This window comes from Pholcus phalangioides, unplaced genomic scaffold (assembly GCF_987345545.1).
Source record: "Pholcus phalangioides strain wild (caught in Gottingen) unplaced genomic scaffold, Ppha-v1.0 ptg000009l_1, whole genome shotgun sequence".
Classification (NCBI taxonomy): Eukaryota; Metazoa; Arthropoda; class Arachnida; order Araneae; family Pholcidae; genus Pholcus; species Pholcus phalangioides.
Genome location: NW_028301602.1, coordinates 22,113,285 through 22,257,463, shown reverse-complemented (window position 1 = coordinate 22,257,463; position 144,179 = coordinate 22,113,285). Strand labels below are relative to the sequence as shown.

The following is a 144,179-nucleotide window of genomic DNA, read 5'->3' as shown; positions in this document are numbered from 1 at the left end:
TGTAAGAAAATCTGTTTGAGTATTTTTGAGTATTGTTGAAAATGGTAAAATCCTCTTCACTTCACTTTTTTTTTTTACTTTTTTCTGTTAAATCCTTCGAAACGGTATAAAGCCTCCCATATCCCTCTCCAAAGTTAAATTCTATTTTTCTTGCAGAAAAACTTTTGAGAAGAAAATATTAAGGCTATTTGTTCCCAAGAATCCAACCTTCAAAACATCTTTTGTGCACATTAGCTCATCTTTGGCTAGATTCGAATGCAGGTTGTGGTGGAGTTATCACGTACGATTTATTTTGAGGACGTCCAAGTGCAAAACGCTGTCCGTTTCTCCAAAAATTGAAGCTATGCAGCTGATTGATAGCCAAAAATTGAAAAGAAAAGTGAGGTATCAAAAAAAAAAAAATTCGAGATTCAACACAGTTCGTTATCAACGATTTGGAACAGAGAGGAATTTAAGAGAAAGTTCTTGGATGGTTCAAGGAGTGATTGAGAAAAAGAACTCGTATTAATGTAGAACAGTATTTCCCAAAGTGGGCGATGGAATGGTCCAGGGGGCGATAGAGGCTACGGGTATAACATAGTAACCTATGGGTTCATTTGAGTTGGGGGCGACGAGAGAAAAAAATTTCTGAAGAAGGGGGCGATGGAACAAAAAGTTTGGGAACTATGATGTAGAAACACTTCTTTTTGAATGGATCGGAAAAGCCAGGTGAAAATATGCAACAATGACTCGTCCTTGCTGAAAGGAAGGATATTATTAGGCAATAATAATGTCTTGCATGATTATTAGAGAATAATTTTTTTAGTGAAAAACATTCACCTTCATTCGCAATCATATCAATTGAAAAAAAAATGACGTGATTCACATACATAACAAATATAATAGTTACATCTTTATTTATTTTAAAAATGCTCAGAATATTGAAAAATGTTTATCGTGTTTGTAAACTATGTTTCATTTCGTTTTAATTCACCATTTTCAAAACCAGTACGGATGTAACGAAGTTAGCGTATAACGAATAATTTCGCTGTTTTTTCGGTTACGTTATAAGCGGATCCGACTTCAAATGCTAAAAAAATTCATTCACAGTTTTCCACGTTTACCTTTTGAAGGGCGGTGGGACAAATTGTGTCTTCCACTTGTTTACATGTTGGAATTATCGCGATAAGTTGCGATTTTCGCAGAGTATATGGAAATTATTTTTTTCCCTTTTTTGCTGCAGGTGTGTGATCCGTATATGTATAGATGTGTTGACCTATTGCGTAGCAGTTCTAACATTTCTATGGGTTTGGAAAAAAATGTTTGCCCTTCAAAGGGTTAAAGTATCAAATGAGAAACGCTTCATGATATGGTAAACGTGAAAAGTGTCTGATTGTACAGTAAGTAGTTCAAAATAACTTGTAAAGAGGTCGCTAATGTGAACGTCCCTGCGGGCTGAAGAAACAGTTTTTTTTTTCCCGATTGATCACAGTGCATAAAATCATGAGCAAATTTCATTCGTTCATTCCAAGATTTCGATTAAATAATCTAGAATAGTAAGTCATGATTTATAGATGAAATGCTATCCATCACACCCACAAAACATCCATTTCTCCCAACTCCAAATATGAAATTCCATACACCATTTTGCATTTATTTCCTACCCTCCAGCAATTAACTTACTTTATGAGAGGTTTTCCTTTTTTTTTACCTTCGTCATAAATTGGTATTCCCATCCTAATGCGAATTTTCTCTTGTGTGTATATATCTAGGGCATCTATTTCCAGTTCTTCAATCAAGTAAGCTCGAAATGGGCGTTGAAATCACCCAATGAAATTGGGCCAAACGAGATAGAACTTCTCTTCTTTATTCAGTATCTCGCTATTAAACAGCGCAAATTTTTTCGTTACCGTTCACCAAAAACAAACTGCACAATTTTTTTTTTTTTTACTCGAAGAAGCTATCACAGTATGAAGCTATCACATGAAAGGGATTCATAAACTTGCAAAGTATCTTCTTTAATGGTTCACATCCTGGTCCTCTATTTTTTAGAAAAAAATAAGATGTAAAATATGCATAAAAGAGGAAAAATTTTCCTCTCTCTTTCTGCGAAGCCTCGTTTTAGAAAACTTTTCTCGTCTCACCTCTAGCAATTTTCCATAGTTTGACGCCATTTCGACCGTAATAAACATATTCAATAAAGAAGCTCGCCCTCAGAGAAATAGATGCAATTTATTATGGAATTTTGTTTGGGAAAGAGGTTATTTTTGAGTCAAAAAAGGAGCGTACGAGTTTGTTTTTATTTTTCCCGTGCGGTTGAGTTAGGGCTTCATTTCAGTCAAAGCCTTTAATATAGCGCAGATCTTTCGGCATCATTTAACGTGCGAATCGTGGTCTTCTATGTGCAAATTTTTCACCTTTTACAACGTTTAAACATGAACTTTACGATTTCCCTGGATTTTATAACCTTAGTTGAATCATGTACAGCAAAGTATTTTTTTTAACATTTTTTTGCCCGACAATTATCAACTACCGTAATATGTAGGCCTGATGTGGAATTTTGGAAAAATAGACCAATATCTTATGTTTACACGGAATTTAATACATACACTGACTGATTGAAAAATCACGGTTGGGGTGGAATTAAATTATTTTTTTTAAATTAACGTGATCATCACGTATTCCGAAGAGATCTTTACGATCTGTTCAGGGAATTTGTTGTCGTCAAGACATCCGTATCCGAATTGGGATTCGAGTCCAGAGACCAACTCCGGCCATACCGCTTTATTGGAATTTACTGCCATTAATGAGATGGGTTGGAAATGAAGGCGCTGTCTATCCGTGGTCGCCTGAAGCTCGTTATGGGAAAATATCTTATTCATATCCTTTCTCGGGTTTGAACATGGGACCAACCTTCACGGTGGTAGACGATCATCTTACCACCACGCTACTCGGGCCAGACAGTCAGAGGCTAGCTCCCTAACCACTCTACTGCCAGGCGGCATGAATGAATGACACCAGGACTCTGACACAGGACTTATCCCGTTGTCGAGTGTGTGTGTACCTAACAGTTTGAGCGCGTATCTAGTGTTCTGTCTGATTTTTCAGTGCATCCATCTTGTTTTCAAATCGTGAGTGAAGTGTAATGGTTGAATATGTAGGCCTGTTGCTCTCTGTGGCGAGATTTTAACGGGAGATTGGTTCGCATTCGCTTCGAAAACCAAAGGGATTTTGGGAATCACAGAAAACCAAACTTCCAAGCACAAACATGAGTAGATCTGATTGATTATTTCTATAACGATTCCGTTTAGAAAGATATGTACCACAGATGTGTTTGAAACGTTTGGAATTGAAATTTACTTTGGGCAAGAATTCTTCATCCAAGAATCTCTGACTTATAATATGATTGACTTTAGTTTTTAATGACGGTTTGAGGTTTTTTGAATGACGTCATAATCATCATCAGCATCGCTTTGAGGGTCAGGAAAATGGTGATCCTCATAGAAATCAGTGTTAAAATTGCCGATTTTAATGTAGAAATGTGGAAATTTGGTAGGGTTTCTGTCACATCAATAATTTTAAAAATTGTATTAAATACTCGATTTTTGAAATATTGAGTTCACTTAGAGATATACGAAGCCCAGGAGATTAAATATCAAGTAATTAGCCGGACCTACTTTTGATTTGGATATCCATGCAATAACATTGATTTCAACTTTTTATTTATATCTTCTCAAGCATGAAAATTAATGTCTCCGTGTCGTCTTTTGATATTCAACTGCATAAATTCATATGGATTAGGATGTTTTAAAATTAGTTATGAGTCCGTAAAAAGTGGATCGAAAAAACTCCACAGCTTTGATTAAGCATTTTTTGAAAGCTGAAACAGGCAGATGGGTAACTTGAAGTTCAGGGGGTGGAGGTTTATCGAAATACCTAGTGCCCCTTAAAAAAGGAGGAAATATATATTCATTTCTACGTTTCTGTAAATCTAGATTTAATTATTTCATGAATCGCGCAGGAAGTCGCCATATTGGTTAACCCGGTTCGCATGTCCCTCAAACAAAAAGGGAGATATCACGTGATCCAAAAAGCCTCATTAAAGAAAACCCGATTAGCGCCGGGTATTATAGCTAGTGTCTCATATATAATGGAAATAAATATTAGATTTTTATTTATTACCAAGATATTTTTGCTAAATTTGTGATAGATGTGTTAACACTAGAACGGCCTGAGCAGTCATTTTGACTGTTTTTGATTTTGAAAACTCTTTAATTTTGACAGTATTTGACGTACATACTCAATTTTTGTGAAATTTCATTATTTCTGTATTTGTCTCTGCGTATGAAAATTTGATGATATTGAAAGTTTTTTCCAAGAAATATCGACGTTTACACCTAGAACAGCCAGGAACAGTCATTTTGACCGGTATATTGTATGCATTTTCTCCTTGCGGCTGGCGTTGATATATGCTTTTGCTTTTAAGTTCATTCACTAATATTCACTGACGCCACACACACAACACAACATTTATTCGCGAGTAACATATCAATAAGAAAAAAAATAAGTAAAATAATGTTATTTGCTGCATCCCCTGATATTAGGCAATCTAAAAAGTCTATTCGCAGAGACAGCAGAAGTTCATGTGTATCCACAATCAAAACACTATATTTTATTTAGGCCGGCAATACACTGCAAAAATTTGATAAAAAATATTTCACAAAACTTGGATAAAAAAGCCAGTCGATAAGGGTATTGGAAATGGAATGGAATATTTGAAGGGTATTTTGTAAAAAAAGAAATGTTTTAAAAAAACAATAATTAAATTTTGTTTTTAAATTTTTTAACAAATGTCGAAAGTTATAAAAAATAATTAATATTATTCGAAGTGTTTAGTGCACTTACCAGCGCCATAACTAGCCATTTCTGTGCTCTGTGCAAGAATTAGCATTAGGCCCCCTTCTGGGCCCCCCTTCCAAGTGGGCCCTGTGCGGTTGCACCTGCCTAATTACGGCACTTTAACTATCAGAATGTTTTAGAATCATTTAAATATAGTTGTTTCACCGGTTCAAACAAATACAATGACAATGAAAATGTAAGTTTTTTTTCTAATTTTTAAATTTTTTTCTATCGGAGCAGGAAAGTATTTTTTGCAAATTTTCCTGCGTCACAATACATATTAATGTGAATCATTCACACGCGAATAATTTTGATAAGAAAACTGCGTTATTACAGCAAAAGTATCGAACAAATCTTTATATAAACTACATTTCTTAACGGGCAAAGCCAACAAACATTCATTCTGAAGAGAACTATCGTCACCTTTAAGGAATCGAAACATATCACAGTACTAATATTGATATCAGTGAATGACTACAGCCGCTGTGGTGGCCAAGTGTTCAGAATGACGGGCTCGCAACGGCAGAATCCGGGTACGAACCTAACAGCCGCCACAGTGGTGGTCGACTGAAGTTGATTTTCTGTGGTTCCCACCTTCAAGACGCGAATGCGATCCGATCTCCCTGTTAAAAGCACTCGCCACAGAGAGCAACAGGCCTCTACAACAGTACAGATATTCAGACATCACACTTCACTCAGAATTTCAAATGTAGATGGCCGCACTAAAAATTCGCACACAACATTATATACGCACTCAGACTGAGAAATACACACACTCACACTTCCGGCTCAACTCAATCGCTAGTAAATTGCCCATGACGATAGACCGGATTTGTGCTCAGTTGGAAAAAAAAAGAAAGGAAATAATGACTTCAAAGGTTGGCTTATATGGATAATAATTTTTCTATGAGTATTTCACGGTACTTCTACAACCTTTGTGTGTGGGAGTGTGCGTGCGATTTGCTCAATTATTTCCAGAAAATGCAGAAGAATCATCTAGAGTTATCACGGATTTTAAACTAATAATGAAATTTAATGATGTGTTATCGTTCATCGGTAAATGAAAAGGTTTTATGATCCCCTTAAGTTTTTAAATTTCATCGAAACTCTTCACGTAGAGCGGCCCTCAACTTCTTAACCGAAGAAACAAAAGGATAAGCGCCAGGAGGCTACAGATAATTAACTCTTAGAGTATCGCGTTATAGGCTTACACTACATTCTATTACAATCGAATCGATGAGGAAACGCATCCAAACAGTTTTTCGGATAAAAGGGTTTCTCCTTTCGCAGAAAGATGTTCAGTTGTTCTCTTTCGCTGATCACGAACAAATTCTTTTATGTGTGCGTTGAATGAACGCGTGCGTCTTGTCTGCAGGGCGAAACACTTAATAAGCAAATGCTTAATCTTAATTAGGAGAAAAGTCACGGCTGTTGCACATTCGAACCCCTCCTCCTTTCGACTTTGTTGCCCTCCCATCTCGCCCCCCCCCCCTAGAACCTTTGAATCTTAATTAAGTATTGCTTACGTTTGGGATTTGCGCGCGCCTATTGGCTGTTTGCATTTTATCGAATTACCTATTAATCAGTGGCCAAGAGAGTATATACGTTGACAGAAGTTATTTACTGTATGTTGTTCGAATCAAATGAGTTATGAATTTATTACGTGAATTATATATTCTGTGGAGGGTATCATATCCTACAGTGTGTCGGAAGAAAAAGAGATAATACAAAATGTATCGAAATCATGAAATGATAGAATCGGTTGTGGATATGATTGGGGTAGATATAATTAATGCAGTGAATGAGACTGAAAGTTGATTGTCGTCCAACGGAGAAATGGCAGTCACTAATTTTCTAATCTAGAGAGAGAAATTTGGATTATTATTGTGCAAAAGTTTATGAACACATACAAATTTTTGATCAGGGGTTCTTGACCTATGGGTCGTGCCTAAAACTTGGGTTGCAATGGCTCTTGAGATGGGTCATACGACTCTAATACAAAGACCACAACAGGCAAATTGCCCAACGAGGTGGCTAAAAAATGCCCATAAAAAATATGGATGCCAAATATCACTAAAATACCCAATATAAAAGCATATAATCACCAAAAAATAGTAATATTGATTAATAATATATTATACAATGCCCATAAAATAATTATATGGTTGTCTTATCTAAGTATGGACAGTTTCTGGATTTATCCCACTATGTCTATATTAAATTCTACTTACAATCCGGTTATAAATTCATTTGTCGCTGGTTTCAGAGGCGTCTTAAAGATTTTGGCGTCCTGAGCTCGGAAAAAAACTTGAGTCACGAACCTCTTGAGTCAAAAAACCTCTTGAGTCACGAGTACAGTTTAGTACAGTAAGTATTTTTCTGGAGAGAACTCGTCATTTGACATGACATTATTGCAGAACTCCCAGGAATGTTGAAAATTATCTATGTAAAATTATGAACACATTAAACAAACATTAACAGAAATTCCGACATGATGAGAATGTGGAAATGAAAGAAGAACATAATTCCAGAACTAATGAAAAATTATCCCTGAAATAATGAAAAAAAAATTCAACAATGAATGAATATTAATCGCAAATTAGTGAAACGAAAAAAATTCCAGAATTTATGAAAGAAATAACTGCAGAATTCGTGAAAGATTTCAGTAGTTCTGCCATCCCATCCCAGTTTGATTCGGTTCCCTGGGTTTACGTCCTGCTGCTGGTCCACCTGTTAAAAAACGCAATGAAGTGGTTTCATTTATTTTGAAAACTGAACACATTCTGCTAATCAGAAATATTTGATAAGAATTTTCTAGTTGAATTAAAATCGATGGGTAGCGAAGTTGATGGAGGCAATGATTTTGGGTCACGGCTAAGAAAGATCAGACAATCCCTGGAATATTACCCCTAATAATATTATGAAGTACACTAGCTCCCGTGTATAACCAATGGCAATCACTAAATCAACACAGGAATGGTTTCTATAATTCGAAAGCGATTAAACACAAACAAAATGCAAACTGTTCCAAGGCAAGACCAAGTCTGGTTTCGTGAATTGTATTATCTATAATCCCAGTGTGCGTCAAGCCATCTTTATATCTTCGTTTACAACACTATCCGACCACAATATCTTCCGAGCCAAATTGATGGTTCTGTAAGGCACTTGCTGCCAAGCTTTTTAAATAAGAGTAATAGAATTTAGGATGATAAAATAATGTTTTCAGAAGTTACTGACTGTTCGTTTTTTACAGAGCTTCGTAAAGTTTGAAATTACCTGCTCATCCATGGACTGAATAAAGAGGAGACGTAGTCGGTGGCGGAATAGTAATCTAGATTCAACCAAATTCTGGAGGGAAATAACTACAATTGCAGACTTCTGAAATACAACGGGATGTAGAACGCTTTGCATGGTCGTAAAGCAAGACTAATTCGTAAACCGAGACGTTTTTAGACCGAGTGTTGCCTGTGTGTGTGTATAATTTAATATTAAAATAATATCTGTGACAATAAGTTCTGTGTAAAATAAGTTCTTTACAAACATAAAACATATCAACCAATATAGGAACAGCATGATGCAAACGTTCAAAATGCAAAATGCAGAACACGCGAAATGTACAGGATGAAAGTAAACAATTGTTGGACATCACACCGTATATTATTCATTTTCATACTGCACACCTGTTTTAAAACGATATCCAATTTTACTTTCAGAGCTATTTACAGATAGTTCTGTTTTCATGTGATAGGTGGCAGCACAGGTCCTCCCAGCCCAACCGTTTCTGGAGTGTATAATATCAGAATATAAGTATATTGTAATCTGACACTATAAATATGAAATACACCAAAACAATTAGGGAACATGTATTATGTTCCACGAAGTTTTCCCCTCTTCATTTCACCGGTCTGCAAGTATCAAAAGGTTGAAGGACACTCTGCTCCAAAAATCCATATTAAAGCCGCTCGACAAAAATCTAAGAATTCAAAACCCACTCTTCAAGTTTCGATTATTCAAGTATGATTTTACTTACCATGAATTCATAGAATCGTATTCACACCACACTCATTCGTAGACCGATCTTCGTTTATTTCCAGACAATAGGAAAAATATTTCGGATAGTTTCCTTGAGGGGGGTTGTAGTGATTTACTTGAAAGGTACTGCCTAGTATCGGTCTTGTTCTAACATATTAGTGAAGATGGTACAAGAAAAAAAAAGGTAGAGTAGTAATAGTTGAGACATAAGACTTTAAGAAAGAGGGGGTTGCTTGTTTGGTTTGTTCGGTAATTCCAGGGTATATGGCGTGTATATAGTGTACCACAGTTTGTAGTGTCCAGATTTCGTGACAGTTGGAATTCTCTTCTGTTCCGATTCGGTTAAGTTCTGGTAATTGGATTCGGCGGGTCGGACGTCCTTTCTTTCTTCTTCTTCTCACCAAAGGATTGTCCGTGACAAGACAACAAGGAATGTTATCTTTTTTCTTATTTATTCGTTTATTTATTTCTTATATAATGCGAACGTGTACTGGACGATCTCCGTGTGTTGTTTCGTTCAGCGGAAACTACTTGAACTTGTAGATCTTCTTCGACTTCTTCTTCTTTGTAAATTTGTTCACTTTCCAGTAATAAGAAAACTTTTATGGTTTGGGAAACATCTATTGATTGGATTTTTATTGTACTATATGCATTCGAAGTTCCACTCTATAACCCTGGTGCCGAAAATATGTGGGGTGCATTTTCTGAGTGTAGAATTTTTTCTTTTGACCTCAGGGAGTTAAGCAGTGTGTGACAGAGCCCATTGTTGTTTCTGGTATTACAGTCCCATGCTAGGTCTATTCCCTCAAGTTTTCTCAACATCTTCGTCATTAAGGTAAGGCTCAGAAGAATGACTGCGCTGGTGCCTTATGGGTTTTTATTTGTAAAAATTCATGTGTCTAAGCAAAAGCCTTGACTGTCGCCAATCTCAACCTGCCACCCGAATGATCACTTTACACCCTTGTTTAGCCACCCCTGGCAAATAGTTTTAATTTAATTTACAATAAAGCTATTTTAGTCCGAAGAGATATATCGCCACAAAAAGCACCCATGTACTTGAATATTTCCTAATATTATCTTCAGTAAAATTACGTGCCTGCCGTATTTACACCATTTTCCATTTCAACCATAGCCATTCATCCCCATAAACACATCATAAACTCGAAAACCGAACTAAATTTCCCAGGAGAGAAACGTTTCGTGTGTCCCAATAAATCGACACGCATATAATCCTCTAGAAATTCACTGCTGCGGCCATATTAGACTCGGCAATCAAAGTTTAACGGGTGTAACGCAGACTTAACATCCCATGAAGAAAATTTAATAAAAAAACATTAAAAAATTTTACACGTTTTTTTTTTTTTAAATGAAAAAAAAAACCGTGAAGGAAAAACAACAATAACGAAAAGAAAAAATGGCATCCATTAAGTCATTCTCGCAGGAATTACACTCTCCCGTGATGCATATAGTGATCGTGTAGGATAGATATCACCTGTCCTACGTCGTCTCTAACAATAAAGTATCACAGGAGAATATTCATATGTGTTTGTGGGTGGGGGGGGGGGGGGGGAGGTTGGTAGCCCCCCCTCCCCGTCGTGAAAATAAAACGATAAAATTTTATCGACTAGCTGCTTCTTTTCTCCGTGGACGGACGCCATATCAAAGTGTCGGTACTGTATCACTTTATCGATAAAACGTGGCATGCGATTTTCTACTTCACTGATCGACTTCTTTCCGGATTGTCTCCGGAATGCGTGTGTATGTGTGCGGGTGTCACTTCCTTTTGCTAAGATATTGAAAGCGATGGATGTGATCTGGGGTTAAGGGATGTTACACGGAAGAGCCCTGTGATGAACCACGTGATATATATATATATATATATATATATACCCCCTTGATATACATGTACAAGTATATCGAAGATTTCAGTCGATAAATGTATGCAGAGTATGTATATATCTCGTGACTTTCCATATAATGCTGGGATATGTTTTTCCTTACTCTTCTTTTTGACACTTTATCGGCAGAAATGAGCAGCGATGAAAACATTCCGGAATGATTTCAGATGCTGATACAGTGTCTTCAACTCTTTTGGAGTTTTATTAAAAGACGACATTGTTTCAAGAGTGGTTTCGGAATTTTTTTTTTTGTGGGCGTAGCGATATGATACGATTTGTTTGATATAATTTTTATCGATAAGATGATATTGAAATGTAAGCGTCGTTTTGAGAGATGTGATTAGTTTTTAATACGTATGTGCATAATACTAGTATCGCATTTTTCCTACGTGTAATCAGCGGATTACACCTTAAAAAGAAATCGGAATTTGCTGGTGTGTATTATAGACCGCTTATCTGCAGTTTTTTGTTCCTTGAAAGGTTGAAACAGAAACAAATATTTTCACAAGCATTTTCAAAATTAACTTGGTGAAAATATATATATATTTTTGAAAATGTTTTCGATAGTACAGGAATGCGAGTAGAAAGATCGAAGTTTTTTCTACAAAAACGCGATACAAATACACGCGCAAGCAAGCAAGCAAACAAACAAACAAACAAACTTTTCTATTTTTAATTGATTTCCATTTCTTCCTTCCATTATTAATGAAAAAAAATTTCACATCATGCGGATTATACAACACGAGGATAATTTTTCCCTCCAAGTAGCGAAATTTACATCTTGAATTATACGCTGTTTGTGCGCAGGAAAGTATAGTGAAGCGATCTTTACACGTTTTTGTTGATATTATTTGATCTATATAATCATGGTACCATGTTTCTTTTTTGTAAATATTTTTGAAATTTTTCCGTACCATGAAATTAAATTGCCACTTCTCAGTCTTTTGGCTAACTTCAGAATATAGAAAAAAGATGGCATTACCAGTAAAACATGAGACAAGTATAACTCCAACAATATAAATGAATTAGGGCAATGCTTATGCATACACAACACGTTTCTCTCGTACCAATTCATTAGAAATTCCGGAAGGGAATGTTTACGGGGGTGCATGCACAGTTAAGTAGCAGCGGTGGATATAGTAGTAATTGTAGTTTGTGTGCTAAAAACTAATTTTTCAGTTATAATATTATTAGACACGCATCGCGATGACCTAGGTTAAATCACACCGGTGGACGCCTGAAGTTGGTTTTCTGTGGTTCCCAACTTCGAGGTGTGAACGTGAGTCGATCTCCCAGTTAAAAAGACTCGCCACAGTGAGCAACAAGCCTACAACGGGATAAAACCAATCATTCCACTTCACTCACTTCACCTCTGAAACATAGATGGCAGCACCGAAACATCAGACACGACACTAGATACACACTCAGACTGTTAGGTGCACACACACACTCACACTTCTGGCGCAGCTCACTCGGTAGTAAATTGCCCGTGGTGATAGACCGGAGTTGTGCTCGGTTTGAAAGTAATAATATTTAAAAAAAATTAAGATCATCGAAATGTATTGAACAGACCAAAAATTACATTTATTCCACTATCAAACACTTGCCAGGCCGTTTCGTCACATGCGCTCACCTTATAATGGCTTGGAGGCTCCAGGTGCATATGCGGGCCTCGTAATGCACCTACGAACAGTAATGCAATTTTATAACAGTGTGAAAGATTCTAAATTACCGGTGACCCCGGCAATTAGAATTTAGCAGAATAGATGAATTAGCATAAAAATTGGGACTTCCTATTATCTTCGGGACGGGACCTTGGGCTAATGGTCTATCAGCCTCCCTTATACGAGAACCTATACACTGTCGGACGGCAAAAAAAACAACCAGTAATTAAGGTTATTGTGTACATTGAATGAGGAGTTTTTCCATGAAATTCTTGTAAAGGCTACTTCAAAAAAGTGGCTTCCAACTGTCTCAGATCTCAAATATGTATGGGTTGCTTTTTTACGCAGCAAAACATTTTATTTTGACCACAGAAATATTGTGAATATGAACTTAGGTGGATTTCATCAGAGGGCAACATTTAAAGTTGAACTTCGAGGGTTTTTTTAAGATGGCTTCCAGTAGAAAGTACCTTCGGGAAAAGTGTGATTTATTACATAAAATTTTGCAATAAATTTCTGGAAACAATTGCATGTGAAGATGAATACATCCTGAATCCTCTTGGCTAAAAAAAATTGAAGGAATGGATTTTGCTTCACGAAAAAAAAAACAACAGAAAAATTGCAAATTCGAAAAAAATAAAGATTTGTTAACATTTATGTTTTTAATTGCATTTTTTGAGTATCAAAAAGTGCAAGCAGAGTGTGAAGACACATTATCAGGAGTTTTAATTTCATAAGAACGCAATAGAAGACAAACGGGATTTAAAATAAAAGTGACCCGGTAAGCGGAGCAACACATTAACCGGGTAACCCGCTAACAAGGTTTAAATGTATGCTTAGAAGCAACAACTTTTCAGACACTGAACAGCAATATATCATTGTATTTGATGAGAGATTGAATCCAACACTGACCAGACTCGATGGACGCATGAGTTGAAAACGTCTATTTCACGACGTCTCTATCAATGTCCGTAAATCAATCAAAATTCAATCAATAACAAAAAACAAAACAAGATATACAGATGATTAAATAAATAAATACAAAGACAAACCATCAAACAAAATACTTTAAACAAAATACAGGCCGAACAAACAAAAAAAAAACTAAACACAAAAAACAAAACTTTTCAAGCTGTCAACGGGACTGGACGCTTTACAAGAACTGGGCGGTTTCGGCCCTTGAGGCTCAAGTAGGTGGACGAAGCGGTGATAAAGAAGCCAAACAGTTAAAAAACAAAACCAGAAAAATAAATAACAACGTCCTTTCAAAGTACAAACTAACGGTCCAATAGCATCCCCAAAAGTACTCTTAAAAGGGAAAAGATCTAGAGGGAAAATAAGATTGGAAAACAAAAGGAACAGCATAGGAATAAATAAATAAATAAAAAATATATATAAATAAGTATATAAATGAAGTCTTGAGACGAACGTGAGTGGTTTTCCAGAAACTTTAAACGGGAAAAATCCTTTGCAAAAAAAAAAAAAGAGGAAAATACTAGAGACCAAATCGAGGGAAAATGGAAATCCAATACTAAAGTCCTTGTTTCTTATTATGGAGCCAAAAGACGGACAGAAAAGAAATGAAAACCGTATTTTTACTGAAACGACAGCATTTAGATAGAAAGAAAAAAGGAATTCGTATACCAAGGAAAACCACCGAAATCACAAAAAAATAAAAGAATAAGAACATTCCAGAAAGTGAAATTAGATTCAACAAATTCGTCAAAAACAAAGTTCTTTTATTTTCATTTTTTTTTTAAACCGATCTGGATGGAAGAAAAAACGGGAAAAGGCGGAGAAATGGTAGACAAAAAGACTAATAACAAGTGAAATTTATTAAGAAGACGCAATCCCATTCATTTAACAAGAAGAACATTACAAATGGGAAATGATCGTTAGATGATCAATATCGTACTATTTACAGCAGGGGGGGGGGAGGGGGGGGTAGTGCATAACCTCCGACCCGCGGGCCAAATGCGGTCCACCAAGTGACACCATCCGGTCCGCGAAAGGTATTCCGGTAGTAATGTATCAATACACACATCACGAGCAAAGACTATTTCCTTCATAAGAATAAGGGAAATCGGAATATATACTGGATATTGCCAATTATCGCATAAAATTGTCTGTCAAATGCGAGTAAGGTTTCCACTTACTGCCAAAATAACTTTCAAAAGCAAGTAAAGTTGCCAATTAAAGCCAAAAAAATTATCTTCGCCAAGTAAATAGTTGGAAATTACAGCCAAAAGAAATTTTAAAAGCCAAATAAAGTTGTCAATTGTAGCTAAACATATTGTCAAAGGCAAGTACAGTTTCCAATTAGAATCAAAAAAATTGTCGAAGGCTAGTAAGGTTTGCCAATCACAGCCAAAAGTATTGTCAAAGGCCAGCAAGGTCTATATCAGTGCTTTTTTCGCCAAGTCGTTTCTGTTGTGTTCTATCTCAGCATTGCAAGCCTAACTCTTAGGGTGTTAAAATAGCGCTGTATAGATCGAAGAATAAATTATTATAATATTATCAATATAATCATATATTCTAATATAATTAACTGTATAATCATCGTAATCAATTACAGAAACAGATTATCATTTTACATGTTATATAGATCGCAAAATTTATTTGTTTCTTATAACGGCCACTTCCCAATAGCGGCCGCATTTTCGCGGTCCCGTTAGTAGCCGCTGTTGGGAGATTTTTACTGTATTTCATTCAGTGCATATCAAATGCAAAAAATTCAGTGTTAGTCGTTTAATTGGTTCATTCAGAATAAAAGGGAAAGTAATGGAATGACAACGTAAAAGCATTCAAGAAACAAACTTTGAACGTATTTTTCTCACATCGAATTTCTGAAGTTTATGCAGTTCATCTTCCCAAACAGGTGCTGGAGAGAGGCGGGGCTGATGTTTTATCGAATACGGAAACTTCTGTTCACAGCAGAGACAAAAAAATTCTGATCAAAATATTAAAATATTTTAAACATTTTAAAATTTGGTCACTTATCCGAAATGTATCTGAGAATATAGTTTAAGATATTTATTGATATAATATGTTTATTTACAAGTATAGGAGGATGGTTGTACTTACATTACGGGGGAGGGGGGAGAGGATAAAAAACAAAAGAAAAGGGGCCATTAAAATGATACATGGGAACTCAAAATGTCAAATGTATTTCGCAAAATAACGATAATAACGAGTACACCTAAACGACTTGAGATAGGGTGCATTAACCCAACTAAAATGTTTAACAGCGATTAACAATTTATCGATTAACCGACCCGATACATCGATTAATATAGGACTTACCCTACTATTTTCTTCAATAATTAAGCAAATGCTTACAACCTACATCATACTTCTACATTTTGTTCTTGCGTCTATTAATTTTCATCTTGAGTGGGAGAAAAATCCATGACACATTTTAAAAGCTAATAGGAAATCAACCAATTCACATAAAGCTTTTTTTGATAAATAATAAACAAAAAAAAAATTCCAAATTCCATTCATAGATAAACGCTGTAACTAGAAAAAACTCGACATAACACATAAAAGTGCATGATTATTGTTTACTGCAATTTGCGTTACCGTAACTTGCGGATACTTGAACCTTGAGGGTTAACTCAAAACACAAAAAAAGTGTTTCAAATCACTCTTCGTTCTGCTGTTATGAAAATATACACACGATTCATCATGTCTTTAAAAAATAGCAGTTCTAGCAATTTTCTGAGACACTAAATTGCGCGTTCCCACCCTCCCACTTTTTCCAGTTCAGGTTATGTGGGTTTGTGATAAAAACACGAATTTTTGTGACCTGACAACTTTCACCTTACGTTTTTACACAATGCAGTCAAACGCTTAGGTGAAGATAAATTTATTTTCACATATAGTCCTTAAAAAAATAGTAATAGATTTTGCTATATTGAGAACCATTTAAAACAAAGTAAGAATTTATAAATAATGAATACAGTAGGTCCTCTCCATAACGGATATACATAGGACCAAAATTTTTGTCCTCTAACGGGGAGTGTCCACTACTGGGGAGGTACGACAAATACTGTGGAACATCACTCGTACGACTTTCACATTTATACCATGTTTGGCTTCGGTCACAATTGGTTCCTACACATTTTAATATACATGTTACTGTGTAAAAGTCATACACCGGTGGTTATGCATAATCACCAATCGTCTCGATCAAGAAATTTTGATCAAATTTCAATACATTTGTCACTTTTACCGGCGATTATGCATAGTTTCCCAAATAAATTTGTAAAGTCTGATAAATACGGAAAAAATTTATAACCATTCTTCTCTTCATTGAGCCAATTAGTTATTTTTACCCGTGCATTATATACATGCACAACACGTATTTTGCAATAGAAATTAAATTAAATTAAGTTTATGTGTGAAGAGAGAAGATGAAAACATTCATAACAACATTATCAGTCTTGTAATGTTCACTTTCTTCAGACACTATCAACAAACAAAACCAACATTACCATTCGAATTAACCATCCTGGACCATGATTATGTTCAGTTAATTAAGCAATTCATTGAAGATTCACCATATTTGCCAAGCACGAGCTTGGAATTGTACATAATCTTAGTTGAAAATGATAAATTCTCGATTTATGATCAAAAATTAACAAATTAAAGTTTTGAAAAAAATCAGAATTTATCCTGATTTTACTGTTCATTATCGAGAGTATCCGTTTACGGGGGGGGGGGGGGAGTGAAATACATTATAGCTCTATTCTACGGAACCGAGATCAGAAAAGTGGCCGTTAACGGGAGTGTCCGTTACTGGAGCTTCCACTGCAGTGTACTAATAAACTAAAAATACGGCTACTTTTACCCAGCCTAGAAGTGAGTTCAAGTAACCTCTAGCTACATGTTTAATTACATATTTGCGAATTCCACCGTAAAATTAATTATCATCATTATTTTTTCACCAATTTTCTTCCATTAAAGGCCTTATTTACCGCACCGACATGTTTTAAATTGTTGTCACATTTTTTGGATAAGAGATCAACATAGATTGTTTAAAAACCTGGAATGTAACCAGTCCGTGTCGATCTCTTATCAAAAAATTGTGATTATAGTTTAAACCATGTCGGTGAATACCGCCCATAGAGATGCATCTCAGCCCACTTTAAAATAAGGTCTAGTATAAAAATGAGGTTGAAGAATGGTTTATCAAACAGACCTGAATATCCAATTGTTTTTAAGGGTTGGCGATTGCCAATCATTCAGTTAATTTTTCACATTATTATCCTTATTAGGACAAGTTAGAAAGCTATAAAAGGGTGCTGAAATATTTCATTTTCAACATAAAAGAATTTATGTGCAGTCGATTCGCGATAATTCGAACTTCAATAACTGAAATATCTGTTTTAGTCGAAGTTTTCACGCGGCCTCCAGAACTTTTTCCGTATTTAAGTCGAAGTTTCCGGGCATGAGAGAAATTTAAAAAAATAGCATTCCACAAAACAGAATTTAGCTTAGCATTCAGCAATAGAATTTAGCATTTAGGAATAAAATTATTTACCATTGCTCAATAGAGTTTAGCATTTAGTAATTCGAAGTTTTTTATCGGCCGCTGCACGTTCGACTTTTATCGAGATTTGACTGTATTTTAAAATTCAAAAGGCGGGATTACATAAACATTTCTTAACAACTAAAACGTTTATAAGTGTTTTAATTTCAGATCCGGTGATTAATTTCCAGATTGGTCCGTAACTTAGTCCATTGCCTATTTAAGTTATTTATTTCATGGTAAATGTGTAGCTTGGGTCCAACTTACCCAAATTCGGGTGTTATTTGAACCCAAATTTCAACAGTTTGTTATTTATATATGAAATTAAAATTTTGGTTTGAAAGAAAAAAAAACCTAGAATCAGGGGGAAAAAATGTCACAAAAGTAATAAAAATTTGGTTGATATTAATTTCAATTAATTATTATTTTTTTAATAATAATTTTTTAATAATTGATGTTCTTAAAGCTGTGAAATGCACAAAAATGTTCATTTTTTTGGATCCGAGTAAATTCAAGTTACAGTACATTAAAACTTCCACGGTTAAATATGAGCACCCTTTCATCCGTTAAATGTAGACCGAGATTGAAAAATGTGGTAGTTTTATTAAAGCACAGCTTTTTTGTGTGTGTACTAAACATCAATTATGCATTGTCTGTGTCGCTTTTCGTGCTACGTCGAGTTTTGTGATAAAGTGTTACAGCGTCACCTGTGAGTAAAACTTTAAACATATTTTTACTATTTACAAAAGCAACATATCAATGCTACAAAAGATAAATATTCCATTAATTTAATTTTAAATGTATTTTTAAATATATATATTTTATTTTCTTGTATACTCTTTTTTAAGTACATTTTTCTCTTGATTTTCACTTAAACATTACTTTAGTTATACATTTTTTATGTTGTGGGTAATATTAAATGATAGGCAAAGCCAAGTGTTGTCCTGTTCGTCCTCTCGAATTGAAATTCGATGAACAATGAAACGTATTTCTGGAACAAGGGTTAACTTTTTTGATTGCCTTTTATAATTATAAGTGAACCATACTATAACTAATTAGAACACGCTGTTTATGTTGCGCATTACCTAAATTTTGCATTGAAGATAACGCGAGTTTTTCATGAAAAACTTTATTTAAAATTTTCTACTGTTAATTTCATTCAAATATTTCATGAAGAGAAATGCGTACAGCTGAGCTGTAATCTTTGTATCCTCGGACATGCATTCTTGAGAGAGATCAGATTCGCCGTCCGATGCAATCAGATATTTTTTGTTGTTATCCAGGGCAGCATTTTCAATTAGTGATTACCCGAACACCCTCGGTCAAACACTCCTATTTTATGAAATAGCCGCTTGCTAAATTTTAACCCTAATCTCTCTGCTGTGTTCTTTTCTGATGCGTGGCTGGAGCACCCGTTAGCATCTACTTGAGGAGCACCCGGGATCCGCGGACAACATTTTAAAAAACTGGTGATGTAGAAAAGAACCCGTACTTATTTTGATGTTCGAAGGGCTCAAGGAAGAAAAACTCTATGAACGCAAATGTGTTGTCGTATGGTTTTTATTTTGGGATACAAAGAAATGTATAATTTTTCTTTCGTTTTCATGCCCAAAAGTGGGCGTTATTCTGAAAGCTTTGTTCGGAGGTTAATCTTAATGTTAATCCAATAGAATGCGTTCTGTTCGAAGAAAATGTGGTCGTTGTTCAGTGGTTACTTTATTCGTGACCGTTGTGAGAGATTTTACTGCAGTAGGATTGCTAATATCTAGGCTAAAGGGGTATCTACCTAGTATGTAGGTACTACCTATAGGTATCTACCTATTTGTTGATAAAAAAGTAAGACATATATTTTTTTCGTCTCAATACCTGTTCGTATTAAACATATAAATTGATAAAATTTTGTTATTTCGGGGGTGCATATTAGCGTTGCCCGAAAGCAAATTGCTGGAAATATGCAAATAAATTCCCATAAAATGCAGGGTATGCGATTAACAGCGGTTTTCTGAATGTTCCCGTTACTGAAACTTACTATATTTTTTGTGTCACCACGGTTATTTTCGGCACATTAAAACTAATTAGATCGAGACCTACAATTTATTGCTGATTCTCAACGGCAGCGGCATTTTTTTTTTATTTTTAATATTCACTTAGAGATTGATGGGTTAACCGTCGGTGTCGGACTCCCTGCGGTGGCAACATTTTTCTGTGGTCATGTTGTCACTGTTTCTGTTGTAACATAGTGTAGGGAAAGCTTCTGACAAGGACAAATCGGGTATCGCACTCGCGACATTTGTGAAGATCCTTTGGTACTTTGGCCAAGCATCATATCGACTTGGGCTATTGCGCCTTCATTGTGATGTTGACATTGGTGGATGAAGCACCACGCGATTAATGAAATTATTTCACCTTAGTCACGAACTGCCGGCTGAAGCTTTACGAACATTTCGGACATAGAAGAAATTCAAGGAAGATTCAGATCCAACTACTCCTTCCGGACTTTCGTGCATCGCCCTGCATCAATGAAGATTTGAAACAAATTTTTTCCTGTATCAAAAAAAAAATCCCTCGTAAGAATAACATTTTCGCACACAAACGCATTAAAATATACCAATTCCTTCAAATATTTTTAAATGAATTTTTTAACTATTCACAAATTTATGGGACACCTTGTACATTCCAGAAAAAAAAACAACTGGAAATTAATAAAAAAGAAATTTTAAATTTCATAAAAAGTATCAAGTAACTGAATATAATATATTAAAAAAAATTCTTAAGTACTAAATAGAAAAAAATTGAACAGTTAAATAAATAATAAGGAAAATTAATTAGCTGAAATTTATCAATTTTAAAATTAATTTGTTTCTTTTATGACGCACGACATAATTGAATAGTGTTATGGTTCCATTCAGAATTTCTCGAAAGAATCTATATATAATTATTTTCCGAATATATACGTAAAGAATTCAATTCCAAGAATATTTTTTATGTAATTTTTTTCCTTCCAGCCAAAAAAAGAAAAAAACGCCCTTCAAGTGGACGGACTGATGGAGGACAAAAAAGGGTCCTCAATCTTCTAAGTTTTCAACAGCCGTTACCGAATCAATTTGGCTGAAAATTGCCTAGAAGTCAACTCTTGCGCCAGAAATTGAGGCTCTTTTGTTTCCAGCCATCACCTCCTTAAACGTTAGACGGATGGATGATGGCAAATGCCTTCCATTTCGTTTTCTTACTTCACAAGAATGAAAAGGCATTTGCTTTTGACAACCAATAAAAATGCTACAGAAGAGAATATGGATATAAATAACTTAAATTAAGTTCATTTCTCTTTGGTAGCAATTTTTGTTTTTGCCCTATCCTTTCGGTTACCGGGATTTCACTCGTACTATATTGCGTTATTGAGTTATTTTAAAAATGATTGAATACAGGCAGTTGTATATATATATATACTAGAAGAGAACAAACGCGAAATGAAATGGCATCGAGAACCGTAATGTTACGACGTTTCGTGTTCTTACGATAATAATTCTAATCGAAAGAAGTAGAAGTAAAAATAAACCGATTTCTGATGAGAATTCGAGAAATGCCCTGCAGATGGCAGAAAAATTGAATACTTTTCGTACAGGGTCTTTCACTAAAAGAATAAAATTTCTATGCTTCATTTCATAATTCGAGTAAATTATTAAAAATTATCAGCAAAGAAACAGAAGTGGTTTAAGACGGACCCCCAAAAATGATTATTAACCAACCAACTCTGATTTGAATATACCCTATGTGTGAACACTACACTCAGATTTTATCCAATCAACTACTTCATCACACTCTAATTCCAGTCATATATCTCCACACTGTAATTTCCAGCCAGTGGAGTTAGCGCCCGAGTGGTGCAGTGGTAAGATGCCCGTCTTCCACTATGAAGATTGCCGTCAAGGTTCACGAATCCAGGCATAGAACGTCGGAAGTAGGTTCTTTACCTACCGAGCCAGGGGCGACCATGGATGGATGGCGCCTTCATTTCCCACCCAGCTCCACTGGTTGGAAATTGCCGTATGGCAATATATGACCGGAGTTGGAGTGTGGTTAAGTTGTCAGTGGAGTCGGGTGGGAAATGAAAGAGCCATCTATTAGTGGTCACCCCAGGCTCGGTTGGTAAATAACTTGTTTCTGATGTTCGAACAAGTGGACCTTGACAGCAAGTGGAAGATGAGCATCTCACCACTACTAAACCACGCATGCACCTCGTCCATGTTCTACTGCGGAACTTCTAACGAATCGGTACATGTTGGAATGTATGTGTAGTGCTCCTATCTGCCCTCAACTTTTATGACCATGAGTGAAGTGTAATGATTGAATATTTTATCGTTGTAGGGCTGTTGCTCTCTGTGGCAAGACTTTTTAACGGGAAGATCGACTCGCATTACGAAGTTGGGAACCACAGAAAACCAACTTCAGCCGATCACCACTTTGGAAACGAAGGGGGCTTGAATCCGTTCCTCAAAGTCAAGAAAATAATTAGATGGATAGAAGACAAAGTGATCCCACAGACGCCATATCAGCCAATAGCACAAGTATAAACTGCATCACCTCGTCGTTCACAAAGAAAAAAGAAACCGTCAACTATAAAGAAGACTGACATGGCATAAGAACAATATCATGCCGTGGAAATCGAACGATTTAAATTGAGGATGAAATCGATTATCAATTTTATTTGATTTATTATTGATTTCAATATGCGATTTAGGATTTCATATTTGAATTAAGATTTAATATGTAATATATAGGATTATATGCTTGATTTCCAATTGTATACGTAGATTGTGATCTCGCAACTGATTTTATAGTACTTTTATAGAGGTATCCAGTCCGTGAGGACAATGAGCCGATATTGCCATATGGCGATGTGGCCTTGGTATCTTTCGGTTTGATGGTCCACGTAATGAGAGTCCGTCAAAGCATATTATCATTGCGCCACTCGGGGGACATCAAGCAACCAATCAACTCGTATGAATCGCCGCGACACGGCGCTTGGCGTTCATGGGAACGGAATTAAGAGCCCAGTGATGAAAGGACCTAAACGTCACGTCGTACGAGCCGATTGAGTTGGAAGAAAAAAATTGAAAAATTTCTATGCGCCACACCCACTTCTTCATTGTAGTGAAAGAAATTTACCCCGTGACACGCATTCACATGAACGTTCTCAGATGTTGATTGAAATTATAAATTCGACCATCACTATCTCGACGAATTTTCGCCCAGCTTAATTTTCTTGGTAATTTTTTTTCGAGGGTGAATTCTTTTCACTACAATAAAAAGAGGAACAAAATTTACTAATTGATATCTGTTTGATTAGGAACCCTTAAAAAATTTATTTTTTATCTCTGCCCCCTTCCAATTTGTATTTCTACGGAGATGTCATATTCCTTTCGGTTACTTTTGTGTGTGAAACATTCCTATATACAGTTCATATTCGTGAGAACCGACCCTTACACAACGCATGCCGCTTAATGTAATCACATCGAGACTCAGGGTTTTTGGTAACAACAACCGATTGATAACATCTTTCCGAAAAATGTCCTTGCTGCGATGACCATGTGTCCCGTTTGGTCGAACGGAATGGATGGAAACGGGGAGGAATGAAACATGTTACAGATCTAAACACAATCAAATAATCTAATCAAACAAGTTCCCTACCCAAGCTTCATTGATAAGAAAGCCTGATCATGCTATTTTTTTCATGTTGTTCTAAAATATGATATTTTTCCTTTATAAAGTGTGCCACGACCACTGAAGTCGATTTTTCAAAAAAGGATTTAACAAATATTTCATTCAATTCCAAATCAAATACAAATACATTCAATACTTGCAAATCGGTTAATTTGTTCTTTCAAAATAAAGGAAAGAATTGGTGTATTATATGGCTGCGGTAAATGTGATAAATCGGTTATACATAATAACGGATTATTATTCCATACTTACGAATTGCATTTTTAAGTTGGTGAATATGAGTAATACCCAAGGGTCGTTGGTAAATTTGATAAATACTTGAAATTTATCGCCTTTATCTGTGATTATGCATATTACCTTAGAGGGAATTGGCGAATTTGATAAATATGAAAAAACTTTCCAAATGAGTTTAGTATGTGTGATGAATATAGTTGTATTATATACGCCATATATATGAGTAACTGCTCCGGTGAATCAGGCTTTCAGCATGATCAAGAAATTCTACAGTGATACTGATTCCAGAACGGGGGAATAATGTAGCAGCTAGGATCAATTACATATTAATCCTATGTCAACATTGAAGATTAAGTTTCAATGAGTAGTCATTTTACGGATTCAGAATAGATTAATTGGATATTTCGAATATTTTTCCTTGTTCCCGCTGAGTTTCGAATTAACCAAGTTCCGGTGATTATGGGCGAAATAATCTCCAAGTAGTTCATGGACTTCATAATTTCAACTCATGTAACGTGCTGAATTTTGGTATTATACAGGGTTCGCGCGTATTTGATTCGAAAATCACTGAAAATGAAGGAAAGAAAGAACATCATATAAAACGTAGAAATGAGCTTTTCCGTTAGTTTATGTGGTTCTTTCCTTCATTTTCAGCGATTTTCGAACATTAAAATGTCTCTGAGAGAATATTACACTTAAAAAAGAAAGAAAACAACATGGAATTTATTTTATTTTCTCAGCCAGGACAACTCTCTAACTGGAATCTTTGAACAAATAAGTGGTTAATTTTTTTGTATTTTAATAACTATACAACCGATTTCAACATGAATGTTGTATGTCAGGCCTACACGTTATTTGGATACTTTTCCCATTTGGAAGTTTGACTGTACGATCAATGATTCGCAAGTTATTACAGAATAAAGGGACTTTCCCCTACGTACCCTATATAATAATCCAGTACGTTACATGAGGTGAAATTATGACGTCCATAAACTACTGGGAGATTATTTTGCCCATAATTAAAAATTTTAAGGATACAAGAGTGGAACAACATAATGGCTCTGTGGTAATATATTCCGTGTCAAAGTTATTCGAAATAACTGGAAGAATATCGATGATATTATTCCCCTTTCTCTCTTCGAAGCTTATTGTTCGGACGTGAAAGCGCTGGAATAATTTGTGTCCGAATATTTAAACATTATTCGAGTTTCCTGGTTAGTCGCGCATGTTTGGACGTCATCGGCATGTTGTGTAGTTGATTGTGCGTCGCCACCCATGCGTAGTGAAGAGTGCAAATATTTGAATGCGGTCAGCCATACAGACACACACACACGTGTCCTAGTTGAAAAGCTTGTTTATGGAATACATTAACGTCTAAAATACATTAAAATCAATTCTGAATCATTGAATATCAGTTCTGTTACACAATATTTGAAATAATTATGTTTTTATACTTTATTCATGAGCATAGCCATGAGCAACTTCACGCTAGTTTTAAGCGAATAATTCCAGCCTAATACTATGTTTTGTTGGAGTGTCTCAGCAGGGTCGAGCAGCTGCTGCGCTTTTACATGATTACATGTCGTGCAGAACGTACTCTGCACGATATAATACGTTGAAAATGCATACTTTCAACAGTTTTCTCGAAAACTTACGAACCAATCATTGTGTTTGTTGAGATTCCATCGTGATTACCTTGATAGGAATTCCACTTGAACCGAAATCATATGCACAGCAGCTGTATGTAATGTTCATCTCCAGACTAATTATATAAACACTCGTATTATAAAATACATATTTATCCGTCGCTCTGAATAGTTAAATACTTAGTGTAAGGGTTCAGTCGAGACTATGATGTCCACAAAGGGGCTGTATATTCTAACGAAATCTATCTGTCGATTTATTCTCGGTCCAATCAACCACTATTTGTAGGCTTGAAATAGGGTAATGATATGTAAAATAGGGTTCGGGTTGTGTGTATATTAGCGCTTCCATAGCACGTCCTTCTGACAAATCCGATATATTCATATGTAAATAATCTTATAAATATACATTGGTTCAATTAATTTCAGATTAAATCCGTATCGATATTAAATTCATGCAGCGATAGAAAATAACTGACCATCGTTCCGAAATCATTCCAAAATTAGTGATGAGGGAGAGATGGTGATTAATATTGTTGAAAGAGTATGAAGAGTATGAATAGGGCACCTTATACACAGGGTGGTTATAACTGAAGTATTCGCGAATAGAGCGCCCCGGAGACGGAACCAGTGGATGAAATTACTGAAATGTGGCTGGTACGGTTATTTAGCGCTCAAGTGGCATGGTGTGAGATGCTCGTCTACCACCGTAAAGGGTACTGTCATGGTCCCAGGTTCAAACCCGAGGGAGGTAATAGATAAGATATTATCCGTAACGAGCTTGAGGTAACCACCGATAGACAGCGCCTTCATTTCCTACCCGTCTTATTAATGGCAGTAAATTGCAGTATAGTGATATGTACAGAGTTGGTTTTTGGTGAAACAAATACAAATACAAATACAACGCCACAACAGGCAAATTGCCCAACGAGTTGGCTGACTTGAGAACATCATGGATCCCCCGAGCCATTTTTTGGAGGCCCTACCTACTACTGCTACACCACACATGCCACACATAACTAGAAAATAGTTACTGTACTTTACATAGCAGAACGATTAAATAAAAAAAAATCGTTAAAGGTAGCTCTGGGTCACTGAAATCTGTTCTGCTGTATTCAGTACTGCGAGGTATTTTTCAGACTTAAATGCTGCGTTTGATACATTAAAGGGGCCGTCATAACGAATTTGGATTACTTGAAGCCAAAATAGTTTTTGAGGCCTATAATTTCATGCAGGTACATATTTCGGGGAACCAAATTCGGCATCCAAAAGGTATACATAATTATAAAATTTACAGAAAAACACCTTAACCCTTTAAGCGGCAATGACGAGATGTCTATCAAATTCAAAATTCCAGAATTGATGGGAATTTAGAATAAACAGAATAAATGAAAGAAATACTAGAATTTATATAAAAATTCTGAATAAATGAAAGAAATCGATCCAGAATCAATCTACATTAAAAATTCTGGAATTGAGAAAAATTCAGAATTCCAGACGAAGAAAGAATTCAGAATTCCAGAATAGAAAGAATTCAGAATTCCAGAATAGAAAGAATTCAGAATTCCAGAATAGAAAGAATTCAGAATTCCAGAATAGAAAGAATTCAGAATTCCAGAATAGAAAGAATTCAGAATTCCAGAATAGAAAGAATTCAGAATTCCAGAATAGAAAGAATTCAGAATTCCAGAATAGAAAGAATTCAGAATTCCAGAATTGAAGAAAATTCAGAATTCCAGAATAGAAAGAATTCAGAATTCCAGAATTGAAGAAAATTCAGAATTCCAGAATTGAAGAAAATTCAGAATTCCAGAATAGAAAGAATTCAGAATTCCAGAATAGAAAGAATTCAGAATTCCAGAATAGAAAGAATTCAGAATTCCAGAATAGAAAGAATTCAGAATTCCAGAATAGAAAGAATTCAGAATTCCAGAATAGAAAGAATTCAGAATTCCAGAATTGAAGAAAATCCAGAATTTGTAGAAAATTCAGAATAAACAGAATACATGAAAGAAAAATACTTCTAGATTTGATAAAATTCAGAATAAGTGAAAGAAATAATTCCAGACCTGATGAAAATTATTAAAACAACACTAAATGAAAAAAAAAAATTACCAGAATTTATGAAAATTCTGAATGAATGAAAGAAATACTTCTACAATTGATGAAATTTCAGAATTCCAGAATTCATGAAAATTCTGAAAAAATTTACGATAGAAATTATCATTACGGTAAGTACGGGCCCCTAAAAACACGGGGCCCGGTGCAATTGCACCTGTCGCACACCCCCATGGGAAGCTCTGCCTATACCTATTAGTTTATTTGTACAAGCTGAAAATCGGAGAAGAAAGTCTATTTCATTAAAAAAGACGGCATTTTGAAGGAGGGTTTAGTGATTTCTAATTGCTACTTGAAGGGTTAATGAAAGAAATAATTTTAGATTTATTAAAAAAACCCATCATAATTGATGAAAATTTATAATTAATAAAAAACTGTTACAGAATTACTGAAAGAAATAATTGCAGAACTAATGACAGAAATAATTGCAGAACTAATGACAGAAATAATTGCAGAACTAATGACAGAAATAATTGCAGAACCAATGACAGAAATAGTTTCAGAATTGTTAAGAGTGATAATTTTCACGGGAAAAAAAATTAAGAACTTTTGAAAGAAATAATTGCATAATTAACGAAAGTTTTAAAATTAACGGAAAAATAATTTTAGAATTGTTGATCGAATTTTAGATTTTATAAACTGATAATTAATATGAATAATAATATTTAGTAATTATTAATTAAAAATAACTAATGAATGAATTAATTAATGAAGAAAAGGAAGTTATTTGAAAATGAATAAAAATTTAATTTAATGAAAGAAATAAATTCAAGGTGAATATAAAGGCGTTCAATTCATTTGGGAAACCCTGTTTATAATAACCGAGAATACCACGGTATCACCTGGTGGTCCGCGGGTTTCGTTGGAGTTTTAATTTGGCCCGCAATGTCTGAAGATCCCTCAATTAGAGCGACCCTGTATAAATTACGACAAGGCAAGGGGAAAAAAGATAATAATCGACTCTCAAACCAAGCATTTTATTCCCACAAATTATCGACTCATTCTCGTCACAATAGATAATGATCAAACAAGTGTAATTATCATACATAATACTATATACACATGAAGAAACTGATGTATTATTTATGTATTATATAATTCGAGACGACTTTACAAACAAATATTTCCTATATTCATATAATTTTTTCTTTAATATACAAATCTTTATTACACATACGATAGCGCAGAAGTACGAAATGTCACCAGTTTTGGAATCATTCTATCGCAAGAGGTATACTTCCACTGTATCACAATCAGTGATAGTAAGTCATCTTCTAGACACTTTGGTTCGAATTGAACAAGTATGTCCGAATGCTGAAGTGATGTTCATGGTAATCGCGGATCCAAAAAAGATCGATATGTCATGATAAATGGGATAAATAGGTTATTATGTGTAATCGTCTCGGTGAGTTCGATAAATTTATCACTTTTACCGGCGAATATGCATAACAACCAAGTGTCGTTGGTAAATTTGATAAATGCTAATAAAATGACCCCAAGTTTAGCGGTGATTATGTATAATACCCAAGTGTCGTTGGTAAATTTGATAAATATCAAAAACATTATCATCTTTAACGGTCATTATGTGTACTAACCAAGTGTCGTTGGTAAATTTGATAAATGCTAATAAAATGACCCCCAGTTTAGCGGTGATTATGTATAATACCCAAGTGTCGTTGGTAAATTTGATAAATGTTAAAAACATTATCATCTTTAACGGTTATTATGCGTACTAACCAAGTGTCGTTGGTAAATTTGATAAATGCTAAACAAATTATCACTTTCACCGGTGATGATGATCAATACCGTGATGTAATTGGCGAATTAATTGAATATAAAAATAAATTCCCCAAATGGTTCTTTTATATTTGATAAATATAGTTGGATCCCGATGTAACGAACTCCCATTTCATGAACTTCATGATTTAACGATCTTTTTAAATCCTGTCCCTGCGCGAATACAGTCGAATCCCGTTATAACGAACTCCAAAAGACCGGAGAAATCACTTCTTTATAACGAAATTTCGTCATAAAGGAATTCCAGGTTTTTGCTTTGTCCCTATGTAAACTTATCTGAGGGATTAGAAAAGTTTTCGTTGGAACGAGATTTTCGCTATAACGGTATTCGACTGTATTTGTGTCAATCGCAAACGGATATAATGATTTTTATCGATTTAACAATAAAAAAAATATCGGTTTCATCTGATTCGTTAAACCGGAGTTATAATGTATTTCGAAAACAGGCAACCATTTTATTGTATGATTTTGGTAGTAAAGGAAACAAAAATGAATGGAGTAGGTCTCCCCATTTTTTCATCATGCACCCTGCCCTAATTACAGTCGGATACCCTTATGATGTCCCGTCTGAACCCCACGTGACACAACTTATTTTACATAGAACTTCGTTATATCGGGGTCCAAGTCTAGAATCCGTTATAAACCGTTTGTGATAATGAGGTCTGATTGCATTCGCAGAAAATATCGTTAATTCGAAGAATTTGTTAAATGGGAGCTCGTAATATCGGGTTACGATCGTTAAATTTTTTAAATAGGAGGTAACTATATTGCGGTACTGTCGTATAATTTGTTAAAGGAGAGATCACCAATCACATCGGTGTGGGGTGCGATTGCAAAATTTGTTAAATTAGTGTTAGTTATATCGGGGTATGATCGTAAAATATAAAAAAATGGGAGTTTCTTATACCGAGGTTCGTTTCAGAATTTGTGAAATAGGAGTTATTGAGGGGGATGTTCGGAGAAATACGCACACACAGTCCAGACTCTGGTTCACAAGTACGGTCATCTAAATTATGAATCTCATCCCGGCAATGGGGCCGATTTATCAATATTTACCAATACAAAATGGCGATTGTGCATAATAACCGGCAAATGTGAGGAATAATTTAGTACGATTTATCATGTTTACCAACGACGTTTGGGTATTATGTATAATCGCCGATAAGTGACGAAATCTAGTTTGAAATGGCGTGTCCAAAACTGTAGGTTATTAGACATAATAACCGGACTTATCTCATTCACCGTAACAGACAAACGGTAATCACATAGAGAGATTACCGTGTTTACTTCAGCTCTTCTTTTGAGCAATTTTAGAATGGCGTTTGTTTCATGTTTTCCAATCGTGGTTTCCAATGTGCCAGCTATTGATTGGATCAGTCACCGGACAGCTATTATAAAATGTGGATCGAACGTCTTGTTCTGTACATAATATAATTTTCTTTCTTGATATGACTGGGCACTGTTCAAGAGAGAGAGATGCCAGTTCACGTGCTGAACGAGCTGAAGCTGACCAGCGTTAGCAGCGTGCACCACGTGACCACGTGCGAAGCCGAAGCGCTGGACGAGTCGATGTGAGCCGACGGGCACTCGATGATCTGCCTGCGCATGTGCGCGTGCCGCTGCGACTCGCAATCGGACTTCTGCGGGCCGATGCAGGCCGCGTAGGCCATCGCGTGAGGGATGTAGGTCTGCTCGACGACGCCCCGGAACAGGTGCGACATCGGTCCGTGAGCGTACACGGGCACGTCTTCGCCGCCGTGGGTGTCCCACCGCCTCGGGACAGCACTCTGCTGTATGTAATCCTTATCCTCTGTGGGGAGAGAAGAATAGACAGTTAGAGCTATGACTGTCCAGGCCATAATCTGTTCCTGAAGTTAGTCTAAGGCCTGGATCACACAAAAAAAGTTTTATAATAGTTCTTTAATAAAACCAATGGCAACCAATAAGCGTATCGGTTACATTAGAGTGAATATAACCAATATGCTTGTTTGTAATTTTTCTAGTTTTATAAAAGATTATTATCAAACTTTCATAGTGTTATCTTGGTAAACTAAGTATAGAAACTAAATTTCCGTGCTTGTGACTCATGCATTTTAGTACATCATAGAACAATTTAACTCCTGATAAAATTTCGATATTTTTAGTCTTTATTACTTATTGTGTAGGTGCAGATGTGCAACGTGTGTAAAGCGTCGAGAACATTCAGAGAAAAGCTGAATAAAGAAAATTCCCTTTTTTTTCAGTTGTCTTTTGTGAAAGGTAGATGGCACTCAAACTCTCATATGTTGCGCAAATACAGTCAATCCACGGCTAACGAAGATGATTCCTTCCGGAGTCACGTTCGTTAACCGAAAATTTCGTAAGTCGAGGCGTTCGTTAGTCGAACTCATAACCTCCACATTCTGGAGCGCGAAATAATTATACTAATAAACAAAATATTAGTTCAAAGAAAATTGGAGGAAAAGTTGTAATAGTAAATATAAGCTGCCCCATTAAGGATCATTGATATTTCCTTTATAAAAAAATTCTCTTATACAGGGTGTCCCATAGCTTCTTAAATATACAAATACAAAATCAGAGGCCCCAACAGGCAAACTGCCCGTTGTAGTTCAAAAATTCATAAAAATTGAAAGAGTTAGTATACTTGAATACAGATTGCGAAAAAGTTATTCTCACGAAGGGGGAATTTATTTTTTTGGTACAGAAATAATTGAAATAATTGAATAGAGCATGAAACCCTCTCAATAGATTGACCCTCTATCGACAAAACTGTGAAATAATTTCTTTTTCTTGCACCAAAAAAAAGTTCCCCCCCCCCTCTTCGTGAGAGTAACCTTTTCGTGAGAACCGCATTCAAATATACCACTTCCTCCAATTTTTATGAATTTTTAAACTATTTACGAGTTTATGGGAAACCCTGTACTCAGTGGAAAAAGTCTCCATTCAACGCCTTCACGTTGTCTTTAAAAAAAAATGTCCTATTGATGTATAAAAGATGTTTAAAAATTCGTCACGTAAAAACGCTGCTGTACATATGAAGCATAAAATCTTAACATTTATAAAACATGTTAGAAATAATAATGCTTAGGTCACCCGTGTCCATCCCAGTGATATTTCTTCTTCCCGTTGGAAAACTATGGTTGTACCCTGGTCCGTTAGTGTAGAGGAGTGTCGTGTAAGGCATTTTATCGACGTCTGATAGTCTTGTATCCAGACCTGGTAAAAGAGATAGGCGGGGAAAAAGACTGTAAGGACAGAAAATAATAAATATTATGAATTGGTTATGATTTCACGCGGATTATTTGGTTTTTAAAGCTAATTTTTTCCCCCCAAAAATATTTCTCATCAATAAATGGAGCTCTTTCTGCGACAAGGATAAGAGAATGTGTTGTCATCTGGAACCTTCACTCGTATATCAGAGACTTTGCAGCTCATCCCACATCACCACTCTGCCAATTAAATGCAGTCGTGCATTGAGGCTACGGATTTTATAAAAGAATAGGGATGATGACAATTTAAGAGTCATCTCACGCCATCTCTATGATGGCGAAAAATTTAGAAATGTGGCTGGAAGTACATCTTCACCCCGGGAATTAACAGCCACCTACCTCTAGGTGGACTAGTGCATATCATACATAGATGATTGATGCTATATGTAATAATGTGATTTATATAAATAAATGATAATAAAATAAATACTGAAGAGAGATGCAACATGTTAATAGTGATGTCATTAATGCTATATGAATAAGATACTGAAGAGATACAGATAATAATGAATAATATTTTACTTGAAATAAATAGGGGAATACAATATGAGTAGTCATGAAGTATTTACAATTACGTATGTAGTGTATCAATTCTGGAAGTACCAGAACGGTGAGAAAATACATGTACATCTCAATGTACATGCTTGTACTGTCAATGTGCTTGTACATCTCAATGTACATGCTTGTACTGTCAATGTACTTGTACACCTCAATGTACATGCTTGTACTGTCAGTGTACTTGTACATCTCAATGTACATGCTTGTACTGTCAATGTACTTGTACATCTCAATGTACATGCTTGTACTGTCAATGTACTTGTACATATCAATGTACTTGTACATATCAATGACTCGGAACATTAGATCTAGGCATCCCAAGAAAATTTTTAGGCATTCCAAGTCTAAAAGTATCAGTGCACTGATACTGAGATTTCACGAAGATGTTCATACATATCAGACTCGAGAAGAGAACCATAGCAGTTTTTGGAGTGTGTTTTGGTAGCAGTTAGTCCGTGATGTTTTTTTTCAATCTTGGTATCTCTGCGTATATGCCTATTTCTGATGAACCAGGGGGACCTGGTAAAACTTCGGAGTGTTACGTTTTTTTTGACACGTTCAAGAGCAATAATATTACGATTTCTAGCATACATCCAGGCAGGAGCTGCATAAAGTAATGTAGATCGTATGATCAGTTTAAACAAAATGAGTTTGTTGTTGACGGAAATGGTCGTATATTACGCCTGCAAATTTTGCTAAGTTCTCAAACCTTTTTAATAACTTCAGAACAGTAATGGGAGAACAAAAGACGTTTATCGAGAATTGCACAAAGGTATTTATGTGTTTCAGCTAGAGGAATAATGTTTCCTTACACGTTTATAAATGCATTTGGGAGAAAGCTCAATTTTTCTAGTTACCCACATGAAAACAGTTTTTCTAATATTCAATTGGGCACCAACTTCGAAAACGCCACTCATCTACTTTTTGGACCATCTGTTGAAGATTTGATAAGGTTTTTTTTGCCTTTAGTCCTGATAGGTCTATGATTAGACGTGGTATCATTTATCTGGACTCGAAGAAAATCTGGATTCACGCTTTTCGACGTATGTATTTTAGTGCAAACTGAATTTTTTATTGCCAATTGATTTGAATTGAATTGATTTTTTATTTTTATTTTTAAAACTGTCATAAACTTTTCACCCACCCAGTATATCTCATCGTTTCATCTGGATCTGCAATAAACACTCCGGGGGGGGGGGGAAAGGAGAAAACCGTTTAATAGATTCGAATAGTTATGTGAACAAATTAGAATATACCCCCATGTGAACAAGCTATGATTATGAGATAGCAGTTTCAGCTATTCCATATTGCCTCAACCCTAGAATGGTACCTATACGTCTAAGGGACGTAGTTTCGTATAGGTATCGTAAGCATAGATTTTTTTAGGTACCATTCTAGGGTTGACCACTTTATGATCAAGGGTATAATATTGCGTCCAAACGCCTGTGGAATAAATTCAAACAAGCTATCGCTGTTTTCTCTCCTCTCTCATCATCGAGGGTTTGTTGTAACCCTACGAGAGAGAGAAAAGTTGTTCTTTTTACCTTCCTTTTCTTTCTATACTCCTTCCTATAAGTGATTCTATTTCCACATATGATGTATTATTATACACTATATACATATAAGAGCGAAAGAGAATAGGTGAAAAGAGAAACCTACTTTGTACATCTATACTCTGTTGTGGCTATCCGCTCTCTTATCTGTATTTATCTATTATACTGTTTTTTCCTTTCATTTAATTTTTTTTCGCCCTTCCTTCTACTTTTTTCCCTCACCTTCTTTCCCTTTTTCTAACGTGCGGTTAAGTTAGGATGAGGTAACCATTTTTATCGCCCATTCGTCAAATAGAGATCATCCGAATTTCACACGAATATCTTGTAAACGAAGTATGGTACAAAGTTTTGAATCTCTGTCACAGAGATCCCGTCTTTTGCTATATTTAACGGTATTTCCGAAAGTGTCTTCAATGCACCACTGCTATGCCCTCGGGAATCGGTTAAATACACAACAGGGCACCACGAGTTCCGCATCTCAATACCATCAGTTTAATCATATGATTACACTTTACTAGAGTATAGTGATTGTGATGACGTTTGTATTGGACTATAATTGAATATCGGATACCTAAAATTGGATTGCCCCTTTTCGCGTAACCTCCGAAAGCGAACACGTGAGAATGATCAGACGTCACGACCATCAGAGTATCGTCAGCTGCACGAGTCATCTGCAGGGCCACCGAAACGGCTTCTTCCATAGCCAGGGTGTCAACTAGTGCCCTGTGAGCGTTGTTGAAATGATGCGAGTGGTCTATCCTTCCTCCTAAGAGATAGAAATTCAAACAAATAAATTTCATTTTAATAAATTGACGTCTTCACGATAACGTTTTTATTAATATATAGTTCAACGTCTAGCCAAAACATTTCTAGTCATTGAAGAAACTTTCAATTAAGAAACTTTTCCATTTAAATACATCCCCATCTATCAAAACCACCTCCCAAATGGTTTTACCCATTCAAAAAACCATCAAAGGAGGACTAAAAACTAAAGTTTAATGAGAAATTCACCTTCTACCACAAGGAAGTATCCTTTGGGGTTTTTTCTCAATATCTGTATTGCCTTTCTTGTCATATCCGATATCGATGGTTCGCCATCTGGTCCAGGATCTCTGTCCGCTTCATAAGCCATGTGACCGTGATTGAATAGACCTTGTAAGAGAGAAAAAAGAAAGATTAACGAAGACATTCTTTTTGTTTATACATTTGATGCATTCGCTTTTTTTTTTCCAAGATGGAAAAATCATAGAAACTCGAATTATCTTTATCAAAACGAAAAAAAAAAACAGTTATTGAATTATTAGATAATTTTTTTTAATCTGCGTACGTTACGTAAACAAAAAACAAATATACAAATTATTGAAAAAAATACGTAAGAACGTAAGATCTATTGGAAATGTTTCAGTTCCAATCAGTTAGAATAAACTTCAAACAATATATTAGATTATATATATCTGGACCATTTCAAAAAAAGTTATGGAATAGTGGTGAAATATATATATCACAGAAGGAAAAGAGAAATATTCTGAATAATTGAGTTTTAAAATTCAAAATATAGCCGAAAGTTCTAAGCAAATTTTGAAATAACGTTAAATAAGCCATAAAACCTGCATTTTAGAGATCAAACAGAAAGGAATGAGTCTCAGACAACGGTGATTGATTCTATTCAACAAAGTTTAAGCAATAAGAAATGAATCTTAATAACTTTGAAAACTATTTAACAACGCTCTTTAGATCTTGGACAGCGGTAAACAGAAGTCTAAAAACAATGAACGATGCTTTAAAAAAAAACAGAATGAGTGTTCTAAAAAACCGGATAAAGCTTCAAGGTACTTAATGAACCGAAAAAGTGTTGAATAAAAATTTGAGAAGGGTGAATAAATCTTAGGCATTTCCCAGAACATATGATTATAGATTAGAATTATTGATTCAAATAATGACAAATTCAACTATTTCAATTGGTTCAAACTTAGCAATGTGTTATAAAGTTATTACAGTATGAAACCCTTATTATTACCGATAACTATAAAAGTGATCTTAATAGCTTACAAACAATAATAGACAAGACTAATATAACGCATTTTGTTGTTCATGATTTTGTCTGATAATTCGCATGATGGCGAATCAGTATTATTATTCTATCATGTAATTATGAACGCATTAAATGAAGTTTAAGTAGCACCAAATATTATTTCAATAATATACTGTAAAATTGAGTATAAGCAGTACTATCAAGAAGACACTAACGAATAAAGCAAATACACGAAAAACACACACACAAAAATATCCTAATGCATTTCGACACCAATGGGTGTCGTCTTCAGAGGGAAAAATATTTAACCACTAGTCACGCTGACCGAGTTTCCCAATTGGGTTCTCAAATCTTAACGCTCGGTAGCTCAGCGGAAAAAAGTACGTCTGTTCACTTCAAACGTCGTGGTCAGAAATTGCAAAACGTTCTGACCACGATGCTTGAAGTGAACAGACGTACTTTTCCCGCTGAGCAACCGAGAGTTAAAATTTGGTATTCAATCTAAGTGGGAAACTCGGTCAGCGTGAATAGTGGTTGAATATTTTTCATCTGAAGACGACACCCATTGGTGTCGAAATGCATTAGGATTTTTTTTTTTGTTTGTTTTTCGTGTATTTGCCTTATTCGTTGGTATCTTTTTAATATTCTTGGGCAAAGTTGATCAACTCTTCCATCTAAGCAGTACTAATCTATACAACGCTAAACAGAGCTTGAACGAAGCAGATTAAGTTCCAAAATTGTAATTTAGCGTGAATACATTGAAAGAACTCCCCGAGCAACGCCAAACAAAGCGTGAATAATAATGTATCGGGCTAAATCACTGATAATTTTTTTGTGCCACGGTCATTGTCCGCACAGGAAGGCTAATTAGAACGGGACCTGCAATTTATTGCCGATTCCGAACAGCAGCTTTCGAAATCTTACTTTTTTTTCATACCCACCGAGAGGTCGGTGCGCTAACCCTTCGATGTGGGACTCCCTGCGGTAGTAATGTTTTTCTGTGGTTATGTCAACTTTTCTGTTGTACCCCTGTACCTCGGACTGAATTAATGCTGACTGAAGGCTAGATCACATAATTCTTCATTTCCATTAACCTAAAATTTTAATTTCCAGAGACGATGCCATTTTCTCAAACATTGATTGGCAACTGAGATTGAGGAACTTTTTTCTTCTTTTAACTAGTTAAGTTTTTACAGAACACTTTTTGTGAGGTTTTTAAACCATAATACGGTAAAAAGCAAGGAAATCCAGTGAAGTTTCTGAAATATTTTGCAACCTTTTTGAGGTATTCTATATTATATTCTGGAAACTTGTTTATTTTCAGTACTTATGTCAGACATTATACAGTACACCATAGATTGAAATAATTTTAATACTGTATGTTGGTTCTTATGGCGCTTGTCTGTGCAATGAAATAAAAGTTTTGATGTACACTAAAATACTCTTTGAAATATGTCTCAATTTTCGTGAAACAGAATTTCTACGAAAGATTCAATATTTTATTTTTAAAAAGCCGGAAAAAAAAAACAACACAAAACAGTTGAATAACTTCTGAACAAATACCGAACTCCTTAGTTCGTTGCACAGCTAGATAATTTGGAACATTGTTGAAATATTCCACAAAATTGCCTTGTATACTTTTTTGAGGAATTACGTTTTGCATGCAATAAAGTAAAAAAAAAAGTATCCATCTCTACTGCCGCCATTCGGAGGTTCTTCGCTGAAGCTAAGAGAGGCTGCGTTGCATCTACTCTGCGAGAAACGCTAGTGAGTGGGTTTTTTAGAAGGAAAACAGTTCATCAGTGTGGCATAACGCTTAGTGCGCTTACCCGGTTCGCAAGAGGTCTTGGGTTCCAGTCCCGATAAAAGCAATGGAACTTTTTTCCCCCGAGTGCACCTCGATGTAATAGCCCGAATGTCTATACGTACATTTTCAAGTTTGGAAATCGTTTGTGCCATTGCTCCAAATTATTTAACTCAATCACAAATCTGTGCTTCTTGCATGTAATTTGTTGTCGTGGCTTGTTGCCATAATTTTTTTATGGGCAGTGTGTCTCATCATAATTATTGGGTTTTTATTGCTCTTATTGTGGGTGGCTTTATTTTTTATATAGTTTAGATATATATTGGACAACCATATTTTTTAGCATCTTTTTATAGACACTTCGTTGGGCATTTTGCCTGTTGTGGCCTATATATTTGTATAAAAGAGTTTTGGATTTTTGTGAATAAAACTCTTTGAAATAAATTGAATCGTCAGGTTTAAGAAGGTAATAAGTCCAAAAATCAAATTTTTCAAAAATGAAAAAAGAAAAAAAGTATAAGTGTATAAGTTTTCACTCAATAATTATCAATTTCGAAGTATTATATCTGCCTTTAAGGATTGGTTTTTTTTTCTTACCACTCACGTGAAACGTGAAAAGTGAAGCTTTGAGATAATTTAGTGTAAAAAAAGAGAGTAATTTTGCCATTTTTGATCTTTATTTTCTTCTTAAAACCTGATGATTCAATTAATAAAACAATTTTCACAAACAAACTTCGGCATCAGAAGGTAATCAATCGCCTTAACATCAGTTGTGAAAAAACTTTAAAATCAACTATCTAATAACTTAAAAACAAAACATACATCAAAGTTCATCCAAAACTCACGAAAGTTTTTCGTCAATCTTTAAAAATACATTAAAAAATAAATTCTTTTCTCCAAGTCGATTCCAAAAAACAAAAATATGTTTCTCATATAGAACACCGTTGCTATTTACAGCAGAAAATTTTTTTAATTCAAAAATTGGAAAGAAAATAAATTTTTTTTTTACGGACTTACTCTGAATTCGAAACAAACTTAACACATTCGAAGTCAAAGGAAAGGAAATTATTTCGTAAAACATATTTTCCACAGCGAAATCTACAAAAAAAACCGTTTATGACCAACACGACGTTAAATATGCGATTTCTAAATCATAAATTCGAGGGTTTCTTACAAGAAAAAAAAAAATTGGTAGTGTAAAAAAAAATCTTGTAACTGGGTTATAATATATCGACGAGATTTCCGAATATTCAAACTTGATGCTTTTCAAGCGTTAAGAGTGTTTCACGCGAGAGAAAAAAAAAAAAAATCGCCAACTCTCCCGAAGCTTCATATTTTATCAAATATTCTCCGGGAAAACTTTAAGCGAAAGTGGAAATAGTTTGATTTATCATACGACGTATATATCTAGATATATACACATGCAAGCATATATAGAAACGCTCTCACAAGAAGAGTAAGGTAAGGTACCATATAGATGGATATTTTAGAAAATATATTTTTCTACTTCTCAACTGTGTGGAAGTATAACATTTTCGAATATATATATATATTTTTGGGGCGATTCTCACCTAGCAGGTAATCTGTTTTGGTTGGATCTACGGCATCGAAATCTTTTTTCCTACGGACGTATCGGTGTCGGATATTTCTGGATTTCTTCTCTTTTATCCAATCCTCTATTAGATTCCGACCGTCTTCTCGCAGTCCCATATCGTTCGGGAAATTCGACTGGAGTCTTTTCTTCGGTAAGAAATGGCCTCTTCCTCCGCCGAGTATTACCTGTTGGAATCCGAATACATACAAAACAAATAAACTCGACGAATGTCACGCCACATGATTTTTATCATCTTCTATTGGATAATGTTTTTTGTTTCCCAACACAAATCCGGCTTTATAACACACAGCAATATTCTGATACAATGATGGCATGTAAGTTAAATGCAGCATTAACGGTTGGCCTGACACTGTTTATCTTATCGTTTCTGTATTGGTACTGAGATCAACCGGAATAGATCTATCAGATTTTTGACTCAATGGTATGATAAAGCGGTACATCCAGCTAAAACCTTCATCCATTCTACTGTTACTTTGATTATAACCCCATTTCACCATATTACTTTCTCCTATCTTAATATACCCTGTTACGACCTATATCGTCCGTAGGATTCCCACTTTCAATACGTAAATTTTTTATATGGTTTTCATAATCGCCACCATATAAATGATTTCATGTTTGTTTGGACGTATCATTTGCATACATCAGAGAACGTTTTCTTCTTTTCCAGGCAACGTAGAGTCGTACAATTAGTGTGTATCATGTTCTCATCGTTTTATTTAGCTGAGGATTTATTTAGCTGAGACGTTACATTTTTAAGCTTTCTGAAATTCGACTCCCAATGATTTCAGCGATAGGAGAATTTAAGACTAGCGTTTGGAGGTTCTTAAAAGTCTGCTCTGGATGGGGAAATAAACCAAGCCGAATTTCAATTGCTTATGAATTTCAATTCGAATTCAAATGCCAAGCTTCATTCATTATTGTTACTTTTCATTGTGATTTATTCATTTGCGATGTTGCTTTCGAATGACTACATTTAAAAGCTTGAATATTGCTGCAGTGATTGATAATTGAGATAGTAATCAGTGAGAAATACGTGAAATGTATTTCTATGAGTTTCCAGATAACAACAGGAAACACTTATTAGTATTTTTTTCTCACTGTGTTATGTTATGAAGCTTTTTAATTTGCCAAGAAACTGGCGGAAAATATATTTTGTAAAAGAACCTGATGCTCTTGTGTGGACAGAAGCTAACAGTTTTTAGCTCCCTCGACATTTTTAGGTACAGCTATCTTTCGCTTTACGCAATCATTTGGTTCCGCAAAATAATCGCGTAAGATGAAATCGCTTAAAGTGAGTTGAATTTAACATGAGTAAGATAGGGGATAGGGGTTTTCTTAAAAAACCCCTAAGATAAAAAGCAAACACAATTTCTAGCAGCAAAATAATATTTTTGTGTGTGTGTGTGTGAATGAATTGAATCCGAACTTTTAAATACTATTTACTACTCTCTCTCTCTGTCTGTCTGTCTGTCTGTCTTCAGAACCATTGATTGATTCCGGTGTGAATGTTAATGTTTTCTTTCCTGAAGAGAACATTTTATGATAACTGTGGCTGTAACGTGTTTTCAATGTATCAGCCGAGATTCAGGTGACAATCAGCATTCTTTGCCTCCTCATGAAGATCTCAGATTGCCAGAGAATTCTGAAAATCCCTTGCAAATGCCACTACTACTAAACCACACATGCACCTCGTCTATATTCCTCCACGGAGCTGTTAACAAATTTGTACATGTTGGAATGTACGCGTCCGTGTTGTGAAACTCCCGTGAAGTTTATTTTGTGTAATGCTTGTTATGTGTAGTGATGCCATCAATTTTCCTATACGTCTTGTTTCATTAGGATCTCTTCTTTGGTTAAAATCCTGATAGAATTTTCAACGTTATTAAAAGATGCTGATTGGTGAGATGTGGCGAATTGGATTTGAGCGTTTGTGAAACATTTATCTCACCTAAATCATAAAATCCAATGGATTTTAACTACGTCATTATTTTTTTCATGTGGAATTTGAAAGCCCTATTTAAAGATTAACATCAAATTCTCGGTCAAATTTCGCCGGTTATTTATAAAAAACAACTTTCTAAAATTCGCGTTACAGCGAAATCAAGTAAAGTAAGACCGCGCAAAGTGAGAGATACGCGCACCGTGCATTTCTTGGCTTATTCGCTTTGGTGTTTGCGTTTTTAGCAAAGTATTGCGTTATGAAATATAAATGATATATTAGATTGCATTTTAGCGGATATATGTACGCTGGTGCGGCGTTTATATAAAGCTCAAAAATACATTTTGACATTTTTTGGACATTGTGGGTACTGGTTTAGAGAAATTTGATCCACTCATTTTTTTTACTATTTTTCACAACATTTTTTTCCCATCATTGTATTTATTGCTGTCGTGATTAGATTTATTTCTATCCATATTTAGATTTTTATTAGCTCAAAAGTTCAACATTCATTTTAAATTCAATTGGATTCTTATCAATTCAGTTTTTTTCTATGTTTGTTTTATGCTTAGGGGGCCATTCAAGTATTACGTAAGCAGTTTTTCAGTCATTTTTGACCCCCTCCACCCCTGTCAGCAAAAGTCAGCAAAACAATGACCCCCCTCCTCCCCTGTCAGCAAAATTTCGTCAGCAGCTTAGAATATTTCATATCTTAAAAAAGGGGTGGTTAAGGATGACGTAAGCAACCTTCCCCCTCCCCTCTCCCTCCTTGTCATCAAAAGTCAGCAAATCAGAAACTCCTCCCCCCTCGGTGCTGACGTAATACTTGAATGGCCCCTTAAAGGTAGCAAAGAGTTAAACATAGCAAGGCCGGTCTCTTGGATGGGAGTAGGTGTGGGAAAATCAGGTGTAGACAGGAAAGAAGTAATATATTTTACACATGGGGGACCATGTTCGAAACAAAAATTGAGAAACCGTGCTCACGTTCATATTCCTTCCGGGATCATCTTCGACTAGTTGCCGTGCGATGTCTTTGCAGATATTCCTCTCATCGGGGTTCATCTTGTCGTCACTCTCCCAGTATCTGCTGGCCGAATGACCGTACATCGCTGCAGGAGTTGCATGCGTCACTCTAGTCGTAGTGACAAGTCCAGTCGATTTCCCTACAATTAGACATTTCGTAAGGAATGGCACGCGATGTCTTTGAAATGATTGTGTATGATAATTTTAATCTGGAGTACCTTCCGCTTGAGCCCAGTCAGCAAGAGATGGTATCCTAGACTGGAAGCTGCTTCTGCAATTGTTGTATTGTGCTCCGTCATCCAGGCCGACCGTCTCGAATCTTCCCTTGACGCCGCAGAGTAGAGCCGTAGCGCAAGCCCCCGAATCACCAACCTGGCTGTCTGTGTTATACGTCTACATATTTCGATGAAAGGTGCATGTGAATATACAGAATATAACTTTCACAGAAGTTCATTTCAAGCACTCATTAGACATATTCTATTAATTGAGACTCATTTAGACATATTCTATTAATTGAGACTCATTTAGACATATTCTACTAATTGAGACTAATTTAGACATATTCTATTAATTGAGACTCATTTAGACATATTCTATTAATTGGGACTCACTTATATATTCTATTAATTGGGACTCACTTATATATTCTATTAATTGAGACTCATTTAGACATATTCTATTAATTGAGACTCATTTAGACATATTCTATTAATTGGGACTCACTTATATATTCTATTAATTGAGACTCATTTAGACATATTCTATTAATTGAGACTCATTTAGACATATTCTATTAATTGATGGATGCCATAAAACTTACTTTCGCCAGGGCTACATGCTGAAACTTGTCGAAAGCCAATTCGTTCTCTTCACCGGTTTTGCCTTTCTTCTGTCCACCGAATATTCTGGCAGTGGTGACAGTGGTGATACCCATTCCATCACCGATGAACAGGATCAGATTTTTAGCGATGTCGTAGACGCGGTCATCCCTCAAATTTCTCATCAGCTGATCTTTAGCTTGTTTGTACCAGAACCAGCGATCTAAAAAGAAGATGGAAAACACATTTCATGTTGTCATTTGCCGATATTTTACCCATTGTGCATGCAAGAGGGTAGTTTGACTCATACCGACACCTTTCAGATTTTAAAATAAATAAATAAATATCGGGAGTGGGGAACCTCATTTATATATACTTACTTTCCAAAATACCCTCATTCCACATTTATAATTTCTCATTTAATGTCTGAGGAGCTTCAGCATAAGAAGATTTGTCAGTTTTGCTGGAGCATCGAGTATAGCTCCTCGTAACAGTATCTTTAAACCATTCTCTAACAGTCTGCTTCCCTTTGCCACCAGTGATTAATTGCTGATCGCAGAAGCTGTCGTACATAGCGGCAAACAAGGCATTAACTTGAGCCTATACTTCGTAAGGGCTACACAGATGCAATGAATAAAAGCACTTTTTTCCTTATCAATTTTAAGACCCATTTAGCCTTGGGCTTTTTAGGCAGGACTGAGCTGAGACATTTTGCTGCCCAGTGAGAAAACAATTTTGCGGTTTTCCACAATATTTTAATGCATGACCTCTATAAGAGGCAAAGTGACAAGGCTCTATCCTAGAGGCTCGAAATCTCATATATATATATTTTTTTGCCCTATAGATTTAGCGCCCTTCTTCAAGCCCGAGATAGGAATGTGATCTGTCTGATACCCGGGTCTATTGCGTCTGATCTATATGTTGATAAGGCTTATCTATAAATTGATAAAATTGTAAGATGCATTTTTTTAAGCAGTCAATTAAAATCAAAATGCAATATCATGTATTCAATGTTCTGTAATCTGAATTTTTTATGGCCTGATGGGGCCGCATTCTCCTTAATTGCTTAAATTTGGTTCTGCTTGTTTGTTTCATGAATAAAACTTTGCTTCAGGACAAGAAAATACTGCTATTTATAAAATAATAATATTTTTTAAAAGTTGAGCTCAGCTGATGACAGTATTCGGTAGTAACGGTCTACAAAAATCACAATACAAGTGAGAAGTTGACGAGAGGTTTGCCACCTAAACAAAAATAAACTTTTAGTGATCGTCGTTTTAGAGAGTCTCATAAAGAAGTTGACTGGAGTTTTTCGTAAATCCTATGAGTCACCACTGCTCCGTGGAAATCCTTCAATGGGGTCTTAATGAAGGCTAAATCTGTTTTAGAGTTGGGAGAGGGGCAATACTTTCCGAGTTGCTGAAATGTGTACAAATCAAAATTAGTGACGTACAGAATGTCCCATAAATTCGTGAATAAAGAGAAAATTCGAGCGGTTTGTAAAAACTCATTTTCACGAAAGGGGATTTTTTTTGGTACAGGAAGAAAAAACAGTTCGATAATTTGTCGGTAGACGGCACTAGAATTTTTTCCGGTAGGAGTGATTGGTCTTGAACATATGTTCTATCTGTTTTGTGTTCGAAACGCTCGTAAAGCTTCATCCGGCCGGCGATTCGTGGCTCAGGTAAAACAATTTTTTAAATAATGCTCTAATATCAACATCACAATAGAAACTTTATATAAGCCGTAACAGGAAAACTCTGAAAAATGAGCTGCTAATCATACATCCTGCATCTTATAAGATTCTGATTTGCTTTCTTACAGCTAAAAAAATTTGAAACTAATTTTTCCCCTTCGTGAGAATAACGTTTTCGCAAACCACATTCAAACATGCCAATTACTTCAGCACTTATGAAATTTTTTAAATATATTTACGAATTTATGGGACACCCTGTACCTACGCGTTTGAGGGAGGAACGATCTGATTTGATTGAGGCTGTCCTGTTTTCCAGAACAACGCACCATATTTCGACACACATTTAACCATCTCGACACTGAGACATTACAACATCCATTTACAATCGGAGCTTTGAAAAATCACAGAATTTTACAGATTAGATCATTTTTGTCACCTGTAAATACTCTCCACACATCTTGTATAATTCCAACAAAATTATCAATGACAGATCAGTACCAGTAATTACGAATATAAAAAAAAGTCATAATTATAAAAATTTTTGTATCTTTATAAACAACCTCCAAGACGATCATTTAATCAATAAATTACATCGCAAATACTAAAAAAAAACCAGAAAACAAGATATCAAGGCAACTAATTAAACATTATCTCTATGAAACAAACCAAGTCAAAATACCGAAAAAACATTTTTTTTCTATGATCAATGATCAAGGCTGTATGTATATATCGGCATAATTTATCCTGGAAAAATTTTCCAAGAGATCGTTAATCAAAAATTTTCTGTTTAAGACGCAGTCGTAAGAATTATTAGAGAAATATTATTCTCTATATATACTTCTAATGTTCTTTTTTCCTCTTGCTCTGTCTTATATTTTGTTTTCTTTCTTCGCAATGAAGAGCATCAATTATCTTTCGTCATATGTGTGTGTATGAGCTGAGAGTATATATATTAAGAAAAAATTGTTTCAAACTATTATTTTAAAGCCGAACTGGTTGTGATATATGATTATGCCCGAGTCATGAGGTCGGTATTTAATCATTCCCATAGCGGAGAGGCTTTTGAAACAAAAGGGGAGAAAAAAAATCATGAAAATAATAATGACAAAAAAGAGGTATAAGGCATTGCCAAGCCGGAAAGAGGAATTTGTCACGACAATAATGACAGGGGAACGTCTTAATTACTCGGTCAGGAAAGGTCGATACAGATCGGCAGATGGTGATGTGTGGGCATGAGATAGGTGCCTCGTTGCTAATTTAACGTGTCAAGATACTCTTCGTTTTTGGATGTACGTCCAGAATTGCCCACTTCCGTCAGAACAGAGCATGTTTTTAAACAGATGATTATCTTTAGCCACGAAAACCAACGTTTCCTCATAAGTATCACTTTTTGAGATACCGACATTGCTTTACATCGCTGATTCTACACAATTAGAAGTGACTAGTATTTCTACGGAAAATAAGAGAATTTGAAAAAAAATATATATATATATATATATTTTTTCTTATTTAAGAATTTTTATTTATTAAAATTATAATATATTATTATTAATTATTATTTAAATTACAATATAATTTTCTTAATAGTTCGTGAATTTCAATGTCAAAAGTGAAAAGTGAACGAGCCAGAAATGCGGTAATTCTGCCGCACGGGGAAAGAAGCTAGTATATATATATGATGAGCATATGACCTGTATTTCACGGGACACCCGTGATTTTTCTCTCAACTTTCTTATATATATAAAATGTTTCGTTTTTACCCTTATTTTCAACAAGGCTTTACAATTCGTCATCTGAATTTTTGTAATAAAGGATTGAGATTATTTCGAAGACTTATAAATCAATGTCTTTATTAGCTGTAATTGGCAACTTTACTAGCCATTGGAATTTTTTTTCACTTGCTGCTTGTCTTTGAGATTTTTTTTCTTCAGATAATGATAGAAAAGTTGTCAAATGCTGCTTAACTTACCTTCGACAACTTTCGGCTGTATCTGGCAACTTCACTTGCTTTTGAAATTTGACAAAGATTGAAAGCGACATCTTTCATTGCCTCTCGCAATTTTTCAGCTTAAACTGGTAATCTCACTTGCCTTGGACAAATTGTTTGGTTGAAATTTGCATCTTGACGCGTTTTAAATTTTTTTTTAGCTTAAATCGGCAACTTTTTATTTGCCCTTGACATATTTTTAGCTGAGATTTGCACTTTTACTTCCCTTTTAATATTTTTTAGCTTAAATTAAAACTTTTGAACTTTTCAAATTTTCAACCACTAACAAAAAAAAAATGTGTCAACACATTCTGAGTATGATAAAATAGCATGAAATAAATATAATCGTGTGTGTATAAACATTGAATAAAAATGAAAAAAAAACAACTGTTTTGTTCATTAAATTAGGTCAAATATTTGAGACACAAATATACAACTTATTTGATTTACATACACATTTATTTAGTTCTTTTAAATTTTAAATAAGATTGAGCCAAATTTTACTTTATTTTAAATAAAGCTCTGCTCAATTATACTGACGTGTCGTGCAATTTCATTATGGGCCGAAGGTGTTATCAAACATCTTTTTCTTAATGTTTGAAAATTTGCAAAACATTAGGTATCGGAGGTATGTAAAGATCGCGTAAACATAGCATATACAATAGAAAATGTCTATACCGAATGTGAAATAAATCATTGGTTAAGTATACTCAATCTATATCCAAGTGCATAGTTTTTGAGGCTTTTAGACAATGTAAGGTAGGATATTCAAGGTGCGTACCCTTTAGATGTGATTTCCTCTGCCATTGGAAATACGGTACAGTATTCAAGCTTCAGAAGCAGTCTTTTATGGTATAATTCTCAGCTAATTCATGATAATCTTTTACATGATCGTGATCCTCATGATTTATTTCAATGCTGTTTTCTTACGAGGAAAGACGTTTTTTTTCAAACAAAAAAATAGGAGATTCTTTCGCGTACAATGTAATCCCCCTCCCCCTACACACGTCACAACATGTGATTTATTATTTTCTATCACCGTGAAAATGCACTAACGGAACTCAGCTGATGGCGTGAATGCGAGCCGATCTGCCCGTTAAAAAGTCTCACCGCAGAGAGCAACAGGCCTCTACAACGTCACAATTATTCATTCATTACACTTCATTCGCTTTGAATTGAGAAAAACTGATAGTTTAAAAAAAATGATTGCAAATAGCAGCACTATGCACACATAACAAGCATTACACAGAAACAAACTTCACGGAAAGTCACTATACATACAACCATATTCAAACATGTACCAATTCGTTAGAAGTTCCGCAGAGGAATATTAACGAGGTGCATGCCTGGTTTAGTAGTAGTAGTTACAGCTGATGACCGAACACTGTCGTTTCTCTGACAGAGGCATATAATCGCAGATTACAGCGTATAATACGCGGATTGCACTTGTAAAAAAAACACACACACACACCATTGATATTTCTTGGTGCGGATTATACACCACTGCGTGTTATATATGCAGTGGTTTGAAACTGAAACCACCAACGTTTTCTGCATTTGATTCTACTTATACAAGGCGGTTGCATAATTCCCCTTGCCGCATTTTACTGTCCAACCGTGATCCTAGAGGTACACTTCCTATTGGAAAAATTATCCAAATAACGTGTAGAACACATATATATCATTCATGTTGAATGGGGTTGTATATTTATTAAAATATAAAAATTAAATTTTTATACGGATGCTCAATTACTCCTAAAAACCCAATTAGAATTGTCCTGCCTCTTCTCTGAGGCTAACAAAAATAATTCCACGTTATTAGGTGCAATATTCGCACACACATTTGAATTTAAAAATTGGAGGAAAGAACAGCACAAATTAGGGAAAGAAGCGTTGTCCATTAGTTTATGCTGTTTTTCCCACCATTTCCCCTCCGATTTTGAATTCAAATATCTCTGCAAATATTGCACTTGGAAGCATGGTTTTTTTAGCTTTAGGAGAGACAGAGCAGCAACTTTCTAATTGGGTTTCTGAGGAGAGTGTCCGTATGAAAAGGTAAATTATATATTTTAAAAAATATACAATCCCTTACACAACAGTTCTGAACGTTATTTGGATAATTTTTCTAATTGGAAATGTGCCTGTAGGATCAACGGTTTGTCAGTAAAATGCGGCAAGAGGGATTACGGAATAACCCTGTATATACAAAAATCATTTAACAGCACGTCGTGTGCTTTTCCGTTTTGTTTTTTTAAATTTCACTTCTTCGTCCTGCCTGAAAAGGTTGAACAATTACTTTTCATAATTTTGTCCGAGAGAGGTAAGAAGTATCTGTCACAGTGAGCGATGAAAAAAATTATGTGTTATGATTGCACAATAAAACATTCCAAATCAAGTAAAGAATATCTTAGATAATTATATTTGTGTACACTCCCCTGAAAATGAATATTTTGAAGCCACTATAACTTTGTTAACATGTTTCCAAAAACTTAGTAATTTTTCATCTTTAATGTATCGATATGGATTTTTTTGCAAATGGCCTTTCGGAAAAGTTCTATGTTTCAGCACACGGAAGTTGTTAAAAATTGGTTAATTTTTTTTTTTTGTGTGTACACGACCTCTGAAAAAATTATGACATTTTAAGAAATATCATGTAATTTGAAAATTTTTTGTAAGAAGAAGCACTCCTCTACAGTCAACGGTTGTAAAGATAGTCGTGTGGGCAAACAACTTGAATTACCCTGTTTATACAATTTGTATGAGTCTGGAACCAAATTATTCTACAGTACACTGCAAAAATTATTTAAAATCATAAAATGTTTTATTCATGAGAATTTTAATCAAAAATGTAAATTATGCTTTACATATATGGCGTAATATTAAATTTCTCAATTTCTATGCGATAAATTGCAGCTCCTGTATCTACAATATTTGTTGATTATATTAATGAATTTCCAAGAAAATTACCGAGGAAACGTATAATTTCCGAGGAAACCGCGGAGCAACGGTTGAGAACCGCTGGTATATGCTAAGGTAAATGTGATAAATCGATTAATATGCGTATAATCGTTTATTATGCATACTTACACAATCGCCTTGGTAAGTTAGGTAAATTTATCACTTTTACCGGTGATTATGCATAAGAACCGAGTGTCGTTTATGAATTTGATAAATACATGAAATTCATCGCGTTTATTTGTGATTATGCATAATATTCAATGTAATTGGTGAATTCGATAAATGTGGAAAAAAACTCCATCATTTGATAATTTTCATCGCACCACCATGGCCCCCACATCCTGGAGCAGGACCCATAGGCTGGGATCTTTTGCGGGCCCCCCGACCAGACTTTCATGGGGCCTCTTTATGATGAATTTATAGCGTGAAAAGCAAAAAAATTGTCCCGGGTCCCAGAGCTGGAGCCTTGTGAGCCCACCTCTTGTGGGGGCCATGCGCACCACGGTCATTTTCTGCACACGAGGGGCTAATTCAACCGAGACCTACAATTTATTGCCAATTCCGAACGGCAGACGGCTTTTTTATATTCACCGAGATGTTGGTGCACTAATCCATCGATGTGCTAATCCATCCCTGCCGTAACAATCCCGAGAAAACTCCAAATGAGTCTAGTATGCGTGATGAATATAATTGGACCCCGATATAATGATAAAAAAAATTCACGATCTTACCCTGATATAATGATACGATACATGTATGAATTATCGCGCACAGTATATATACATATATATCATATAGTACGATTGATCATGTTTACCTACGACGCGACGCTTGGATATTACGCATAATCGCCGGTATAAAAGCGATTAATTTAGAAGAAATTCATCAAAGTTACCAAAAAAATGCTCGGCAATTATACATAATTACTGGATATTATATATAAAAACCGGATTTATTATCACATTTCCCATAACACATATACTACAAACGATAACGAATAATAATAACGAAATCGAATTTTTTCCTTCTTAGAAATTCGTAGAACGCTGTGTGTCGACAATTCTCTTTTTCCCGGAGTAAAAATTCTACATAAAAACGAATAACAAAAAGAAAAATTACAAAAAAAACTAACTCTCGGAACGCATTAACCTTTAAAAGATAAACGCTCAGTTTATTCCAATCTAATAAAAACGAGGAGATAAAAATTACCTAATGTTCATTACATTTTCCTCCATCATTATAACCACCATCTTCATTTTTTTTCTTTAATTTTTCCATTATTTCTTTTCCCAAGCATATGATTCGGCAAATTATGTTCGAGATTCTGCAAACAATGTTATTTTTATTCGAATATAATTTTTTTGTTTCTTCGCAAATTATTTTTATCATCCATCTTTACGAGGCAAAGAAACGGAATCCATAGGCACACGAAGTTGGAGATTATTAAAAGGGAGTTGAGAAAAGACCGTAATATGAAAGGATAATTATAATCTTCGTGATTAATTAAACAAGACGACATTAGAATGGTCCTAAGTCAAAGGGGGATTTATACTTTGAACGACAACATGAAGGAATTAATTTATTCCCAGATTTAATATGTACATGAATGTGCAAGAAGCCATAAGCACGATGGGACTTGTCTCTCTCATTAGCCAATTGCCGATGTACAGAGACAAAGAGAGAGAGAGAGAGAAGTGATTAATAAAATAGTCATGAATAATGATAATAATTATGATGAAAGGAATTTTGATGATTTCCCAAAGATTTATTTCGATCGTTGAACGGCTTTTTTGTAGGTTAGTGTAAGTGTGCGTCTCTGATTGAAGTATTTATGCTGATACATATTTATTAGTTTTCGTACGTGTCCCGGGCATTAACTAAATGAATAAAAGGATTATTAACTGTATTTAATATTCGATACGGTTTTTAGTTTTTGTTCTTATTAAGAGAATCCTTCAGATCTTACTATTTTTACATTTTTTTTTTCCACGGTAATTTCGGGAGTTGGAAATACGTCATTCGTGCAGATACGGTTATTACTAAAACATTATAAGAGGACAGAATTGTAACGTGGATTTTTTAGAACGAAGGTGCCAAAAATTTAGGAGAGTGAGATCGCCATTCTATTTGTTTGAAAACGGGTCGCGAGTCATTCAGTTAAGTGATCTAGGGTAGAGCTGAAGGTGATCTGAATATGTATCGCAGGCCGTTTGAGTGCTCTGTCGATGTGCCGCAAGCGGTTCGAGTCTTTTTTGGATAAAGCCGATAGAGCCTGGGCCTTGTTGGGTTTGAAAGAAAGAAAATAAAATTCATTTGAGTGCTCCGGAACTGTGACGTGGGTCACTCACGTGATTTTTAAATACGCTTGATCAGTTGAGTGGCCTGGGAATATACTTCAGGCTGCTTGAGTGGTCTGGAACTGTGTCGTGAGTCATCCAAACGATTTGTAAATATGTCGTTGGTCATTTAAGTGGTCTGAAGATCGACGTCGAGCCGTTTGATCGATCCGGAAATGTGCCGTTGGTCGCTTCAGGGCTCTAAAACTGCGCCGCCGGCCACTCAAGGGTTCTGGAACTGTGCCGCACGTTACTCAAGTGATTTGTAAATATGCTGCGGATCAAAGTGACGTGCATGCTGTGTTTTTCGAATTGAACGGGGGAGTGATCGCTCCTTCCTCTGTAACCACCTATGAACTGCAACGTGGGTCACTTATGTGGACTGAAAATGTGCCGCGAGGCACTTAAGGGTTCTGGAACTGTGCAGTGGGTCATTCAAGTGATTTGCAACTATGCTGCGGGTTACGTAAGTGACGTGCTATGCAAATAATACATATTTTTCCATTGAACGGGGGAAGCTATCACCCCACCCCTCCTGGCCCTGCATCCGCTTATGAACTACACCGCAGGTCGCTTGAGTGTTCTGTTTATGTGCAACTCAGTGCATTTCTACAAAATCAGGTTCGAGGTCAGGAGCCACAACAGATAACTTCGAGGGCCACATGTGGCCCGCAGCATATTTGATCTAAAAGAACGCAGCATTAAGAGCATTAAAATCTGAAAATTTATAAAATCGAACGGATTACATGTTTAAAACGATTGGCACCAAATGAAGGTCATGGGCATTTTTAAATGGAAAAGCGAATAATTAGAAATTTTTCAAAAATTGGGGAGCTTCTCCACAGGAAACATAGATACGCAAGTAGAATTACCTGCAAGAAGCAGCTGCTGATCGATAGAATTGAAATTTTTTATTAGTGGAATTTTCAGAAGCTCTTGTAAATTGGGGGAGTTTAGCATTATAGGTTGAATAATTTCCATCCAAAAGGTAGGATGACAGATCTAGCAGCTCCTATGCACGAAATGATTGAATTAATTTCGTCAATTGAAAAGGAAAACCGAACTCATGAAATTAATTTCGAGAAATCCAATTTAAGTTCGTGAACAGTTTAGAAATTCATAAAAAATTGAAGGAATATTGGTACAATTGAATGTGGTTTGTTAAATAGTTATTCTCATTAACGGGTTTTTTTAAAGAAAAAAAAAGCTCAAATTTTGGTCCATAGTGGGTGCTGCACGTAAGAATGCCACAACTTTGGACCTGAACCTTTTTAAACTCTTCTGCGTCTGAAACGTTCGTGAAGCTTCAGCTGCCGACACGTGCGCCTGAGGTAACGCTACGTCACTAATAGTGCTCTATCCACCAATTTCAAACATCACAATGAAAACCTTATGGAAGCGTCAAGGACAGGGAAAATTTCAGAAATGAGCTGTTTTACACCCTGCATTTTATAGGGTTCTGATTTGCATATTTCCAGTGATTTGCTTTCATGCATCACCCTCTATTGACGAAAAGATGACTTTTAATTTTTTTTCTATAAAAAAAAAAATCTCCATTCGTGAGAATAACTTTTTTTACGAACCTCATTCAAATATACCAATATATAAAAAAATTTGTTAAATTTTTAATGAACTTTTGAAGAAGTCTAATTTTTCTCTCCCCACAATACCTAAAATTCTTACTTTTCATTGGGAAATTTAGCGCTCTCTAATGGCTCAATAGAGAACAAAAAAAAATTAAATGTACCTTTTGAAGACAATTCGAATACTTGAGGACCAGTACCTACTCTCAAATGTGTTTTTACTTCATCTTACCTCAGCAGCATATTTTTCATCAATTATAAATGCTCCGTTCAATGAAAATATTATGTGCGTAGTGGTTGATGCGTATTAACGGTGGACGTGTGAAGCGTAATATTCGATAAAGTGGGAGTTAAAATTATCATACAAGGATGACGTCATTCTCCGCTACCATATACGAAGGCTTTAACAACTGGATGTTGCGAAGATATATTTTGGAAAGAGAGAAAATTCAACTGCCCCTGCGGGGAATCAAACCCACGCCCTTTCACTCTCCGGGTGAACGCCCTAGACCACTAGACCACAGAGGCACCCAGTCTCTCAATCTTTCCTTGGAGCTCGTGTACACTGAAAGGGACCGTACATGGACGGCCGGACCAGACTCAGAAGGTTTTAACAACTGGATGTTGCGAAGATATATTTGTTGTGAGCTTGGCCTGAGTCTAGCCGGCCGTCCATGTACGGTCCCTTTCAGTGTACACGAGCTCCAAGCAAAGATTGTGAGATTTGGCTCCTCGGTAGTCTAGTGGTCTAGGGCATTCACCCGGAAAGTGAAAGGACGTGGGCTCGCTTCCCCGCAGGGGCAGTTGGATTTTTTTCTCTTTCCAAAATATATCTTCCCAACATCCAGTTGTTAAAACCTTCGTATAAAATTATCATATTAAGCAGGGAACTTTAATATTATCCTCTATGGGATAAATTTTGGTGCTGCGAGAAAGAATTTGGAGAAGTTTATCAGTTTATTCGTTTCTAATTACGTGGGGCCGACTGTACTTATTTCCGTATTCTTTTGATTCGGTTTTCCACAATCCAGCTTTAAATTTTCTATATTAAAGTATTTTAATCGAACTTAGTTTGGGGCATTGAGGTTTTTCAATAATAAACTCCTGGATTGGTACAAAAAGTATAGTAGACTTTGTAAAAAGTTTTTAAATCTAAATTTGGAAGATAAGGACATTGTGAACTGAGTACGGAGGTTTTTGTCAATTAGGGAGCCTTCTGACTTCTTGCATAGTTTTGTAGACTGAAAATAATAACTTATGGGGTGAAATGAGTCTGTTTCAACCTTAGCTTGAAAATATACAAAAATAATAAAACTTTGAACGAAAGAAATTGAAAACATTAACAGACGTTCTTATAACTGCAAACAAATATTTTCTTATGATATTGGTCCATTCCATACTTAGCGAAAGTGGTAACAATACCCTAATGATAGCATTATCTGTGATTCTAATAAGTGGCGTCAACTGTTTTGATAATCTGAATGAAAAAAAAGAAATCATTCATTCAATTACGAAACACATCAAAAATGGAAACGAACTGAAACCAGCCCTGTGTCTGAAATAAGAACTGTCGAGTTTTTCAAAAAAATTGGATTTCACTCTTATACACCGAAAACCCTTTGGAACAACACGTGATGCATCCCATTATGGAACACACGCACGTACAAATCGCAATTGGATCTCAGAGATGATAGTGACAATATCCTTCAGCTTTACAGACAAAAGCACCGAAAAACACGAAATCCTCAGACTAAAAGTATTTTCGTGGAGTAAGGATAAAAAAAAAACATAAAAAAAACATGATTCTTTTCTGTAGTCGGCGGAACACATCACCATGTTTACCGGGACATTCTGGAAACAAAAGAGACCTTGTGTGTACTCTTTTTTTTTTTTTGTAATACATTACGTATTTCTGTGTGTGTGTGTGTACGTGTCACATGTATTTTGTTTGCCGCTCCAGGACGCATTTCTCCTCCTCCTCCACTTCGGTGAAGAGAAGTGTGGTTGGTGACAGTACTGAAATATTTCGGATTGTCTACGACCTTATACAAAAAAAAAAGTACCCTTTTTTCCCGAGATGAAGAAAGCTATTTCGCACTTCCATCTTCTACCTTCGTACTGTATATACATACACATTCAGTGAAATCTCTTCGGACTATGGTAGTATTCCCACTCCGTTCGGTGCGAGAATTCTCACTAGTATATATGTATTATATATATATTTTTTTTCGATGGGCTCCCATCGAATACCGAATCCATTTCCATTGGAGAAATCGGAGAGTTGGCGGAAAATGCGATCTCTATTTTTTTTTCTTCTGTGTGTCGATATCGGGAATAAGGAGAAAAATAAAGAGTAAAATATTCTCCTTTCTTTCCTCGAAGAAAGATCCCTTTTCTGTTCGCAATAGCGTAAATATTATGTTCAAGAAAATAGCAGAGTGAGATAGAGATTTTTTTGTTGTTGTTGTTTTATGGAGGAACAAAGGAATGATTACTGTTTTTAAGGTTTGTTTTTGTTTGTATTTTTTCTGAGGTTTATATTTTGCCTTTTTTTTGCATTATCTGCATATTTCGTCAAGCTATAATTTTTTACTATTTTTACTTAATTTTGATTTTTAAACATTTTAATTGATAATATATTGACGAAAAACATTGTTAGGTATCCACAAAGATGCGTATCACAAGATTTACACGTCAATTAAACTTTAATAAATTTATATAAATTATGTATATCCTCCTAATTGTTTTGAGCAGTGTACATTTAATGAGTATTCCTATGCTATATTGGAAAACGAATTCTAGACTGTATTAAATATTTTCTTTTGAGAGCTTTCTAATTTCCTATCCATTGTTTGATTGAGTTAATTCTGTTTCCCGTGTATCAGTTATGTACCCGGAACTTTTTTCAACGAAATTGAATTAATTCATTTATTTGCTTTATTTATTTCGAGAATATGAAAATATGTATTTTTTTTAGAAAAATCGGATACATTTTATGTAAAATTCTCTCAGGAGTCGTAAGTGACCGGTTTAGTAAGGGAGCTCGTCTCAAAGCGTGAATTGATGGATACGTCTTAAACAATCCCTTGAACATAAATGGGTTAAAATTTTTGTTCATTTATTTTTTATTTTGTTGTCAATATCGAGAAAAAAAAATTAACTTCTATATCATTTTTTTTCCTCAGAGAAAGATTCCTTTTCTGTTCGGAATAACATAAATATTATGTTCAAGAAAATAGCAGAATGAGATAGACATTTTTTCGTTGCTGTTTGCGGAGGAACAAAGGAATGATTACTGCTTTTTGTATTTGTATTTGTATAGTTTTTTTTTTGTATTATCTGCATATTGTGCTGAATTATAATTTTTTGGTAAATAAGAAATTTTATGCTATATTAGAAAAAAATATTAATATTCTGAACGTGCGTTGGATATTTTCATTCCAGAGTTTTCCGATTTTCTATCTATATTAGATTTGGAGTGATGCTGTTTCTCGTGTATTAAAGAGTGGTTTTTTTCGGATACGATAGTAATTTCCTAAATTTGGCTTTCTGAGATTATGCAATTTATTTGATAAGGATGATGAGAAACTCGCGCGATAGTTTACTATCAATATAATTGCTTTAGTTTATTTGAAAGATTTGTCCACCAAATCAGAAATATTTCTGTTTTAATACGTGTAATAACAAGAAACAAATAATTTAATATTTATGTAATAATAATTAATTGAGATAGATAAATTTCATACGCATTTTCTGAAGATGACTAAATTCGTTTCCGTTGGAGAAATCGGGGATCGCAGTTGACGACAACTGTGATCCCCTATTTTTTTACATATGTCGATATTAAGAATAAGGAGCAAAATAAAGTGCAAAAATTTCTCCTTTTTCGTCGAAGAAAGATCCTTTTTGTGTTTGGAATAGCGTCAATATTATGTTCGGAATAGCGTCAATATTATGTTCAAGGAAATAGCAGAGCGAGACAGACATTTTTGTTTATGGATGGACAAAATAATGATTATTATTTTTTCGGTTTGCACATTGTTTTTTGCATTACCTACATAGTTTGCTAAATTATGATTTGTTACTAAATGAGAATTTTTAAGGTTTTTTGTGGAAACAAACAATATTCTGTACGTGTTGGATAGTTTATTTCGTTAACATTTCTAAATTTCGGTCGATTTCTGATGTGAAATGATACTTTGTATTGGTCTTGGTTTTTTTAGTTCATAATAGTGATTTGTGAAATCATTCTAAATAGAATTTGGCTTTTGGAAATTATGTAAGAAATTTGACAAGGTGATGAGATTCACGATAGCTTCCTGTCAATACGATGGCTTAGTTTTCTAGCTCATTTGAAAAGGTTTTTCCACTCTATATTTCCGTGAACGTGCTAATAATTAGAAATAAAGAGATTGGATCCGAACTTTTCTTCAATCTCTACTGCGTCTGAAACGTTCGTAAAGGTTCAGCTGGTGATTTGTGGTTAAGGTGAAACAACTTCACTAATTGTGCTTCATCTACCAATTTCAACAACACAATGAAAGCGCCAGTGAAAGAAAAATTCAGATATGAGCTGTTAATCATACATCCTACATTTTATGACACAGATTTGCGTATTCTAGCAGCAAATCACCACCCTCTATACACAAAATTTCGAATTAATTTTTTTTGTCTATAACAAGTTGTTGGTATATCTATCCTTGTTCCCAAGAATAATTCAATAATTTTTTCCAAACAACATTCAAATTCCTCCCATTTCTATGCATTTTTAAACTATTTACGAATTTATGGACACACTTCAAATAGAGGCTAACTCCATAAAAATTTCTACGCTGTGTCAGATAATACTGATTGCGCCCTCAAATGTATGCTGGCACTCGAATGTGTGTATGTTCCTCATTTGATATTTTAGAGCTGTTTAAATGTAAAATATTGCTTTTTTTTCAAAAAGAAAAATGACTGGCTGTCTCACGAAGTTTCACATGTAAATACATAAATATTTGGAGCATCCGCAAACTTTTAATTCATATAACTACCTGCATATACAGTATTGAAGGTACTACATTCACACTGAGATTTCTTGCGCATAATGTCTGGCGTCCAAGTAACCAGAGAAATCAATAATTTGTAAGGGCTATTTCAGAAAATAATTAATTCAACAGAACAGAATTTAATTTATTTCGTCGCTTCGAAGCCCAATGAGGCTGTCTGACGACTTACAAATTGTCTTAATGAGGCGTTGTGAAGAAGAAAGACAAGTTTGCACATGAGTGTGTGTTTGTGTAGAGTAAACAAAAATCAAGTTCAACGTCATGTCCAAAGTACAAATGTGGAGTATGCGCTCCGAAAGATCACAATTTGGAGAAAAATTTAAATATTCAAAGTTTAAAAAATCATTGGTAGACAAAAACCATATAATACGTACAACACATGTAAGATATAGTGGTAACACATACGGTTAAAAGAATGATACCAGTGTCAAAGTAAATAAAGTGGGATATAATAGGATGACATGCACACAGAACAATAGAAATGCACAATATAAATATATATTTTTTCCAATTTATCTTTGCTCCTATTTATTCATTTTTTTTTCTATTTTTAAAAATCCATTCTTTTTTTCCCCGTATTCTCTTTTTTTTTTTAAATTTTTCAAAACATTTATAACAAAAACAAAATAGAATACATAATTTTCTTTATAAGATTAGTAGTGTCCAGTCAGTGTGCAACACCCTTTTTGACCTACGGTATATTGTTCTCTGCACACAATGAGGGTCCTAATCCATTATCTCATTGAGATGGCCATATTCAGAGTTCTGTAGTTTGTCATAGTGGGTTGTAGATAGTTCCTTGATGAAGTACAGTACGGGTATGTACCCAGGTCTTTCTTGATGTTAGCTCCACATATAGATTTAGATGTCCTCACAAGAGACCTTACGATCTTGTTTTGCTGAGATTGTAGCTTTTGCATGTTGCTGTGACTTGCGTAGGCCCAGACCGGGACTGCGTATGTCATAATTGGTCGATAGATTTATATAGTATGACTTTATTCTTTAAAGAGAGATGAGCTTGAGGAAATGCCACTTTGGGCAGCATGCCTAGGGCTTGGGTGTTTTTGTTCCTGACATAGTCAATCTGCGGACCAAAAGTCATTGGCTGGTTCAGAATGCAGCCTAAGTATTTCACTTTTCTTACTGGTTCCACGGCCGACCCACCGATGTGGATGGGAACGTTTCCTGGGTCCTTTTTCTTGTGAACCAAATAAATTGGCACTTGCTGTGGTTCAGCTCAATAGCGTTGATGCCACATCAATTCTCAATGGCCTTGACGATTTCTTGAAGATTTTCAAGTCATTTATTGGATTTCCTATGATTGGTGAGTACGATATCATCGTGAGAAAAAAGTGCTATGATTCCTACCAGAGGTGCAGGAATGTCTTTAATATAAAGTAAATAAAGTAAAAAGAGCTGAGGGCCTAAACACACAGGATCCTTGTGGAACAGAGGCTCTCAATGGGTGCACGTTTGATAATGTTTTTCCATTTTTGACTGTGAAAGTTCTTCCTGAAGGATAGATATTTAAGAATAATATAAAACGCTCCGGGAAGCCCATGTCAATAAATTTGACTAGTAGTGTATCATGTTTAGTCTTGTCGAACTTATGTCAGGAAATGCTGCAAAGACGTAATCTTTGTAGTTAAACGAGCCAATTTTGAATTCTGTAACTCTGTGCAGTTGGGTTACACAGCAACGAGCCTACAAACAGTACAAATATTCAGTCATTACACTGCACTCATTTCACTTCTGAAATATAGATGGCAGCACTGAAAAAAACCATACACAACACTAGATACGCACTCAGACTGTTGGGTACACACACTTCTGGCGCAACTCACTAGGTAGTAAACTGCCTGTGGCGATAGACCTGAGTTGCACTCGGTTTGAAAGAAAGAAAGTTGGGTTACACAGGAATTCCCTCGGCGTAAGCCATGTTGCTCTGGTCGGATAATGTTATGTTGATTGAGAAAGTTATCAAGTTGAATTATATATGTACACGCTCGAATAATTTAGGGATGCTGGAGAGTAGGCTGATGGACCTAAAAAATTTTGCAATGAGAGGAGCAGATATTGGAAAATGACCGAAAAGCAAAAACCATAATTAGTGGTAAGGGGTTCCAATGGGTTGTGATAACCCATCAAACCCCCCCCCCCCCCTTCCCTTCATCATAACTCTGCCGATTCCTGTAGCAGTAGTGCGCATTGCAATAACGTTTAATAAACAATAATGTGGGTGAATACTTAGGTTCACTTAATGACCAAGGGGCTTCAATTCCGATTATTTTTTTAAAGAAAAATAGAACAGACACAGCCAACTGGCCCCAGCCAGTGGTAGATTCTCAAGGGCTATGTCTACAATATAATGTATTATAATTAAATGTGAGTAAATGCGATTCACATATGAATAAACGCGATTATATATGGATAAATGTATTTACACTTCTTACTTACACCAACCAGGATCATAGCAACAAATGCAGCTCAACCGAAAAAAGAAAAAGCCAAATAAGTCCCCCAAAGCATACATCTTTTTTTCAGATAAAAAAGGAATCTTATGAGCACAATGGTGAAATTTACCGTCATAATAGTACGTATTTGTTTTTTTTTTTTTTTTATGAACACTGGCATGCAGAATCAACTCGACCTCAAGGGCTTCTGCGCCATTACTTTCTGTTGTCATCATTTAAAGCTGTTTATAGACCTGGGCATATGCTGATAGTTCTTTGGTCTTTTTATTCTTATCTTCTGTCTACTGTCGCATGGAAAAAATTTCAGCAAGATGAAATTTATAGTCGGAAAGTTTGTGAAATAGTCTTTTTGCCAGTTTTTTTTGTGTACGCAGTGATGTTCAACACACCAGAATCTTTTCTAATGTTGATATTTCTGACGAACCAATGAAGACCTGTGTATCATCGACTGAGAGTTTTATCCCGGAATCTTTCAAGGGCTGTTAAGTTCATTCGTCGAGCGAATATTCACGCTGGAGCAGCATACAGCAGCACCGGTCTGATGACCATCTTGTAGAATATAATTTCATTACGTATTGAAAGGCTTGAATGCTTGTGACTAAGTCCGTTGAGCATGACCGAAGCCACAGTCGCCCTGTGAATGGCGTCATCACACTGACTGGAGAAACTGAATCTCTTGTCCTCTATGACACCAAGGTATTTAGTGAGCGTGACAGGATAAATGTTAGTGCTTTGCACAATAATATGAGCATAATATGGTAGATTAGTCTTTTTAGTGAACCACATGAATACTGTTTTGTCTGCATTAAGCTCAACACGGGTTCTGACACCGCAGCGCTCGACCAGTCCCACCATTTCTTGTAAATTTGAAAGAGCCTTACTAGGATCCCTCTCTGTGCAACATAAAACGCTATCATCAGCGTAAAGAACTGTGAAGCCCTTGGAGGGCCACAGGAAAATCGTTCATGTGGAAGTTGTGTAGGATAGGGCCCAACACACTTCCTTGAGCAATTGACAAACGAATAGGTCTTGAATTTGATATTGGGTCATTTATCTGTATTCGGAAAGAGTGCGAGTCTAGCTAGTTGCTCACAAATTTAATACTAGTTAGAGGAATTTTCATGCGAATCATTTTAAGCAGAAGCCCTTTATGCTAAACTTTGTCAAATAATTTCTTCAGGTCAAAGAAGGCTATTGCTGCAGTGTCGTTATAAATTTTTCTATCCTGAATGCGTTCAGTGAATCGTAATAATTGGGTAGTGGTCGAGTGCATACTGCGGAAGCCGTATTGTTCTTGGACCAATAATGTTATTTTCCTCAGTGAATTTATGAATTCGTATTGCCACAATTCTCTCGAATAGCTTCCCAAGTGAACTGAAAAGTGAGATTGGGCGCCAATTCTGAGGGTAGTGGAGGTCTTGCCCAGCTATGGAGAGAACCTTAATTTTGGCTAGTTTCCAGCTATCCGGAAAATGATTCAGCCGGAAAAGTTTGTTAAACACTGTGACAAGGTGTTGAACCATATTTTGTCAGGTAAATTCTAGAAGGTCTTGACCGGTGCCTTATTTCTTTTCAAGATGTTTGATTGTACGACTCACTTCCTCAATATCTGTAGGATAGTGTACAAGGAACATTTGAACTGATAACGTTTATGAGTTTTCAACACTAAATAATTTTATTCACTTTAGAAAATATGATTCATAATATCTTAAGAAAATTAAAATATATTGCTAAATTGTATCAAATATTTATTTTGTGAAATAAATTAAAAATACAAAAGTATAGTATGGAGTGTACAATTCAGTAGAACGTCTCGGAGATAATCAGTTGCTTTTAACATAGATGTGACAAGTTAGAAACAATGACGATAGATGGCGCTTGCATGTTGTGCTTACAAAATGGAAGACACAAAAATAATAATAATAGATAAATAAAAGTAAAAAATAAATAAAATAAAAACTGTGCATACATTGTATAAGATGAAATGAAGGGGAGTGTGTTTTTTTTTCAAGACTTGACAGTGCAAATGCAATCTTGATTACGTGGGTGACATTAGTTTTTCAATATGTAATGTTTAATTGATTCCAGTTTATATGATGTTTTAAAAATTGGACCGAAGAAGACCGATTATAATTAGACTTGGTACCAAAACCAATATAAAATTTTGGTGTTCTCTTTATATATCATTTATAACTACCATTACTATTTCTCCTACTCATATGAAATGTATTGTGAGCTTGACCCATTTTTGACAGCTCTTCCAATTCCTTTATATAATACTGATTGTGCAGTGAACTAAACACTTGAACATATGTTCAGCATTTGATATTTCAGAGTCGTTAAAATATGAAATAAAAAGCTGTGTTTATGTCAAAAAACACACATGGTTTAAAGAAATTTGACTTTTGTTTTTGAAAAGTTTATTTAACATGATGGAATAGTACATAATAAAGCGAGAAACAAATTCATCAAGCGATAGCGTGGATCTGTACCGATGAACACGAAGTACCGATGAATAATTTACAAATGCAATTTCAAGGACAGAACAAACAGATAAACAAAAAAGAAAAAGGTTGATAAATACATCCGAAATAATTCTGCATCTATGAAAAAGTATACAGTCATATGAAAAAGAATGCAGTATGGCATTTCAAATACACAATATACTTTCATATACATTATGAATGAAGAATATGAAATGCTAGAATGATGCGATAATTGGTTAGCTACTTCGACAATTGGAGGCAAACAGCAGGAAGTGTGTTTGGACATTGATAAAATTGGATTTGGCACTGACCGATAGAGTTCTGTTTTTTTTTTTTTTTTTTCTAAAATGAACGCTCTATATTGAGAAAAGATAATTTTTTAAAGGTTAAGGGAAAAAAAGTTAAGGGGGAAAAATAATATCACATGCGATAGTTTCTTAAATTTCGGAATAAGGTATGTAAAATGGGTTTCCTTCACTGTTTTATGCATTAAGAGAATATTTAGAATGTTATTGCATCTATATTTGATGTCCTTGTAAAATTAAGGGGAAGACTGAATTGTTTTTTAGTAAGTAAGAGAGTCGATTTATAAAAGTATAAATACCGTAATGCTAAGTTAAGTTGCCGTTAGAGATCGAATGACAGATTATTTCCTTTTGGGTCTGGATGATGGGTCGCAACGTACTGATGTAGTCACTGCTCCAAACAGTTAGTCCATATAATAGATGAGAATAAAAAAGGGAATAGTAATATATGACAGCAAAAAAATGGGTATTTAGATAATGTTTCAGATAATGAAATGTATAAACTATAAAACAAAGTTTTGATTTTTTGGATATGTTTTACACGAGACTTCCATTTAAAATTTCAATCTATAAAAATGCCTGGGTATTTAATGGAGCTCACTTGTTTTAATGGAGTACAGGCACATGACAGATCATTAAGATAGTTTGATTATGAAAATTATGAAAAATGAGAATATAGTTAGTACCAAAATTAGTGAGGTTTGAGAAACTAATGTATTTTGTTTTTAGAATATTTTGAGATCATTTGAACGAAACCAATTTCAGACTTTGATTAAATTGTTGTTAGTACGAGTTAACATGTAACATACTCGTATGTTAATAATATGATTCAATGATTGATGATCGTTCCCAAAATAAAGAAGTACAGTGTCATCCGCAAATGTGATTATTTTGGCATTGAGCTCAAGGTTACAGAAATTATTAATATAAATAGTAAAAAGTAACTGTCCGAAAGTAGTTCCGAGTTCCTTGTGGAACTCCTCTGTGCACGGGACTACTGATATGTTTACCATACTTAACAGATTGAGATCTATTATTAAGATAGAAGACCTGCTCGTAAATTATTTGAATCGTAATTCCATATGTGCGCAATTTAGCAAGCAATACACTGTGATTGATGCTGTCAAAACATTTTCGTATATCAAGAAAAATTGCTATTGTTTGTTTTTAGTTATCTAAGCTATCAACTACAAATTTACTAAATTCAGTCAGTGCAGTTTCAGTGCTTTCGTGTGGCAGGAAACCATGTTGATTTTATCAGAAAAAATAATTAACATTTAAAAATGAGTATACTCTACATCATTGTTTCCCAACCTTTGTTGTCTTCATCGCCCTTTTCTTCAGAAATTTTTTTCTCCCATCGCCATCCAACGCAATCTAATCCATGGAATCCTATGTTATACTCGTAGCTTCTACCGCCCCCCCCCCAGGGGGCGTTAACGGCCACGTTGGGAATCACTGCTCTACATCTTATGATAGATTCCAAGATTTTGGATGCCGTACTGAGAACTGAAACTGGTCAGCTGAGATCATTTTTATCAACGGTTTTATTAGATAGGATGGAGGTAATGATTCCATTTTTGAGTGAATCTGGGAGAGCACCATTTTGAAAACTAGATCTTGATTAAGTATTGATCTTGATTGACACTAGATTTTGATTAACTAGATCAGAGAACATCTGAATGACATTGACAGAAAAATGCTTCCAAACTTTTGAGTTCATTGCATCGATGGAAGATACGGAGTTTTTTTAGTTTGTTAATAATTTTCTTTATTTTAATGATATTAGTTGGAGAAAGAAAAATTGAATTTTGAAAACTACGTACGTATTTTTTATAGTCATCTATGGAAACTGCAGTATTTCTTCCAATAACATTGAGATACGAGTGAAATTTATTGGGAAGAATCAGAGGTTCAACATTTTCTGGAAGTACATTCTCTGTTCTCAGTACCTAGTATTCCATTAATAAATTTCCAACGTCCAGTATTGTTACTGTGAATTATACTGATAATTATTATATAATTATACTTATTGTTACTGTGGAATAACTGAATATTGAAAGAACTTAAAAGAGTAGCACTATTTTTCAGTTTGCTTTATTTCAGATTTAATTCTTGATTTTATATTTCTATAAGCAGTTTCCATAGAACGGGCATACGGATATTTCTTTGTTTTTATGTAAAGTTGTTGTTTCGTCTTAACTAAATTGAAAATTTCACCAGTAACCTATGGTTTACCGAACTTCTTCCTTGAACTGTCTCTGGAATGATTTTGGACAATGGTGGATAAAAAGTTAAATGTAATTACAAAAATGTTTGTTGTATCTTTAGACTTTTAATTTTTGCTCTGTGTTCATTGCAACTGTCAAAGAAACATATAGTAAGCAACTAAATAAATGAATTTATGCTGTGGATTCGTACATATACATAATGTTTAGTGTCGAACTAATCAGAGAAATTAATAAATTTAAATAAAGTTCTTTTATAAATATTTTTTTTGTACTTTGAAAAGCATAATTTTCAATGTCTTAAAATATTCATAATTGTGTCTAAACTTTTACTGAAGTTTTTCTTTATCTTATAAAGGAATAAAATAAAAACTTCCCTGCTCTAGTTCAGTTTCTTCACCTAAGGTCCATGACGGCGAGACAGGTGGTCGGTCCACAAGTGTAACTGATAAATTAATTATAATTTTGAATGAAAAATTAGTGAATTTTGCAATTCATACAGTGGTGGAAAGAACCTATAAGACCAGGTAAAAAAGATGACAAAAAAAAATTGTCGAAGATTTCAAATTTTTACTCAGAGATAATGAATATGACGAGAAATATTATCTCAAAAACTTATTCGAAAATTCGCCAAATATGTTTAAATAAATATTTTTTTCTTTGATCATGAGCGTAATGTAGGTGGAATTACCTACAGTCGACACTTTCGTAAATATAAGATTCCGAGGAATTGATGTGGGGTAAAATCTCGCGAGAAATTCGATTCTGTGAAATATTTTCGGTGTATTGGAAGACTGCTGGAATCACTTGCAGCAGAAACGACCTTTTGCTGATCTTTGATTAGAGGGCTCATTGTAATACACTGCTGGCTACCGTAAATGCAACACCCTGAAGGAAGCATGCAAATAATATGAAATTTATAACATGCATTAGCGGAAGTGAGATATGCAAATGATTAGAATTTCAGCGCAGACGCACATCACGCGCGCCTGTGGCGCCACTTCAAAGCGCTGTTTAAGGCTTGGAGATTTCGACGATTTGAAGTACGGCAATTGTGTTTTTCTTGTGGTTTTTAAAAAAAAAACGATCAATTATGCCTCGTAGAAAACAGCGATCATCTTTTGATCAAGTATCCGAGTTCGACAGAGGAAGGATAGTGGCCTACCGAGATTGTGGATTATCTTTCAGGGAAATCGGTAGTCGTGTTGGACGAAACCAAACAACTATAATGCGGATATGTGATCGTTGGATGCAGGAGGGTACGACGGACCGACGTGTTCGATCGCATCCACCTCAGTGCACCACTTCACGTGATGACAGGCGTATTGTGCGTATGGCAGTGACGGATCGCTCAGCCACATCACGAACCATGGCACAGCACATTCAGTCTGTACCGCATCATCCAGTGTCTGCGCGTACCATGCGACGCCGTTTACAGCAGAGTGGTCTGTCCGCAAGACGTCCATTGCTTCGTCTACCCTTGACGCAGAACCACAGACGTCTCCGCCGCCAATGGTGCGATGAAAGAAGGATGTGGACGGCACAATGGAATGAAATTGTCTTTACTGACGAGTCACGCTTCTGTCTGCAACACCACGATGGTCGGATTCGAGTCTGGAGACACCGTGGAGAGAGGATGCGGAACAGCTGCGTTATGCACCGCCGCACTGGTCCTGCACCGGGTATTATGGTATGGGGCGGTATTGGATATCACTCTTGCACTCCTCTAGTACGCATTGCCGGTACTTTAAAAAGCCAGCGCTACATCTCCGAGGTGTTGGAGCCAATTGTCCTTCCTTACCTTCAGGGCTTGCCCACAGCCATATTTCAACAGGATAATGCGCAACAACACGTGGCACGCATTGTCCAAAGGTTCTTCGTCAATCGCCAGATTGAATTGCTTCCCTGGCCAGCTCGCTCTCCGGATCTTTCGCCGATAGAAAACATGTGGTCCATGGTTGCTCAACGATTGACCCAGATTACATCCCCAGCTGCCACACCAGATCAACTTTGGCAACGCGTGGAAGCTGCTTGGTCTGCTGTACCCCAAGAACACATCCAAAGTCTCTTTGAATCAATGCCGAGGCGTGTGGCAGCGGTGATCTCCAACAATGGCGGCTACTCTGGCTACTGATTTTGGCAGGAACCACACTTCATAACCACACCCACACGTCTATAAATTTAATCATTTGATGCTTGGTCAACATGTTATCTACAAAATAAATATTGTTGCGATATCTCTTGTCTTTCTTGGTGTTGCAATTTGGGTGGCCAGCAGTGTATTTAGAATTCCGTACTTTTTGGAAATTTCTGGCTTTGTGCGAGTTTGCATATTAATTTCTTTCAAAATATTTTTTTTTAATCTACTGCCAAGCACAATCTTTTCCGTTTGGTTAACATAGGGGCGTGTGAAGAGAAAAGTAGAGAAGCAGCATTTGGCCGAAGTAGATTTCAATTGACTCAGAAATGACCTTATCAACAAGCTAATGCAGCGGTTCTCAAGTTTTTTTGTAGCAAAGGTAGGCCACTTTTTTGTAGGCCACTTTTTTAAAATTTGTCTATTAAATTTACTGATTTGTTTTATTTTTCTTTAGCTTCCACGAAACCTCTGGGAAAGACACACGGAGCAATTGGAGCTCCGAGGAGTATAGATTGAGAATTCCTGACCTAATGTATCATACCGTTTATGAAACCACTAGTTCAACCAATATTAATGCACGGAGTGAATTACGTTCTCAATGCATTTCCACTTCATGGTCTGTCCCCCTCCTATAACTGAATCCTATTCCTGGCACGTGTTCGCAAAACATCTATCTGCATGAAAAATTGGTGAATTCCCTATATCCCTCCTCTTCATCTATTTTCTCTTAAAAGATACGTAGAACGGCTGAATTGAAGTTTAATTTTTACTGCAATGAATTCAGAGGTGACTTGGAGAATAAAATAGCCCGAAATAAAATAGCAGAAGGAAAACGAATTCGTAAAATACCGAGTTTATGGAAATGAGAGTTTGTAAAATAGAGCGGATTTTAACAGTAGCTCTCTCTCTCTATGACATGCTGTTCGGAACAGAGGAACGGTTCGTAAAAACGAGCATGTTCGTAATTTGGAGGGTCATAAAATCAAGCGTCAACTGTATATGGCCACTTCATTTTACTCGGTTCACTTACCTTATTTACACAGCCTTATGACTAGACCTCATTCCAAAGAGCTTCTTAAATTATTCGACGCAGTTGTTTTCCGCGAAGCTTGATTCGTAAAGATGAGACTGCGCAAAAGACTATCTGTTGTAGGAAAAGATAAGATCCTCTCTTTAAATGGTGCAGATTAATTTCTTGTGAAATCGAAAAGACTATTGAAAGATTTATACACACTGGTAAACAAGTACTTCAAGAACAGAGAATGATATTCTGGATATAAAAGTACAGTTAGGCCGTCTTTTACAGATAGGCAGTAGAGAATAGCATTAATTTTGGATGTGAACAAAAAAAATGTCTTCAGATAAAATTGCAAACGATTTGAAACCAGAAAATCCCAAATAGAAGATTAGGAAGTCCGCATGCAGTATGTTCGAAATTAAAGACTACCCTGACCAGCCTTAACTAGCACACCGCCTTTACCCATCATTTGATATGAGATTGATAAACATCTATGAAGTAACAATAACATGAAGAACGTTAATTTTTATTTGATAAAAAAAATACCACTACATTTAAGACATAATTTAATATTCTTATTTATAAATCTTTTAAGGTATCCGACTACGTTGAAAATGCCATTTCGTAACAAAATATCCATTTTATTTTCTTGAAGCCCTATTTCTTGTGATTCCAGAACAAACCTTTCTTTGTATATATAACGCTCAGAACCGAAGTTACGTCCACTTTAGTGTTGTGTTTTTTACAAGCATATGTCCCCGGCACCTACGTTCATCCAGTGTAAACATATTCCAAAAATGAAGTCTCTTTGATCATTGATCATTTTTGTCGCACCACGGTCAGTTTCTGCACACGAGGGCTAATTAGACCGGGAACTACAATTTATTGCTGATTCCGAACGGCAGGCTTGTTTCTTATACTCATCGAAAGGTTGGTACGCTAACCCCTCGATGGGGGCCCCCTGCCGTAGCAATTTTTTTTTTGCTGCGGTCAAGTCGCCGTTTTTGTTGTACCCCTGTGTCAGGAAAGTTTTCTGACAAGGACGAACCGGGTATCGAACTCGCGACACCTCTAAACATGCTTTGGTACTTTAGGCGAGTATCTTATCGACCGGGCTACCGCGCCCAATGAAGTTTCTCTTTACAGCCCTTATATGGACCATGAGGGAAAGAAGAAGTTCGATTTTTGACCACCAGGTGAAAATGTGGCGATTTTTCTATCGCAGTTCTTCATTTAGACGTATATACCAAGTTTCAATGAAATGCGTCGACCACGATGGGTGCCCATAACAGATATGGATGGGCTACGTGGGTCGGAGTAATAATGTCAGTATAATTAAGTTCAGTAGTGTCAGTTTATTTATACTGACACTACTCAGACCAATGTAGCGCGTAGCGCCCGTTGAAACAGCTGTGGACTTATTGGACGTATTTCATTGAAACTTGGTATATACATTATTTAGACCGGGAGGGGGGGGGGGGAGAAATAACTACAATAAAATAGCGCCACTTTTCAACTGCTGATCGAAAATCGGACTATTTTTTATTAAATCTCTCTTTCCCCCATGGCCCATATATCCCGCATACGAAGTTTCATCACAATATCTCCATCAGAATGGGCGCTACATACATCTGAGTGGTGTCAGTTTATTTTTAACCACCCTGTATATTGCTAAGGCTGTGAACTGAAATCTAACGTCTATCGCACATATTTGTCTAATTACAGTGTTTTATGGCCGAAATGCGGAACGAAATTTCTAAAAATTCACACGTACATCAACAGATTGGAGTGTAACTTATGAGCATATCACACAATCCTTTAAATTTTAGTTCATAACCCGCACCATTATTAGCTGAATGCACTGAGACAATAACAAAACATTACATTCGGAGAATTTTTTGCAATCGCGTTTAGAATATCACACGAATTTTGCCTAAAATTTGACATAAAAATTACATTTTCGTAGAAAATGACGCAGGTAATCCAAAATATATTATTGTTTTCATCATTTTGGGACACTTTCTATCAAAAAATGTTGTTAATGTTCACTCCAGTACCATTTTAAAGAAAAGAGACAAGAAAGGTGTAGTGGCATATCTTAAATTCAATAATTTCCTGTATCAGCGGCATGTGCTAATTTCATTCACTTCAACGAAGAAGTCTTAAAAAAATACAAAGTATTGTTGGTAACGTTTTTAGAAAAAACACGTAGATTTTTTTCTACTCTCGCATGTATATACGCCATCTATGAATACTTAAAAACTACGTTTAAAAATATTTATTTCCTATAAAAACTCTTAGGAAAAACACCGCAAATATGATTTGCATTAAGAAATTTAGATGACTTATAATCGTTGCATTTTATACTCAGGAAAATTCGGTATGAAAAATTTCAAGAAATCCTTTTTTAACACAAAATTGTCTTATCAAAAAAATAAACTGAAAAAAATGGGAACATAAATTAATTTTTCGCATCGAATTCCATTAAATAAAAACCTTATCGGAATTGAAGATGATCCTCTGAAGATAATTTTTTCCTTACATTATTATCATTATCACTATTTTGTATTAGCAAACAACCTGATGATAGCGAGAATGTCAGAATAAAAACGGTAAGTTTAAGCCATCTTGTCATCTCAAAAGTAATCATGACTTCGATATACGTAATAAAAAAATAAAAATCTAATTTTAAACTCTTAAAAGTGATTATTATGTATATTTTTAAATTTTTGACATCAAAGAAAGAAGAAAAAAAAATATATTGAGACAGTATCGTAAAGCTGCTGACTTTGGCATGTCTTGCTTACGCTACTGCCATTCAAGAGAGAGAAAAACTCGGCGTTGCGTAAACGGGCGAAAAAAAGTAAATATATTACTCAGTTATTCGTATAAAATTGATTAAATTCTGAGAGAACCGTGGGAAGAACCTGAGACTCCGTGGGAACTGAAAGCTATGCAAATTTTCGTTTTTACTTATTTTTTGAGTATAGAAAAGCTAAGCTATATATTTTTGTGTACATAAATTCCACTTTTTTTTTATATGTTTAAACGTCAAATTTTTCATCGGGAAAATGAATTATGATAATATTGGTGTTAAAATATGTACTTTTAAGTTTGTTTCGAAATAAGAAAATAAAAAAATTTCTCACATTTTTGAAGTCTTTCGAGACATATTTGAGATTTCAAATGACTTAGCTATTGAATACGAGAGGATATAATTTTATGTAATGATTATCATGATGCTTTATCTCTCTTACTAGGTAAATATAAACTATTTCATAAACTAGTTTTAGAAATGAAAAAATATTATTAGTCAGAATATTCGTTAATAAGGGTAAATTTATGCATTTTAGAAGTATCCAAAATTTTTTAAAGCGGTCGAATGAGCGTATGTGAATGAAGTTTTAGAATTTTAGTACCATAATAACTTTCCGCGTTCAAATTTAGCTTCTACTCGTAATACCCGTGTTATCATTTGTAAATATTTTGTAAATATTTACATTTTTTACCCTCTAGATGGAGTTTATTGAGACATTTATGATTGAAATTCTCGATTTTTGCTGCTTTTTATGCAAAAAATAACAAAATTCTAAGAGGAATTTTAATCAGCGAATATATATTTCGACGAACAGTAACGGAATTATCGTTTTTACAAAAATGCGCTTACTGTTATTATACTTTTTCGTTTATTAATTAAACGTAACATAATTTAGTTTTACATTATTAATTTATTAAAAGAAAATATAAAAAATCTATAAAAATATAAAAAATCTATTTACGACGTGAAGATTAGCCAGAGTTTACTGTTTTGAAGATACAAAATAGTTGTAGACAAGGATCCATGTTTCTAGCTTGGATTCAAACCTAAGCCTCACTAACAGCAGTTTTTTTTGTATTATGAACAATATAAATATAATATAATAATATAACAATATAAAACAATATAAATATCAGCGAAACTAATATTGATAAGCTGTCACATATTTGTTATATTTGTTACGAATATTATCAGACTTCCGTCAAATACGAAAATTATATTCCTAAAATATGATAAATTTTTCTAGAGCTCGAGATTTCCCCCCCCCCCCCCATAGATAATTATTTTGACAAATTTTATATCTGCAGTCATATTCTGGATGCTAAGGTGTTCAAATTTGTAGAAATAGATGTTTTTCTTTTTATGTGCAGTAACTCCAGATCAAGAGAGATTCGTCCATTCCAGGGGGGGTGAACAGTCTTTTTCCGAGCTGGGCCACAATCAAGATTATTTTCGATGCTCGTTCCACTCTACGGATTTCAACTAGCAAACCGTACGTCCCGTTTTTACAGGACATGAGAATTCTCACGCTTTCTGCAAAATATTTTTCGGCTTTCCACCACCACAAGCATTACACAGAAACAAAACTCCACGTTAGAATCACAACACGAACGCGCACATTCCTACATGTACCACTTCGTTGAAAGCTTCATAGGGGAAATATGGAAGAAGTGCATGTGTGGTTTCGTAGCAGTAGTGGTAATTATGCTCAAAGATGAGAAACTGAACAGAAACGCATTGAATAGTCTCTCATCACATGTTATTACTTCAAAATTACCTACCATATAAAATATAGGTTTCGGGAGTGCCGCGAGTTGGCCACCGCTTGTATATTTTGTGAAAGAACGTTCAGTGTTTAATGAGCTATCTATAACCCCCAACTATACCATGTATTTTTAGAATCTTTTCTGTGACACCGAGGTAATATTTCCAATTACTGAAATAGATGATGCCCTTTAGGACGCACAGACACGTGGCTACCTCAAATATTCCCTCACACTAATTCACCTCTAACTCAGTGATTCTCAGAGTTTCGACACCCACGGCTTCCTCTTGTTAAAACACCTAACTATAACGTTGTTCTTAAACCAGCTATCATCATGGCTCATTCGATCGTCGATAGAGCTCTCTCATCCTCGGGTATTCATTCGGGATCTTAGCACGACTCGCACACGAAACACGCATATCTCTGACAATATGAATACGCTAGGGCCATACTCAAAACATGTGTTCCGTCATGCATCATTTTGTTGAAAATTTCTTAAAAAATGTTTCCGAAATGCATGTACTGTTAAGTAGTTGTGATTAGAGAGCCGCTGTGGTGGTCGAGTTATCAAAGTGACGGACTCGCACCGGGAGGACATGGATTCGAACCCCAACGCCACCACAGTGGTGATCGGCTGAAGTTGGTTTTCTGTTGTTCCCAAATTCAAGGCGCGAATGCGAGCTGGTCTCTTCCTTAAAAAGTCTCGCCAAGAATATGGCAGCACCACAAGAACATGGAACAATCACAACTCCACACACGTGTGCACGAGGTACTATAGGTTAAATATTACTAGTGGCCGTCGTGCGACTGCTTTGAAAGCATCTCAGTAAAAACCTTACTTTTAGATACCTAGTAGCACGGACACCCTGAATAATTCTCTCCTAATCCGAGTCATAACTCTCTAAACCAGCGGTTCTCAACTTTTCTCCAGTCTCGAGCACTGCCTTCACTTATCATCAAAAGAAGAGCACCCTTATGGCAAGCTTGTCATACGAATGCGTGAAATCAGTATGATTTCAATCTTTGAATTCAATTCGTACAAGGTGTCTAATTGGAACGTTTATCAAGTGCTCGCGAGCACGAAATAGGACATGAACATCGAGAACTCCGGGCACTTCAGGTGAAGCCCTGTGGTGTGCTCGCGAGCAACGGGTTGAAGATACCTGCTCTGAGCAATACGTACAACACGCGTCTCAAAAAATCGATAAAAACCACTAACATCCATTGAAAACAAACCGAATTAAAAGAAAAATCAAGCACGGATCACGTAAAATGTATCTAAACATCACAAGACACGTAAGATAATCCACCGGAGGAAGAAACGAGCAAAAACAACTCCATTACAACCATATTTTAGAATGAGAATTTCTCCTCTCACTCTTTCTCTCCCAATTCCAAAATATCCCAACAACAACAACAACAACAAAAAAAAGGAAAACGCGATTCGTAATAGGAAGAGACATAAATAAATTCCAACTCGATCGGGACATAACCAACTAGAAAACGAACCGGAACGTGAAATCGTGATAGCCTTAAATATCCCATTGGATCGGAAAAAATCCACTCTCATTGGCAATTGTTTCCGAGGGAAAAAGAACGAGAAAATGAGTTAGGACTATAGTGGGTGAAAATCGAGTAAAGTAAGTGATCGTATAAGTAGTTGCATCGATTTCCGTGAAATGAAATAAAAGAAACATAGACGCCATTATAAAAATAAATAAAACAATACAAAAAACCAAAAAAAAAACGTGTAATCGAAGAACTAGAATCGAACGTATCTTTTAAGACAAAAAGAAAAAAAAAAAAATAGGATGAAATCGGAAACAAAATTATCCGAATTCTAAGATTCTAAATAATACAAGAAATAAAGAAGAAAAGAGAAGAACGTGATTCGAAAATTTTAACAAAAAATTAAAAAAAAATATCTGAAAAACTCTTTCAATACGAGAAAATAATAAGAAAAAAAGGATTCATTTGTAAGATGATCCGTAAATTTATCTCGTTTTATCGTAAGTTTAAGAGTTAAAGAGATAAGAGAAAAAACGTATTACTAACTATATAATTAGTCAATACAATAAAAAAAAGGAAATTCTTTTCTCAAGTAATTACTTACATTATTTTAATGATCAGGTTATGTGAAACGCTTATTGATTTATTATTACTATTTTTTTTGTTGTGTTTTCTAAATTTGATAATTTATGATGAGATTTTATTCAAGTAGAATTTTATAATGAATTTTTTTTTATCCGATGTCAGGAATAGGTTATTGATGTGTTATGGGATTTAGATTTACATATGATCATTGGAATTCTGCGATAATGTTTGATGAATGCTGCTAATCGCGCAATATTGGATTACGCGTAATGAATAAATTTGGAATTTCAAGTTATGTTGATTTATATTGAGGGTTGGAAGCTGTTAGGTGAAAGTTATTTGTCAAAGTTTTGGAAGTCGAGTCAATAGACGAATGGTCTCTCGAGCCAAAGGGCTATCGTTGGTACAAATTTACCTTTTCTCATCTTTTTCTTGGAGCTAAAGTGTCGACACCGGCATAGGCTCACGCTTTCTCTCAAGCTAAAGCAACGTCGTCGGAAACAAGTTCACTTTCTTCTTTTTTTCCCGCGAGCCAAAGGGTCGTACTCGGTATGAGCTCATCCATCGCATCAAGCTGAAACGTCGTCGGTTGTTATGAGTTAATCTTTTCACTTTGTTCTTGAGTTTAAGGCAACACAATCTATAGCAAAAGGCATCCGCACGAAGCTCGTGACGTCAGTGAAGACCATCTTACCTATAGCCATCGGGTATACTACAAAGAAGGGTAAAGTTGGTGCATACGGAGGGGGGGGGGGGTGCGTCGGCCTGCTATATCCAATGGCTATAAGTGAGATGACATTCTTCAGTGATGTCACGAGGTTCGTGTGAAGGCCTTCTGCTGTAGCTGGTGTTGATTAAGGCCATTCCCAGCATAAAGGGTACATGTAGAAAAGAGCGGGCTCGCTCGCCATCCATTAAAAAAAGCAGGGTAGGGAGCTTTGATTGGCTATAGCGATAATACTGACGTCTCACTTTTGCTCAAAGTTGGCGCATAGGTAAGAATGGTATTTAAGGACAGAAGTATTTATAACAGGAGTTCATCTTTCGTTATTTTAAAGCGGACGAGTTTCTCTTTTCGATGTGATTTTTGTTTCTTTTCATATTTTACATCCATATTAGAATCTTTGGCAGAGTTTACATTCATTTCACACACAGTCAATGAAAATCTTCGTGCATGTCTAGCAAGATTTTCTCAAATCTTCCAATCAAAATAGACGAATACCTCTATACATAAAATCGATTTTCTGTGTGTGTGTATGTGTATGTTGGCTATACAAATCTACTATTTTACATCGATCGTCGCCAAATTTTGCATATAAACGGGACCCGACTTGAACGATAGGCTACTTTAAAAGTTGGTCAGAGTAGGCAAATGCACTAATTGGGCAAAAAACTGTCGGGGCACCAATGGTTTCTGGGCCTCAGAAATCTCTTTCGGAATGTTTATTTAAGTTACCATGGTTCCCTAGCAATGCGTTTCAGACATTCATATGCTTTTACAATTGTTTATCACTTCTTCAATGCTGCCAGTAATGAGGCTTTTTGAATAGATGTCAGAATCACCATCAGCTTGAATTTTGAGGGTCAGGCAAAGGATGATCCTCATAGAAATCAGTGTTAAAGTTGCCGATTTTGCTGTAGAAACGAGGGAATTTAGTGGGATTTTCCACCATATCAATAATTTTAAAAATTGTATTGAATTCTTGATTTTTGAAATATCGAGTTCGCTTAGATACGAAGCCCAGAAAATTAAATAAGAAGTAATTAGCCGGAGCAACCCCTAGAGTTGGATATCTATACAATAACATTGATTTCAACTTTTTATTCATATTTTATTAAGAATGAAAAAATAAGTTCCCCGTATTGTCTTTTAATATTCAACTGCATAAATTCGTATAGTTTAGGATGTTTTGAAATTAATTATGGGCTCGTAAAGTACATCAGAATGCTATTGTTCAAAAATTCTCGAACGTCCAAGCTCTAGTGTGGTGGTGCCCCGTCCTGCTGGAAAATGAAGTCATCCGAATCGGTTTCCAACTGTGAGAAAAGACAATCGTGACAAACACTGAAGTGGCGGCCGAAGGAACAGCGTTAGCGTTGCGCAAGTGCGTGAAACTCGAGATTTCCCCCATTCTACCTATACATTAGTCGATCAAAACGGATTAAGAGCTGAATACTTATGATTTTTTTAAGTCGGATGATTCTTTTTGAAACACCGTGTATATTCATTTCTACGTTTATTTAAATCTAGATTTGTTTCTTTCATGAGTCGCACAAGAAGGCGCCATATTGGTTAACTGTGACACGGTTTGTTTGTCCCTCAAAGAAAGAGGGAGATATCACTTGATGCAAAAATCCTCATTGAAGAAAACCCGGGCAGCGCCGGGTATTATAGCTAGTAGGGCTATTATATTTTCCGTGAATTCTGACAAGGGTTTTCTTGGCGTATACGATTCTTAAAAGTGATAAAGGTGATGTTTGCAGTGGGAATCTACAGAAATATACATATAGGAAAGAAAAAAAAAGGAATGCAAATACATATTGGGAGGACGCTTAACAGCCCTACCGTGATGTATTCTTCTGAATTCCTGAAAGGATATCATGAAAAATAACGCCACCCACGGGACGAATTTCGACGTTTTTTCGGGCCAGAGTTACTCTAGCTCACGATATCCAAACACGAAAAGAAAACAATAAAGAAAGGACTAACTCTTAGAAATGTATGCGGATGAAAAAAAAAAATTACGTTATACCATAAACCTCTTAGGTAGTATATGCCGCGGGTTTTACGTCAGCTGTGGAGACTCGGCAACTATATATATTAGGGCTATTTTCACCGAGATATACGGAAAGATATGTTTGTTTTCTACTAGTGAGGAGGCTAGCTTTATTTCATTGTGAGAAAGGTCTACGGGGTCTTATTTACGAACAAGGACGGACACATAGCCCTTAAATAAGCCGAACACTTGTTGTTTCTGTTATGTTTTTCGACCTGACATGGCGAGCATTATCCTTTTCTAATGAATGTTGTGAAATTTACTCTAGGGATCGTATTAGATCGGTTCGACTTTTCGAAATCCCATTCCTTCGAAATTCAAGCGCCAGAAAATTCTGGGAATTCGAATTATAAATTTTTATAGTTCAAACTCATATCGAAAATTTGAATTATTTTTGTTTAAAAAACAGTATTTTCCCGACGTTTCGTTCATATCTTGAATGTATTTACTCTGGATGAAAATTCGGGTGTTGTTGGGATTTCGAAATGAATAATACTAATGCTTACGAAACTATGCGGATAAATTTACTATGTCTCGACTTTGGGATCGATATTTCGAACAACAAACTCTCAAACTGGCTATTTCATCGCGTATGAGTCTGAAGATGTGACATATATAATGCAGTTTTCAGGCAATATTTCATACTTGATCCAAACTGTTCTTCGGTATCTGTTGCGTGACTCGTCTCAATTATCCGTACGCAATTCCTGAACCAAACTTTTCTTTGATTTTCTTTATTGCTTGCTACCTGAATGATCGAGGATGAAGCTGCAGCTGCAATTATGGACAAAATTTAGTGGATGAGCAGTATATGCAATCATCGCGATTGGAACCATATCTATGGAACCTTTGGATCCTTTGGAACCATACGATTGGAACCTTTCTATGCTTTATTTTAATAATTCCAAAACATCGGGATGCCTATTGACTCGCAAAATCCTTCATTAGCTCTAACTGCCACTTCTCATACGTAAGATTAACACCCAAAAAAAGTTTTTTCTTTACACATACGAATGTAAATGAATGCTGTTAGCATATTTTTAATTAGCTAGAATGGTTTATTAAGGGTAGAATATAGAGTTCACCTTGCTTTTTACGTTATCCAAACATGAAACATTCATTAACAGAAAAAATCTTGCTCAGCAACGTTCAATAGTTTCACCTTGAATTTTATTTCCAATTTCCTCAATTCGGTGAGACTTTAAAAATTTCTGAACACGTGAAATTTTGACAGCTCTCAAAAAATGCCACCTATTAGGAAACAACTATTTCTAGATAAAAGTGTATTGTACTTGTATAGAGCCGTATTTTGTTCTGAAATGAGAATAAAAGATGTGATTTCTAAGTTAGCAAAAAATATTGAGAAAATAAATTTGTATGATGGGTTTTTTGACAATGCCGTGATGATTACTTGCCATTCTTGATTACCTATTTCATATTGTTTAATGTCCATTTGTTTTTCTTTCTGATTTTCATAGTATTGTATCTGCATACATTCCCCTAATACCCTCAATAAAGGTTCCATTTTCATTCAAAAAAGTTTTTCGGAGTTCATGTTGAATGTGCATAGATTTTTCTCAAATTAATATTAGGTGACTTTACAGAGAATAGCATTAAATTAACAAAATTTAACACGCACGAATAGAAAATTCTAAAACAAATACACAAACTTCAAGTCAAAATATACAGGGTGCATGCTATATCGCTGGTGAGACCTTGATCCAAGAAGCATACTTCCAATTAGAAAAAGTAGCCAAATAACGTGTAGTACTCGGATATGTCATTGATGATGCAACGGGTAGTATGGTTATTAAAATAAAAATGTTAACTTTTTATGTGTGCAGAGACACCCCGCGATCCAGAATCCAGTTGTTGCCCTGTCTATCTTGATGCCAAAAAACCGTGTTTATAAGTGCAATATTGAGTGCGATATTTGAATTCAAAAATGGAGCAAAATTGGGAAAAAACTGCGTTAAATGGGGGTACCCGCATTTGAAGTTTTTTTCACAATTTTCTACCGTTTTTTTCGGATTCAGTATCTCAGTGAATATTGTACCTAGAAATGCCTTATTTATTTTTTCGGCATCAGCGAAACAACTTTGTGGATGGGCTCTTGATCGCAGGGTGTCCGTATGAAAAAGTTAGCATTTTTATTTTAATAACTAACAAGAGGTTTACAAAACACCCATTGCAACATGAATGAGATATCTGACCACCACCCGTTATTTGGATACTTTTTCTGATTGGAAGTACGCTTCCAAGATCAACGTCTCGCCAGTAAAATATACGCCCCGTTTCCCATTTAACCTGCGTATATAGTACAACGTAAATATTTATTTTTTATAACCTAAAGCTGTTGAAACACGAAGAAATTTCTACTGAGTCTTGTCACTCATGAACGGCGTCTCCAATAAACGAGATGTTGAGGATTCGGGGGTAAAGTACGCACCAATTAATGTATGTTCATCAGATGCATGCCATCTAGTATTATTAATAATTTAGTGGGACTTTTTCACGAGAACACTTTCAACTTCACCTTAAGAGAGATAGAGTAACGACTTCATACAACCCCTTGCAACGTGAGTGAACGTATCTGAAATCCACATCACGTTATTTGGATACTTTTTCCAAATTGGAAGTATGCCTATAGGATCAACAGTTGGAAAGCATAAGAATCCAATTTCATAGCTAATCATATGATGACGTATGAAGGCAACAATAATGACGCTGAAACTTATTCGCAGTCAGTTCCCAAGATTATAATGAATGGGAATAAAACAGTTTCATTTAAAATGTAATTTTAAGTGGAGAGGAGCTATTAAAGCTCATTTTTTGTAACTACTTATTTTCGAAACTACAAAACTGAAAAAGGAAAAATTTGGAACTTAAAATAAATTTTTTCATTTAACCCATTAACGACGACTTTGATTTTTTTTTAAAAAACAAAAAATAATGAGTGCAACCACTTCCACCATTTATTGTCAAAGAAAAACTTAAAATTTAGAATGGCAAATTTTCTTACCAACCAGGGTAAGATAAATACAATTTACTACCGTTGTCTCCGATTAATTTTTCTTCGCGAGACACATTCGAAATATGTTCTACAACTCTGCAGAGCGCTAGAAACGGTGTTCTCACTGTATTGCCAATCTTGGCTGTCGTCATTATTTATTTTCGGCGGCACACTTCTTCAAACACTTTTTGCAAACGAGTTGTATAATGTAATGCGATAAACGAAAGTAAAAAACACTCCTGCAGAATTTTTCGTGACACTAACATTAAGACACGCATTTCAGAAATAACATGTGTAAAATTGTATGTCCACTCGTAGTTAGGTAATTTCATTAGAATAATAGGTGAACAACATAGGAACAATGGTGATTTCAAACGAGATGCGGAAAAACTTTTTTGAAGGGCCATCTATCTGTAGGACAATGTGGTTTTGTTTTTGTTCCCGAATTCTTTTCCTATACAGAACATATCGTCCCTCTCATGCTAGAAGCACGAATGTGAAATGTCCTTGGGAACAAAAGAACGTGAGAAATGACATTTGAATGCTTACTCTACCCATGTTTATCTATGGAAGTTATTTTCTTAAATTGTTTTGTAACATGTGCGTCAATAGGGGTATACGTTCACGTTTCAGGCAAAGTTTAGGTAGCAAAATAAGGTATCCAACCAGCTGATAAGAAAAGAGTGAAAATTTGCACATTCGTGTTTCTGGCATGAGAGGGACGATATATTTTTATGGCTATCCAATAGCTATCACCTTTTTTAACCGTTAGTCTTAGAGTAAACTTTCAATTACACAAAATGTTTCAAATGTTGTCGGAATCGTTCAAGAAGCAATTCAAGATAAAACTTGTGTTCAAAAAGTTATGAAATAAAGCTTTTTACAGTACCTCGGTCTTATAAGTTTAAGACGTCGTAAAATATTTTTCATATATATATACATCAGATGTGGCTAACTTTTCTCTGTTCGAGGACCAACGTAATGGTCAGACGCAGTTCGCGGGCCACACTAGGAACAAAACTCCGGTGTATAAGCCGCACCCAGTATGATTTCGTGTTATGGCATTGCGGGCTACAAACATTTTGACGGGATTTATTACTTATTAACTAAACTCTTCATTTGATTAAATACTAATTATAAATAATCATTAATGAAATATTAACTGGAGTCTTCATTTTTGAAAAAAGAGTATTTATATGTTCTCTCATAGACAGTGAGATCAGCGCTGATGAAGATTTTCAAATGCGGAAATAGCTGAATAGTGTGGACTACAATTTCTTACCAGACTAAACTTAATTATCAAGAAAACTTTTTCATCTCTCTTTCCTTTCAGCAAATTATGAATGTTAATGCTTTAACAAGAGTGGAGAATGTTACTTCATAAAACGTTTAAAGTTCATCAAACAAAAAAGAATAATTTTATATTTTGAAATTAGTTTCCTGCTAAATATGTGACTCAATATTTTTATCAATAGACCGCAGCATATTGGTTTTGAATTTTTGTGGAAAAACATACTTAAAAGAAACATTTTTTATTTTTCTCATTACTATCACTGAGCTCCGATGATTGCGCAAGATAATCTGCTATTGCTACTTCCATAACTCCGACAGTAGGTTTTTGAAATCAATCATGTGACATGTGTGCTTAAAGAGGTTTTATGTTGTGTGCTGAAAACAAAAATTGTTTTTTGTCGAATCAGAATTTTTATTTTGAAACATGAAACCACAATTTCGGCAATCGAACCTAATATCAAAAATATAATATTTTTTTCATCTAGTCGCGGGCCGCACAAAAGAACCTCACGCGAAACATACGGCCAGCGAACCAGCTGTTGGACTCTCCCAACATACAGGAAGAAAACATTCATTCCTTCTGACTCAAGTTACTGATTTATATATAGCTGATTGAAATTGAAGAACATCTTTGTTATTGAGAAACGGGGTTCATATACACAAAATTGCTTCAGAAATAAAATATGTTGGGTAATTTAGTTCTTTTCATAACCCCAACAACTCTTAATATTATGCGGTTGAATGAAAGCTCAAGAAAATTATTTTGGCTATTAGACAAAAAAATTTACGCGACCCTTCAAATTTGGCTGCAATGATACTTTCCGACAAGGAATTTGCCTAAAATTCACAAAATTCTACGTATTATAACTCCATTTCAATCGTGAAAAGAATTATTACCATTATGTTTTATTTTATTTGCTTATAGGGTTTTTAGTGACTAGGGAAGTCTAGGATAGTTATGAAGATGAAAAATAGTCAGGGGAAAATTAAGGAAAAAATTTGGAAATAATTGATAAAAGTCAAGGAAAAATTATGTGAAGTTAAAAAAAGAACTGATACTTGAAAAATTTTTCGAAGATCATAATTTCAATTATAATCGAAAATATTTATAGAATATTTATAAATTTCGATTCGAATTTAGATTATACTTCTTTTTTCAATGTTTTACTCAATGAAATTTTCGAAAATTTTTTGAGTTTAGGTAAAGGAATTTAGGAAGCATATTTCGCTGGAAACCCTTGTTTAACATGTCATTACACGGAATATATTTTACTAAGACAAAATCGAACCCGGAGACTTAATAAAACAATAATTTTTTTGAGACATTTAAAATCATTTCCGACAACATTTAAAGCATTTCCGAAAATTTAAAATTTCCTTTAGTACTGACGGTATAAGTGTTAGTTCTTGTATAAAGATAAAAGTGGACGCCCTGTACATTATTTCAACGCTATTGAGGAGGGTTCCCATTTTAATAGTGAATCACAGAGGATTCCTCTTTTAGTAAAGTTTCATTGTTTTAATTATTTATTACGCAAATTAAATTTTAGAACTATATAAAACAAATTTGGATGTTTATTAACATTCCAACATCTAATTTGTATAACAAGATTTTTTTCTAAATGTGCAATTAAAAAACAAAAAAACAAAACTGTAAATTTTTTGTTTTAATCCAGAAAAATTGAATTCTGATGCAAATAAGGATTTTTAAATTTTTTCAAAAGTTTCATTTCAAGTGCATTTTCGTCAGAGAAATCGTGAAACTTTACGTGTGTAGTGATATTGATGCGAATTTAAAAAAAAAAATTCAATGCACGGATAGTGTCAGATGAAACGTTAAATTAAGTTCTCCTTACCTTGAGCGTTGACGTCAACAACAAACAGCAACAGCATGAAAATAAATAGCCTCATATTGTCACATGGAAGTATCAATGGAAGGGGGAGAATTGTCTTATAAACTACTCTCAGAAGACGATGTGATTAATTTCGCCAGTTTCTGACTACTGCGCGAGCCCAAAAGCCGCCCGATTTGTTTCGATTCATCTGGAGGAATGCTGCTGTTGCTAGAGATTTCTCAACTTTTTCCAGGATTTGCCCAGCCCCCTATTCCCTAGGATCGACGGGATTCGTTTTTCGCTCCGGAACAGACCATCGCGTGTTCTCGCCAAATAACGTCGCCAAAAATATTATTCACTAGGAAACTGATTCCAACGAAAAAATTCAAATTTGTTTCAAATGCACAACCATATATCTATACAGATCAAGAATTCACAAAAATATCAAACTTCAATGTGTTATAGAATGCTTTCAGTAATTCTCTTCATGAGATAAGGAGTTTAAATCTCAAGACAATGAATTCTATTCGTGAAAATTGTTCACCGTAAACAATTTTTCAACATATTCTCGACATTATTTGAATGTCTCGTGCTATTGAAAAACAAATTAACCGCGGAATTCTACGTAGAGTGTCGGAAATGAAGTTCGGAAAGCAAATTTTGCATGAGAAAAATGGAGAATATAGAAAAATATACAGGATGTCCCATAAAAATTCGTAAATAGTTTAACAATTCATAAAAATGGACGGAATTGGTGTGTTTGAATGCGGTTTGCACAAAAAGTTTTTCTCACGAAAAGAGAATTTTGTTGTTGGTTGCGGAGGAAAAAATTTAGTTAAAATTTTTGTCGATATAAGGCGCGAGCTGTAGGAACAAGTGTTCGACATTCACACTCAGAGAGAACCCGTCTTATGAGCCAACATAAGAGGCATTACGGATACCTATTAAAAAATATAATTTACGGCCAAAAAAACAAGCATTGGTTGTTCACCGACACCAAATAAACAATATAATTTACGCCCAAGAAGACAGCCGTTTCATCCACTTCTGTCGGGTGTGAATGAAATGGAGGCGCTGGCCATATATAGACGACAATTTATATCTTATTCAAGCGTGATTACTTTATACTGGAAATCAATAAGATTGTTATATTCTATATATAGATTGGATAAATTCAATTCCAAGAAACAACAGTTGTGTGAAGGGTGATTATGTGTTATATTCGGTTACAGCCAAAAATCTCATTGTTCTTGATATTTAATGAGAGAGAAACATTGTTGGTGGGGGAGTTGTTTGAAATCTTTATTGATGGAAGTTGTGTTTGGGATTATTGTTGATAAAGACGTTTATGAGTGTGTGAAAGCATTATTTGTTAGAGAAGTTGTTTGTTTAAAGTCGTTGTTGAGAGGGAAAGCGTTCAAACTATAGATGGGGAAGTTTCTGAAATCACTGTTTATAGAGAAGTTGCATAAAATCATTGTTGATAGGGAAATTGTTCGAAATCGTTATTGGTAAAGAAATTGTTCGAAATCACTGTTGATAGGGAAATTGTTCGAAATCACTGTTGATAGGGAAATTGTTTGAGATCACTGTTGATAGGAAAAGTGTTTGAACTTATTGTAGATAAAGGGAAGGTGTTTAGAATCATTATTAATAGGTGTGTTTGAAATCGTAGTTAAAAAAGATAAAAATGTTTGAAATCATTGTTGATAGGGAAAGTTATTCACAATCATTGTTGATAGGGAAAGTTATTCACAATCATTGTTGATAGGGAAAGTTATTCACAATCATTGTTAATAGGGAAAGTTATTCACAATCATTGTTGATAGGGAAAGTTATTCAGAAGCATTGTTGATAAGGAAAGTTATTCAAAATCATTGTTGATAGGGATAGTTATTCAAAATCAATTGTTGGTAGAGAACGTGTTGGAAATCATTGTTTATAGAGAACGTGTTGGAAATCATTGTTGATAGAGAATTTTTTAAAAATCATCCTTGATGGAGAAGTTGTATAAAATCATTGTAACTCATAGTTGATAAAGAATTTGTTATTTGTTCGAAATCATATCGTTGATAAAGAAAGTATTTGAACTACCTCATTATTGGCTAGTACGCTATTTAAAAGGGCGGGTTAAAGTCATATTTGTTGGGTATACGGAAAGAGAAAAAAATATATTTGGTGGGTAAATAGGCGATAAAAATCGTTGTTGACATTTTTCCCACCTTGTTTTTAACCATTTTTGAAATGAATATTATTTAAAAAAAAACTAAACCTGACTCTTTTGACATTATCTTCCTCAATAACATCATTTAAAAAATACGCCATAAGGCAAAAATAATTTGAAAATAACTTTACTTCTGATTCGTTACAAAGTAATAACTTCAGACGGGACTTTTCGTTCAGAAATAAAACACCTAAAACTAACGCATTTCGTCCTGCCTCCGTACACGTTAAATTCCAATTAAAGATTTTTTTACAATCTTGAGATTCATACTGAATGGAAAAAGATAATCGCTTTAGTGATACCCAGACAAAAAAAACAAAACCTAATAGTTACAACTTGAAATAAACCCCCGTTTCCATGACCAAAAAAATACTCAAACTGAGCCGATTTTTGAGAGTTGAGCATTTTGATATTCCAGTCAACCCCATAACAAGATGTAAACAACCATGAAATAACTTCACCTTATTTAAAATCCTCGGGAAAAAGGTATCAGCGAATATATTCGAAACTACCAAGTGAAGGGGGAGCAACCATATAAAATTTCCTCGGGTGCCGCCTCAGGGGAGCTCAGTTTCAAAGCGAAGTGCGAGAGATTATTAAATGCCGGGCTGTGGTATCTTGATACGTTATGTGTACGTGGATTTCTCTCTCATCTTATAAACACTTAAACGCAAACTGTTAATTACGGGGGGGGGGGGGATTGGAACGAAATGCGGTTTTCGAAACACTCGTACGCATCTCATAAACCAACGAAAAGTGTGATCTTTCTAGAACATTCGTTAAGGTCGCTAGGGCGGAAGCTTATAATCCCATATAGTCGTAAAATGGCTGTAGGAGAGAGAGAGAGAGTTGTTCTGACAGTCGGTAACAGAGCGTATATGTATGTATGTAGTTCAAAACTACGATTTAATGTAGCGTAATAATCATTCGTTGTCCTTATCTAAAAATGTGGTTTGTGTGGATTTCTCGTCCGCGTCATTATAATATCTTTCCCGAAGCAATTTTCGACTGCGGTGACTTAAAAGTTTGGAAATGACGTATTATTTGAGAGAAGAGTATTAAGGGTTTCGGAATTATTATATGTATATGCACCGATGATGACTTTTACTATATCGTAGTTGGATAGGTTGAAGCGAATTGTGTTATAGACGTGCGTGTGGTATGAACATCATTAATTGAGATTTACGTGTTAGGTTTCGAGTCAATGTGATTCGAAAGAAGTAAGCGTTGATTTGTAGTGAATGTGATTCTCGTTAAGATTCAAAGCGTGCTTGTGAATATGAGAATTTTGATTAGCTTTATAAAATAATTTCAATTACTTTTTTGTAAATTGAAAAGAGTTCACGCATACTAGATTAGGTGATTTCAATAGTTTTTATGTCCGCGATGACCTTGGTGATGAGGTTTGAACTTTGCAAACACTTCGTTGCTTTTCGATGAATTAAAGGGTCCCATACCTTTTAACATGGTGAGAAAACTATGCTCTCTCCAGTAGAAATATAATTAAAATTACTGTACTTAATCACTGATTTATTTCAAAACTTTAAACATATTTTTGTGTGAATGTGTATACTATCCTTTCTACTATAGAATGTTTTTATTTTAATTTCTAAGTTCTAATGTTTTTGTGTTTTAATTTGTATATTTTTATATCCTTCATTTTGCTTTTAATCTTATGTGTTAAGCTTTTCATTTATTTCAACGATAATTTTAAGTCTTAATGCTTTTGTTTGTCACACAATAACTTTTATGTTTACTTTGAAGTTTTATATGTTTTTGTTGTTGACTTGTTTTTAAGCTCAGTATATTGTCGAAAGAGTTGTTTACTTGTATCGCTGTGAAATTGTGATCACTGCGTCGAACCCGCCTTGCCGTATGGCGGGACAGCTGAACTTATTGATACTATCCTATGTCAATATAAAGTTTTGCATATCTCTAATACTTAATGTTTTACAAATTTTCAAAAAAAATGCACTAAAAATGACGGTGGTCTCGTCACCACTGAAGATTCTCACCGCAGATTTAGACAAAGTATTTGTAAACAATAAATACCAAGGACCCCTGTATATTGATTTGGAATCCAAGACCCACATTATTACACAATATAACTTATTTAATTCGAAATTTGGATAATTCAATCTTTTCTCCAGTGATTTTGAACTTCGAATCAACAAAGTACTCCTGTATTTACGAATAACCAATTACGAACAGCAGGATTTCTCCCAAACGCAGATTGTGAGTTCAATCAAAAATATCTAACATACCTTTCCGAAATTAAACCTAAATGCACACTCATACACATCATAAAAATAACATCAGTTTTTGTAGGCTGATGTGTTTACTCCCATACATACATATAGTTTTGCATATACGAGAGTTTTCTTCATTGCCGAGAAACAAAACTCCACCTTGGACCAAGAATCATAACATTTCAGAAACAGATAACTCCGAAGAGGGAGGGAAAAGATAATATTTTCGATTTTATTCCACATTCCTGATAGCAAAACAAAAAAAAAAAACAAATTGAAATAATTTAACGACTTATCCGGGGACTTCTCTTTATATAATAATACGTACGAAAAATAATAAAAGTCGCTTTTTATTTTCTTATTTTTCCGTCAGTGAGTTTTTTGTCTCGGTGCCAGAACACATCTAGACATTTTAAATGAGTCCTGTTTGCTCTTGATAAGAGATATTTTCCATGGCTTTCATTTCTTTCTTTTTCTCTATTCCATCTGAAATCATTCTCTGTTCGGTCGTTCATAGCGTTCGTAGAAGATACGCTAGTTTCAAAAAATGGCGTCTGGGGGTGATGCAAATAAATACCGGAGAAAAAAAAACAAAAAACGAATAAATTGCTGTAAATTTTTGTCTCGGAACACGTAATACACGTGGGAATACATTCCTTACTACTTTTTTTTTTTTTTACTGCTTTTTGGAATCGGTGGAATTCACTCGTTATTTCTCGTTCTTGTCTTCTAGAATGAGGTGACTTCATGGCTTCTCGAATGTCTCCGCTGATTCGCGAATTTTAGGATGTTTTTGAATTTCTTTCAAATGTCTTATAAGACACTATTTCGCTGTGTATTTTCATGAAGACATGTAGATTTTTCTTTTATTAATATTTGCAAGAAATGGTTGACCTAAATGTAAATTGAGAATTTTTCGTACATATCAATGTCTCGTGTATTTTTGTTGTCTTTGAGATGTTTGGAGATGATACTAAAACTGGGAAATGTGTTGTTTGCAAGAGAAAATTCATATTATTTCCGTATATTTATCATGCTACTATAATGAGAAAATGTAAGGTTGAATGGAAATTTGGTATTTTTTCGGTTAAGGGCTGTTTTAAATGTATTGAAAGTTTTTGAAAAATCACATTAAATTAAATTCAATTTCAAATAACAACTTCAAACAATTTCACTACAATAAACAAAACACGGGGTGTTCCTTAAATTCGTGAATAGTTAAAAAATTCATAAAAATTGAAGGAATCGGTGTATTTGAATACGGTTTCCGAAAAGGTAATTCTAAAGAAGTGAAACTTTTTCGGTACAGATAAACAAAAAGTAGTTCGAATTTTTGTTGATAGAGGAGGGTGCTGTAAATCAGTCCAACAAGAGTGATCAGACCTTGAACTTTCTCCAATCTCTTCCGAAACGTTCCTAAACTTCAGCCGGTGATTTGTACCTGGGGTAAAACAACTTCACCATTGGTGCTTTATTGACCAATGCCATAATCTAAATCTCATGTAAGCGCCAGTAACAGAAAAATTCAGAAATGAGCTGTGAATCGTTCACCCTCTATTTTATATCTTACGATTTGCATATTTCTAGTGGTTTGTTTTCGTGCAGCGCCTTTTATCGACTGAAATTTGTTCCTAAATTTTTTGTTGCGATTCCCCTAAAAAAAATCCCTCTTCGTTAGAATAACTTTCTCACAAATCACATACAAATATACCAATTCTTTCAATTTTTATGGATTTTTAAGACTCTTGCCAGCCTTCAAAAGTGACGAATTTCCCACAAATTTTTAAAATCCTTTTTGTGTTCATTTGTAAGTGCAGTTATTCCAGAATCCAAAATTGTTTCATTTTCATGTCTATAACATCATGAAGCGAAGTTATTGAGAATTATGTAAAACGAATTTAATGCTCTTTGTCTGAAAATGAGAAAAGATTAGTGTTTATTTTTTATTTATTTTTCACCTTATATTTTCAAAATATTTCTATGAAAAATTTTCACACGGAAGTTTTTCAAATTTTTTGTATTTTAAACAGTTATGGCTGTTCAGTGAACTCCTTTTATCTTTTAGATTGTTTTTATTTTGAAAGTACATGATTCTGAATTGAGAATATCAAGTAATTATTTAAAAAAATGTTTGTTCATAAAAAAAATATGTTTCACTTAAACAATCTCATCTAAAGTGGTTCATAGGGTTGTGAAACTTTTGCACAGAACAATGTCATAGAGATAATGCGTGTGAAGAACATGTAGATGCAAGCAGTAGTTTTTAGTGTACAATATGTAGCAGAACTACTGAAAATGTGATAATTTTTCATAAAAAATTAGCAAAAAGCATTTTTTACCAAAATACTTAAGAAATAACATTTATTTTTATTTAATTCCATATCATATCCAAAACAAAACTACACATTTTATCAAAAATGACCTTTTCTGCAGAAAAATTACCCCGAATGCAGGCAGTCGCCTTAAACTATATACCAATTTATGAGACACCCTGTATGCATGTATGTGCGATCGTATCATTTCTTAAAGCAGTGTTTCCATTGAGTAGTATGTGTAATATTTCATTATGGTAGTCCGTGATAAAACACTGGTAATATTTCATTATGGTAGTGATGTGGTTAACGCGCCAGTGTTTTATCACGGACATCCCTAAGAATAAATGAATCCACGTGATGCCCCCGCCCCCCACAAAAAAAAAATGGAATGTGGAAATTTTTATATTTTACACGAAAAAAAATTACAAATACGAACCCACAAACCACAACAGGCAAAATGCCTAACGATGTGGCTGAAAAAAAGATGCCCATAAATATATGAATGTCAAATGTAACCAAAATATAGCAACCCAATGTAAAACTTTGGTGCCGGATTTAAAAGTTTAATTTCTTGAGCATTTCAATATGTATTAAACGTAATTAGTTGAACATAGTTAAACAAACATTTTGAGGAAAAATGCAATTGCGATTGGTGCCGAGATCAAATGAAATCAATAGTTGAATATTTTACAAAAATGAAAGAAAAGATTATATGGAAGGAATAATCTATATAAGGTGCCACTTAGAATGCCATTCAAGCATACACAAAAAATATATGGGACAAACCAAGGTACCGCTCATCTCCACTGGCTTTCCTGCGGCCAAGACATTACATTTTTAATATTTTAAGGAGGGGAGGGGATCCACCTGCTCAAGAATTATGAGCGCCGCAGGGAACTACTTAATACGAGGACCCTCACGTAAAATGCCGCAAAGAAGGTGAAAAGTAACTAAAAGTTACTTCTACATTAAAAGAAAATGCTCTAATGTGATTAGTTAGATTGAACCGTGGGAATGGAATAACATTTACATTTATGTGGAAGAAATGAAACCCCTGCGAATCGCGTTTGGGTCGAGAATAGCTCGAGAATCCTTAGTTGTAAGTGTATGTGTATGACCGAAAAGCTCTGGGAATCAAGTTTAGATCGTGACCCATTGCTTAAACGTCCGTGTCTGTAAGTAGAATTTGAACATTCTTAACACCCATTTCGGTAACCCCTGCGAATCAAATTTGGGTCGTGACCCATAGCTCAAGAATGTCTATCTCTAAGTGGATTTGTATGACTCATCTCGGAAAGCCCCGTGAATCAAGTTTGGGTCATGACCAATGATTCAAGACAGTTGTACGACCCATCTGGGAAGCCGATGCGAATCAAGCTCGGGTCGTGACCAAAAGCCCAAGAATCCCTGATTTGTACTACACAGCTCGGAAGACTCTGCGAATAAAGTTTGGATCGTGGCCCATTGCTCAAAAATCCGTGTCTGTAAGTAGATTCGTGCCACCCATTTCAGAAACACCTGCGAGTCAAGTTTGGGTCGTGACTCGTATCTCAAGAATCCCTATCAGTTAGAAGAGTTGTACGATCCATGTGGGAAGCCTTTGCGAACTATAGGTTAACAATCCCCCCCCCCCACTACTATGCATGATAATTCATACATGTGTCATATCATTATACACTACATAATGTACAATCGTAAAATTTGTTACCATTATATCGGGGTCTGACTATATTCATGACACCTACTAGACTCATTTGGAATTTTTTTCACATTCATCAAATTTCCCTATTACGCAAGTGTTTTATGCATATCACAGATAGAGGCGACAAATTTCAAGTAAACTTACCAAAAACTATCAAACTTACCAAAAACGCTTGGGCATTTCGCATATTCGCCGGTAAAACTGATAAATTCCTCAATGTTACTAAGACGATCGGTATAAGTGAGCATAATAACCGGTAATTTATGTGTAATAACCAATTCATCCCGTTTATAGTAAAATATATAAGTATGGGTAAATTTTATATAGTATAATTAATTCAGTGATTTCACGATTCTACATGCAACATGAATGGGGACAGCAGGAAGAGTCCTTCTGAAAATGTTTTCGGAATGCCGCAAAGGTCAATATGTGATTCAGCAAGAATACCAAATATTTCGGTTCGTAACTCGAAGAATCATAAATTAATCGTTCGTAAATCGTAGTGACTATACAAAGAATAATCATTTTTGAAAATGTGTGTGTGTGTGTGTGTTCACGTCCTATATATAATGTCTCTCTCCCGATTTCTGAAATAAATTCGGAAGAAAATCGAAATTTTCATGATGCTGCCGAATTAAGATAATCTATATCTTATATATAAATGTGAAAGTATGTATGTATGTATGCTCTTTATACAAATCTACAGTTTTAGACCGATCGTTGCCAGATTTTGCATATATACCAAACAGGTCCGGGATTGAACCGTAGGCTACTTTAAAATTGCGTCAGAGGTGGGCATATGCCCGAAATGGGCGAAAAACTGTCGGGCAACAATGGTTTTGGGGGCCTCAACAATCACTTTCGGAACGCTTACTTTGGTTACCGTGGTTCCCAACAATGCGTTTCAGACGTGTATAATGCCTATACAATGGTTAGTCACATCTTTAATGCTGCCAGTATAACAGTTTATTCCTTTATAATGGTTTGCCACTTTTCCAATCCTCCCAGTAATTAAAAAAAACCCGGGAAGCACCAGATATTTTTGCTTGCATGTATACAGGGTGTCCTGTAAGTGCTAATGTGGCCTTTATCTCATCAACCACCCATCGTTGAGGTATAGTTTCAATTTAAAAAGTGCTTAAAAGGAGTTTGAATAATATTCGCTGCACAAGCTGGACGTATGACGTCGCTGGCAACAGAGAACAACAACTACGCTGACAAAACTGGGAATAAAAATGTTCAACGCCAACTGATGAACTCAATGCTTGCCTCAAATCATCAACACTCTGGCACGAAGTTAAAAAAATTATCATTATCAACCAACATGTGAGTTCAACTGCAAAATGACTCAGCACTGCTATCATTTTCACATCAGTTGACCAACCCGTAGACCCAAGCACTGGACCGATTACGTTCCCAAATGGATTTCGCCAGTTGTTAAACTCAGTTCAAGAACTTGCAGACAAAGTCTTCCCAAACATTCAACAAAATGACCAAAACCATGAGTGGCTTTGTGAGAGAGCGATTCTGGCACCGAAAAATTACAGTGTGAACAAGATCAACGAAAAAATCCTAAAAATTATTCCAGGAGACTCCACATCTTACAAATCGGTTGACACTGTCACAGACACGGCACAGACATTTAGTTCTGTATCCTGCAGAATTTCTGAACTCCTTTGGATATTCCGGGTGTGCCACCACACAATTTGACCCTCAATGTCGGAGCACCTATAATGCTTTTAAGAAATTTGGAGACACCGAGACTCTGCAATGGCAACAGGCTCTGCGTGAAGAAATTGCACAATTGCATCATTGAAGCAACGATTCTAACTGGATGCGACAAAGAAAAAGAAGTCTTCATTCCACGTACCCCAATTATCACTGAAGAAATGCCATTCACTTTCAAGCGATTACAGTTCCCGATTCGTTTAGCTTTTGCCATGGCAATCAACAAAGCGCAAGGCCAGTCGTTAGCAGTGGCAGGTATCGACTTACTTGAGCCCTGTTTTTCACACGGACACCTTTTCGTCACCTGTTCGCGTGTTGGTAATAGCAAAAATTTGTACATCTACACACCAGATGGAAAAAGAAAAAATATTGTGTATCCACAAGCGATTGCTTCAAGTTTTTAATTAGAATATTTAAAAATAAAAGTAATTTTTTCTCACTTGATGCAGAATTTTTTTTGATTAAGAAATAATTAATAAGCTATACATATATACATTTTTTACGGGGCGGGCAGTCACCGGGTATCAGCTAGTAGTATATAAAATTGATTTTCTGTCTGTGTGCGTGTATACTCTCTATACAAATCTGCAATTTTAGATCGATCGTCGCCAAATTTTGCATATATACCAAATGGGACCCGACTTGAACGACAGGATACTTTAAAAGTTTGCTAGACCTGGGCAAGTGCCCAAAATGGGAGAAAAATTGTCGGACAACAATGGTTTCTGGGCCTCAACAATCACTTTCGGAACGTTTACTATGGTTACCGTGGTTCCCAAGCAATGCGTTTCAGACGTGTATATGTCTATACAATGGTTTGCCACTTCTTTAGTGCTGGCAGTATATATTTACAATTGTTTATGCCCGGGTTTGCCACTTTTTCAATAGTCGTCAGAATCATCATCAGCATCACTTTAAGGGTCAGGCAAAGGATGATCCCCATAGAAATCAGCGTTAAAATTGCCGATTTTAACTTTATAAATGCGAAAATTTAGTGGGGGTTTCCTGCCACATCAATAATTTTAAAAATTGTATTGAATACTCGATTTTTGAGACATTTAGTTCGCTTAGACATACGAAGCTCAGAATATTAGATATGAAGTAATTAGTCGGACCTACGTTTGAGTTGAGTTTCCATGCTATAACATTGATTTCAATTTTTTTATTTATATCTTCTCAAGCATGAAAATTAATGTCACCGTATTGTCTTTTGATATGCAACTGTATAAGTTCATGTAGTTTAGGATGTTTTAAAATTAATTATGGGCCAGTAAAAACTGCATTTTTGGAAGCTGAAACAGGCAGAGATAGATTACTTGAAGTTCAATCGGGGGGGGGGGGGGTCGAAATACCCAGCGCCCCTTAAAAAATGAAAAAATATATATTCATTTCTACGTTTATTTAAATTTAGATTTGTTTCTTTCATGAGTTGCGCAGGAAGTCGCCATATTGGTTAACTTGGTTTTAAGATGGTTAGATGTCTGTCACAGAAAGAGGGAGATATCACCGTGATATAAAAAGCCTCATTGAAGAAAACCCGGTCAGCGCCGGCTATTACAGCTAGTATAAGATAAATCCTGAAGTGATTTTTAGCAGATAAGGTATGTGGTATGTCTACAAATTAAATAAGCTAGATTCTTCAACCTGCAGGCACCGATCTAATTTGGTAGGTAATAGCTGTGATCAGGAAAGAATGTATTTGAACTAAAGCTCAAATCTCTCTCTTATAGAGAGAATCACAGATCAAATGCACTTAAGGACTTTCCTTCTTCCACGTTGGTGAAATGTACACAAGGATTAATGGGATTACCTCAGGTCCTAAGGTTTACACAAGCCGGCGACGAGTCTGATACCTTGAAGCTATCGATTTTCGCTGCAACTTGTTGCATTCTAACACCGTTTGCTCCTTTTTTTTCGTCTGTTTTTCTTTCTTAAAATGTTAACTTTGCCATGTATCAGCTGTGTATTGTTCCTTATGATTACAAGACTCAAGATTATATCTATGCTTTGAGATGATGTATATCGTTATGCCTTATGTTAGTTTTCTCACATTGTTATTTTTCAAACGTTGAAAAAAAAAGTACGATTTCCTCATTTTATCATTTTGTCAGCCTACAGTCATTTCTTTTAATGAATGTCCAACTTCGAAGCACGAATTCTCCCGTTCGAGAAAGTCTCTCCGCAAACTTAACAGCCAGCAGATGGTCGAGTGGTCATCGCGAGATCGGACCTCACCGTCACCATAGTGGTGGCAGGCTGAAGTTGGTTTTCTGTAGTTTACAACGTCGAGGCACAAATGCGAGCCGACCTCCTCGGTATAAAGTTTCGCCACAGAGAATAACAGGCCTACAACGATACGATTATTCAATCCCTACACTTCGTTCATAATTAGAAAAATTCTTGGCTGATAGCAGCACTATAACAAGCATTGCACAGAAACAAACTCTACTTCAGGGGTTCAGAACACATACAAAGTCATTTTCCAGAACGGCACACGTCTTCTACCACCACCGGCTAAAATCTTTTCATTGAGACATAGCAGCGGCAAATTTCCTAACGAATTGGCTCATCACAGAAAGTAAGTATACAATAGGTCTAAATATACGTCTCAATAATGCTTGTGATCGGAGCTGCCATCTACCTTCTTAATTGGAATGAGAAATGACTGTGTGTAAGTGTGTGATTTTTTTTTTATGTAGTGGAGCCAATGCGGCTCTCTATTTGACGATAGTAACAGCTGCTACATGGCAATCGAATATTTAAATCCAGTTTATGATTCATCAATTATTAATCAAAAAATTTTTCTCTGAAAATGGATTCATTTAACGTTGTCTACTTTGGCCCTGGCGTGGTACTTTATCCAAAACCAAAAGATGATTGAAACAAGCTTATTGGTTGAGGTTCGCATAATTGCCGGTGGTTCCGCCAGGCCGTAGCACTAGTTAGGCAAACCTACTATCAATAAAGTTCTAATATTCACCGCTGGGGTGCAGTAATGCCGTTTCCATGACCTTGTTAAATACACGTGTTTTGTTCTTGTCAAAGTATCGTTTACGCAAAGAATCCAGTACATGTTTTAGTTTAGGTAAGTGCCAAATTTTAAAGCCAATATCATCTTGATTAGGAATATATAAAATGACTTTGTTGAACTATTGTATTCTTTTGGGGGGACGCATAGATAAAAAAAATAGAGTTACTTTGTCCCAAAAAAAAAAGAGAGACAAATTAGCGGAAAATGCTGGAGCCAACATCAGGAACTGGTTGTGGTAAAACTAACAAGTCTTGAGGAAAATGAGCATTGGAGTCAACTCCTCCAAAAACTGAACCGAATCCCAAAGGACACTTTAGAAGAAAGAAATGTTGCAATAATTGCTCGGAAAAAGGAAAACATTTTCCAGGACTGGTTATGATTGTAACAGAAACTGACGCTGTCGTCGATTACACGGAGCCTGCAAAAAAGAAAATTCTTGGAAGTGGCAAACAGAAAAAAATACACCTCTTTTACAAATGATCTAATGTCAAACTTCCAAAATGATTGAAAAGAGGAACGCAAATATTCTATAACAATGAACTGCTCGCGTCAAGTTAATAATGCTTCCCGAGGTAAAATATAAGCTGTAATCCTGCAGTTCCGTTATTTTAATTGTAATGTAAATTATTATGTAAGCTGTAATCCTGTAATTTTAATATAATTGTAATGTAATGTTGCTCCCTACGGTAGGATGTATATATTTTTTAATTGAGAAAATAAATGCTCCCTCAGGGAAACCCCCGTATGGCGAATCACATTCACCGGGTCGGGTAAGTAATTCTGAACCATGAACTGAAAGTTGTTTTTGAACTCATAAGAGCTTGATATAAAGATTATAGTTAGCTATCGTACCTATTGACTCCTAATAAGAATGATATTGTTCAATCTATTTTTTCTTTACTGATTTGTAAACATTTTTTTTTGGACAAAGAAGTATCATTATAAACTAATAATAAATAAAGTGAATTTTCGTATTGATACGTGTGACAGTAGTTTTTCTGCAAAACCAGTGAATTCAATTGCTTAAAGCATGTTTTACAGCAAGGGTTTTTAACCTATGGGTCGCTATCAAAACTTGAGTCACAGAGGCTGCTGAGATGGGTCACAAGAATCCACTTACAATCCAGGATTGAAATGAAAAACATTTCCTAATAAGGGAAAAATAATTCCAGAATTAATGATTAATGGAAAATGATTCCAGAATTAATGATTAATGGAAAATGATTCCAGAATTAATGATTAATGGAAAATGATTCCAGAATTAATGATTAATGGAAAATGATTCCAGAATTAATGATTAATGGAAAATGATTCCAGAATGGTTGGAAATTGATTCCGGAATTGGAGACAAATATTTCCAGAATTAATGGAAAAATTCTACAACTAATGAAACCCAATCGAAAGTTGAAGAGAGAAGTATATGATTTCAGAACACATAAAATAACTTACGCATTAATGTAAAAATAATTCTGAAATCAATGAAAAATTAAGAGAAAATTGCAGATAAATAGTTCCAGAATTAATGACAACTCATAATTTATGAAAGGAATATTTTGAGAATTATTGAAGGCTTGCAATAATCTTGTTTTAAGCTTCAATAATCTTCGTTTCCCGATCTTCGATTCCAGGCTCTATTTTCCAACCTGTTTTGACACGATGGACTAGGCTTTACTAAGTTCGGAAACTAAACATTTTGTTAATTAGAAATATTTAACAAGAATTTTCAAATTTGAAATAGCCGATGGGTCGCGAAGATGATCATATTGTTGGTTTTGGGTCATGGCTGATGAAGGTTAAGAACCCCTATTTTAGAGTGTTTTAAAATAGGAATATTATATGTGGGACAAAGTTACTCCCTAACTCACGGGCTACTTTGTCTCAAAATAAAAATAAATATATTTCATTAAAATATTAAGAAAGTGTATTTTTAATACAACAGTCTTTTAAAGAAAGGTTTGAACTATCTAAAAATTACCATAAATCTCAGTATTTGTTATTCATTACTTTTGTAGTATAAAATTAAACAAAAAGTTTTATAAAAGTGGACCAAAGCAACCCGCGATTATATCCCCCCCCCCCCACCGGTACATTTTAATTGAATGAGATGAGAATACTGAAATATATACAATTCCAGTATAACAAATATAGCTCCCGAGAGGCGTGTTGGTAAGATGCCCTTTCACTACAGCAAAGGTTGCTGTCATGGTTCCAGGTTAGAACCCGAGGGAAGACATAGATAAGTTACTTTCCCTAACGAATTTGGTGACCACTTCTAACCCATCTCATTAATGGTAGTAAATTGCAATACAGCGATATGGCCAGAGTTGGCGATGTAGTATAACAAATAATCACCCAAGCGTGCGCTGTGGTAAAGTGCTTGTTCTCTACTATGAGGGTTACCGTCAAGGTCCACGGGTTCGAATCCGGGCAAAAAACGTCAGGAAACAAATTCCTTTTACTTGCCGATCCTATGGTGATCACCGATAGATGGCGCCTCCATTTCCCACACAACTCCTCTGGTTGGAAATTGCCGTACGGCGATATGTATGACCGGAGTTGGTGTGCGGTAAAGTAGTAATAAATATACTTTTTGAGTAAATCTTTCTTTAATTGAATCCTCATATCGATTAATTTCAAAAGAAATTTCTAGACAGTCCAATCGAAGAATTTCGTTTTTTCAGTCCGTTTTAAAAGAAAATGCCTCAAGGTTTTCTTAAAAAGACACTAAAAAAAAATTGGTCGCATCATTTTTTCTCCCCTTTTATCCATTTTTCTTCCTATGAAGCTTTTACAGATGGGAGCATCTTCTGAAGATTAACTAATCTTGTAGAAAAGATTCCATTTCTTTCCGGTCCTGAGATGATAAAAAAGGACAAAAATTTCCATTTTTTTCTACTTTGAAACTCTACTGATCCCTTTTCTTTCCTCATTTCTATCCTATTTTGTTATCTGATCGATCGATTAGGATACCCCCCCGGAACTCTCTCAGAGAGAAATATCCTGAGATAATTTATTTTTTTTGTCCTGCGTATAATTTGCTATCAGAGATTCTAAAATCGTAAAATTTTTCATAGGCATGAACTGATTTATAATTTTATTTTTAGGGATTTTATTGCATTTTTAGTTTTGATCATTCTGCTTCTATAATCGTATTTAAGGGATGATTTCTTGTTTGGCTATCTTTACAGAAAGGGTTGCTCAACCTGTAGGAGCGTACGGGCCACTTCATTGATTTGAAAACTCATGACGAGCCCCCTTAAGGCACCCCTTACGTTTAAAAGCCTATTAAGTGATCTGGAAATGTGGCAGGCCGCTTAAGTGCTCTGGAAGAGTCACGAGGATCACTGAAGTGATCTGTGAATATGCCACGGTTCAACTAAATGATCTGAGAATGTGCCGTGGGCCACTCTATTCATGTGGAAATGTGCCTCGGGGACCATCCAAGTGATCAGGATATAGGCTGTGAGGCACTTAATTAATTTAGAACTGTGCCACGGGTACCTTGAGTGATGTGGAACTACATCGCGGGCCCTTTAGTACTCTGGAACTGTGTCACACGTCACGTATGGTCTATAAATATGTCGCTGGTCACTTTAGTGACTTAAAAATGTGCCGCGGTTCAAGTAACTGATCTGTCAATGTGCCCAGGCCCGTCATTTAGGGGGAGCAGGGGAGCCCTCTGGCTTTTGAAAACACACTAAAACTGGTATGTATATGTACAAATATATACATACATTGAGTACATGTGCTTTGCCCCCCCCCCCCCTGGAAAACGTTGAAATGACGGCCCTGAATGTGCCGTGGGCCACTTGAGTGATGTGGAACTTTACCACGGGTTACTCAAGTGATCTTTAAATGTGCCGCAGATCACGTAAGTGCCATAAGTCACAAATGTGCACTCTGCAAATGTGCCACAGGTCACTTAGTAAGTAACTTTAACTGCAAATAAGCCACAGGTAGTGCTCTGTAACTGGGGAGCAGTTCAATTAAATGAGTCGGAAATTTTTCCGCTTAGTTCATTTTTAAAAATTAAGTTTGAGATCGCGAGCCACATCATCAGATGCGACCCAAGGGCCACATTTGGCCCGCCGGTCATGGTTTGAGCATATATGTTTTAAAGGTAACGAACGTATGTACAGGAATAACCGAATCAAGATAATAATAATAAGAAGAAGAACAACAACAGCAAGGAAACGAAACACTACGCGTCACGCACCGAGGAAGAGATAGAAACAAAAGAGGGAATGTTGTCTCTTTTAAGATAATTATGGCCGAGTACTTTCCTGGTCATCATGATATTTCACTGAATATGTCTTCCATGGGGACACTTTCCAGTGACGGCGAAGTGAATGGAACGAAATGTATTGTCCTCATCTGGAGAACAAAGGTAGGGAGAAAAAAATAGCATTTTTACACGTACAACTTTACCTTTTCTTCATCTAAAATGGTTTCTTCCAATTATAGAATCCATTACCATTTTTCGTACTGATAGTTATTTTTTCCATAAATAGACAGTACTGAGGAAAATCACACAAGAATGTATGCCACATACAGTGTTCAAATAACTAACCAAATATTTTGATCTATCATTTGAAATACTCACGAGAAGGCAGGTCCGTCATTTAGGGGGGCTTTTGAAAATACACAAAAAATGGTATATATACATACATTGAGTAGGCCTACATGTATTCCCCCCCCCCCCTGGAAAAAGTTGAAATGACGGCTCTGCGAGAAGGCAGTACTTTTAAATTATTATTTGATCATGGCTTGTAGGTAAAATTGATTCACCGTTGGTTTCAAGAGCAACAGGCCTACAATGATATAATTATTTTCATCCATTACACTTCAATCTCTATGAGTTGAGAAAAAACTCATAGTTTAGAAAAATTGATTGCAGATGGCAGCACTACACATGACAAACATTACATGGGAACAGATTTCACGGAAGGTTCGCTATACATACACACACATTCCAACATGTACCAATTCGTTAGAAGTTCCGCAGAGGAAGATGGACGAGGTGCATGTCTGGTTTAGTAGTAGTAGTAGTTATGAAGAACTTCCAAGATATAAATGTTTTGTTTCGTGAAAATCTGGTTCAAAGCACACCAAATTTCAGTAGAAGGCAAGGTGCCCGGATGGCACAGTGGTGAAATGCTCGTGTACAACACCATGAAGATTGCTGTCAGGTCTATGCGGGTTCTATCCTGAAAAATAATATAAATAACAACTCTATAATCCTGCGGAGGACACCAATAGACAGTATCTTCACTTCCAACCCAATTCGATCGGTAGTAAATTGTTCTATGGGGATGACCAGAGTTGGTGAGTGGTATAGTAGTAGTAAACGAGACAAGTCAACCGTTCTATCTTCGAAAGCCACGAAATTCCTTAGGTTAGAAAATTTCAAAGAAATTGGCATGTTTCAGGCGTGGAACCGGGACAATATGTCGGAGAGGACGAATTGAAGGGTGTGCAGTGAATATACGTCCCGTATATATATATACATATTTTATGGGGCAGATCTATAATTTTCCTTTGTATTTCTAGCTCTTGTGGAGCAGGGATCGCATCCCCCTCCCTCTGAATGCCCTCTGGATCAGTGCGTAGCATGTTCTACATGTTTGTAGGTAATGAATGAATGCACAAGCTCATGCAAGATGATTCACCTTCGTAATAAGGACGTTTTTAGAACTATAAACACCCAGTTTTTGAGGACATGTTCGCTATCATAGACCTCAGACCTCCGGCCTCTGTCATCAATCACTCGAACCTCGTATTTTCGTAATCTAATAATTAGTATTTTTCACGAATAAAATTTTCTTCTCAACAAACATATCATTCGATCAATTATTGAACAGAGTGATAAAAACAGCATACAATAACCTCAAGAATCTCAGGTATAGATCCCATAAGGAAAAATAACTTGAAACACTTAAGACAGGGTTTTTTTTTTTATCTCAGCCTATAACACATCAAAGAAAGAGACTTTCTGGATATTAATGCTGAGAGAAAGAAACTTCACCAAAAAATTTGGTAGTTTTTCCGTCGTAGATATAATCGATCCCTAGTCCTCTCGAAATTTCGGAAAGTGCACTTAGCAATGTATCAAAGAGATAACACTTTTCTTTTCTTGTAACACACGCAATAGCGTGACTCTGTATTGGCTGTCCTGTAAGTCTTAATTCAGTCTTTATCTCATCATCCGTTGGTCACAGAGACATGGTTCTAGTTAAAAAATGCTCAAAATGTATTCAAAAATCATTCTGAACCAGTTTTGCGAGCAAAAATAGAGTATCATAAAATCCCGTTAAAAGAAAGTCTTGCCACAGAGAGCAACAGCCCTACAACGCTACAAATATTCAATCATTACACTCAAATCACAATTTGAAATATAGATGACAGCACAAAAAAATTCACACACAACACCATATCCGCACTCAGACACTGTTAGGTACACACACTCACACTTCTCTCAACTCAATCGCTATTAAATTGCCCATGGCGATAGACTGGAGTTGTGCTCGGTTTGAAAGAAAGAAAAAGGTCACAAAGTAGAAAAAATATTATATTATACGGACTCCCTGTAACAAACTTGCAATTAGAAAGTTGTTGCCCTGTCCTTCCGGAGACCGACAAAAAATGTCATGTTTCTGAGAGCAATATTCACTGAGATATTTGAATTCAAAATCTGAGAAAACTTGAAATGAACAGCATTAATGAGATGAAGGAGCGTTTTTTGTTACTTCCTGTTCCCTCCCATCTTTTCTACAGGTTTTGAATTCAAATATCTCAGCGAGTGTTGCAGTTAGAAACGTGGAATCTTTTTTGTTTGCCTCAAGAGACACAGGGCAACAACTTTCTAATTGGATGTTAGGGGACAGACGGGACTGTATAAAATTGTAGATCTTTAATTTTATGACACACTGTATTTTCACTCTCCAAACTGGCGCAGAGTGATTTTTGAACACATTTTGAGCATTGTTTAAACTATAGTCTGTTTCAGGTTAACTTTGCAGTGCAGAGAAAGGTAGAGAATGTATTTTTTCTCCGCAAAATACATTTCCCATGTATCGGAGGCTCACGATGATCGTTTATGCAGAATATTTCAATTTTTTGAATGATTGAAAAAATACTGAGAAAATATCGTTCTGAACCGATCTTTTAATTCGTTTAAAATTCTTAAATTAGAAAAAATATTGGTTACCCCATTATACGTAAAAAAAAGATTTTTCTCGGTGAGATTGGCGATAATCAGCCATACCTTACGGAGACCGCGCATCGATACATTGGTGGAAAGGCTTTCGTTGTCATATAGCAACGTGTGATTCGGTTCCCTCGTAGAGCTCCCCCCTTTACTGCAAAGCTAACTTAAAGCGAACTATATAGAACCATACTTCTACGACGAACGGTTCATGAGATAAAGGCCAATCAGTAGATACAGGACACCTCCTGTAAAGTAATATAAAGCTTAATTTAAAATATTGTTTTATTAATAAATAATATAATAATGCTTTGCAAGAGAAAGAAAAAAAAATTCTATAGCTTAGTCCTTTAGGTTCCTGGAAGGACTTTTCAGTCCCTTGAGGCTACAAAGTGTTTGTAATATGTGTGCATCCATTTTTTTTTTGTGTATTACATGTTTGTATTCGTGAAATAAAAAAAAATGTCAATAATAATTCGAATAATTTTGTTCATGATACAGGTAGCACATGATTCATGTTTAAGGAGATTGGTGCACGCAAATTTTCCTGAAAACACATTTTCGAATACTACAAAATTTTCTGCGTCTAACTGTGTTCAAGATTTTGTTCCACCAGTACTAGAAAAATGTTTTTAAAACATTTCAATATACATACTGCTGGAAAGCATTATTATGTATGCTAATGTTTTTTTCCACTAAAATTCTCTTTTTCTTTTCTTTAGATTAGGAAAATTTTTTCGTACACCGTTGATTCAAATGTCTTCAAACCTTCTGTGTCTTCACTACTACAGTGTTACGTACTTTAACTCGAGGATTTTTTTTTTTTTAAATAATTTATGCACAAAATATGGGTAAATGTTGGTGGCTTTTGAAAAACTTGCGTGTTGTTGAAGTTCAAATTCGAGAAAAAAAAATTAACCAACAATCATATCGTGATAAATTATATACAATTATCCAAATTATTTGAGAAGAAAAAATTGAGTGTCTAAATTGAACAGAAAATTTTCAAATGTTCCTTAAAGGAAGAAGACTTTCCCCATAGGAAAGCATAGGAATCAACCAAGATCGTGCACCAACCCCCTTAAAAGTTCGATAAATATTTTCGCAATAAATTTCTTCGCAATATTGTTACCTGACAATACAGTCACCGGTATTATTTATTAACGCAACGATATCAAAGGTGCGAGAGAAAACAACAAGATTTACCAAGGCTATACAAATTGATGAATTCTTAATATTTTATGCAGTTTTAGCCTCGTGTATATTTTCGTTGAGTCGGGTATAAGACAACGATCGATACAGTACCTGCAGATATATCTCTATCGAGGTATTTATAAACGTATATCTATGGGTATTAGCGAATATATTTCCTTAAAAGAAACATTTTCCATCTTCAAGTTGCTTCGCTTGAGGAGAGAGAGGTTCAACGGCTCAAAGTTAAAACTTTTAAGCCTTAAACTATCCACTCGAATATTAATATGCGTATGAGTGTTTAATACCGAATGCTTAGCTAAGATATAATTTTCCCATCTTTGCCCTTCTTTAGTTCTAATTATGAAAGGGAATAGTAATACATAATACGATCGCGAACACGATCAAGTGCCATTCGACAAACATGTATTTTGAAGAAGAATCTCGAGTAACTGGAAATTAATTAGAAGGATTCGTGATTTGTTTGTTTCTATTACGTGGATGGAAAATATTTACACGACCGAAATATTATTATTATATGTATGTGTGTGTATTAATGTTATTGCTCGCAGGCGCTCATTTATTTGCATTACGGTTCAACAACTGCGATAGAGATAATGAGTTTTGTGCAATTTTAGTTAGATGAGATAGATAGATGTGCTTTGATGAGAGGAGGATCTTAAATAAAGTATATTTTCATTAACAGGTAAAGCTTATATTAATTATACATCATTAATATTTGATTTGCTATGAAGATTTTCCTCTAAGGCAACCTTTCAGACGTTGTGGGCCAAATTGAACTTTCCACGAAGCCCGCGGGCCACCAAGTCATACTACGGTGTTCTCGGTTATGCTTAATAACCCAGTTAATAACCGAAAAACTTAATAATCCCTGTTTAAGGGTTTTTCAAATTTTTTGTGAACAATCTTATTTATTCTAAATTTTGTTTCTTTCACAATAAATTTGAATTTTTATTTATTTTCGAATAGTTAACTTTGATCAATTAATTAATTCATTAGTCAGTTCGTTCTTTTAATTGGTTATTTCTTTTGTTAAATCTGGAATTCACCCGATAATTCTGAAATTATTTTTTATTTAAATTATCTTCTCTTTATAAATCGAAATTACTCTTTGCAATCCTGAAATTAATCTCAATAATTCTGTAAGTATTATTTTTAATAATTCTGAAACTATTTTTTCATTAATGATAGATTTTGATAAATTATTATTATTATTTTCAATAATTATACAATTATTTCTTTCATTAATTTGCTTTTCGGTATTTCTTTAAATTTTGAAACTCTGTATACCTTTTTGGATAACGAATTTGGCCTGTCAAAATAATTGGGCTCCAAAATCTGTTTTGATTCCTTGTCACCCCCCCCCCCCAAATTCGTTACGACGACTCATTCAATGTATCAAATACACACCATATTTGCTTTTACACCACATTACACTCATATTTTACACCACACAGCTTTACTATTGAATCTGGAAAGTATCTCACAGTTCTAAATACAGCTGTGAAGATTTCAATGTAGAGAGAGTTCATTGACGAATTCTGTTTTGGAATTTATTCGTTTTGCAATGTAAAGTAGTTATTCCCTAAAACTGATCAGCGGGCCACAGAAAAAAGCTCAGAGGGCCACATTTGGCCCGCGTGCTGCGGGTTGAAGACCCCTGCTCTAAGGAATCCTGGTTCTTGTATTTGCACACTTGCTTAACCCATGCCCAGCGTGTCAAGTATGACATGTAGCCTGACGGCAGTGAACTTTTCTCACAAGAGCAAACGGGGCATGTGTCCAGGCCCAGAAAAGTATGCAACTTATTCATTTCTTAACGTTGTTGACATCTTGAGTTCTGTTTGTAAAATCGAACACTGTGATGAATGCATTAAATGACAATAGCATATTTTATAATATACACTACTGATGAAAAGTAAAGCAACAAAAGCAAAAAATGCTCGTAAAAGCTAACATTATTTTTTTTTCTTTTGTCATTTACACAGATGATAGGATGAAGGAAAAGACACTCTCAGGAGATATTGCGAAGAAAAGGGGAGATGAAAACTGAAACAACAGCCGTAGAATACAGTAAACGCATATTGAGCCACAAAAAGCTTTAATGACAGGTCGGCGAATATGGAATGTGACAGCCTCTGTTGGATGCACAGGACAACGTCGATCCACGACAGTGATAAGATTATTAATGGCGATTTAGGTTATCATTGGTTCATTCACATAAAATACATATTCGCGGCTCACTGAGGCTTCTGCAAGGGTCACGGAAGGAGTTAAACGATTTTCAAGAACGTCCAATAATTGCTGTATTGGGTTAAAGTTAGAAGAAATGGATGGCCTACCCGAGCTGTGTAAACTGATGCATTATACAAGGATGACGTTACTCTCCGCTACCATACGAAGGTTTTTAACAACTGGCTGTTGCGAAGATATATTTCGGAAAGAGAGAAAATTCAATTGCCCCTGCGGGGAATCGAACCCACGTCCTTTCACTTTCCAGGTGAACGCCCTAGACTACAGAGGCACCGAATCTCTCAATCTTTCCTTGGAGCTCGTGTACACTGAAAGGGACCGTACATGGACGGCCGGACCAGACTCAGGCCAAGCTCACAACTGCTGACGTTGCCACCAGATGGCGACTTATACAAGGATGACGTCACTCTCCGCTACCATACGAAGGTTTTTAACAACTGGCTGTTGCGGAGATATATTTCGCAAAGAGAGAAAATTCAATTGCCCCTGCGGGGAATCGAGCCCACGTCCTTGTATATATTTCGGAAATATATCTTCGCAACAGCCAGTTGTTAAAAACCTTCGTATGGTAGCGGAGAGTGACGTCATCCCTGTATAAGTCGCCATCTGGTGGCAACGTCAGCAGTTGTGAGCTTGGCCTGAGTCTGGTCCGGCCGTCCACGTACGGTCCCTTTCAGTGTACACGAGCTCCAAGCAAAGATTGAGAGATTCGGCACGTCTGTAGTCTAGTGGTCTAGGGCGTTCACCCGGAAAGTGAAAGGACGTGGGTTCGATTCCCAGCAGGGGCAGTTGAATTTTTTCTTTTTCCAAAATATATCTTCGCAACAGCCAGTTGTTAAAAACCTTCGTGATGCATTATCAACTATAAACATGGCATCATTTCTTGAACATCATGTGCAGACATCATCAAACCACCATCACTATAGGCGCACCTTTTGTGTAGGAGATGTCACGTGTCTGATATCGATTTCCCCCCAGGCGTTTTCCTACATTCGTATTTGCTGGGAATCACTGTGTCTAGAACAAACCAAGAATGGTTCGTGTAATGTAAGTTCTTTTTTTTTTTTGTGGGAGCCCAAAGAAGGTGATTTCGATACCAATTTAACCTTGCCAAATGGTGTGAGGACGGTACAGATGACCCTCATGTAGATGTCGAGAAACTGATTAGAGTGATACCGCTCTTTCTGTCGACGCTGTAAGTCAATAACCAAGTTGACAAGATGTGTGTGACCTGTAACATCGAGCTCAAAAACACAAAAGAAATTATCATAGCGAAGAGCTCTGACTATTGGACGTCCTCCCATTCTTCTGGACACTGTTCTTTCATTTTGATAGAGATTCACTGGCGACCAGTGATGTAGCGGTTGCTTTTAGGGATCGCACTATAGAAGGTAGTTCGTGCTCGCACCGGGACGACCCATCGCATATCAAATGATGTCGTGTATTCGTCTTTTAAAATTTCCTACTCGGCTTCTCCTTTACAACAACGTAACAGTTTGTTGCTCAACTTTTGAGCTGTAATTATAAAAAAAAGCTACTTCGAAAAGTTCGAATAACGACCACTTTACACATTGATTTCTTCGTAAAGTGGCCAGCAACTGTTCGGCCATTTCACGAAGAGCAAAGACTACAGACATTTTCAGTAACATTTAAAATAAATATCTTTATACGTTATTATATGTTACGGTAAATGTGTTAAATCCGGTAATTATGCATATCACCAAACATTTTTGTAATTTTGATGAATTTCTCTAAATCACTTTTACAGGTGATTATGCATAGTACCCAAGCATCGCGTCGTTGGTAACCATGATAAATCGGGCTATATGATATACTACACATGATAATTCTTACATGTATCATTATATCTGGGTGTGATCGTAAAATTTGTTATTGTCATATCGGGGTTCGACTGTATTCATCGCACATACTAGATACATTCGGAATTTTTTTCATATTTATCAAATTTACTAATTTGATAATATATTGGGTATTGTGCATAACCTCCGGTAAAAGTGATAAATTTATTAGACTTACCAAGATGATTTTAAGTATGCATAATAACCGATTTATTACATTTATCGTAACAGATACACTCCATTTTCTCAAATTACGATCCGAAAGTTCATGTTTGTCCAGGAACGATCATGTGGGAAACAGTCCGATCTGATGGGCCTACGACTTCGAACATAGCCTGAGACATACACAGGAGAAAAACGTAAAGGGCGCCCATCACCCAACTCCAAGACGACAACCTTTATATGCTATTTTGATCAAATTTCTGTTAGTTTAGAATTGTTTTTGCCGGTGAGTAACTAAAAATTTCTCTAAGGATTTTCCACCTCCCAGTCCACCATTGATTTCCCCGCGAGACAGAGATACTGCGTACGCTCCTGAACGCAGTATGTGGTTATCACTTATATAATTAAAACTTGAATAATTCAACTAGTGATTACGGTCGATCTGATGAAATCAATATTGAATATAGAACAGGGATTCGCAAACAAAGACCCTCAGTGTATTTTGTAAATATAATTAATTGTCATAATATATATACTGTAGTGATACACTGTGATTCTCAATCATAGTTTCATAACAATTCAGGCTGCCGCTGTATTGTCTCGAGATCTGGCAGAGTTGCCGCGAGATACTTGATATTGTTCCGAACCGTGCCACGAATGTAAAAGCATACACAGAGTTTCGTAACTCTATCATTGTTATTACATACAGTCAGTCACAAAAGTCTACATACACCTTTGAAAATGGTACTTCTGAAGGAATCATACATTTTGGGGTTAACCTATTATTTTCAGAACTTTGTGTATCAAAAGTGTAACAAAATTTTATTACTGTAAATGACAAATATGAAATAAATTCGCAAGAATATGCAAATTTCACAGAAAACCATGTCACAAAAATCTACATACAGCAAGCACATTTCTGTTGCGTCAAGTGAAATTGTTGTAGTATTTGAGAGGGAAGAAGAAATACTGCTTCAAACACGGAAAAGCAACTCTGTACTTGTACTAGGCTCATATTGCCTTTGTTCTGATGTTGAAATGGCTCCGCGGAGAGAGATTTCTGTTGAAATAAGAAATGTGGTGATTAAGTTGCGAACAGAAGAAAAATCTTATGGTGAGATTTCGAAAATTATTGGAAAAAGCCGTTCCAGTGTCCAAACCATTGTCAGAAATTACGAATCAGCCGGAAATGTGTTTAATAAACCTCGCTGTGGTCGTCCGAGGATTTTGAGTAATCGAGATTTACGATCGATTGTTAATAAAGTTAAGTCGAATCCGAAATTATTCGCTCCCAAATTGACGCAGCGTATTACATCAACGACCAACGACACTGTGCATCCTGAAACTGTCAGACAAATTCTCCGATCGAAAGGATTTCATGAACGAGTTTCAAGACGAAAACCTCTGATCTCCACCGTAAATCAGAAGAAAAGGCTCGATTTTGCTAAACAGTATCATCAAAAGGATTTCGATTTTTGGAAAAGTGTCTTATTCACAGATGAAAGCAAATATAATATTTTCGGTAGTGACGGTCACGGAAAAATTTGGGGAAGGAAAAATGAGGAAATGAAATCTGAAAATCTGACTCCAACAGTCCAGCATGGTGGAGGCAGTGTGATGGTTTGGGGATGCATGTCAGCGTCTGGAGTAGGGAAATTAATTTTCATTGAAGATAAGATGGACCGTCTCCAATACCTCAAGATACTGCAAGATAATTTGCAAGCATCTGTCGACAAATTAGGTCTCGGATGCCAATGGATCTTCCAACAGGATAATGGTCCAAAGCATACTGCAAAGATTGTGAAGGAATGGCTCCTTTACAAGGTACCTAGACAGCTTCATTCACCTGACTTGAATCCCATTGAACACTTATGGGATGAACTCGAGACAAGAGTTCGCAAGTATAGTGTTACCAACGAAGCATGTTTGAAACAGACATTGTTGAAAGAGTGGTCCAAAATTACAGCGGATATAACAGAAAACCTAGTTCAGTCCATGAGCAGGAGGTTGGATGCCGTTATTGAATCGAATGGAGGTCCCACAAAATATTAATTTTCAATTCAAATGCAAAAACTGTGCATATTAATAAACTTTTCACCCATATATGTAGACTTTTGTGACATACTATTTTCACTCAAATTGGTTTTTTTTAAATAAATATCAATTTGATGTTATTCATTTCTATCAAAAACATGTTTGAATTGTTCAATGTTCGAATAAAAATAGGGTGAAATCTTGATTCCTTTTTGTTTCTTCAATAATGCTATTTTTAAGGGTGTATGTAGACTTTTGTGACTGACTGTATATAATAACGTCTTTATTGTGCACTAGGCCGATCCCACCGTGCAAAAAAGCAATTACAAAAACACTAGGTTGGACAAGCACAGACGAACACCGATGCAGAATCTAATATAAATACTTGAAAAATACAGGGCAGAGAAAAAAAATGCCTCAGAGAGAGAGAGAGAAAAAATATATTCAGAACATGTATACGAAAAGATGAACCATTTTTTGATGTTTTTCATTTCGTGGCAAGTTTTAGTGTGGTTGCAACTTAATTAGGCTTACATAAAAAAACTTAAACAATGAATTCTTTCCACTTCTCTTGTGAAATATTGGATAAATCACACAACGATAATGATTGAGAGTCAAAAATTGTGAGACGTTGGCCAGCAAAATGACTGCAGTCTACAATGACGTGTACGAAATCAATTTCGCTACAATAATCACTCCATTGACACAGGGCCGTCTTAAGAGCATCGTGGGCCCCCGAGCCAAATGATTTTTCTGAGGCCTCCGGGCCATGCCCAGGTTGGCCCATGCCTTAAGACGGCACTGCATTGACATCTGTTAGAAAGAAACGATTTAGCACCCCCCCCCCCCCAATAAAATTACAACGAGCTTGTAGTGAAATAGTCTGATATTCGGGATTATTTTGAAAATTCAAGTACTCCTCGGGAAGAAAGAAACGTTTAATATGTTTATAATATGGGTTAAAATTGCTTTCTTCCATCCCATTTCGAAAAATGTCAATAAAATTTTCCGTGATTGCATTCGAAATTGACCTTGGACCACTTGGAAAAGAATGTAGATCAGGCATGTTCAATCCGTTGCTCGCGAGCAACTCGCAAAGAGTGCTCGCTGTTTGTGTCTGATTTCGCGCTCGCGAGCACTTGATCACCGTTTCAATTTTATACACCCATAGCATTCAAGGATTAAAATCATCTTGATTTCATGCATTCGTATGTTAAACTTGCCATACGGTGCTCTTCTTTTGATGATGGGTATAGGCAGTGCTCGCGACTGGGAAAAGGTTAAAAACTCTGATGTAGATAAATCAAGGTCATTTATGACATTCAACAGGGCTTTAACGCGGTCTCCCCCAACCTACCTTAAAAGGGTGGGTTTAATGATTAACATTCCAATTAAGGCAAAACGTACTAACTAACGTACTAAACGTACTAACGTGGTATTCACTGACAGAGTTTAAACTACAATCACATGTGAAAGAATTGGAGATCGACACGCATTGGTTAAATTCAGGATTTCAACCAATCCGTGTCGATTTCTTTAATCTGCGATTGTAGTTCAAACTCTGTCGGTAAATACGGTCGTTAATCCGTTATTTGACGACCGAGTAAACCTATATAAAAAATTCATAAATTTTTTTTGCAATGGTGAATTGCTCTGGCTAAATTCAGTGTAAATCAAATATGATGGAAAACATAAAATGGTATACTATACCATTTTTTCCATAAATGTCAATTGTACAGAATCAACAGCCCACAACAATACAATTATTCACTCATGGTTAGAAAAACAGATGGCAGATGGCGACACTACACGCAATAAGCATTACAGACAGACAGACAGACATGACCGCTGACCGCCCAGAGAGACCATCTTGGGATGGTGTGCGCTCTTTCCCAAAGGGATGGACGGTCTCGAAGAGCCTGATATCAGACTCGATTGTGAAGGAGGAAACAAGCATTACACAAAAACAAACTTCACGTCAGGTTCACTACACAAGCACACACACATTCCAACATGAACCAATTCGTTAGAAATTCAGCAGAGGAACATGGACGGGGTGCATGTCTGATTCAGCAGTAGTAGTAGTAACACGGGTAGAGTAAACCTTCAAACGTTTTGGAAATTTGGACATTCAAGCTTCTGGCACGAGGGCGGGGCGATATGGGAAAAGGGAATACCTTTATATGCTCTTTTAATCAATTTCTGTTCATTTAAATTGCTTTTCAAAGGTTCTCTAATATCTTTGAACCATCAGTCTGCCCAGACCCCCTCCTCCTCTCTGTGGGTTGAAAATTCAATATTGTCTGGTATTCGTTTGTGGCTTCTACTGTGGATTCAGTTGAATTAAGAGTTCAGCAGTTGTTTCGAAAGAGATGTTGCGCCTAAAGTTCTTGGAGATTCCGTAGTCCAGAACATCAGGTCGAATCATCCAATTATCGTACCAGTCGATTTTATCGACCTGATGATCTGGACTATGGAATCTCCAAGAACTTTAGGCACAACATCTCTTTTGAAACAACTGCCAAACTCTTAATTCAACTCACAACCCTATTATTTTTACTATTGATATAACTAGACCAAGGGATATTCCATATCAACTGGTTACCAACTGGGAAATCTTCCGCTCCACGCTGGAAACATTACCAGTGTGGAACACCGCAGAATTGACGATAAACTGTATAGAAAATACAGTCGTTGATGTGACTGAACAAATTAAAACAGCTGTTCAAGCCTCCACCAGGAAGATCAAGGGGAAAAGAAAACAGATTTGGCATCTCTGGAAGAATTTCGGTACGAAATCAGACTAAAAAACCGGGTCCGAAAACTCTGGCAAAGATTTAGAAGACGGTTTGACAAAACCACTTTACAGACTGGAAAAGAAAATAAGACAAGAAACAACGGAATGTCACTGAAGAAGCCACAGTATCCAATGGCTCCCTTTAAAAGGGATGAGATATTTGCGACCTGAAACAAATGTAGTAATTATGCAATTTTAATATATAAATAAATATCCTTAAAATAATTCAAAACAATTCAAAGATAATTGTAATATTTTAATGAATTCAAAAATAACTTGAATTATTGATAGAAAGTAAACGACTTTGAATATTTGAATACATTTTGCAATGTCAGTTATTCTGATGAGGAAAAGTTATTTTTGAAACAAGAAAAATTAGTTTAAAATTTTGTCAATAGAGGACAATGCACAAAACCAAATCACTGGAAATATGCAAATCCGATTCCTTTGAAATGTAGGTGTGTGTGATTAACAGCTCATTGCCAAATTTTCCTGTTACTGGCGGTCACATAACGTTTTAATTGTGATGTTGACGTTGTCGGAAAAAAAAAACACTATCGGTGGCGTTGTTTTTTACCTCAATCACAAATCGTCGGCTGAAGCGATACTAACGTTTCACACACAGAAGAGGTTGTGGAAAGGTTTGGGTTCACTCACTATTGCCGGACTGACAAGCAGTGCCGTCTGTCGAAAAAATTTGAATTTTATTTTTTTATTTAAAAAAATATATATTCCCCCTTCATGAGACACAAGCAGCAAACACCCAAAATCAAATATACCAACCTGTTAATTTTAATGGATTTTTAAACTATTTACGATTTATTAGACAGCCTGTATAACAAAAACGGAGTAATATTAATTACAGCTGAATTCGAATACTTGTACCTGTGTGTGTTTACATGGAACTATTGTGTAACAAGGATTCTTCGCGTTTATATTTAAAGTACAAAGTATCCATTTTTATATGCAATTGGATAAAACAAAAATTAGTTCTAAAAAAGATGGTGATTCCAATTTTTGTTTAAAATCTTTCATTAAAATAGAAATAAATCAAAAATACGTAAAATTATTACTTATTAATTAGTGTTAGTATTATTACTTATTATTATTATTACTTATTAATTAGTGTTAGTATTATTACTTATTATTATTATTACTTATTAATTAGTGTTAGTATTATTACTTATTAATTATTATTATTACTTATTAATTAGTGTTAGTATTATTACTTATTAATTATTATTATTACTTATTAATTATTATTATTACTTATTAATTAGTGTTAGTATTATTACTTATTAATTATTATTATTACTTATTAATTATTATTTAATTATATATTTTATTGTACAGTAGAGCATCTATTATCCGAAACACTTGAGGACTGGGGTTGTTCGGATAACTGATTTTTCAGATAACCGATCATTCAGGGGAAAAAATTATACCAGGATTATAGAAGCAATAGAACAGTGACATTGAACAAAAACTGTATATATTTTGTATCACATGTCTATCTTACAAATAACACAGGACTGACTAGCCTAGTTTGACAAGTTCGAGATGGCCTTCAGTGTAGGAAAAGAAGTCAAAAATTTTCTTTTGCTTCACTAAAAGCACTAGCGGCCGCTAGCGGAACTTCTACATAGCGTGCAAATTTGAATTTGGCTACTGGAACGCTTTCGGCTAACCGATAATTCGGTTGATCGATATTCGGACAATCGATGCTCTACGGTATTTTGTTTACGAAATCATTTATATGAGCCACACTCTCCGGGACGTTGAGCATAATGTTCTAACATGTCTTGAAATCACCTGAAAAAGAAAATAAATACGCATATATAAATATATATATATATATATATATATATATTTTTTTTTTTTTTTTTTTTCACTCACTTCCACGTTATTACAACTGAGCTGATGGTTTTCTGCTTTCGATCACACATGTGTTATGCAAGTTTTGGGTAACATTCTTCCCTACGTTTTCCAGTAAGCGTGCCTCAGTCGGAAAATCAACACACGCGCGAGTGTTAATATACAACACGAAATTGTATTTAAAATACGAAACTAGATATAACGTAGCAGTGATGCGTATTTGCACTTGAAGTTGTTTTTAAATTCTGCTGGGAAAAAAACTATGGGGTGATTGCATTATTGAATGTGATTTTGAAGCGGAAAAGCTCATGAACAAGAGCCACTACTTGTCGAAGGGATTTTGCAATTGGGGAAGACCATGGACTGGAGGTGCATGAGGATGGCATTCAAGAACTACTGGTGAAAAATGTCTATAAGTTGACGGTAGATGAAGTGATGGATCTCTTTTGCGCGCACCAGCAACAATTTATGGACGGTATCCCGTCTGAAGAAGAGGGAAGTAGTAGAAGCCCCTCACATAAAATGAGATCAGAGATACGTGTAGAATGTGGGAATCTGAGCAAAACTCTGTGGAAATGAATTACCCAAATGAAGTTGTAGCAATGTGCAAGCAATGAATCTGTCCAACGATTTACCATTTCCCAGAAATCCTAAAAAGAGGCAAAAGCAAGTGTCACTGGATAAGGTTCTTTTTGAAAGTCACGCAAAAATAATAAGTTTGCAATTAACAGTGAGTCTGTAAATCGTCCTAAGCGATAGTCGTTCTCTCTCTCGTTGGTTAGAGTACGTTAATTGGTAAATATTATCGTATTGTATGTTTATTTATGACATTTTCTATATTATGTATATTTTATTGCATTATGTATAAAATTATTATTGTGTTTAATAATTAATTAAAGTCGTTTTTATATGAATGAATAATTGTGGAACGAATTATCCGAGTTTCCATTATTTCCTATGAGGAAGTTTGGTTCAAATAACGAGCAATTCAGACAACGAGCACGTTGGCGGAAAAAATTAAGCTCGTTAACCGAAGTTCCACTGCACAATATAATAATGTTTGCAAATTAACTTACTCTGAACGATTTAAGTCCTCTATAAATAGATGAGGATTATTTATGTGGACTCACTGTTGTCTGGAAATTTAATTTTCTTGTGTGACTTTGAAAAATAACTTATCCAATGACACTCGGTTTTGACTTTTTAGGATTTCTCGGAAATAGATATTACGCGTTGTCGTAGGCTAGATTCATTGCTCGTACTGCTACAGCTACAAAATTTTGCGCGGATTCCATACTCTTCACATCTTTCTAATCTCATTTGGGGACTCCTCCTCCAGAGACGAGATCTCGTCCATAAGCTCTTGCTGTAGCACGTAATCCATCAATTCGTGGGTGGTTTACTCCTAGCCACATTTCTCCACTAGTTCTTGAATGCCATTCTCAATCACCTACAGTTTCAAGGGCCTTCCGAAGAACACGATCTTTTTGACAACTGGTGGTTCCTGTTCATGCACCAGCTCCGCAAAGTCACGTCACACATACGCGTGGTTACATTGCGACATCTAGTTTCGTAGCGTAAACAGTTTCACTCACACGTGTGTATTCATTTTTCGAGTGAGGAACGCTGACCGGAAATTGCAGAGAGAACAAACTACCCACAATTCCACGGTACGTGTGTGGGAGAATGCTAAAAACTATCCACTCAGTAGTGATAACTAAATAAACAATATACGTGAAATTAAATAAACAATGAGCAAAATTTTGGCTCGTAATGCGAATCATCGCTCGTTAACCGAATCAAAATCTGTTCAGAATTTTTGCTCGCTATGAGAAATGTTCGTAAATCGAAGTTCCACTGTACAGTTAAAAAGGACTATGAAAACAAAATTATAAATATAAATAATTTTAACACCCAGATAACCCCTATCATGTAGGATATAATACATTCAACGACCATATTTCATCGTCACGAAGTCTTTCTTTATCCTTATAGATTTTTACCTATACATAAACATTACGGGAATGAACTAAACTCTGTTTGCAACACGCATTTTTTCCCCAAACAGCTCCAGGCATCCTCGGAAGAGATAAGTTCCGTACTTTTTTTTATTATTCCCCTCAATTTCTAGCTCTTATATAGCTTTCCTCCTTTTATTTCCATGTCTCTACTTTCCGCAGGTACAGGACAGCCATATTCACGGGAGTCTCTTGTGTTCACACTAAAAAAAGGAAATGGCATCCGCATATTCAAAAGAAAATAACGAACACAACATCCAGATAAGGACATTTCTGTGGAAGCCAAGCAAGGCGAGAGAGAGATCCTTGCCGAAAAACCATTCTGGTAGGTGGTCGTCCGGGAGATACGTCAGGTGAAACTCCGATTAATATAACGTTAAGGGGTATGGGAAGTGAGAGTGTAAGGAGCTTATCGTTTCAGTGCTCCGGGCACAAGTGCCACCGGTTTTTATCTGTACAATTTCTGTACGTTTCTCTGCGTACCCAGACTCTAGCCTATCCCTTCCCTCCTTTTTGCCTAAACAAGTAGCCAAAAAATGCATTTACACCATTTACCGCTATCAAAGGCTTCAGGAAATTTAATCTTTTTTTGTTGGGGTAAAAAAGCTTCCGAAACGATTTAAAAAAAATAACAATAATACGATATAGATTATTTTATATTCTCATTTGAACTTTGTGGTGATTTTAGTTTTATTTCATTTTTGTTGGAATGGAAATTTTTATGACTAGAAGCCATGTTTGGTTTTGCTGATGATCGGCGATAATGACGTTTTCTTTTCAGGTATTCAAAGTTATATGATAAATTGCAGTTTGTCGATGTAAAAAGATGATTAATATTGGATATTGACTTAGATTTAGGAAGCATTTATGTTCTTACAAAAAGTTTTCCATTCATCGTGCTCATAATAGTCGGAAAATTTGCACAAACTTGTATTTTACTACCTTATTTGACTAACTTTTATTAAATATACCTAGTACAGTCGGCCTCGCTTAATCGGATATCAACGATTCTCCAGCACACAATATCCGATTATGCTGGGAGCAATTCAATTGCCATTTTACAACGTTAGAATACTTTGTATATTGAAAATTGATGAACGATCGATATTGATAAAGCTTCTCGAATAAATCAGACATAAATATGAAATGAAAATTATATTTAATTATAATGATCTTAATACCCATTATGGGAAATTATCGCCCTATATCGGCTCCACAGGGAACAAAAATAAAATTATTAAATATACGTTGCACTAGTACCTGATTAGTAATTTTCATGTTTCATTTTCTTCATATTCAATTAAATTTAAATTTTGTGGAAAAATATGTGTATTGCACTCATCAAGTACGTGCAGAATTCGTAAGTGATAAATGAAGATGATGATTTCTGTATGATGTCTTACATTTTACTTACAGCTTGTATCAAACTTACCCACATATTTGGTAAGGATACACATTTTGGATTATACATGATCGCTGATAAAAGTGATATAAATAATGAAACTTATTAAATTTACCGAGACCATTGGCATTTTGCATGTATGATTCCACTTGTCACTTTTACCGTAACATAAACATTGCATGACGAAAAACGTGGCTGCGCATTCCCACAAAAAAAAAAAATAATAATAAAAATAAAAGATCTAGGGTTGTGTACTATAGTCACACACAGGGGGGGCTGGACTATAGTCAGCAACACAGTGTGAAAAAATTTAAATTCGGCTGAGTATTTCAGCCTGATTAATGACCATTTCTATTCTATCCATATATGGATATTTTATTCTCTGGATAACAACTTTATGCTCAGGATACATCTATCTCGAACTGTAGAAAATTGGTTTACAGAGCCTAGGCATTATTTGGACACTTCAATTTACTTCCACAAAATCCCAACCTAGACTCAATCGAAAACTAATGCTATCCTAACGCATGGACCTACCCGGGTACGAAACGTGGGCTTCCGATTTCATACGGCTCTTCGTGATAATGACATCTTATGATATGATTTTCCAGAGCAAGAACTAAATCGGTAGGCTGATGCTTTTAGCCTGGTACGGCCTTACAATGTTATAAATACACGGTTCTGTGTATATAGTTAACATATTATTTATTTAAATTTTTTATCTGTTTCATGGATAGAGATAGATTGATTGATACTTTGATAATGATTCAATTTCAAACCGAGATCTTTACACACAATAGTTACGGGAAGTAATGCAGTGAAACTCCTTTTAACGGTCACCCCTCCTTTGCGGATAAATAATAATACGTTTTTCCAAACTCTTCAATAATAATTGTTATGGTTGTGTCTGCAAAAGCGAGGTTTCACTGTTATATAATACACTAAAATTATTTTCTTATATCATTTTATGCATTTTATTTTACATAATGCATTACTGTATATGCTATTTCATATCAACAATTTATACAAATACGAAGGCCAGCCCCAACAGGCAAAATGCCCAACGTGGCTGAAAACGATATCCTTAAAAATGCCAATTATAACTAAAAGTAGTTTATTACTTGTAATAAATGTTTCAACTTTTTGTAATTATCTTCTTCTCCTAAGCATCATACCTTCTTAGTGTTTTACTTCAAATAAAACTAGTGTATTACTTTTAAATTTAGTTTATTAGTTACTTCTCCTACTCTATTCATTTAGTCTTTCCTATATAATTTACATCATTTTCCCTGCTGTATTTTTATCAACGAATTTTTTAATATGAAATAACATTTAACACTCACTCACACTAATATTCTGTACATAAGTATAAAAAACAAAGTGTAAAGCATTTTACAAGTGTATTAAATTACGTAACTTTAATAATATTTTATATACATATATGACGTCATCATCATCAACAACAATAGAAGCAAATGAAGAATGATACCACGTATTAAATATAAAATTTATTCTTATTTCTTACAACTTATTTAATTTGAACTCCGAACAAAAAACTTCAAACTGCATCCATTTGCAAATCATAACATTCACATATTCCGAAATTCTTTTTTCCCCGAAATATCAAAAGAATATTTAATAACTTTATGAATCTAAACTAAATATTTCAAAGTCGTTATTTCTCGTTAAAGTATTACTAAAAAAGTTACAAAGAAAATATCTTTTAGAAATAATAAAATCTTGAACTTTTTCCACAAATTTCCGAAACAATAATTTGTAAGAGGAGAATGAAATTTCGTATTAATTCACGGGAAACTGATTTTCATTTAATTTTTCTTTAAATCGAAGGCAAAAAAGCATCACACAGATGGCGCATCAAAAATAAATATTTCTCCTTCCACTGGGGAGAAATCTTTCAACAAATGGCATTTGCTTTTGAAGAACGAATTCAATTATTTTTATTACATGTCCAGGCATGAATAATTCATAAAAATACTTGGCTTTTTGTTTCCTTAATCCCGGCCAATTTCCTTACTAATCAAATATTTCTTTATACCCTCGAAGAAGTTTTTTAAGTCTCTCTCTCTCTTTCAATTTTAAAATCATCGAGGTTCGACGAATGAGTGGAATCCGATTGTGATTTTTCTATTAAATGGATCTTTTTGAAAGCCTATTAGAGATTCTGAGATAGGCTTAGCATTTTATTTTATTTTTAGCAAGGAAAGAAAAATGCATTTCTTATTCTTCATAAGAAGAGTAGGTATCTTTAAGAAACTTTGCATGCATGTGGGCGGCATCGATCCGCACAAAATGAATTAGAATTTCAAATCGAGGATGAATTTGTGGGATTTTATTTATTTTGTATATTTTTTTCAAAATTATAAATACCGAATAAAATGGATGGATTTTTTTTATTATTATTATCCGTAATTGGCTGAATTATAGATTCGTTAGGTTCGAAATTTCTCGGTATAATAAACTGAATCGTTCATTATTGAAATGGGCGGCAGAAAGCGTGCGGTGAATTGAAAATGGACTATTCACTGCAATTAGGTGTATATTGTGATTCTTTTTGTAGAGATTTTGAATTCTGGAAAGTTTTCAAGGCTGGTGGGGTTGGGGGGGGGGGATTAGTAATATATCCATATTAAGTTGCGTGCGAAGAAGAAAGAGAAAGGGTGGAAAATACACTTTTAACAGTAACTGAGTTTTTTGATTGAAAGACGTATGTTTTGTGCGTATCTTTAAACTGACAATGAACTTTTTTGATAATGAAACGTCTTAAGTCGTGAGTATTTTTTCACCTTTTTCCACCTTCAGCCATATTTGCCGCTGTGATGATCAACTAGTCAAAGTGACGGACTCGTATCGCGGGGTCCCTGGTTCTAACCGCAACGTAACCACAGGTGGTCGGCTGAAATTGGTTTTCTGTGGTTTCCAAAGTCAATGTGCGAATGCGAGCCGATCTCCCCATTGAAAAGTCTCGCAACAGAGAGCAAAAGGCCTACAAACGATACAAACATTCAGTCATTACACTTCACTCACAAACACTCAGTACGCACTCAGACTGTAAGGTACACACACACTTATCATCAACAGGTAATCGTTCTTTTCTAGCATTTTCCACGAGCTGCTTGAAATACCAAGCGAACCGAAGATATGCTAACTTTGAGCAAAAGTGTACAGTACAGTAGAACTTTATTAATTCTAAGGTGGTTGAGAGAGAGATTCGAGTTTTGGATAATTCGAACTTTTACGAACTCCTTTTTGAGTTTTATATCTAATGTAATGTGAAGATTTCTCGCGTTCGATTAGGAATGTTTTTAATGATTCGAATTTAGAGGGAAGGAAAAATTATGATTTTTGTATATAAGAAAATTTAGTTTGGGAAATTCTAAAAGAAATCAGACTTTGTTTTTTATTATTATTTTTTTATTTGACCAAGTTGTAAAACAACAAATTTCCAAAAATAAAAGGTTTGAATATTCTGTTTTACTCTATTCTTTCTCTGATAAGTTAATGCCCATTTTAAGTGTTCAGATCGAGTGAATCAAAAGTGTGTACCACTTGATACCGATTACGTTGTTCAACCTATGGATCAAGCTCTGCCATTCAAAATCTGAATATTTTTTATCGTCATTAAGAGTATGAAAAATATCGGAAAGTTGAGATTGTAATGTTTTAATGATAGTATTACTTGATAGAATATAAGCAAAATTTGGTAAACAGTTTCATGAAGGATGATCATGAATTTGTTCCATATATCAGGCATTGGACAGTAAAGAAATTCTGCCTCGATGCTGATTCTAGAACAATAGCTCAGATCAATAATAATAATAATAACAAATTAACAAAATTTGGAAAATATTTTCGTAATTGATAATAACATTTTAGTAATTGGGAATTAATATCCTATGTGAATGTTGATTAAGTTGCAATGTGTAGTCAGTTTATGTATCCGAGATAGATGAATTGGATAGTTCGAACTTTCCGACATTTTGAAGTACCTGTAAAGGAGAGCGGACTCACTGTTCCATCTTTGAACAGAGAACTGGTTTGCTACTCCTAATCGAGAATCGTTGGGGAGAAAAAAGCTGAACAGGAAAACAGCGTTTGGCTTTATAGCAGTAAAATATCACCGCCACACTTCTGCTAAGAGCTGGCATGTGAGTCAGACGGGTATTTCAAACAGCTCTACAGCCAACTGCTTTTCCCCCACCCTGCTTTTCTTTTTGTAACGATCTCCGAGACATCAGTCGGAGCTGCAAACTTGTAATAAGCTCGAAAATTAATAGCGGGCCCGCTCTCCTTCCTAAGTTGCTTAGCGTGTTTCAGTCATGCTCTATGTTATTCATTTATACAGAACATGCTGGACAGTCCGTTTGGACGATGATTCGGGTAGTTTTTCAGTTTCTGGACTGAGCATGATTGCCTTTGAAATTGTCGACCCCAATGTTGAGATTTTAGATGCGGGAATGAAACCATTAATGAATAACTAGACTCTCATCCACATAATCCGTAAATTATTCATCTGATGTACACCATTGTGTGATCTCCAAAATTTCTTCTCCATTCCAAATTTCCCATCTAGATGGTTTGACGGCAAGCTGTTAAAATCTGTGAATAGAGCCAATTCTATTAAAACCTACACCGTGAAGAAGTTGTTTTGAAGTACCAATATACTTTCATCTTCTGTATCATTGGGTTCAATATCTTTAAAACATGGCCATGAATTCCATACTATAGATATTAACGTTTTCGAAAACTAGAGAATCTATCCACGACCATTATCATGCTTCGAGATACTTCAGAGTCTCCCACTAAACCAACTGGCTATGTTTGGCGTCCAAAATTTGCCAACAAAAATTAATTCTAAGCATGTCAGTTGCTGTTCTCCGAAACGAAACCGTCGTGCAATTTGAGTTACTTATCACGTTTTTGGTGATACGTCATTTTTGATGGCACTGAATGAAAATTTGCATTATCTGGAGTTAGCACAGGTATAAAATTTGCATTTTCCCTTACCATGCTCCCATATCTTTTTTTTTTTTTTTTTTTTTTATACAATGAACCACGGAAGCCTGTAATTGTTTCGAGAAATTTATGTTTCACTCATAATTTATAACATAATTTTTGTTTGAACAAAAATTAACACGTGGATATATAATTAGATAATTTAATTACGATGAAATATTTTTATTGCAACAACCAAATAAATAGGTCGTTACTAAGTGTAAATATGAAACAATAGTGAAATATGTAAAATACAATTAAAAATGTTCAGTGAAAACTGTACGAAACGGAACATCAAGAGACTGAAATAATATTTCGTTTTAGACACATTTCCGTTTTATAAAGGTGCAAATCATAGCACTAATCATTGAACAGACTATATTTTTATTCCATTTTAAACAAATTTCTGTCTCATACAGTATCCGTCTTAGACAGGTTTCACTGTATATGCTATTTGCTTATTAATTGCTAAGAACTCAAAATAATCCGATAATGATGACAAAATATCACCGAGAATTCGCAATTTTCGTCATATAAAGTATTGCATATATATTTCCACTATGACGTGTATGAAATTCATTACGTCAATGATAAAAATAATAACTAATAGCACTACTGATGGATATTAGTCTAAAATTGCAAAAAAAAAAAAAAAATTACATTTCTATAAAGTAAGGACTAAACTTGTTAATAAGGCACACATTTTCTGTTACCAATTTTTCTTCTATTTAACATCAGAAGTCTGCGAGAACTAAATATGAGAACATGCTAATGATCGTGTTCGCATTTTCCGGAAAATGTTCACAGGTAACGTATAACAAATAGACTGTGAAAGAAAAATCTCGTCGACATTTAAATATTTCTCTGCAAACAAATTATTTCACGAAAAGTTTAACAACGGTTCGTCACCGATAGATCGAGTGATCGAGTCAGCGAGCGAGCGAGTGAGCATAGAGGCACAGGAAGTGTTTCAGATCAATAGGTGCTCGGTTTGAGATTTTTGCATGGCGTTTAGATTTTTTGAACCAATTTTTGAGATGATATGAGATGTGGGTAGTTGGGAGAGCGAGCAATATATGTACTGACTGAGTGAGAGAGTGCAAGTGATCGAATGACTCAGGGAGGGCGAGCAAGTGATCGAATGACTCAGGGAGGGAGAGCAAGTGATCGAATGACTCAGTGAGAGAGAGAAAGTGATCGAAGGATTTGGTGAGAGAGAGCAAGTGATCGAATGACTCAGTGAGAGAGCAAGTGATCGAATGACTCAGTGGGAGAGCAAGCGATCGAATGACTCAGTGAGAGAGCAAGTGATTGTGTGGATAAGCAAGAGTGTGATCACTTCTTACTTCACTTGCTCACTTACTGAATCACACGTTCACTCGCTAATCACTTGCTCATCCATTTGCTTAATTTCTTTTTTCGTCATCCACTCCCTTTATCTCTTTCTCATCGATTCTCTTGATCTCTCTTGTGCTCATTCTATACTCGTTTTTATCTCTTACTTGAAAAGTACTCACTGACTCACTTCTTCACTCAATGACTAACTAACTCACTAACTCCCGATCACTTTCTCGCTTACTTGATCTCTCGAAATTGTTGCTGGTTAACAAACTATATGCCGGTGAATTGTTTTGATGTATTTTCGGACTAAGTAATAAAAGTTTTCTAGCAAGTGTGCCTATGATTCGCCAATAATTTGCGGTTCGAGGAGTTAGCTATGCACCCTGTATATAAGCGTCAATTTTACGCTAATTGAGCTTGATTGCTGTTTGACTCGATTAAGCGAATAGTAGTGCTCCGAAGTTCCTTCATAATTCAAAAAACCTGATTTATCGAAATCATCGAAACAAAAACTTAAAAAAAAACCTCCACCATAATTGTTTCTAGTGAATCGGTACATTCCGGAATGGCCTGTTCTGTGTGAATGATCGTATTTGCGCCCCGAGCGTACTTATGTTGTCAGAATTGTGCTTGTTTCGCGATCTAGCTATATAGTACACCTGAAAAATTCCGTTTTTTCATAGGATTATTCTTAATTTTTTTTTTAAATGCATTAATTTACTCAGTGAATTTATTAATTTTTTTTTATGACCGTATATACATATATATATACAGTGTGAGTTTAAAGACTACTGAACAGGTATTAGACATAGTCATCTGGATATCAGATAAAGGCAAGAGGGGGGGGGGTGTAAAAGAGAAATATAACAGGCGGATAAATATTTGATATTAATTAACTTCAGTAAACAATATATATTTCAGCATCAATTTCAGGCTCAGTCGCTTGATTGCTATTTGACTCGAACAAGCAAATCAAGTTCCTTGTTTTGTTCGGTGAACTTGGTTCTTGCCGACTTTAGTATACATCGCAGTATCGTCAGAGAGAGTGAAAGAGAAAGAGAGGCAAAAATACTCGACGGGACGTGCAATTGTAGCACGTCTCAGTACATTCATTTATTGCACGTTTCCTTATTAAAGTTTTCTAAGCGAACAAAGGCGAGGCCTTAATTAAATTCCTGGGAGTTCTTACCGACCGATATGTTTGCAACACAATCCTCTGTCTCCTCTCATTTTCCAGCATTTTTCCCAGCATCCTCTTGAATCTTATCTTCCTGTTTTGATTTTAATTAAAATTAGCATAACTGCGTAAACATGTGCAAAGAATAGAGATGTGCAAAGAGAGAGAGAGAGAGAGAGAGAGAGAGAGATAGTTTCTTACGATGTATTTTCGGTTACAAGCAAATACTAGGAAGTTTCGAATTCCTTGTCTTTAAAGACATACAAGGAAATACATCCGGGCAAAATTGGAAAATGCTCTCTCTGTCTCGTACTTTACTACGACAAATTTAGTAAAACCTGTTACAAAAGGACCAGAAATAAGTAAAATTGGATATTTTGTCGGGGAAGATCAGCTTCTCTTGTATCTTATTCCATCTAAGGAAAAGCTTCTGATATATCTATGTATCAGTTATTGTTAACAGTTTATTATATTAACGTTGTTGTGAGAAGTCGAGATACACCCGATTTTATTTACGTGCTTCAAAAATGTCGTTATATTATAGTAACTCGATTCCGTGTGGGACTGAGCTGTTGAGATTTCAGAATATCTTTTGCTGAATGTTGATATAGCATTGCTGCTACGGTGCACAACCTTTGCATTGCAGGAGTGCACAAATTTTTTAGTCCGCGGGCAAGATATGTGCTATTTCTGCCGCTTGCGGGCCAGAATCTTGCGTAGATAGAGTGACCATATGACTTGTATTTTACGAGACATTTCCGTAATTTCGGCCATCCTAATTTTTTTTTATAAAGCATCCCGTTTTTTCCCCTTATTTTCAACGAGGCGTGCTCAAGTTTTTCAAATCAAATATTAAGGTTATTCTTATGACTTGGAGTCATAATTTATTATAGTCATACAAAATTTATGTTTATCTCATATATTTCTCAAACATCTACGTTTTTTTGGTGAATTACATTTTTACCTATGAGTTAGCATGATTCCTATTCCATCCTACCCTACATTGCATAGTTCTTGTTGACAAAGCTTGGCAGTAAGTGTCTTGCATAACCATGAATTAGGCTGGCAGAGATTTTGAGAGTTTCGTCACTAAGATCATAAATGACAACGAACATGAACTCTGTCATAGCTTTCATTTCATGTATGTCATAACAATGGTTATTTTTTCAGTGTTGCTTCAATGATTTCCATTGGTTTTAACGTCATGCACAGGAACTGTTGTAAGTATTGACACTGGAATTTTTCAGGGTCCCAGGAGCGGATTGATTCATTTTATATTCAGTCCTATCGGAGAAATTGTTTCGGTGTAAGAAGGTTTTCCGGAACGAATCAAGTTCGTAAACTGGGAGTTGACTGTATTTGCATTTCATTTGTGATTTCCCTGTTTGTTTAATATTTTCTTTCATATAAATTTTGAAAGTGAGTATATTTTTTCTATTTTTCTTCCCTCTTATAGCAATTACTGTATTTATTCATCCCTATAGAAGGCAGCGCTAATTATAATAGACGAAAATAAAAACTTTCGTTTGTGCTTGCTTAGTTAACGGAGAAGTAAATTTTTACATAATGCCGAAGGATGAATGAAATGTTTCGGTCCAGGCTGCAGTGCATCAAAGACTGTAATGAACATGGTTAAACTCTACTTTTTCTGGATTTCTAGTACTTTAAGATTGTTATTTTTTTTTATATTTGAGAGCACTTAATAAGTAAAACCAGTTGCAGCTTCTTTTCAAATGAAATGTCTCTTATACGGTATTAATTAAATTTTCTGTCCGTCTGCAGTTTCCGCTCATTCCAAGGAAGCAAAGGAAAAAAAAATGTTGGAAATGAAATCTTGTGACGAAGGAGGTACATCAAGGTACGCGTAGTTTTCATATCTTTGAGTAAAACGTTTCGGGAATGAGAAAAAAAGTGAAACTAAGTTTTTCTTTTAAATATTCATTGAAATTTCTAATTTAAAAGGAAAAACTCAACTGTTTCGAAATTGAAAAAAAAATTAAATCTCTCAAAATCCCGAAAATTTTGCGAGTTTACCTCATGCCAAATGAATGTTTGGCAATGTCTTTTTTTGTTATTAAAATTCCGCAGAGGAATGTGTGCGAGTTGCGTGTAAGCTTAAGTTGTTGTAGAAGTGTATTTTTAAAAAAGAGAAAAATCCTTCTCACGCGTTTGCACTTGTGAAGTGTTCTCCAACAACTTTGTACACCAACTTAGGTTGATTTCAATCACGTTGACAGTGTCCGTTACGTGGCCTGTGAAGTGTGTAAAGATCGAGTGTCTCACCACCTGCAAAATTAGGGCCTTTAGTATTCTCCGGATTTTAAAAAAAATGTGAAACGATATAGATTCATCGCCAGATCAGTGGAGTACAGCCAACCATCTATTCACGAACTTAATTTGTTCCTGAAGTCTGTTTGTAAATCGGAGTGTTCGCAAACCAAAATACTTTTTTTTATAAGAATAAATGTAAAATGGATTAATTCGTTCCTGGGACACCGAAAACCTCTAGCGTGTATCTTTACAACGGTGTTTTACGCTCAAGTGCATAGGTAAAACCGATGAAAGTCATTAAACCAACACTCAAAACGCATATTACTCTTGAGAGGCGATCTCAACCTTACGAAGTAACGGGCTTATATCTTACGCTTGATCGTACGCTCGACTGTCGGTTGATGAACTTTATTCGTTCCTGAAGTCTGTTCGCAAACCGGCTTATATCTCACATTGGGGTAGAGCTAGTGCCATGTGGGGTTTCGTTAATACCATCTATAATCTCAATGCAAAGCCCACAAAATTCTTGCCTGTGAAGCAATCTAGCATCCACAACTTTTTCCAAGCCAAATTCATGGTTCTGTAAGTTACTTGCTGCTTAGCGTTACTAATAAGAACTATGCAACGGAGGATATCGAAATTGTGTTTCCGAAAGTTAATTTTGTGTCTGCGATTATTTCTAAAGAACTTTGAAAAAGTTTTTTGATGCAAACCTTCTTAAAATAATTTGAAATGATTGCTGATTTATTGACTAGGGAACAGGAGCCGCAGATCTTGGAAAAAATAAAAAAAAACATTTCCTATTGGCCCCCTCTCGATAGGAGGCTCAAAAGTAGAGAGCAATGTAGGCATGTGTAGTGCTTTCAATGACTTTTTCGCGTCGGTTTTTAATGGAGATAATGATATTCGATATACGGGTGTTGCGTGGGGTAATAAAACGCTCAACGATATTCAAGTGGAAGACGTGGAGGTCCTAAATCTTCTAAGAAATGTATCTGCAAGCAAAGCACCAGGACCAGATGATATCTATCCCAGGGTTCTCAGGGAAGGTGCTAATGAATTGTTGGGGCCAGTCGCACAGATATACAGGAGTAGTGTTGCTGAGGGTATCGTCCCGAGAGATTGGAAACTGGCTAACGTTGTTCCGATATTTAAGAAGGGTAGTAGAGAAGTGGTGTCTAATTATCGTCCAGTGAGTTTGACGAGCTCCCTCTCGAAAATTTTGGAAATTATCATCAAAAGGCAGTTTGTGAAGTGGATAGACGAGAATAATGTATTGTCGGATAATCAGCATGGGTTCAGGAAGGGGAAGTCATGTGTAACTAACCTCCTTTGCTTCTATGATTACGTGACTAAGGCTTTGGGTAAGAGCAAAAATGTCGACGTTGTTTACCTTGATTTCCAGAAGGCATTCGATCGGGTCCAACATGGCAAACTCTTGAAGCGTTTACACGAGATTGGAATAGGGGGCAACTTGCTGAATTGGATAGAATCGTGGTTAAGAGATAGGTCGCAACGAGTTATGGTGAACGGGGAATTCTCTGGTTGGACAGACGTCACAAGTGGAGTTCCTCAGGGAAAAGTCCTTGGCCCCATACTTTTTTCACTTTTTATCGACAAACTCGATCAGGGTATCGATGGAATTACTAGCAAATTCGCAGATGATGTGAAGCTAATGGGGGTAATCGGAAATGAAAGCGATAGGGAGTTGCTCCAGACCAACTTAAACAAGATTGCAGCATGGGCAAATGAATGGAGCATGACGTTTAGCGTAGATAAGTGCATGGTCGCTCATTTTGGTTCGAACAACCCACGGTTCTCTTACGAGTTGAATGGTGTCACTATCCCGGATGCAACTAGAGTCACCGATTTGGGAATTCTCATTGACGAGCGACTTAAGTTTTCTGAACATTGTTCAGCGGTTGTCAAAAAATCGAATAGAATGCTTGGTCTCATTTTCAAAAAGGTCTCTTCGCGTTCTCCTAAAGTCATTCTTCCGCTTTTTCGAGGCTTAGTTCGTCCTGGACTGGAGTATGCTGTAAGGTTTTGGAGACCATACCTACAGAGGGACATAGACTTGGTTGAAGGGGTGCAGAGAAGAGCTACGCGTGTCCTTATTGGCACACAGGGCTTGAGTTATGAAGAAAGACTTCATTTTTTGAATATGTTTACATTGGATGAACGCAGGTGTCGAGGAGATATGATCGAAGTGTTCAAAATTTTCAATGGGATGGATAGGATGGACCATGAACTTTTAGTACACCGCCAATCGACTGCTTTTACAAGGGGACACCAGTATCGATTGGTGAGGGACAATGCAATGTTATGGTGTCGCAGGGAATTTTTCTCCAATAGGGTTGTTAATAAATGGAATAGCTTACCCCCGGAGGTAGTAAATTGTAACACAATTGACACGTTTAAAAAGAAATACGATAAACATGTTGGGGTAAATCGAGAAGCTATCCATTCTTAGAATAAGACAACCATAAGTATTCTTTATGGGCATTGTATAATATTTTATCATGTGTATATATTGTTTGTAATTTGTGTTAATTGCATTTTTAATTGGGTTGCTGTATTTTTGAAACATATGACAACCATATTTTTATGGGCATCTTTTTATCAGCCACCTCGCTGGGCATTTTGCCTGTTGTGGCGTTGTATTTGTATTTGTATTTGTATTTGTATTGTTCCTTCGAATTTAGTCTATTTTTTCCGGCTTGTATGTTCGTAAACCAAGATAATTTCGTTAATCAAATAGTTCTCAAACCAAGACTTTCACGAACGAAGGTTAGTCGAAGGCTGACCGTATGTGATTCTGGTGTCATTAATCATGACAAGGTTCGTTAATCGGTGACGCTATTGAAAGAAGGTATGGACGCGGTGCATGATAAGCCACGATTGAGTTGTTCGCCTGTAACTGCCGATGACTTTGTGCGTGCATTTGATGTGAATTATATTCGACTTTGTGTGATTCACACGTTTTTTTCACGATCCTTCCTCATGCAATCGTACTAATTTATTGACCTTGTTATTTCACAAAGCTGACATAAAAGCTCTTCTGTTATCACATCATTTACAGTCCAGAAGCGAATAATGGACCTTATTTCACGGGCGTGAGAGCCAGCGAATCTTCTTATACATTTCATGATAAGAAGCAAAACGCACGTCAGCTGACGTGATGTTTATATGCATGCAAAAAATTTTTCAGTAAATTATGGAGTTCCTTGTTTAAAAAATATAGCGTCAAACGGTACTTTTACACAATATTATACAGGGTGTCTGTTATTGACTAATAGCCAATAATCAAACCTCTAGTCTTGGAGGAAAAAGTTCAAATTGAATAAAAAAAAATGTTTCATAAGTTTTTCCACTATCTGAGAAGTTATTTAATTTAAAAAAATTACGAAAACGAATTTCTTACTTGCCTTTTTGTTCATTTATGCTAATTTGTGTATGCCATTTTTAATAGCACATTCTTGATGCATTGGCATGTTGAACAAAAAATAAAGTCTTTCACGCCGAAATTGACCGAATTATAAAATATTTGGTTTTTTCCTTATCAGAAAATACATAATTTCAGTCAATCTTCAATGGGCTGTATAGAAATTAAAATTTTGCAACCAATATTAATTTCTTCAGATTTTATTCAGTGTAAAGTTCTTGGATGCTCCTGATGAGAAACATTAAATTAGGCAAAATTATTTGCTTCAGAAATAATTGTGTGTGTGTGTGCCCCTCTTCCCAACCATTTATCAGGGAAAAAAAGAGACGCTTCAAGTTTTTTTTTAACTAGCTACAACTCTGTCTCTCTCAGCTTCGGTCTGCACATTTTAGTGCATGAAGGTTTTTTTTTTACTAAATATGACTTATACTACCTGGATTGACTCACCGCAGAGAGTAAGGAGACATTCAACACGATACTTGCATACAAAGGAAATTCAATCATTTACCAGCTTCACTTCGAAGTATGCAAAATAGGTGATAGCACCACAAGAACACGAAACAAACACAACATCCTGACAGCATAAATACGTTAGGACCACGTATGTACACACATACATCATGTTCCGCCATGTAACCAATTCATCAGGAATTCAACTGAAAAATGTGCACCAGAAGTATGTACGGTTGGTTTAGTAGTGTCGATTGGTTAGGGGCGATTTTAGGTCATAAATAGTAGTCATAAATAGTATTAGTACCTGGGTAGAAAACGTATAATGAACCAAACTATATATTTCTTTTAAAAAATAATTTTTTAGACATGAATGGATTCTAGGATGGTGAGTGACAACATTTGAAAATTTTTTTTATTTGGAGGTTTCCTCTAATTAAAAGGGGTTCTTACCTTTCTGAGTTTCACGAGCCTTTTGTGCGAATAAGACAAAGGCCAGAAACCGTCCCCAACTCCGTCTTTGTCAGTATGGCCACGGGCCACTTTTCAGAATTATGTTTAGCATATAATAATGTAGGAAAAAAAATTATTTTGTTACATCATCCAGGATCACAGACACCCCTGAAAACTCTCCAAGAATACCATTTTTAAGTACTATTGTTCTAAGATAAACGATTTAGGAATTAGCTATTGGACAGCGATAAGAGTGGATATTGTATATTTTGCAAACAACCCTTATATTAAAATTATTAAAATTCTGTTGTGAAAATTCAGATTTTTATTAACGGAGATCTGTCGCACATGAACAGAACAACCCTTGTCACCAGAATGATGATAAGAAGACAAAATAATTAAAATTTCGTTAATTTAAAAATTCTCTATGCGTTGAATAGATATGTTTATTCTTTCATTTTTTCTATAATTACATATAAGATCTCTCATATGCTATCTTATCTCTCTTTCAAAAAATTCTACAAGATAAAAAATTGGGATAGGCTGTTTCATAAATACGGTTGCAAATTCTGACGTGAATACGTTTTTCGTGCTTTGAATCGTGTGTTAGGTACAAGTATGCTAGGTACATTATCATCGGCTAAATATTTCGAATAGCTAACAAACGTCACCAATGTTGTCTGCTTTTGTTGTAAACTGCTCGAGATATAGCGGAAAAAAATTTGTTACGTATCAGGACATTGGGGCCTGGTGCTCAGACGGGACGAGATATTGAAACCGGAGTGATATCATATTGGGTGCATCTTTACCATGCGCATCTGACGATATCATTACTTTTGACTTGTGTGTTACGTACTTTTTGCAATATGAGCATTTAAAGAATTTCGTCAGGCAACTTTTTGCGAATGTTCCCAGTATCATCACGTCAAAAAAAGAAACATTTTAAAAAAATTTTCTGAACCTAGAAACAAAAAAAAAACCATATTAAAACACTCATCTAGGAACATCATGACTTCTCATAAACCATTTATTAACAAAACACCGTGATCTACTCTAAAATAAATAAATAAATTGCATGTACTGTAAATGGAATATAATATACTTATAAAAGTAAAATAGAACCACACACACACACAAGAAAATTTTCCAGGATTTTCCTCGAGTCGAAATTTCGGTGGGGGAAATCCACTCTACACCAAGCTAGGAAATGAAAAGAAACCATGAATATATATTCGGGACAGCAAGAGAACGTCACTCACTTACTCTCTCATTGGTCTCTGTTCTCCATATGGATCTTTTTCTTCCTTATTTCTTTTCTTATCTCCAATTTTTTTTTCCCTTCTTTTCTTATTCCTCTTCTTTTTAGATTTGCTTGAAGGATCGCGTTCTTGAAATTGAGATTTCTCGAAGATTGACGACATTGGGACTCGGAATTGCTCCGAATCGATTTGAAGTTTTCCCTTTTCGAAAAGAATTGATGCTCAGCATTGGAACCGTTTTTACCAGCGGAAAGTAAATCTAAAATACAAAAAGAGAAGTAAGTTCTCTTCTCCAATGGAGGACCATGATTTGCATTCGCTTAACCTTTCCTGTTCTCTTTAAACGATTAAAGTAGACTGAATTAGGGTAAGGATATTTGTCATGGTTTAGGTTTTCGATAATGATATTCCTCTCCTTTTTTCTCTTATTCTTTCTAAACCTTTTTTCTCTTCTATTTTATTCTCAAAAGAATAAAGAGAAGGATTTTTTTTCGGTGCGTGTCTTCTATTGTGGAAGTTTCCTTCTTCCCTTTGCTTGAAAAAAAAAAAACGAACAATCTCCTTCTAAATCTTATTTATTCTACGTTTTTCCACGTCATTTTCGATGTCTTATAATGATATAGTTTAAATTTTTTCCATGGATTTATGTTTTTTTAGCTGAATTTTAGTAGTTATATTGATTGTATTCATTGGTGATTTATTTCATTAGTTACATTAGCTTTATAGAAAATATATAACTAATGAAATAAATCACTAATAAATACAATCAATATACCGAGAGATATTTAGATATTATAAGCATTACAGATATTTTATATCATGAAATTTATTGAAATTTATTTTAATTGTTAGAAACTTGATCAATTTAATAGGTCATTAAATCAGTATCTTCGGAAAATTTTGAATAGGAATAAGATTCTTCATGTTTATGTTCATGTATATTAATAAGAATTATATCATTGAAAATGCTATATTTCGTTTTTTTTTCTGCTCTTTAATAGAAAGTAATGATTTATTTATTTAAAAAAAACGCGAAGCATCAGGCTGAAACATAATTGCCTCTTTTCTATTACTAGAAATCTTTTCTATTACTTAAAATTTTCACAAAATGCAAAAATAATTAAAATTTATACAAATCGCAAACAAAATAATAAAAATCTATTCAAAATACAAACGTAATTTCTGTATTCTAAACAAAGATGTTAATAAAATACAATAACAAAAACAAAACTTTCTGAAAACTGTAATAGATTAATGAAAAATACAGTAGGACCTCCCAGTTCTGGACTCCTCAGGACCTAGGCGATTCCGGGTCATTAGGGAATCTTCCGGATTATGGAACCAGTTTTATTCATTTCCCAAGTTTTCATAAACATATACAGATCTAAAACGTTTTTTTCTTTTTCAGCTTGTACCTGCCCCATCAACTTGACGTTTGCGCTGTACTTAAAAATTCACTCAGATAATTACAGGAAGAAAAAAACAAATAGAACGCTGAACAAGTTCTAGAAAACTGAGGTTACTTCTATAGCGCTGAGAAATGAAATGAAGCAAGAAAAGTGTTCTTTTGATAGAAGCTGACACTTTATGATCAATCGAATCCATTGAGACACACAGTTGTCATTGCTGTTTTTCAGAAGCCCGATAATCGCAGAGGGCCCCAACAATGAGTCGTACAAAAAAAAATGTTACAAAAATTATGTAAATACTCATTACTTATTATGCATTATGTCATTTTTCGCCTGTAAATGATCATTTATACATTTCTCTCAAATCTCGCCAAATTGATTACAAATTTGGCAAATCTGGAAACAGCGATGATTTGGCGATGCCATGTCATCAAATGAAAGGATTGGATTTTCCGAGAAAATGGTAGAATTCTCTGTAAGCTTTTCCCGTCCTATAAAGTGGCATCACCAAAAGAGAACCATGAGCAGTTTTTTGAATTTTCGTTGGAACACGAGGTTTTGTACATAGGTCGCTCTCTCTGTTTAGCTTGTTTCGTCGAAACCACTGCTTGTGAATACGTGTACATAGCTGTTCTGTAAAATAAATCTGTGTTTTCCGTAAAATTGCTTCGTACTTTGCCATCTCGAGTGCTTGCGAGAGACATTATCCGGAACAAATCAAAAGGTCGATCTATAAGGATGAAACAAATTTAGGAAAGGAAAAAAACATCAAAAGTCCCCGGTTGAAAAAGAAAATAAATTCGACTGAAGTGAAAGAAACTCATCATAAAATTAAGAAAATTTAAATTGAAATCTGATTATTGATGTAATTTTCAAATCTAATTTTGATGGTTCTCATATTGGTTACCTTAGACACGGTTTGTATGTCCCTCAAAGAAAAAGGGAGATATCACGTGATCCAAAAAGCGTCATTGACGAAAACCCGGGCAGCGCCGGGTATTACAGCTAGTGATTTTATATTTTAACAAAAAAAAAAATTACATACAAGTATCTTATATCAGGCAAGAATAGAAAAATACAGCATTTTTAATGACATTATTTTGATTAATATTGATTTTATAATTTAATATTTCCATCAGAAATGTTTCCGAAGATCCTGATGTTATGTATATTTAGGTATGTGTTGAGAGATTTCTAACTGAAGAAAAAAATTTCAAACGTATAATTTTGCTTTTCCAAGAACCGAATACAGCAGAATGTCCAAAAACGTCTTCAGCAATATTTGAGGTAAACAGTCATCGTAAGATCTTTATACGTAACACTATTTTTCAACGTCCTTTTTTTATTATTGTTATTGTTATTATGTTATGTGTGTATACGAGATAAGAAGAGAAGAAATGGCATAAGTGATGGAGGAAAGAAGCGAAAACAGCAGATATATAGCGAAAAGAAAAAGCGACTTCTCACAGGTTAAGCGAAAATCAATCGGCAAAGTCGGTGGTTGAGTTTTGTTGGCGAAGACCATGATTTTCTTTTCATAAGTATCAGTAGTTCACCAATCTCACAGCAGCTAGCTAGACTCTCTTTCTGAGATCAGCTTGCGGGCAAAAACAGAATTTCTTCTTAAATCTCAATATCAAGAGATTATTTCTCTTTTGGCACTCTTTTATCTTGGCACGAAAATCCCCCTTTGCTTATCCTTTTCGATTTCTTCCTCTGTTAAAGTTCTAGTCCAAAGCGTTGAGATATGGTGGGTTTTATTCCTTACTCAAAGTTTCCAACGAAGAGGTGTTTTATAGGGCTATCACGTTTAATGCATCTCATTTGCGCAAATGTCTAAAATTAAGATCCGATCGATATTACGGGCCAAAAAGTAAAATTTTAATTGGAAAGAAAAATACTTGAAGGGAAACTAAGATGAAATCGGGTCAAGTCTGACACGTATGAAAAAGTGATTTGTGTATGTATAAAATGCATACAATATGACCAACTGGCCAATTCTAAATACCGAAAATAGTTTGTATCTTACAGTAAAAAAGGAAAAGGCTTGGAGCAACCCGTAAATTATATAAGATTGAGATTGACGAGAGACATACCGTATTTTATAAGGAACCGTTTTTTGCCAAAAATTAGGTTCCAAAAAATAAGATGGTTTCCTATACGTGGATAATGTTATAGATATATCTTTTCCAACATCTTTTCAAGTTTGAAACCCAAAAATCAGGGGTTCTTTATATAAAACACGTTAAAACACGGTAATTTCAATTACGCCATCCATGATATTTTCATAAGCGGAATTTTGGTATTTTATGTACCGTCAGAAAGGAATGACTTGAAAAGCAAAATGCCGTGAGAAATATTTGACTTTTATTTTCATTATTATTTTTTTCATATAACTGTACTTGTTTTTCATAATATATATATATAATATTATTATTTTTTATTGCTATATATTTTTTCTTAAAAAACTATCACTTTTCTCTTGTATAAATTATTTTCATTTGTATTTTCTATATTTCCCACGGCAAATATGTATATACGAATGTTGATTGTATCATTGCAATTGCCTCATGTCATACTTTGTGACACATAGGGAGATACTTATGTGACAAAAATTAAAAAAAAGTTGATGAAATTTTTCGAGAAAGTCAACAAAACTGATGTTTTCAGTTCCATATTGAGTTTGCAGGAAGTTTCAGCAGAAAAGGCGAAGTTTATTATCTCCACTGTGAACACTATTGAACAAAAAAAGAAATTATATTCTTGGAGAAACATCAGCTCCTTCTTTCAAAAGTACCATTTGGGAAGAGTTTCTAGGAAAACGAGGAACGGTATGGTCAAAAGCAGTTTCGAAAAATCAGTGACTAATTTAAAATAATCAACTTTACAAAATAAAAAAAAACAATAACAACAAGATTCAATACGTACGACTGAATCACCGTGTGTCACCGTCATACGTACTCAGTACGTCGAGGGTGGCATACTCATACCTTAAGTTTTAATCCATTATATTTATCGCACGTCTCTGCATGTTTGGTATCATTCGTAGAGGAATAATGTGGCTTTATACAATCGTAACTATTACATTGTTTTCATTTATGATATTTTATTCTGAGTGATGAGCGTTTGCTGCACGTGGGGATACTAGATATTATTGTAAAGAACATTTTTAGCCCGTTGAGCTAAAATGCCGTGTATATATTTATTGGGTTGTATGATGATTTGTGCTTATCTAGTTGTGTTTCCCCCTAACGTATGCGTCATGAGTTCTAAAACATCCTGTACTGTATGTAAAGGGGGGTTTCACTGTATATATTTTTTAAGAGAAGAGCTATATATTGGTCCTTTTTTCATAAAGAAAACAATGAACAGTAATAGTGAATATAAAATCGGGCAATTGAATACAGGGTGATTCAGAAAAGGTGGGAAAAACTTTAAGAGGTGATAGTACACACCAATACCAACAATTGTCATCAAGTAATGCATAGTCTAAAATGAAATGCAAACGTGCTAGCGCGTTTCGAAACGGCCACTCGGCAAACGTTAAAACGGTATTCTTGTTGAAATTTATCGGGAGAGAAAGAACATCATGCATGCAAATGTAACCTGGGTAAGAAGAAGAAACCGTATGCAAATCTGCGTCACAGTGAATAAAAGGCGCGGACGCCAGCATTTTAACTTGTAGCGTACGGGATAATGGCGCATTTTAGTAATAGTGAGTCCACGCCTTTTATTCACTGTGGCGCAGATTTGCATACGGTTTCTTCTTCTTCAAGTCACATTTGCATGCATGGTGTTCTTTTTCTCCAGATACATTTCAGCAAGAATACCATTTTAACATTTGCGGAGCGGCCGTTTCATGTTAGACCATGCATTATTTGATGATAGTTGTTTGTATTGGTGTGTACTATCACCTCTTAAAGTTTTCCCATCCTTTCTGAATCACCCTGTATTACACATGAGATCTTCAAGGACTCCTTAGAAAGTTTGCCGTGAACCACCATGGGTCCGCAGAACACTACTATTAAAGGTATCCGACTACCTTTCTTGTCACTTTTCTTTAAAATAGAACCGGAGTGAACTTCATAATTTTTTTTTGGTACAAAATGATGTAAACAATAATAAATTTTTGAATTACGTTATTTTTTATGAAAAAGTCATTTTTATATCAAATTTTAAGCAAAATCCGTGATCTTCTTTAATTCCAAACACGATTAAAAAATTGTTTTTATGTATTGAATGTTTTTTATTTTCACTGTATATTAAACTAGTAATGGTGCAGGTTATAAAATTGGAAATTTCATTCCGCATTTCGTCTATAAAACACAGGAATTAGACAGATATATGTGATAGATTTTGGATTTTCGTTCATAACCACAACCTTTTTTAATATGATATAGCAAAATATCATATTAAAATTTCGTAATGATACAATGCACAGATTTTTACAAATCATGCTTCAAACTAAAGTAAAATGTGAAAAATAGCATTCTTCGTAAAACGCGTATAATTTTTTATTCATGTGAAAGTGCCGCACTCTCAAAAGTGTAAGCAACTTCTGTTCTAGGCATCATATTAAAAAAAAACAAGGACCAATGGTGTTTTCATAAAAAAATAAAAATCGATATTTTCTTCCGAAATGTAACGTAGTCGGATACCTATACACTCAATACTACTACTACTGCTTAACGGAGCATGCACATCGTACACATTCCTCTGCGGAATTTCTAATGAATCGGTACGTGTCGGAAAGTGTTGTGTGAGTGTATGATATGCAGGGCTCTAACGTAACATATTTATGTTGTCAGAGTTAAGATTGTTTCGTTTTCTCGCTTGTGCTGCCATCTGGGTTTCCTACTTTGAAGTAAAAAAAAGGTCACTGCTTGAATTTTCATGTTATGTTAGTATCGTGTTGTAGGTCTATTTGCATCTCTGCGGAGGGACTTTTTCAGATGGAAGACCGGCTCGATTCAAGCCTCGAAATCTGCATGCATTATGTTAACCCTTAAATGCACGACTTTTGTTTCTTGTTGATTTATTTTAAATATTTACTGACAAGTATAGAAAACTAAGAAAATCATTTAAAAAATCTATTTCGAATTGTACTGCTTATACAGAGCCTCAAAGAGGACGTACGGAGTCTCAAAAATCACACATAAAATAAACGAATCGAAATAGTATTGCTTCCCAAATTCCCAAATGCTGCATATAACTAGCTTATTTGTAAGTCAAACTACAGTAAGAAAAAATTGAAAATCGCAAAAAAAGAAAAGGAATGCAAACAATACATTTTAACAAATATTAGCA

The 144,179-nt window shown here is 35.3% G+C and overlaps 1 protein-coding gene across 1 annotated transcript; it reads right to left on the bottom strand.

Annotated features, from left to right (window-relative positions):
• Positions 1–28,714: 28,714 nt before the first annotated feature.
• LOC149082531 (alkaline phosphatase-like) lies at positions 28,715–86,222 on the bottom strand. Its single transcript, XM_089235780.1, has 9 exons — positions 86,011–86,222; positions 44,135–44,355; positions 43,533–43,707; positions 43,276–43,454; positions 40,306–40,513; positions 35,910–36,050; positions 35,470–35,664; positions 32,612–32,734; positions 28,715–31,328 (listed from the first exon to the last, which is right to left on the bottom strand). The coding sequence occupies exons 1-9, from the start codon at positions 86,063–86,065 to the stop codon at positions 31,003–31,005; spliced, it is 1,623 nt and encodes a 540-aa protein (XP_089091906.1). The 5' UTR covers positions 86,066–86,222; the 3' UTR covers positions 28,715–31,002.
• Positions 86,223–144,179: the final 57,957 nt, after the last annotated feature.

Excerpts from the sequence above, each read along its gene's own strand:
- LOC149082531 (XM_089235780.1), bottom strand. The coding sequence starts at position 86,065 with ATGAGGCTATTTATTTTCATGCTGTTGCTGTTTGTTGTTGACGTCAAC. Across the intron at positions 36,051-40,305 it reads CAAAACAGATTACCTGCTAG|GTCTATTCAATCACGGTCAC; the intron begins GTGAGAATCGCC and ends CTCTCTTACAAG. Across the intron at positions 32,735-35,469 it reads AAGGGGCAATCCAATTTTAG|GTCTGGATACAAGACTATCA; the intron begins GTATCCGATATT and ends CTCTTTTACCAG.